This window comes from Cydia splendana, chromosome 6, assembly GCF_910591565.1.
Source record: "Cydia splendana chromosome 6, ilCydSple1.2, whole genome shotgun sequence".
Classification (NCBI taxonomy): Eukaryota; Metazoa; Arthropoda; class Insecta; order Lepidoptera; family Tortricidae; genus Cydia; species Cydia splendana.
This window is the reverse complement of record NC_085965.1, coordinates 24,208,892-24,353,070: the sequence shown is the minus strand read 5'-3', so window position 1 is coordinate 24,353,070 and position 144,179 is coordinate 24,208,892. Positions and strand designations below refer to the sequence as shown.

The 144,179-nt window shown below is 37.2% G+C and overlaps 5 protein-coding genes across 5 annotated transcripts in view; 3 read left to right on the top strand and 2 right to left on the bottom strand.

The window, feature by feature from the left end:
- Window positions 1-19,268, top strand: part of LOC134791580 (serine palmitoyltransferase 3-like) — a 40,150-nt gene extending 20,882 nt beyond the window's left edge. The window contains exons 6-10 of the mRNA XM_063762630.1: window positions 16,444-16,671; window positions 17,183-17,411; window positions 17,583-17,757; window positions 18,199-18,369; window positions 19,056-19,268. Of these exons, the coding sequence (XP_063618700.1) occupies window positions 16,444-16,671; window positions 17,183-17,411; window positions 17,583-17,757; window positions 18,199-18,369; window positions 19,056-19,239 (987 nt within the window). The 3' untranslated portion in view covers window positions 19,240-19,268. The remainder of the gene's footprint in view (window positions 1-16,443; window positions 16,672-17,182; window positions 17,412-17,582; window positions 17,758-18,198; window positions 18,370-19,055) is intronic.
- A 10,485-nt stretch (window positions 19,269-29,753) lies between these two features.
- Window positions 29,754-35,852, top strand: LOC134791579 (ceramide synthase 2-like). Its single transcript, XM_063762629.1, has 5 exons — window positions 29,754-29,939; window positions 30,231-30,345; window positions 30,756-30,977; window positions 32,687-32,908; window positions 35,784-35,852. Exons 1-5 carry the CDS (start codon window positions 29,761-29,763, stop codon window positions 35,850-35,852), a joined length of 807 nt encoding a protein of 268 aa, XP_063618699.1. The 5' UTR covers window positions 29,754-29,760.
- Window positions 35,853-53,807: 17,955 nt separating this feature from the next.
- On the top strand, window positions 53,808-61,755 carry LOC134791534 (uncharacterized). Its single transcript, XM_063762583.1, has 3 exons — window positions 53,808-54,203; window positions 55,542-55,566; window positions 61,260-61,755. The coding sequence occupies exons 1-3, from the start codon at window positions 53,876-53,878 to the stop codon at window positions 61,612-61,614; spliced, it is 708 nt and encodes a 235-aa protein (XP_063618653.1). The 5' UTR covers window positions 53,808-53,875; the 3' UTR covers window positions 61,615-61,755.
- Window positions 61,756-76,321: 14,566 nt separating this feature from the next.
- LOC134791744 (uncharacterized) lies at window positions 76,322-139,982 on the bottom strand. Its single transcript, XM_063762885.1, has 6 exons — window positions 139,894-139,982; window positions 86,891-87,063; window positions 82,408-82,594; window positions 78,397-78,536; window positions 77,977-78,193; window positions 76,322-76,473 (listed from the first exon to the last, which is right to left on the bottom strand). The coding sequence occupies exons 1-6, from the start codon at window positions 139,925-139,927 to the stop codon at window positions 76,388-76,390; spliced, it is 837 nt and encodes a 278-aa protein (XP_063618955.1). The 5' UTR covers window positions 139,928-139,982; the 3' UTR covers window positions 76,322-76,387.
- On the bottom strand, window positions 91,244-92,038 carry LOC134791578 (uncharacterized). Its single transcript, XM_063762628.1, has one exon. It carries the CDS (start codon window positions 92,012-92,014, stop codon window positions 91,244-91,246), a length of 771 nt encoding a protein of 256 aa, XP_063618698.1. The 5' UTR covers window positions 92,015-92,038.
- Window positions 139,983-144,179: the final 4,197 nt, after the last annotated feature.

Here is a 144,179-nt window from a genome sequence, read left to right as displayed (position 1 = left end):
ATAAATTTAAGTCATTTCAAATTTGGGGGGGGGGGGGGGGGGTCTGGACATCGGATGATGGTAGCATGACGCAGGTGGAAACGGTGTCATTCGAAGCATGATTATTTGATGATTTTATGGGGGGGGGGGGGGGGGGCGACAAAAATCGTCAAAAATAGATGACGTCATGTATGGACAGCCCCTAGGTCGTATTGTCTTTTTCTAGCATATACCTCCCTCTCTACCCCACACTCCTACCACACAGGCAGGTTGCTTTGTCAGTTATACAAGACAAATTTTCAAGTCATTGTCTCAATATTATACATATTTGCACCATGCAGGATTAAAAATTTAGGTTCCGAATAGAGATGCACCGGATATTCGGTTACTATCCGGTATCCTATCTCGCCCTTATTTTAATATCCGGACGGATACCGGATACTAAAATAAGGGTACTAAATAACTATGCTTGATATCGGAATATAATCGTACTCGATTATTATTTTAAAACAATTTAAACGTTCCATTCACTAGCTCGCGCACTAATTTCGTACCTAGTGATAGACCTATATACCGCGCGAAAGTTCATTACGAAACAGGCCAAAACTTCCACAATGCGCACCTGAAAAACCTGAATATTTCCGCCGGCCGAATATTCGGCGGCTGAATACTGAATATTCGGCCTATGGTCAGGCCGTACCTCCCGTATCCTGTATGCGGCCAAACAACTATCCGTTGCATCTGTAGTTCCGAATATGATAAGTTATTTAATTAGCGTTTTATTTTTGTGTAAATGTTGTCATTAAACAGCTGTACCGATATTCGGAACCTAAGAATAATATTGAAACATGTTTGTTATCGCCTGGTGGTGGGAAGACGCCAAACCAATGTGATTATACATATCCTATGATATACTTATTATGTGTATGTAATATAATTATATTATGAGTGTTTAATTAATAATGTAGTACGTACACCCTTTATTGTAACACCTGTGAGGAGAGAGATATTTAGTAAAGTATACAATTTGATAGGTACATTTTGTAAAATTAACATTTATTGTATTTATTTATTAATTCAAATAACAAATTGCACCTTACAGCTAATGCCAAAGCAGCACAATTTGGAACATATTAACAACATAAAGCATTTTTAACATTATTTATAACAATACAATATACAGCTAAGACACATGTATTCATTATGGTATGCTACTCTTAGGCATCTCTCTTTCTAATATCCTCTTGCACTTTCACATCACTATTCCGGATCGTTTTTATTTGCTAGATAATTTAACGGACAACTATAGTACATTGTAGGAGAGGACGGAAAACCGCTAAAAGATGGACGAGTGAGTTTGAGGGCCGACACGTTGGTGGAGGCCCTCGAATAATACGACTCCATCTTTAGCGTTTCCGGCCGAGGCATTACAGAGTGCTTTTCACGACTACTGCGAGGAAATAAGGAAATATTTGGATAACTATAAGTACTAGCCCGCGATTTCTCTGGTAGCAAATTACTAGCCACTGCCTGTGCTGTCTCTTGAATTTCGGTAGGCGTCAGCGTAAGAATATCATTTTCTTCACTAGAAGAACTCATTTTTATAGCGAGCGTAGATACGTGTTTCTTATATTTTATAGTACTATCCAATTCAGTGAGAATTTTCCGATCCCGCCTTTTTTCTTTTTTATCACATTTAAGAGGCGTTTTTATGTTGTTTGCTTCAAACGGACACTAAACTTAGAAGCGTTTTTGCTAAAAAAACCACAAACAGCTACAAAAGTAAAAAACGCCTTAAGCGTGAATCGAATGAACTGACTGAATGAATGAATAGTTTGACATTTCGTTTTTTTTTAAACAAGAAATTGGTCCTATAAATAACCTAAATTTATTTTTGAAGGAAAAAGTTGCGCCAAAAAACACCTTTTATTGATTTTTATGTTTTAAATTATACTCATTGCTGTAGCGAACTGTCACCAATGACAGATGATGATAATAATGAAACATTGTACACTCGCGTGCAAAAGTATTGCATCACTTTGCATTTTTTCGTCCGCATCCAATATATTTGTAAACTGGTTAATTTCTCTAAATTATTTTAATGTAATCATGTTCGTTGAAGTTTTAGCTTTACGAAAAGTAAAAAAACATGGAAATCGGCCCAGTATTTTTCAAATTATCGGCATTTTCCCGATTTGTGAGCGGTTTCACGTTATCACGCGCACGAGTTGCGTTACCCTTGACCCTTATAAAACGGGGGTAGAGAAGGGGTTGTTATCAGTCACTTATCAGAAGTCGATCGTTACATATCTCCGCGTATTTTCCCGTGAAAAAGACCTGGAAAAATGGAAACCACTGAAGCTGAAGTCCGCCAAATCATCCAGCCCCTGCAAGCGGGGCGTAGCCAACGTTCAGTAGCTGCCGAGCTGAATTTAAGCCAATCTGCAGTTTGCAGAGTTTACCAGAGGTTCCAGGGGACTGGATCCTTTACTTCAAGACCAAGAAGCGGCCGCAGAGAGTGTACATCAGAGAGGGACGACCGCTTCTTTGTCACAACATCTCTCCGAGATCGACACCAGACCAACATTGCCATCCAGCAGCGTCTGCGTGAGGTACGAGGAGTGGCTGCCAGTGAGTAGACAATAAGAAGAAGACTTAAGAAAGCGAACTTGACACCCAGGAGGCCCGCAGCGGTGCCCAGATTGCTGGCGCGACACCGTACAGCCTAAAGAGAGTTTACTGAAAATCACAAGGACTGGACCATTGAGCAATGAACCCCAGTTCTCTTCTTGAAAGAGTGCAGAATGTGTTTGAATGGATGTGACCGAAAAGGAAGAGTCTACAGAAGGCCAGAAGAACAGTTCGCTCAATGTTTCTTCTCCGAAAGGGTCGCCTATGGCGGTGGATCCGTAATGTTCTGGGGCGGCATTCGTGCCTGGCGGGGGCCGTGACAGTGGATTGACCGCTGCCAAGTACATCACTGATATCCTGGAGGAACATGTTGTTCCTTATGCCGGTATTTTTGATGAGGGGTTCATCCTAATGCAGGATAATGTCCCGTGTCATACCGCTAGGGCCACCGCAGCCTACCTTCTCGAAGTGGGCATCGACACAATGGACTGGCCAGCGATGAGCCCGGACCTTAACCCCATTGAACACGTGTGGGACTACCTAAAAAGGAGGGTTCGAAAGCGGAATCCTGCCCTGGTCAATGTTGAGGAGTTGAAGGGAGCCTTGCTGGAGGAGTGGGACGCTATTCCTCATGATCACATTAGAAAATTAATTACGTCTATGAAAAACCACTTGGTTTGTGAAAGGAGGCCTGTAGGTGGCAATACCAAGTATTAATTTAATAATAATAAACGATATTGTATTAAAAAAATGACTTTTATTCTCAAGTTTCCGGATTTATTTTTGGAGCATTATGCGACTACTTTCAGTTTTATGATTTTTTATAGTCTTCAGATTCGAAATTTCATTGAATTTACCGCGCGTATGCGTTACATTATAAGCTTTCAGTTGATACTAAAATTTTCAGAATCGGGTATAGAATTACAAAGATATTGGGTGCGGACGAAAAAATGCAAAGTGATGCAATACTTTTGCACGCGAGTGTAGTAGTGGTGGTTCAAGTGCTACAGCTATTGCCTACTTTCCAGCTTGGTTTTAGACCATCTATTGCCACATTTCCTAACAGTGGCGTGAAAAATTTAATTATTTATTTCACACCAGCTCGGAAAGGCTTACTTTGCACTTCAAAGACTGAGAGCAAAGTTTCATTTTATTCACAAGTGAGGCAAAGGAATCAAATGCAAATTTTGAGTTGTTTTCTTATGTTTGCTGGTAGAATTGACTTTTAAATCTTAAATATTTAATAAAATTCATTTGTATTTGATTTTGTATGATATTTTTACATTTAATATTTGCTTCGGGTTGGTGTGGTGAAACATTTTGTGTTTCACTTGGGGCAAATTTTGTTTAACCCTCGTGCTTTGAAACCCTCGCAACGCTCAAGATTCCATGTTTCGAATGTTTTACTTGCTCAAGTATCAATATTAGCACGAGCGGTTAAACAACAACTTTGCCCCCTTGTAAAATAAATAACTATTTCAATATAGTCAGCTAAACTGAGGTACAAATTCAAAAACTCACCAGCAGTTTAGCTTCACGACCTTCCAGATGGAAAAACAGCATGCCAATGACTTGAAAATTTGCCTTGTATAACTGACAAAGCAACCTGCCTGTGTGGTGGGAGTGTAGGAGCGAGGGACGTATATACCTAAACTATTCTTAGAAAATTTTACTCCCATTAATTACTATGGAGAGCGGACGTTTCAATATTTGGTACCTAAAATATTTAATGCACTTCCAGAAAAACTATTTGCTAAAGAGATAAGCCCACATACCTTTAGAACAAGTGTTAAGAAATATTTAATAGATATTTGCCCACAGGAACAGTAGAGAGGGGTCAACTTATTATGGAAACTTATAAAAGTGGACCCGTCTTTGCTGGCCCTGAAGGCCTATAATAGAATAACTAGATTTAAATTTGCATGCTTAGTTATTAAGTTAAAATAATACAGCATGTTTATAAATATTTAACTGACACAAACATGTATATCAAGAGCTTTACTAACTGCCATCAAACTGTTTTGCAGTTTGGCAGTCCTATTTCAATGTAAAACATTTGTACTGTGTCTTATGAAAATAAATAAATAATAATAATATGCTAGAAAAGGGCAATACGACCTACGATAGTGTTGCCACTCTCAATTAAAAATGCAATGGATAGTTGTTTGGTCGGATACCGGATATTCGGCCCGACCGTCGGCCAAATATTCGGTATCCGACCGCCGAATCTTCGGCCGGCGGAACAATAAAAAAAATAAAAAATCATTTATTTCAGACCTTGGTTCATACACTTACACCAAAAAACTAATTAACTACAAACTAAATTTAACAATACCTACATTTCGGTTTTTAGGTGCGCATTGTGCAGGTTTTAACCTGTTTCGTGGTGAACATTGGCGCGGACTCATTTCTATGTTCGAAATGAGTAGGTACCTACGCGTGCAAGTGAGTGGATGTTTAAATTGTTTTGAAATAATAAACGAGTAATGTACAATATGACCGTGACTGTTTCTTAAATCCAATTTGTTTACTCTGAAATCAAGCAAAGTTACTATCCGGTATCCGGCCGGGTATATTATTCTGAGGTTCCAAATATCGGTACAGTTGTTTAATTGTTGCTTAATTTGGAGATTGACCCCAATTTCATTTCTGATCAAATCGGTCGATTTGATCATCCCGTCTGGACTTCACTTAACAGCCGTAACACATTACCGCGCCGTTCTGGGTCACGGTGCGCCAAACCATAGCCTGATGTCATGTAGGTATGTATAATGTACTTAGTCCAAAATTATGTTATTTACTAATTATGTTATTTATATGCATTAAACGTTAAATCTGAACCAATTCGATTACTATTCTATAGTGAAACACATTCAGCTTGACTAGAAAAAGCGCGGCAAATTTAAAACATGTATAGCGTTAGGTTTCAATAGCGCTCAGAGACCTGACTTTTATCTCGATATCGTAATTTTCTAGCGACAAATCCATTATCTATACAAAACTGTCGCAAAAATGTTATCGCTTGTATATCGTGGTACAGGATAGGGGCTGTCCATAAATTACGTCATCGATTTTTGACGATTTTGGACCCCCCCCCCCTATAATCATCCAAAAATCATGCTTCAAATGACCCCATTTCCTCCTACTTCATGCTACCGTCATCCGATGTCCAGACCCCCCCCCCTAATTTGAAATGACGTAATTTATGAATAGCCCCATAGGATGGAGCCATATACTTTACTACTTGCTTGCAAGTATCGTAATTAAACAGTGCTAAGTAGTTGAATACGCGCAATGTATTTTTATGTCATAAATAATGTATTTATAATAAATAATAATAATAAAGCTTTTTATTTGTCCATGCAAAAAAATAAATAAATAAATAAATAAATAAGTACATTATTACAATATGACATAGATCATTACGTTGCTTTCAATTTAGCTTAATTTTAAATTTATAATTATTGAGTGTATACATTTACTAAATAGTTAATTTGACATATTAATTGGAATGAATTAATTTCACAAAATAATTAAAATTAATTGGAATTAAAATTAAAATTAGAATTTAGATTAAAATTTTTGACATTATTGTTGAATGGACCCCCTTCGGGTAAAAGCCTCCTCCAAGGTATGCCACTTTTTTCTATCTTTGGCTGTGTTAAGCCAACCTCGGCCTGCTATTGCCGTTATTTCGTCTGCCCATCTAGCATGCGGGTGGCCTCTCGCTCTTTTTCCAGGCGGCCCAGACCAGTCCACTGCTCTCCGAGTCCATCGGTTATCCTCGTACCTAGCGACGTGGCCTGCCCACTTCCATTTGTTCTTTAGCGCGAAAGTTAAGGCGTCGGTAACTTTGGTTTTCTTGCGGATGTCAACATTTCGCACCTTATCTTTGAGCCTTAGTCCCATACTGCTTCTTTCCATTCGTCTTTGTGTGGTCTGAATTTTGTTTCTAGTTTTTGTGTCAAACGTCCACGTTTGACATCCATAAGTGAGACATGGAAGTATTGCCGTGTCCATGACTATTTTCTTAGCTGATGGCGGCAGTTGTGACTTGAAAATTTCTTTGTGGGCCCAATATTTCTTCCACGTAATTGCAACCCTCCGCTCTACCTCTTCTAAGTTTCTATCGGTGTTGAATGATAACTGTTTGCCCAAATATATATATTTTTATACGTAATCAAGAGGTGTATTGTTGATTAAAATTGGTGATGTGTGGTGGTTGGTCATTACTTTTGTTTTTTCGAGGTTCATTTCTAAGCCGACTTTTGAACTTGCGTGATCTAATTCATTTATCATTTTGTTTAGTTGTTGTGGGCACTCTGCGAACAGGATGATGTCGTCAGCAAATCTAAGGTGACTCAAAAAGTTCCCATTTATTCTTATGCCACTTCTGGACCATGGTAGGTTACCCATTACTTGTTGTAAGACGGCTATAAATAATTTTGGGGAAACTGGGTCGCCCTGTCTAACTCCTCTCTTAATTTTGATTGCTGTACCGACTCTATCCAGTTTGACTCTACTTGTACTGTTGCTGTAAATATTCTTCAATATATTAATATATTTTTCTTTCATGTTTAGGGATTCCAAAGTTTCCCATATGCTTTTATGTGATATTGAGTCAAAAGCTTTTTTGTAATCTATAAAAGCTATGTATAGGGGCCTCTGGAATTCTAAATATTTTTCTATTACCTGGTCAACGACTTGGAGGTGGTCCGCTGTGCTAAAACCGCTTCTAAATCCGGCCTGCTCGATCGGCTGATGTGCGTCGATGCTTGGTGACATTCTTTCTAGTAGACAGGAAGCAAACAGTTTATAAAGGCAGGACATGAGGCTTATGGGGCGGTAATTTCCTATGTCTGTTGCATCGCCTTTCTTATACAGGGTGAAATTTAAATCACTGGCCATATTCATTCCAGGCACTAGGTTACACTTATGGAATCTATTTAGCGAAAAAAAAGAGTACATTTTTTTTTAATTTTCATTTTTCAATTTTTAAATACTTTCCACGAGTCGTGGTCACCCTATTACCACAAATGTAAACAAACCTAATAGTAGGTTTTAACAACAACATCAGCAAAACCCTTATCTGACCTTCACTAAACCTTATAATCGTTGCAATAGGGTCCACCTAGTTAGTGTTGGCGATGGTAGGCAGGTTTATCAATTTCGAGGGTAGTCTAAACCATTCCGCGCTAGCGGTAAACATAACGGTTAGCATAAATGATTAGTCACTCGTCACTCGCCAACCTTAAAATAATAATCGCGCGCGTACTAAGGTTTAAAAAAATGTTTTCGAACCGGGAATATTAGGAAATGGTACGGTGTTATTTATTAAGTGGTGAGTGTTTACGTGGTGCACAAAGATTATACGAAATGGAATCAGTTCCACGCCTTCGCAGACAAGGATTGAATCCAAGAGTACCATCTCGTGGGACTTTCGTTAATTGCGTCGACTTTTAATCAAATGTAAGTACATAAGATGATTCAATTTTTTAAATACGCCTGAATGCAAAGATTCCTGACCTAGTTTTTACTCATTGTTTTTAAGCCACGGACGTTTTGTTAATAATCATTAGTCAGAAATAATATTTTAGATTAAAAATGGGTTGCCTTTGCATTTTGACGGCTCTAAGCCCGTTAAAGTATGAAGGAAAAATTAGCAACTTATGTAGGTAAGCGTCTTATCTCGCTGCAATAGGGTTCATAATTGGTGACGCGATTGCAAACAGCGGGAGGGGCGGGGAGTCAATGACCTTAACTGATAAGAGAGAAGCGGGTGTAGTGGGTAGTTGTCGGTTCACCATAACGTACGAGGTTTTTAGGACAACTTGATGATGAGTTATTTCGAAAAAAATGTACTGAGCGGTATTAAAAGAAAAAACACGTGATTAATATTTTTTCGAGTTCTTTCGGGTGTTTCAATTTGGCCAGTGAATTAAATTTCACCCTGTATAACAATATTATTTCAGATTCCGTCCATTGGTGCGGCACTTTTTCCTCCTCTAGGATTTTATAGTGATCGGTGTCAGAAGTAGAGTCCTTGCAATTTTAATATATTATAATGTATTTATTTAATGTTAATTTAGTATTAATTATAGTATGTATATTGTTTTATCCACAAATATGAATAATTGTAGTTAATTTACCAATAAAACATAATTTATACGGCCACAAATAAAATATTAAATGCTTCTAAAGTCTGTTTGGTTATTTCTACATGGAAACGAAGTCATTTCAAATTATAAAAACATTAACTGAACACCTTATTGCCGCCTGCAGTCACCGCTCGCCGCTCAGCTATCCGCTGTCGTTAATACCACGGCCTTACGTTTTATGACACTGAGTCGCGTCAGGGGAGCGACACGGTTCGGTGCGCTTGCGTTCAGTCGAGTTTTGGAATATTACCGCAAATTTTTGTTGTTTGTTAATTTGTTGGTTATTGTTGTTTGTTAATTTGTTGGTTGTGGTGTCGACTTTTATTGACCTAGTCGCCAAATGATGTTACTAGTGAAATTTTAACCGACACCACACGGTAAAAATAAGTTTAACAATAATTACTTAATTAAAAATCGAATAAAAACGGTATTTCTAATGCATAACTTATATTTTTTGCTATTCAATTAAAGAGTACTAACAAAATCCTAACTCAATTAATTAGTGCAAATATTTTAAGGTTTGCGATTCCTGCTCGGCCTTGCGTCGCAAGGTGCCCGGTACCACTGTATTGCAGCATTAACTAGAAATACTTACTTTGGGGAACATTAGCAACTGTCGTTTTTGATAATTACATTTTAGTGGTGAGGGGTGGTACTTAAATGACCGCTATTGAAACCTAAAGTTTAAACTTATAGGCGCGAAGATTTGATTTCCCTAAGAAAATTTTAATTTCGCGTCTTTTTCTGCTATCAAATTGGGTGTGTGTCAGTATAATAGCCCTATATAATTGGCCTATTATTGTATTAAATTTAACGCGCACGCAAAGACGGAAAGCCTGCAATTACGTAAAATTTACTAGTGTTGAGTCGCTCACTCGTGAGGCACCTCATTTGTACCACTCATTTTGTTAATTTGTCGCAGTACTTCATACCGCAAAAATGTCTTACTTCACTCCTCTATTCATTTTACTCATTTACTCGCGCGCATCACAAACACCTCTTGCCACACAAATCATTCACACACTTCAAATTTCAAAAAACTCTTATCCTTTCAAATTCACTCGCGAACCTCAAAAACTCATACACTCCTCACAACTTGCAAAAGAGTCCCTGGATGGCACGAGGTGCTCGCCTGCTCGCCGACATTCAAAACTCAAAATGTCTCAAATGAAGAAACGAGTAATGGCCCACACTGTCAACTGCCGAACTACAAACCTTATTGCAACGACAAAAGGTCCACCGAGAAATGCGTTGAGTTTGTACCACTCACTGCCTCTCTGTGACATGAACACCTCAAAAATCCTTTCAAAATGAAACAATGAATTAGAAATACCCAAAGAGGGAGTGAGACAGACACGCGCCGTACTTCAATATCGCCTCGCGTCACCACCGAAAATACGTTAAAAATTAAACACGAAAGACAACAAGCGTAAGCGCTGCAAGTTTCATACATCTTAAGCCTTTTTGATCCTAACTTACTTGTCAAAATGGCGCGAGGAATCAGTCACCAAAAGGAAGTTCGACGTGTTGCTTCTCTGTTGCACTTATAAATTCGTACGTAAGTGTGACAGGGAGGCAACATGACGAACATGGATCGCGGTACGCACTCTGTATACCAGACAGGCATTTACGAAGCTTGCTTAGAAACAGTAATCCTTTAGTGACTAAAATATTATTGAAATAAATTACTGTAGCGTACACAATATATGATCATTTCAATAAGTTTCAAGTTTATTAAATAAAAAGTAAGTATAATTTGCATAGGTAAAATAAACATGTAGATGTAAATTATAACGATTTGAATTTGCAATACTTTTTATTAACATTATTTGTAAACGTTTATGATTTTGACATATTTATATTTATTTTGTTCGTACGTCGTTGTAGCTAATTTTAGTTCTCTAATACCTAATGCCTAGTGATAATTCTTATAATTATACCAAAATAACAAAATATGGACATCGTTTTCGCCATTAAATTTACCCGCGGATCTTCCTTGGTGCCTTTTGCATGAAAAAATGAAATGTAAATGTAGCCGGCGGCGGCCGGCGCGAATGGTGCTTTGTTTAATATCATATTGATGATATTACTGTTAAATTATCTGAGGTGGTAAGTTTGTCACTTCTATATAATAATGACTTGTGAAATTATTGAATTTGTTCTCCTTAGTTTGTTAAAAATGTGGTAGTTTTATGGTTAATAATAGGTACAAGACTTATGAAATATATCACTACATATTATGAAACAAAGTCCCCCGCCGCGTCTGTCTGTATGTGTGTTTGTTTGTATGTTCGCGATAAACTTAAAAACGACTGGACGGATTTTCATGCGGTTTTCACCTATCAATAGAGTGATTCTTCAGGAAGGTTTAGGTGTATGTATAATTTGCTAACCCATGCGAAGCCGGAGCGGGTCGCTCTCGCTAGTGATTATTATACTTAAAATTATATCAAGTAGCAAGGAGGAGGACTAAACAATCTAACAATAAAAAAGAGCTAAATTAGAACAAGTTTCATAAAAGCAGCAAATTAAGTTACTATGTGGGATCTTTCTCCTATAAGTTATATTCTTAACCTCCAGAATTGCACTCCTTAATTATTATTATTTATTTATTTATAAAGGAAGTGATGAATACATAAATATGTATATACATTAAATATTTTTGTCACCATTGGCCCGTTGGATTAATAGAATAGTCAATGCTGAAAATATGCTAGTACCTCACCTCATTTGAAGTAAGACATTGTAACACCTCATTTTAGAAAATGAGGTACTCATACAAACTCATTTTAAATTGATGTCCTACCCATCACTAAAATTTACTTTCTTATTTACAGCACTCTTGCCCAGATTAAAGCTGATAATTAGTTCGAATCTAGTCTCCCATATTTTTTACGTTCACTGGTACATATGTTTTGACCGAGTAAATAGTAAATATACTAAATACTTTTTTAAATATTCGCGCTCGGGGCGATGGAAGTTTCATCGTTCCGTCGCCCCGCTCCATGCAACGACCAATCGCGTTAGCTCGCTGGCTCGTGCGCGGCAACTTTAAAGCAACGATAACGTTTTTGATGGTTTTTTGTGTTACGAATCATATTTCAAGCCGATTTTTACAGTATTCGATGAAGGAGAACTCATAATAAAAATCCCATATGATATTGATCTATTACCATTTTTAACCAGGCAATTAATGCACAACCCCATAAAACCTCCCATACGGTATTATTTAGTGTATGATTAAATTGCAACGCTTGTACTTATTGTAATTTGGAAATAATGAGAGAAAAAATAGCCTATTACCATTTTTGAGGACGGAAATATATTGAATTTAATAATAACCGTAGGTTACTTACTTTAAATGTAGGATACAGAATTATTTTTTGTGTGATTCATGCTTAATGTCATAAAGCAAATATTTCTCTATGAGTATAAATTTAAAAAATGTTATTAATATTTTTTACAAACTTTCTGTGATTTTTTATATTTTTAATTTTTTTTTTAAATACCTAAATGTAATATATTTATTTGGATTATGTGTCGACGTAATCACTAGATTTATTATCTGTCCCATACACCGAAAATTTCAGCTATTACTAATTATTTCCATTCCGCCATACTAGCCGAGCGTACCTTTCTTGGCCTAATATGTAATGTTGAATTTGATGAAATTATTTGGTGTTATGATGAAATGCAACCTCTGTACAATCTGGAAAATGTAAATTATAGTCAAGGAATACCAGATTTTTCCATTTTTGATGGGAAGAAACCTAAACTTCTTATTATAGATGATTTGATGAGAGAATCAGATGGACGAATCGTTGACGTTTTTACGAAAGGTAGTCATCATAGAAACTTAAGTGTTTTTTATATTACACAAAACATATTTCATCAAGGGAGAGGTCAACGTGATATTTCATTGAATACAAGCTACATTGTATTTTTTAAAAATCCCAGGGATAAAACTCAAATACGCTACCTGTCACGACAAGTTTACCCAGAAAACTCAAAGTTTGTGGATGAAGCCTACAAAGATGCTACAAAGGAGGCTCATGGTTACCTCATGATTGACCTGAAACAAAATACAAATGACATATGCCGTTTTAAAACAAAAATATTTCCGTTTGATGGGCATTGCACAGTGTATGTACCTAAAAAGGGGTTTAAATATGATAAAAATCAGCATATTTTAGTCAGTTCTACATGATGCATGCAAGAGTAAACACATATAAACATTTACTTGAAGCATTGCAGTTGCTTAAACCCAAATATCGTACTGCGTTACTTAAATCTTGTGACGATGAAGAGATCAACATTATTTGTGAGTGCATTTATAACGTCCTAAATGGGAAAATTCCATTAGAAAAAAAAGAAAAGACGAAACTAAAAAAATATAAAGATATTTTAAGAAAATTAGTTTCGAAAGGGAAACATAAAATAAGAAAAACTGTTATAGTTCAAAAAGGAGGTGCATTTCTACCTATTATTTTAGGTGCAGTTTTAAGTGCTTTAGTGAAATCTTTATCATAATCAAAATGGAAAACACGAAAAAAATGTTATTAGTTGAATCAGATTTTATTGAAAGACTGAAACGCAATGAGAGTCCACCCGAAAATTCTTCATCTCGGTTAGATGGAGAGATGCAAAAAATCCTTAAAAGTAAAATGAATGATCGCGAAAAGTGGACGTTATATTCTCAAGCATTGCAAAGATTTCTACATTTTATTGAAACAGATCGAAAACCGTTTAGAATACCCATCGTGATGGAGGGGGTAGATCAAGTCATCAACGAAAGTAATGATATTATAAAAACAAAAGTGAACAAAAAGGAGGAGAATGAAAATAATGAGTCAGTTACAGATGATGTAACTGAAGCAGCCACACCGTCATCGTTTAATACACCACCTGGCGAAATAAATCAAGAACTAATACCAATTAGTCCGTCAAAAATTATAAACGTATTACCTAAATCTTATGAAAAAAAAGCTCGAACGTTGTTAGATTACATTGTTTCAAGTAAACCGAAAATTTGGTGGAAACAGACTGGTGAAGTTGTTATAAACAACCAAACCATTCAAAATAGTAATATTACTGATTTGGTAAGCGACACGGTTAGATGTCTTAAACGCCCTAAGCCAATTGGATGGGAAGTGTTTGCTTTACTTTTAAAAGATATCGAAGTTCCTAGGTCATGCATAGGTAATCCTACAAATTTGGCATTTATTAATGGTACTCCTTTGATTGAACCCTTTACCCCCTCCACATCTGTGAAAACAAGAGCCTCCTCAGATAAAGATAATAACACTTCTACACCTCTTGCTACACGGGTGCAAAAGCGATCCGGAAAGAAAATAGAGTGGGAAAGATGGACTCCTTATTAGATATTAACAGAATCTACTATGATGTTTCTAATCCAGCTGGCTATAGCAGTTTAAATAATTTATCAAAAGAAATGAAAGGTCAAATGAACAAAGAGGAAGTGAAAAAATGGTTACAATCTCAAGACACGTACACGCTGCATAAACCTATTCATAGACGATTTACTAGAAATAGATACATTCTGTCGAACTTTAATGAACTTTGGCAAGCTGATTTAAGTGATATGAGTACTTATAGTCAATATAATGATGGGTACAAATATATTCTTTGTGTTATTGATGTGTTCAGTAAATATGCTTTTGCAAGAGCCATGAAGAAGAAGGATTCAGCAACTGTTAAACAATGTTTTGAAAGCATATTTACTGAAGCCAACTCTGTTCCCCGTCACATCCAATCTGATAAAGGTACAGAATTTGTTTCAAAGGCGGTTAGAGATTACTTTAAGAGCAAAAATATTAATTATTATACCACTAATAACCCCGACATTAAAGCAAGTATAGTAGAAAGGTTTCAAAGAACACTTAAAATGAAAATGTGGCGTTACTTCACTCATAAGAATACATATAACTACACAAATATATTACAAGATCTTCTACATTCTTACAACCATAGCTATCATTCTAGCATTAAAATGCGCCCAGTTGATGTTAGCTCTAATAATGAAAGTATTTTCAGTGAACTGAAACAATATAAAACAATAATTTACACACTGTCTACAATCTTGATAATTAAAACACAAAGAACACAAGTGAAAACAAAACAAAGTAAGTTACGGTAATAAAAGACATACTTACATCCATTGTTGGGTCTTTCTATAAACACTTAAACACCTCACTGTTGAATTAACACTATATTTCTATATACTGCAGTAGATACAAGGAGCTCTGATACAGAGGACTGTCACGACAATAATACTTACTCAAACCCATTTCTCTTCGACTTTTATACTGTGATAGTGAGCAGGATACGATACCGTTCAACTCATGTCTCAACAAGTTCATCTGATACAGACGCCCTCTTTAATAAAACCCAAATTCAAAAGCATAATAGGAAACAATAAATCCATTGTCAGTATAAAATATAATAGATGTCTACCAATAAAGCAATTGAGCTGTTTAACAATGAATACAAGCGCACAAAAAATGCCGACGTATTAGAGGAAATCATGTTGAAACCAGTTGACACGTCACGTTATTTTTTTAAATCATACAAAGTAACATGTCTCAACAAGTTCATCTAATACAGAGCTCTCTTTACTCAAACCCAAATTATAAAAATTAGGTATAGGAAACAATAAATCCATTGTCAGCATAAAACATAATAGACATCTATCAATAAAGCAATTAAGCTGTTATAACAATGAATACAGGTGCACAAGAAATGCCTCACACGTCTCGTTATTTTAATTAATACAAAGACACAAGTAACTACGAGTTTACTTTCTATCGAGTTACAAAAAAGATAAAAATGTATGTGAAAACAAGCTTATAGTATTACATAATGAGATATACATACTAAGTTTATGGGGATATGTTATAATTAATTAAAAAGGCTACATTAGGTTGAATTGCATTTATCGCAGACAAAAATAATATGTTAGAAATAGGTAAAACTAAATAAAGTAAGTATGTATACGATATGTAGGATGCTTTAATTTGGATAGGTATGTTTAGGTATTTAGGTTAAAACATAACTTGAACGAACGGTAAAAGAAGGTTTAGGTTAGTTTAGGCTACCGAAGGATTACTTGTGTAAATTCTAATTAGGTTAGGTTAGGTTATAACTGTATACCTTATAAATCGAAATAGCTCCCAGAAGTTGTAAGATGATACGGGTTATTAGAGTTAGAGTACCTATGCATCGGAAATAAGTACCTATCGCTAATACCTATTGCAAATACCTATAGCTAATACCTATCACAAACACCTACAGTATAATACACACATAAAGAAGGCATGAATGAAGGGTCCAGGTAGTGTGCTCGGTAACACAATAACGCGCCCGAGTCGAGATCGAACAATAGAAAAGGGTCGATAAGCCTATTGTTACCGTGGTGAGCAAGGTGTATTGTTTAATTAGCGTATTTCGTAAGTACCTGAAGGAGGCGCCGGGCACTGCTGAGACCTAGCGCAATCAATTCAAATGGGGGGCTATTTTTTTTTTTTTTTTTTTTTTTTTTTTTAGGTTCAGCGGGGGCGGTGGATCGGCCCTGGGGTCAGGATCGGTGACCACTGAGAGGTGGGGCCAGAATCGGGGAATAGTTTCTACTTTCATCTAACAGATGCATTATTTTCAGGCAGCAATGGTGATAGGCAATGGCTTCTCAGCTAACTCGCTGACATTGCCAGGGCTTCTGGACCCCGGCGCGCTGGTGCTGAGCGACGCGAAGAATCACGCCAGCCTGCGACTGGGCTTGCGTCTAGGACGTGTTGCCGTTCGTGTATTCAGACATAACGATATGAGGCATCTTGAGCAGTTGGCGAGGCAGGCACGCGCTGAGGGGCGCTGGGAGAAGATTGTCGTGGTGAGTTTTTATTAGACATTATATACTTAGCTTTAAAAACGTTCATAGCAAAGAGACCAACATTTTATCACCGTCTAGTATTTCGCTACTCTCACATATTTTAACGTGATATAATTTATGCTGTATTAATTGCTATCCTATAGTTAAGCTGCGTGCAGCATGTGATAAAAAAAATTGTATAATTACTTGCACTAGTGGGTGAAACATAGAGAAATGTGTACATAATTTAACACCTTAGCTGTACAGTCACCTGCAATAATATGTTACTCTTCGAAGGCCGCAAAAATATGTGACGGGCTCTTATGGCTCTACAAATAAGATCGGGTCAGATATTTTTGCGGCCTTCATTGTGTAACATATAATTGCAGGTGACTGTACCTATGTTTTCATACATAAAAAAAAAAATCTGATTCTGATCCTGATTGCGTGTAGCACGTTATGCGCATTTTAGGACTGCTATTGCTCCAACGAAATCTTTTTTATAAAACATACAGCTACGGCTCATTGGCAGGTGATGGAGGGCGTGTACAGCATGGAGGGTTCTATTGGAATGCTACCAGCTGCCATCGCGTTGAAGAAGCAGTTAGGCCTCCACATATATATCGACGAGGCCCACAGCATCGGGCTGGGGCCGCGAGGCCGTGGGGTGACAGATATGTACGGCGTGAATCCGAGAGATGTCGACGTTCTGATGGGCACTTTTACCAAGAGTTTTGTTGGCATGGGCGGGTATATTGCAGGTACGTAGTAATCTGTTACAGTTGTTCACGTAGTAAAAATCTGCTATTTTCTTTTTTTTTGGTTCATAAATCTGGACATATAAAATCTATAATTTCAGAATTTGGCTCGGTACAATGCTCAAATCTACTATAGCGGTTGAAATCTAGTGAACTTTTCATATGTCTCGTCAGGTTCCAGAGCGCTAGTAAGCCGAGTGCGTGCGCATGGGCATGCGCACACGTACGCGCAGAGCATGCCGCCGCCCGTTGTCGCGCAAGTGCTCAGCGCGCTGCACGACTTGCGCGCGCCGTCCGGCCAAGCGCGAGCGGCCGCGCTGAGGGACAACACGCGCTACTTTCGCGAACGGTCAGTCTGTTCTCCTTAGAGAGCGAGCAAATAAAAATCACACCTTAAAAGAAAAATGCGCAGATTCTCAATCAAACGATAGGCCGTCATAGGTACCGCTGGAAAGATGAAGTGCTAAAAGATAAGTACCTATATATATTTAGTGCGGTCGACTGGACAGAAACGTCGATGCACAGTGAAGTCTTTGGTGGCAAAGGCCAGATCCACTTTGGGTTGCGCCACAGCAGTAAGTAAGAATGATCACGCATTTTTAAAGGAAGAAGTTACCTCAAATGTGATCCCATAATACGTCAAAGGGTATTTAAGTAAGCACCTATGTTTGATTGGAAGAAAATAAATCAAAAATGTTGCACGAGGTATTGATGTGGGCTATTTATCAAACTATTTGTCACTATAGTGTACCTAATTAATTTTTAAACAACCAAATCGATCTTGTTGCAGGCTCCGTGCGATGGGCGTGGTGATATACGGGCACCCACAGTCTCCAGTAGTGCCTATGATGGTCTACTCCCTTTCCAAGATGGTGGCGTGCGTCAAGCAGCTCACGGCGGCTGAAGTGGCGTCCGTTGGTGTCTGCTTTCCTGCCACGCCACTGTATCAAGCGAGGATGAGGTCAGTGTTGTGAAAATTAATTAACCAAGATGTCGGCTTTCGTGGAGCTCACTGCTGCTCCTCCGCGCCACTGTTATAGGCACGAATGGGGTAAGGGTAAGGATAAATCAGTAACAGTAGTAAGCTGCTGATTTTTCATGGATTAACAACAAAGTGGTCCTACGGTGACTGTAACCACCGACTCCCAACGACGCTTTTCAACTCGTCTGGCCTAAATAAGATTTGCGCAGAGCCTGTCCATCTGTAATAGATCCCAATGTCATCAAGTCAGAATTAGATGATAAGATCCTGGACAGATTGAGAGATGTTATAAACAATATGCACATATTTTTGTAGTACCTTATTGTGTTTGTTCTCTCGTACAGCGTCATTTAGTGAAGTGGAAATGCTGTAAGAAGATAAGTAAATTATAGCATACTATTTTGTGGAGCCGGTTCTTCTTTCGTTCAAAGTTATTTCCTGGATGTTGTAGGTAATTAGCTTACGTGCGTCGTTTCCTATCCTGGGAAACACAGTATTGTCGAACTTTTTCAAATCTCGGTAGATTTATATTTGCTTGGGTAACGACAATCCGCCTGCTCCTTAGAAAACATGACTCTCGCCGTCACTTTGTTTTTGCCCGCTGGTCGCTCATTTATTTTTCGAAGTTTACTACTCTTCGTAATTTTGGTGTATTTTGATTGCAGGTTCTGCATATCCGCAGCCCACACTCGCGAACAACTCGACAAAGCGCTAGCGGCCATAGAAGATGTAGCAGATGAGCTGGGCCTCCGATACTCACGTCTGAAACCTGTCAGCACAACCACTAGTATTTACAAAGTTCTGGCCATCTGTTTTGAAAAAACGCGGAAAGTCATGGACCTATTTTGATTCCTTACTATTTTCTTAAGATGCTATGTTTTCGGTCTCTTACCTACGTATAAGGGGTATTTTCTGCTATAGCAACAATAAGCAAGATTATTAAGTAAACGTTGCAGTAGCAAAGTGTTATCAAAGTACGAAGTGCTTCTGATTTAGTGGATATTAATGATTTTCAAAATTACCCTCTTTTTGAAGGTACCCCAATGCACCCTACGACCGAAAGTAGTTATTAGATTTAATTAGGCAATCTAAACAAATATTGGATCTAGATTTAAAGAGCATGACGATAATATATGCGAGACAATATTATGTTTACTACAATTTTGCTATACAATTTAGTATTACTAGCATAGTATTAGGACTTTAATATTACTTATTATAATATAAAATATAATTACCTTGTGTGAAATAAATTGTCCTTGTTTATTTTGACAGTGACACGTCCCACGTTACTGTTGCAACAGTATAATAATATTACCTACATAGTTGTAACAAATTAAAAAAGAAATGTATATTTCCAACCATCCAATCCATATTTTCTTAGTTAATCAGAAAAAACTTACATCCTATATTGTACTTACATAAAAATACTTATAATTATAACTATTTACTACATTAACATCAATGCATTCAGAGAGGAACACGGGGCAAGATGGATTATATAGACTACACCACCTCTCCCTAGTATTTTATTTTGTAACGTTGAAACAGTAATGTTGCTGCAGTGCCCATCTGAACCTTTTATTTGACTTGTTGTTTAAGTTTGTAAGTTTGGGTCAAATCGCAGGCCCAATATTACAGGGTTCTATGTTACATTTTCAAGATAGTTGATATTCGAATTAATGTCACTATGACAATGTTCAAATTTCAGTTTGATAAAAGTGAAACATAGAACCCTGTAATATTGCGCCAGCTTAGCTTGGTTGGCTCTAGAATTATGTCAAAATGAATATTTACCCAAAACCTGGACTGGAAAACACAAAGAACGTAGGTATTTTTCTACCTGAAATGAATGGTCCCTTGGCCCAACCCGGTGCCGGTGTCACGTTTGAAGAGACCCATAGGGATTTACTCCGCGTCTATTCCATCCTTATTACACCAGGAAGTATAACAATATTTACTTTTTATTCAAGTCCTTACCCTAAAATCTACTTAATTTTTACATAAGTACAGCTATTTATGTGTAATATAAAACTAAGCAGTTGATGAAGAGTTGATGGGAAATTGAAAATTCAATTTGAAATTGAACATATATAATCAATCATATTGGAAATTGGTTTATTATTCTTCTGTATTATTATGTACTTAATATTAATTCAAAATTGACTGTAAACTTTACTTACAGATGTAGTGTATAATTATTTTCCATTTTAATGTCACAAAAATGACAAACGTGTCTTGCTATTTCAGTCAGTCTCGGTACAAAAATTACTGAACTTGACTGAAGTAGCATGAGAAATACGAACGTTCCGAGAAAATAATGGAAAACAGTTGTGCACTACATCTGTAAATAATATTGGAAGAAAAAAGACATGAAAACTAGCTAACTTGCTATTCTTATAAAACTGGAAAACCCATTCAAAATTAACAATTATGTAAATCGCCCATTATTTTAACTCGAAGCTATTGTACATTGTACACCCATTATATCATAAAGAAAATTTATGAAACTTTTCTACTCGTATACGACGACGTTGAGCCCCAGTAAAAACGAGTCAGATCTTAAAATTTAGACTCAAAATACTCTAGTTCCTACCAACATTGTACTAAACGAGTCTTTGACCATTCCTAAAACATTTTTACGTATGAATACGTTCTAACTGTGCCTAATCAGAGGTCAAGATACTTAAATGGCGATTTGGTCGCTACGTCTGAATAATCTCCCTTTATTAATGAAAACAGTCTAGTTGGCGGCTAAAAGCTTTAGGCCTTACAAGCTTATCGCATTTTATAAAACGCGTCTTATAACACCAAACCATTGAACTTTCAACCTTAATTCTTAGACAATAGGGTGCTAGTTTTCTGAACCAACGGCATGAGTTGTGGTCCAATATCAGCGGAGTTTATTAAAGCGATTTTTTTTCTCGGTTATTTAATTACGTAATGAAGAATAACAGTGTAAAAATATTGTTGGGTCTCTTAAGGGAGCACTCCATTGTTTTTCTTAATTAGGAGTGACCTGAGGAAATATATATAGCAAGCAGTAGGTACTTCCGCACCTAATTATTAAGATTTTTCGGTTGTAGTAGAAGTAGTAAGTAGTAGTATGATATGAAACAACACCAAAGTTATCTGCCACCCTCTACTTACTACAATACTTTTTACAAGCTTTTATTTACATTGCCCTGTTAGTATGTATGTTAGTTTCTTAGTGTCTTCTTCTTCTTCCTGCCCTTAATCCCAACTTCATTTGGGGTCGGGCCTTCTTGTGCGTTTGCGCCAGGCCGGTCTGTCCTGGGTTGTCAACAATGGGATATTCTGAGTTTTTAGGCCCCTTTCGACAGCGTACCACCAAGTGGCGGGCGGTCTGCCTCTGCCTCTTGATCGCTGCGTGCTAATGTTCAGCACTGTTTTTACGGAGTAGCTATCGTCTCGCCTCATGACGTGCCCGTACCATCTTAGTCGCCCCTCCTTGACCTTCTCGGCTATTGGTGCAACTTTGAAGGAACCTCTTACATATTCGTTTCGTACTTTATCCAAGCGCGTCACGCCTCCTGCCCAACGGAGCATTTTCATCTCTGCTGTGTGTAGCTTTTGTTCGTGCTTCTTCAAAGTTGCCCAGCATTCGGAACCGTATGTCATGGTAGGTCTGACGGCCGCCTTATATACTTTTCCCTTAGTTTTTATTGGCACTTTTCTATCACACAGAACGCCGGACAGCGTTCTCCATTTAAGCCAAGCCGTATTAACTCGATGGTCCACATCTCGATCGATTTTTGAGTCATCTGTTAGCATAGAGCCGAGGTATTTAAAACGCGAAACCTTTGGGATTTTATTGCCGTCCACTACAAGATTGCAGCCAACCTCCTCAGTTCCTCCGAAGTCGCATTCCATAAACTCCGTTTTGGTGCGGCTCACTCGTAGACCGTGTTTTTCGATTTTAGCTACCCATCCGTCTAAAACTTTTTGGAGCTCTGATGCGTTGTTCTCCACCAGCACTATGTCGTCTTCATACAATAAACTCCATGGGATCTCTTTTTGGATGTTTCTTGTGATGTAATCCATCCACAGGTTAAATAATAATGGGCTCAGAGCTGATCCCTGATGAACTCCTACTTCGACTTTAAACGGGTGGGTTATACCAGCGGTGCTACGGATCTGGGTGGTGACATCAGATTCAGATTCAGATTCAGATTCAGATATTTATTAATAAAATTTAGTATTTTACAGGTCAATTTTACAATAGAATAAATAATTAAATTAAATTAAATTATTACCAATTAATTAATTTATATACATTTTACAAATATAGGTACGTACCTATCTGCTTTTTTTATGTAGTTGGGTTGGCAGCCCTACTGACAAAGTCGTCGACGGCATAACACGCCAGTTCAGTTAAAAGTGCTCTGAGTTTTTTATCGAATGTTGTATCGCATGATTCAATTATTTCAGCAGGAAGCGAGTTGTACAATTTTGCCCCAACAACAGCGAGTGACTTTCTAGACTTTGCTAGTTTACATTGCGGGACAATTAAGAGGGGTCTCCGTCGAGTGCTCCTTTCCCTGGGAGTAGAGGAGACATAACTGTGTAGATTTGCCCGTATATACTTGCACGCGGTGAGGACATAGACACTTGGAAGCGTAAGTATTTTTAATTCTTTAAATAGTTCTTTCGCAGGATGGTCGTGACACTTTCCTGTTATGATCCTCACAGCGCGCTTTTGCATTTTAAAGGGTCTGTCACGATCAGCTGCCAGGCCCCACAGGTCTACACTTTGCGTTAGTATTGAATGGAAATATCCATAGTACGCCTTAAGTAGGTTTGTGCGCGACAGGCTAGGCGCGAGTCTAGATAAGGCATAGCACGCCGATGCTAGTCTGTCACACATAGACTCAATGTGAGGGGACCAGGTGAGGCCGGTGTCCATCGTGCAGCCCAAGTACTGAACTTTATCCACCTGTGGTACTTGTACGTTATCTAATACTATGTTAAGCTTTTTATCATTTTTTCTAAGCTGAAAATGTATTATATTCGTTTTGTCAATATTCAGCATCATCCCGTTTGCCTCGAACCAACAATGTATTTGGTGCATTGCGTTTTTTACATTACTGTCTAATTGTTCAAAACTGTCTGCATCGACCAACACACATGTATCGTCGGCAAAGGTAACAAGCTCAAGGCCGGGACACGCGGAGGAGATATCATTTACTAGAATTAAGAATAAGTTATTTCCTGTTACGGAACCTTGAGGAACGGCACAGTTTCCGATGGGCTCTAAGTCCGATTTAGAATCAAGAACGAATGTACGTTGTTTTCTGTTGGTAAGAAATGATCTAATCGTATTGAGGAACTGTCCTTCAATTCCGTAACGCGACAACTTTTCTAGTAGTAGGGCATGGTCGACCATTTCGCAGGCGCGCGACAGATCGCAGAATATTGCGGCGACCTGTCGCCCGCCCTCGATGTGCGTCAACACACGCGCGACGACGTCCCGCGTCGCGTCAGTCGTCGAGAGGCGCGGCTGGTATGCATACTGTTGCTTACTCAGTAGGTTATTAGTAGAAAAATACTCCATTACTTTTGTGCTAATGAGGGACTCGAATACTTTAGAGACAATTGGTATCAGCGATATTGGACGATAGCATTTTTCCAAATCTGTATCGCCTTTACCCTTATAGACGGGCTGTACTTTTATTTGCTTCAACGAATCGGGGTATACTCCGGGGTATACTCTTTGGTTAGACATCCTGATACATGTTTCGGATCAAGTCAATGTAAACTTCAGGCACTTTCTGCGATCGGAGCGACTGCCATACCAGCTTTCTCGGTACCCTATCGAATGCCTTTTCGAGGTCTATGAAGACCATATACAGATTTTATACAGATTTTCCTTATTTATTTTATATTTATCCATAAGTATTCTTAAAGTCTGTATAGCCTCTATACATCTTCCTGCAGTAAAGCCGAACTAGTTTTCTGTGGTTTTAGCAATCGCTGTTATCCGTGCTCCAATTACTCGTTCCCACAGCTTTAGGGTGTGCGATGTTAACTTTATACCCCTGTAGTTGTTACAATTAGCGACGTCGCCTTTATTTTTGTATATGGGACAAAGATAGCTCCTGCGCCAAGAGTGTGGTATTTAGGTCCAACGGATTTGTGGTACTTCATTTGGCGTAACGCGAGTTTTATTTCTGTTGGTGATATACAGTCTATAGGTCCCTCAGAAGGTGGTAGCTCTGGTAGTGGCTCACTAGCATACTCTTCATTAAGGAGTGTTTCATAATATTGTTTCCATCTACGGTTTATTGATGCGTTTTCTGTCAGTAATCTACCTTGATCGTCTTTTATATATTTATTGCACTTGATATCCAGTGATGATTTGTGACGTTGTTTAGCAATTTTGAATATGGTAGTTTCATCCGGGGCGCTTTCCAATTTCTCATAGAACTTTTGGTTAGACATTGCTCTTGTTTGCGCGACTGCAGCTTTTGTTATGGTTTTCAACGTTTTGTAACCCTCTCGGTCTTCCTCTAGTCCAGATTTTTGCCATAGTTTAAACGCGTCGCGCTTAGCATTGATTAATTCTTTGATATCGCTATTCCACCATGTAGTATCTTTTGCCATAGCAAGGCGGCCTTTAGATACGCCCAGTATCTTTCTTGCGTTTTCATGGCAATACGTTTCGAAATCTGTCCACTTTTCGTGCGCCGGCTTTTCTTTGTCATCAATATCTTGGTTTAAATAGGTTTTTATGCGGTCGATGAAATGGTTACCCTTGGCACTGTGTATGTTCTTCCTTTTATTCGCTCGGTTTTGTCTACGTGGGTCCTAACGGGTTTCGGAAGTTGCATGACTGCTACTAATAGTCTGTGCTGCGCTGTTAGAGCTTCCCCTGGAATGACTTTGCAATCGCGGTACCATTTTAGCATCGATTTTGGGGAAATCATGTAATCAATTTGTGTTGCTGCCCTTCCGCTCTTATAAGTTATAAGATGTTCCTCCTTTTTCTTAAAACATGTGTTAATGATTTTATAGTTAAATTTAGTAGCAAAATTCAGAATATCTATTCCTTCTTGGTTCTGTTTTCCGTACCCGTACCCGCCATGTGCGTCCCGATGTGCATCACTTCTGGCTCCCACATGCCCATTTAAATCTCCTCCGATATGAATAGGCTCTTTCACTGCACACTGGCACATTGAGCACAATCTCGTCAAACTCTTCCCAGAAGGCCTCCTTTTCCTTAGATGTGCATCCGGTCTGTGGAGCATATGCCGAGACTACATTTAGGGCCGGCTGATTATCCATCGCTAATTTTACTGCAATAAGGCGATCGCTTTTTCGCTCTACACTGATTATTCTTTGCTTGAGGTTTTTATCGAGCGCTATTGCCACTCCGTTGCGTTTTGTTTCAGTTCCATGGTAAATAAGTTGATATCCATGTCCAATGTCGCGGGACTTGGAACCCTGCCACTTTGTTTCCTGAATGCAACATATGTTTATGTCTCTGTCATAAAGTATTCGACTTAGTTCTGCACTACGTCCGGTCATAGAACCTAGGTTCCATGTCCCTAGCCTTAAACGAGTGCAGTTCTTGGTAGTGTCAGGCGAACATTTGTTCTTGTCATATCCGTCGCTTCGGGGGGACGCCCTAGTATGTTTACATTTTATGTTCGCATTCGTTGCATTCACGTCGCTTGCGGGGGATGCCCTAGCCTCTATCGTTTTCCCTTTTGTTGTCTTTATCATTGCACAAGAAGAAATTTTTGGTTATAGTTTTACGGCCGGTTACCACCTGACGCCAAGACCATCGCCTTCACAAAGCGTGGGAGCCGCCGTTCGCTGTTTGAGTTCATCCGCCGCCATCCCTTCTGTAAGCCAGGCCAAGCCCACAGCACTATCATGACCTTCTCTTCAAATATTTTGAAGCAGCTCGTGACAGGGGTTTGATACGGAGTGTCCTTCTCCGGCCTGTTGGTCCGCGGGAGGTATTTTATTTCCCTCCTGCCCGGCATATCTACCGAGCGTTCCCCTATCCGCCACCTGGGGACGCGTTCTCTAGGGGTGAGGCTCCCCCGAGAAGGGTAGGTACCTTTGTAATAATTATGGAAGTGGGAGGTTTTCAAAGACTTGATTACGCGCCGATAAAAATTGTTTTGTATTGTCACTTTTTCCAAAAAATCCGCTTAAAATCTCATATCATAGCCTAAACACTACGCGACAGCAAATAAGATGCATTTATAATAAATAAACATCAAACATCAAACATCAACATTTATTCAGCAAATAGGCCACAAGGGCACTTTTACACGTCATCATTGAATTTACATACATGCAAAAATAATAACATCAACAATTTTATAAAATAAAACTAAGAATTCAATCTAACGTATTACAATTACTAAGAGATGTATATGGTCTCTTAATGTCGAATTACATAAAAAATACAGATACAAAATACAAAAAAAAAACTATAATATTTAGAGGTGTAAATGTCTCTAGGTGTCAGAACTATAAGATTATATAGTTTATCAAGTTATCCTTAGAGATGTATAGGGTCTCCAAGAGTCAATATCCTGTATAATTAATACATTCATTAAGAGATAAGAAACATACGAGAGCAGAATGAGGCGTCTCACTGTAATTAATTAATAAAAATAAAGTTACTAAGTATAATAGCTTGTGTTAGCTTAAACAGACCAGTCTCCACAAACAGCACCCGTTCACGAGTATGACGCGTATCTCAGCCATCGCCTCCCTCAACCTTCATTCGGGAAAGTGGCGACCCGATCAACGACGCCACCGTAAGCAAAGACTTTTAAGCGAGCATGACATGTTCAAGCTACCGGCCTATAATAATATTAAAATAGTAATAACATGTACGAGTAGCTGTAAGACACGGCATTTTGTGCTCGTATGTTACATAAAAAGACAGTATAGCTTCACATAATTACTAGCCTAAGTTGACTTAGAGATGTAAAGGTCTCTAAGTGTCAGAAACATTAAAAATATAGGTATGTACAATCAAAAATAAAATATATAAATAAATACTTAGAGATGTATAAGGTCTCCAAGTGTCCAAAACTAAAATTAAATTAAACAATTTAATCAAGCGAGAACATCATTGTCTCATGTGTCAATTCTACTGGACACAAGCATATTTAATTCACAATGTAAAAAAAAAACAATATTTATTTAGCTCTTATTATACTAATGAAATCAAGCTACCTGCTTAAAGGCATCTCTATCGTTTATAAAATCATTTACAGTGTAGTACGCCTTACTTAACAAGGAGCGCTTAATGTGCGACTTAAATTTGTGAAGTGGTAAATTCACTACATCAGTGGGGACTTTGTTATAAAAACGTGTACAGTTCCCGACGAAAGACGTACTAACCTTACGGAGCCGGTGGGCGGGCACAGCAAGCTTATGTTTGTTTCTAGTGTTATAGTTATGGATATCACTGTTAACCTTGAATTCGTGGATGTTTTTCCGAACATACATAATATTCTCTAGTATGTATTGAGATGCAACGGTAAGAATGTTAACTTCTTTGAATTTCTCTCTTAGGGATACTCGAGCGCCCAGTCCATAGATGGAACGTACAGCTCGTTTTTGCAGCACAAATATTGTCTGAATATCTGCCGCTTTTCCCCACAACAGAATTCCATATGACATAACACTATGGAAGTAACTAAAGTATACCAGCCTGGCCGTCTCTACGTTTGTTAGCTGTTTGATTCTCCTCACTGCATAGGCTGCTGAACTAAGTTTTCCGGCTAGAGTGCCTATATGTGCATGCCATTGCAGTTTGGAGTCTAGAGTGACTCCCAGGAAAACAGTTCGATCCTCAAATTCCAGCGTATCACCTTTTATTTTAATCTTGCTGTTATTTACCTGCTTGACGTTAGGTAGCGTAAACTTGATGCATTTGGTTTTCTTGGCGTTCAAAAGCAAATTGTTTGCCGTAAACCAGTTTACTATGGTAGATAGCGCGTCATTAATGCTCTCGAAGCTATTTTCCTTTCTGTCCACTTTAAATATAAGGGAAGTGTCATCTGCAAATAACACTATATCATGTCTATCTTGCACAACTTTTGGTAAGTCATTAATGTATACCAAAAACAGGAAGGGACCAAGAATTGAACCTTGAGGCACTCCGAGGGCTACCGGGGACCCCGCCGATTGAGTTCCATTAATAACTACTCGCTGAGTTCTATCCGAAAGGTACGATGAGACCAGGTCAAGGGCACTAGCTTTTATCCCATAGCGGCTTAATTTTCTCTTTAAATTTTCGTGATCAACGCAATCAAATGCCTTTGACAGATCACAGAAAATTCCAACAGCATCTTGAGCTTTTTCCCAGGCATCAAAGATGTGTTTTAGAAGTACCGCACCGGCGTCAGTAGTTGATCGACCTTTGGTGAAACCAAATTGATTGCTATCAAGCAGTTTGTTTCTGTTGAAATGTGACAATAGTTGATTCAGAATAAGTTTCTCGAACACTTTGCTTAATGCCGGTAGTATTGAAATCGGTCTAAAGTTCGTGGGATCTGTTCTTGTTCCTGATTTAAACAGAGGGATAATTTTGCTATGTTTCATAATATCTGGAAAAATTCCAGCATCAATGCATCTGTTGAAAATCTCAGCTAAGTATGGTGTAATTGACTCAATAATGGAATCTAATACTTTGACAGACAGGCCCCAAAGATCTTCTGTTTTCTTTAAATTTAAAGACCTAAAAGTCTTAAGAACTATATTCGGAGAGACATACGAAAATTTGAAGATTTCTGTACATTCTGCCACATTTGTCTTCAAAATTTCTTCAGCGACGTCTGGCGATGAATTAAGGGATCTTGTTGTTTCTACCGGGATATTCGAGAAAAACCGCTCAAAATGATCTGCCACTTGACGGTCGGAACTTACTAAAGTGTCAGCAATTCGTAGGTTGTAGTGCGGATCCTTCAGTTTACGTTTTCCAGTTTCATTGCTGATAACTTGCCATACAGTTTTGACTTTAAATAAAAAACATAACGAACACTTCGGTACGTCATGGCCCTTGTGCTTATTCGTTGTTCTATTTATATGATGGCGCTGAGATATTTTTTGCATTCACTAATTCATCCATTCAATACTATTTTTGCGATTATTACTCTGTGTAGCTATGTGCGTAATAACTCTTCTGCCGATACTTACTCAAGGTGACCGGAGCTGGACCTAAATTGGTCAGGGACCCAGGTAGTCAGTGTTTATCCGTGATTAACCTTGTTTACAAATTTTTTACCCAGTCTATGACGTACATTGACTCCATCACTGGCCCTGCGTATAATCTTAACCAAATTAAGAAGGTCTTGTTTATTTTTAAAATGCAAGATGCTTCGCTCGGTTTTGGACGTGTTTTGGGACGAGGATGTGTGGTTGCCACCGAACAGTTCGTGGGCAGATGTGGCCCCTGGACCGAACAAGAAAGTTACATACACTGACCATTGGGATGTTTTGCTAACAATTCCAATGGCCTTCATGCTTATGGCGCTGCGTTTCGTGTTACATAAGTGAGTATTTTCTTTTACTTCTAAACACCCAGCGGCATAAAAAAAGGCCTCACGTTCCATTCTAATTTGAATCTTTATTTCGACAAATCATAAATGCAAGTTTTAGTGTCTGGGCGGCTAGAGGATTGGAGTATATCGTTGGAATTTTTATAAACTAATTTAGCGTCCCACTGTTGGGTATAGGCCTCCCCATGCTTCCTCCGCTCGACCCTTACACACCGATCAAGAAAGAATGCATCCAAGTTCCAATGTTTATTTTACAGTTATATACTTGTTGCTATCTTGTTTCAGTTATGTATTTGCGCCATTCGGCAAATCATTAGGCATTAAGTACACTAGAAATAAGAAGGCATTCCCAAACTACAAGCTGGAAGCCGCTTACACAACCGATCCCGATTCCAAAAAGGTAATAAATTAGCTGCGAACGGCTGTTGAGCTGCATTTGGCCGAATTTTGGTCAAGTTAATGAATTGAGGCTATTAAGCTTTATTTATTACATTAACAAATAACTCTTATCCACTTTTTTGTATGTTTAAGTTATTGTTCGCTCATGATCTCGAATTGTTACTAATCATGATGATGCGGGGAATATTCGTACTGAAACTTTAAGTACCTACCTTCTCGCAACTGATGAAAGCTGCTTGGAGGCTTGTGGCAACTAGCACTATACGCGCGGATGTCGAAAATTTAAACGACCATAATATGTCCTGTAAAACGTAGTACAATACACATGCAAAAAAGGAAATTTGCAACTCGAGTCGATTTAAAACACTCCCTTCGCAAACTTTCCCTTATTTATTCTGTGTACTATTTCAGATATCCGCTTTATCAAAACAGCTGGACATGTCCGAGCGTCAGATCCAGCGCTGGTGGCGCCACCGCCGCCTCCAGGATAAGCCGTCAGCGCTCGTCAAGTTCTGTGAGAGCGCCTGGCGGAGCACCTTCCTTCTGTATAGTCTCATTTTTGGATTGTACGTCTTGTGGGATAAGGCGTGGCTCTGGGATGTTGACTACTGTTTCGTCGGGTATCCACATCAGGTTAGATTTTTTTGATTATACTGTAACATCCTAATAATAAATTAGATCCGACATTTTGACATTTCTGTTTGTTAGAAAGAGACAATGTTTAACAAAAGTAAAAGTTGCTTAGTTGAATAAGGGGGTTAGTGTTTTATACAGGATGATTCATGAGACGTGAGCAGGACTAATCCTGCACACTCAGTAACTGATAATTGATCGATCACCGTCGTATTTAGGTGAAACAACCATACTTTTTCCTATTTTTTTACTTTTTGGTGAGGGCAAATTTAATTCTCTACAATCATAGTCACCCTACAAGACCTAATTAATAAACATAAAACCTCTTTAACCGTAATGACAGCATTTTGATTACGAAGAAAATAAACTGTCAAACTTGGTGAGATACGAGTTTTCAAAAGTAACCAGACCGTGATGACAGTGATGACATTCAATTTGACACAGAATATCGGTAGTTTAGTATTCTAATTGTAGGGTGACCATGCATGTCGTAAATAAATTAATAACTTTTTTTTTCAACACGACTAAAAAATTAACGTTAACCTCACTAATACTGATACGAAACAGTTGCTTATAATTTACGAAATGCGCAGTGTTAGTCCTGCTCACGTCTCCTGAATCACCCTGTATACATATGTAGGTAGTAAGTAAGTAAGTACGTAGGTAAGTAAAGATCCTTTATTGCACCATAAAGTAAAAAAAAAATATATAAAAAGAGAAATACAAGTTTAAGACTAGGCAACAACAGGTGGTCTTATCGCTAAAAAGCGATCTTTTCCATACAACCTTTGGTATGTTTAGTAGCATGTGATTTTAATTATATGAAACAAGACTTAAATTCTACAAATGTTGTAGGATTCCGCTAAGAAAGATTATTTTGGAATACGCATACCAAATGGAGTGTGAACGAAGATGATTTTTTTAGGGAAATATACCTACGTGGGCAAAATCATGGGCGTAGGTTTATGTTCATTAAAATAGTTGCCAAATAGTGATCTTAGATGACTCACACTTGAAATGTCATTGCCCTGTCGAAATCGTAATTGTTTTATTATATACCTAAATTAAAATATACCTAGTGTCCAAATGACCTTAAAATATACCTAAATAGTGTCCAAATGACCTCGTTCACCTTCCAATCCGTAAAAATGAAAAAAATAATGAGTTTATTAATATTTGTGACGCGAATGTTCTTAAAATAGTTGTTTGTTACATCAAGACTGGTGGGTCAAGGCTGATATGTTATATTTTCGATTTGATTTTATAACAAACTTGTAATGTAATGTTGGATGAAGTAGTATCGAATACCTACACAACTGCGGTGTCCGCTTATTTTTTTTGCGAATAGGAGTAGGTACATATCCATTGAATTTACAATCAATAAATTTGCGTAAGTAAGAAAATTATTTATTAAACGCCCGGGATACTCCGCCCGATTTATAATAATATTATTTAATAAAATATTTATAAATGTTAATGCCAGTAACGACAAAGTTATGTACTCAAGGCGAGTTTAGGGTACACAATTTTGCGAGCCTTAATTTTCAATAAACTGCAACATGGGTTTTGTACCAAGATAAGCACACGGTTCAGTGACACGGTTTGAAGCCAAGAATCCTGAATAACTTTAACCCTAAAAGCAAGCGAACGTTTGAATTATTCAATCCAGCATTATTGTTATTACCTAATAAAATAATAATCGCTTTCAGGGCATATCCAACGACCTGTGGTGGTACTACATGAGTGCGTTCGCGTTCAACTGGTCGCAGACGTTCTCACTGCAGTTCGACGTTCGACGGAAGGATCACCGACAGATGACCGTGCACCACGCCACGACACTCTTACTGTTGTACTTGAGCTGGGTGTGTAACGCACACAGGACGGGATCCTTAGTAATACTTATTGGTGATAGCTCGGAAATGATGCTTGAGGTACGTGAAAAGGTTTTGTTCTTAATCACTGCACCTTATAAAACAAAGTCGTCCACCGCGTCTGTCTGTTTGTGTGTTTGTTTGCGATAAACTCAAAAAGTACAGAACGGATTTTCATGCGGTTTTCACCTGTCAATAGAGTGATTCTTGAGGAAGGTTTAATTTACCCCGTGCGAAGCCGGGTCGGGTTGCTAGTTATAAATAAAACATTACAGAGCCTAATCAAAAAGTTCTAACTGGAGGAACAATTTTTGATTTTCGAGCGTCGAGCGCTCATTGATTTCGTCACTCGAAAATCGGTGGAATACGGCGATGCTAATTTTTAGGGTTCCGTACCCAAAGGGTAAAACGGGACCCTATTACTAAGACTTCGCTGTCCGTCCGTCCGTCCGTCCGTCCGTCCGTCCGTCCGTCCGTCCGTCCGTCCGTCCGTCCGTCCGTCCGTCCGTCTGTCACCAGGCTGTATCTCACGAACCGTGATAGCTAGACAGTTGAAATTTTCACAGATGATGTATTTCTGTTGCCGCTATAACAACAAATACTAAAAACAGAATAAAATAAAGATTTAAATGGGGCTCCCATACAACAAACGTGATTTTTGACCAAAGTTAAGCAACGTCGGGAGTGGTCAGTACTTGGATGGGTGACCGTTTTTTTTTTGCTTTTTTTTCGTTTTTTTTTTGCATTATGGTACGGAACCCTTCGTGCGCGAGTCCGACTCGCACTTGCCCGGTTTTTGAAATACCTACTAGGGATGATATTGGAAATCCAGTAGTTTCGACCACTCGTTTTAAATTCTATTAGTAGAATTTAAATGCCTAGTAGTGGAGATATTGAACGAAATACACGAAATCAAGAGGTCGAAATTCATAAATCGGACCAAATTCATAAATACACTTCGACGTTGGATCCAATGATCACAGACAGATGATGGTACAGTCGCCGTTCAGATATATCCGACGAGCCAAGGCGCTCACAACTATCTGAACACGCCTCTATAGTGAAGGCGTTAGAGTGCGTGTTCAGATATTGTGAACACCTTGGCCGCTCCGATATATCTGACGGCGACTGGACATCACGCAACGTCACTCTTACTGCTGTTCTTGAGGTGGGCTGGATTATTCCTAGCGTTACTCTTGTTGGTGATAGTTTGAAAAGGTTACTCGAAATAGTTGCTCGGAGTATTATGCGAGCTTTGCGAAAACTTCTTTGTACCTATAGAATTATAGCTTATTTTTTATTGTAATATAAAAATTTAAGCAATTTTAATATATTAACGACCCCCGGGGGTTTCCATAAAGTTTTAAGTAATAATTTATTGTTTGTCATATTATCGTTAGTCATAAAACTGAAACCGTTAACTTTTCAGGATTTTCCTAAGGTTATTCTATAGATAGGTTAGGTTAGTTTAGGTTTGTTTTATGGCAGTCCTGAAAAGTTACGCGTTTCTGAGAAAAACCAATTATGACTAACGAACATTCGGACAAACAATAGAGACCCAATATTAACAATACAAATTACCATATTTCTCAAACGATTTATTATTTATTAAGTAAGGAAACTGATAATTATGTGGAGTCAAATTGACACACATAATTGGCACATTCGCTGCAAAGATTGGCTAAGTGACACTCTCAGCGGTAGAGAGCAGTCGCTGTGGCTGAAAACGGCTAGCAGATGATGATGATGGAGTCAGTACTCTAACAAGTACTCTAGTAAGTAATTATTTCTCTATGACATCCGTCAGTGCAGTGGCAAAGAGAATTTAGATTAGAGGAATATTGTCAAAGTAAATTATGTAGTCAGTACATTTACTGCAATCTTTCGACATAAATGATTAACACTTTTAGAACACCATTTGACTTTGAGCCTTATTTTTTTTTTCACTGATGTATGTTAAATTTGTTAAATGTCAAAAAGTATCGCCATCTACTCGAAGATAGGCCAAAGTTATGGTGCCATCTTTTCGAGCGATAGCGCCTTTGGCCTACTCTCTTCTTCTTGCAGGCGACAAAAACGGCGAGGTATGCGAACTACGAAAGAACGAGTATCTGCATGTTTGTCGTCTTCAGCTTGCTCTGGGTCGCGTCTAGGCTTACGTTCTATCCGTACATTTTATGGAGGTAAGCAATTTTGATTTCTTTAGCCTATTTAGCAATTAATGATACAAAAAATCTGGTAAAACACATCTTGGTGAAGTTATAATTATGGTTTCCGAATCTTACTTAAAGTTACAATACACTAAACAGAAACATTTCAACTGCGAGTTCAAATGCAGTTATACCCCGCTGAAGCTGACGTCATACAATAATGTATAATATTATAAAAAGAATCGGTACTTACTTATTTAACAGGTTTTACTGTGATAAGCTTACGATATTTCTTATGATCCATAATCTTGTGATTTTCGTGATTAAAGTTAGTTTGAATGAGATGTGACGATATTACTAATATAATCTAATACATGAATAAAAGTAACTAGCAAAATGATAACATTAATATATACTTTCAGCATACCAAACCGCGCAGCGTTATACGTACGCAGGTTCCCCATGGTATACGTTTTCCTATTCCTGCTCTCCGTACTTATGGCTTTGAACTTGTATTGGACATGGTTAATCCTACAAGTCGCGTACAAGGCAGCCGTGCATGGAGAGGTCAGTTATGGTTTTTATATTTCTTTCTCATCTAAGCATTTATCCCTGTTGTACCTCTTTTAGTTAAAGAAAATACTAAGGGATCAGATTTAAAATATTTTGGCCAATTGAATATTTTTGAATGTCTTTTTTGATTATACATTAGACATAACGTAATGTTACACTTATTATAAAATTAGAAATCTTCTTATTTACATTCTGAATGGTATTTATCGCAGACAAAGAAAGACATCCGCAGTTCAAGTTCAGAAATCAGCGAGAAATCCGACCAAGGCACAACCAACTGAACTACCTAGTTATGTTAAGAATAGGTCTAGATTTCATTTCGGGATAAGCCACTCTTCATACATAAAATAAAGGTATAAACTATAGATGTAGTGTATAATTGTTTTACTTCGTATTTTCGCGGAAACGTCCGTATTTGTCATACATCAGTCAACCAGGCCTATTCGGATTTCGAGATAATCACAAGATCTTGAAACGATATAGAGATCAACTAGATCTACATTAGATATCGACTAGATGTGACTTGGATATCTAAGTCATAACTTGTCGAAATCGTTCAAGAGGACCTCCAGAATCGCGGAAACGTCAAATTTGACATATCTATCTTACAAATATCTTTAAATTATCCGTATCGTAACTTGTTGGAGTCTAGTAGAAATCTAATTCATTTTCCGAATCGAGCCGAACGTCAGTAGTTTTTGTACCGAGTCTGATTGAAATAGCAAGACACGTTCGTACGTTTCCGTGAAAATACGGAGGAAAATAATTATGTACTACATCTGTATATTAACCCTTTACCAGGCTAGAGGATATATGTACATTTCCCACATACCTACGGCATTTCAAACATGTGTTTTATTTTCGATGAGTAAGATTCGATTGCCCGCTTTGAAATGTCAGCCTGGTAAAGGGTTAAGAATAGATAGGTATGATTTCATTTCGGGATAAGTCATTTTCATACAAAAAATAAAGGTACCTATTCACTACATATGTTTATTCTTTTTTGTCTCTGTTAAATTACAAATGCAAAACTACAATTAAGTGAGTTGAATAAATAAATACTGTACGAGTATAGCAACGACAATGCGCGGTGTTAAAGTATAAAACATATTTAAAAAACTGTAATGAAATGAAACCTTTATCTCTCCAACTTTTTTCCCGTTAGCTATAATACCGTACCATGAGTTTATCAACTCGAAGTCGAAAGCGATCGCAGTCGTCTCGCTCGCACTGATATATAGAGCGAGTATACAATTGAGTTCACGCAGTCACTAACGTAAATTTCAAATGCCAACTCGAGGTACCTACGCCGAATATTTTTTTTCATATTATCCTTAGAAGATAACTTTTACGCAGAAAAATTTAAAGGGCCATATGAACTGTAAAGATAAAGAGAAAGGTAGTTTATTATTCAAGTAGGCATATTGAAATGCGCTTATGAACATCAAATAAAGCTACACCGGCTCCAACCCTACAACTCTGCCTCGAGAAGATTTAAGTCTTACATTTAAATGTACGATACACGTGCGAATATTTAATTCGCAACTCGTGTCGAATTTATCGCCACTAGTTGCCAATTAACTACTTTTCGCATTTATATCGTAATGTCCTATTTATCCTACACTTTTTTAAACTTTATACCAACTTTATACCTATCTACCTATCTACTCGTAGCCCTCGTAGGTATGTAATAGTCGGCCCGCACTCAGCCCACGCCCACTGCGCGCTTGCATAATTTGTATGGACATAAATAGCGAATGTTATTGTTTAGGCTGTTTAACGCGGCTATTTATGGCACTAGTGCGAAAACAAGGCAATAACCCGCGACAAATATCCACATGCGGGAACAGAAGAGGAAGCATTTAGGTTAGCATGAAACTTGCTGCTCTATGTCAAAAATGCCTGCAAAACAATATTGCAAACAGTATAACAAGAAAAAAAAACAAAAAAAAAATTCACCACACCAACCCGAAGCAAACATTAAATGTAAAATATCAAACCAAATCAAATACAAATGAACGTTATTAAATATTTATCATCCAAAATCATCATTTAATAGTCAATTCTACCAGCAAACATAAGAAAACAACTCAAAATTTGCATTTGATTACTTTGCCTCACATGTGAATTACTTACACTTGCAACACTAGAGGGATTTTAAGTGTGTTGCCAGCCTTTAAGATGGGAGTACGCTCTTGGAGGTTGAAGGTTTCGGTCCAGAAATACCGCAGGCGACAGTTCTTCCAGAGTAAAACCTGTGCGAGACCGGAAGTTTCTGGAGAAACGCACAGTTCAGGACTGCCAACCATCTAAGTGGTGAAGATGGAAATGATGTCACGATTCTGGAGAAATTGAGGAAACTTTTCAAAATTATTGGTCCAGGTATAGTCAAATCTCTCAGAAAGCTACATCTAGCGAAGTGGAACTTGCTGATGACGACCATGGTTTCATACTACTTTGTAAATTAGTATTAAATATTTATAATATTTAAAACTTTCGCGTTTTGAACACATATTAACTCACATTTATAGACGGGTCTAACGCGAAATTTATTCAAATACCTTTATTTACCGACGTTTCGACACAGGTTTCACTGGTCGTGGTCGCGGCTAACTAGTATTATTCGTCAAAATTTAATAATTAACTTCTGCATACAACTTCCTCTGTGAGCCCAAACTGCATTTCATACTAGCGTTAGTAATGCTCGCTATTCACGGTACACCTTTTGTGCCCACTCGATGAATACGACTCATATCCGTACATACCCGGATTAATCACTCGTTTGATTATGGTTTTCCAATTCAATTTTATGTTTGTGTGGATTTAGTTTCTGCGAAAATTGGGAAACATTTTTTATAGTTGCGGCAAAATGTGCATGGAATATTTTTTGTTAAATATTGTTATAGCTTATAGCCAGTTTAATTGCTATAGTCCGCCTTGCATTAAGTAAAAATCGGCCGTTTTTGTATATGTTAATATAGTGACAAAATGCTCTTATTAAGTTTCTGACATCGAAAGTTCGTCGGGTCATAGTCAAATTATAAAACTATCCATAAAAACATATTGCAACTTTTCAAATTGATCTAATTATGTGGTCATTCGTAACTATGCTTATGTACCTGGTACCTGATCTACCTAAATATTGGTGCTTATAAAACGGGTGCGCCAAAGTTATATAAAATCGCAAATGCGATTGTTTTAAGACCGAAATAAAGGCAAATAATCCCAGGGTATGCAAAAACTCTCGTAGATAATTGAGTTTACAAAGAGCTTGGGTTAATGTATGGAATCTGTACGCAAACGAGGTATTTTTAATTAAACTATGCAAATAAAACAATTTTGTAAAATATCGGTTCTATTTACGGTTTCTGAAAATCATCAATTAAGCTTTAATTCTGTCGCATCCAATCAGTGTCATGAATTTGCAGATTCGTAAGCCTCTGAAAAGTTCTTTAATCAAAAGAAAAATAGGTCAGTACTTAATACTAATGATTATAATTATATTTTGTTTTGATTAAATTCAGAATAGTGATTCAATTTGAGGTTATACGTTTGAAGCCGAAATAAGTATAGGTAGGTATCGGTATTTTAAACGGAATTTCATTTTTATACTCGGTGAAAGAAAAATATCGCGACTTAATGGGTATTGGACTGAATTTTAAGCTTTTTAGCAGCCAATCTACGCTTAGGTACGTTTATAGCGGTTTATATACATTTTTCCATAGAAATACTCGTCGATTTTATGCCTAAGTACTTGCTAGTCCTTTCAAAATGGTGGCTTCTAAATTATCATTATTTATCATCTAATTTAAGATACATTCAATCTGCTTTGAAATCGTTTTAATGTAACAAAAGTCTCTCTATTTTAGTCCCAACCTTCGTAGTTTTAAAATGCTGAACATGGCTAAAACAAACCCCGAACACTATTACGCGGGTAAACATTTTTGAATCCAACCTTACATTATTGAAGGGAAAAGATAGCGAGCACCGCTAAAGGCATTCATTACTAATTCATCGACTTTAAATAGAATCGAAAACGTGCCAAGTTGGCCGTAACCGCTCGATGCGAGACGCGAAACGTCATGCAATATTAATATTGGAGCGTATTCTGGACTTTAAAAAATATGAGGTTAGGTGGGGTAAGAGAAACACTGGGGCATAAGGAACACTTAGACTTGTAGGGAGGGAATCCTCATAGGTACTTACTGTTTCTCTTGCCCCGAGCAAAATAAAGTCAGAATAGATGTACATTCTATTATATCCTTTGCCTTGGTATTTTCATGGAAACCCACTGAACGTGTTATTCTACTTTAGTCAGTCTCAGTACAAAAAGTACTGACTGAAGTAGCATGACAAATACAAACGTTTCAGAGAATATACGATGGCAAGGGATTGTTATCATAAATCAAAATCAAAATCAAAATATACTTTATTCATGTAGGTCTAGCAACAACCTCTTATGAATCGTAATTATTCTTAATCTAATTATCAGAGCAATTTATTGATGTTAATATTATTCCATAATAAAATTGGATTATTATACATATCAAATTTAGCACTAAGAATTTCACAAAAGGATCGTCAAACATTAAAAAGACTGTATAAAAAAATACTAGTCTAGAATTTCTAGAATAAAATCTAAATGTCAAAAAAAAAAGCATAAGTAACAAAAGAAGTAGATAGTATTACATCGAAATATCCATTTCCTTATTGTGGGATTGGAGGGATGGAACATCTGTATGTTTCTCTTACCCCACATGACCTACCTCGTTTGACCTAGCATGTTTTTCTAAGTAAAGAAAGTAGTTGAAGATTAAAGAAAATAAACTGCGTAGCATTTTCAGAATACGGCCGCAACTTCGCATACGAAGGTTCAGGTCCACACTGGCCATAAATTTAAAAAGCCATGCATTATACAACGGTATATCTTGTAGCCAAATTCCGGAGCGACATTACGATTTCTGCCGCGAAACATGAGGGTAAAAGGTTACCGCTGGTTTCTTGGTGACAGAGACAATAAGATAATTGAGAGTGGAAACTAGTAACAGTGAAGCGGGATTTACATTACGAAATTGGTGGCGTGAAATTGATTTCGTAACATTAGTTTTACCAACAGTTTCACGTGTAATTTAATATTTTCGTAAAGCATGAGTTAATTTCATGAAAGCATATCAATTTCGTGTCCTGCACGATTTTTTGGTGAAATTAGCATGCAACTAATTTCGTAGTGTAAATGCGACGTGAAAAACTAGTGTCGCGAAAGTGCCTGCGCTGTGCGGACGTGTGTAGGGTCGCTATCACGCATGTTACACCTGTTGAAGGCGTAAATAGGCTGCGATGACTGCTTACCATAAGCTTGTTTGTTTGTTTGGGGGGGGGGGGGGGGGGGCGTAGGCTTGTTGGCCACCGACGTGGTATAAAAAAGTCGGTTTGTATTAGGACGACAGCTAACAATCCTTACTATTAAGCCGTCTCTGAACCTGGCAAGGTCGCATCTGCAGCGGTGATAAAGCGGCCATTCTGAGTGTTTATGACTTCTTAGTGAGACGTGGAACTAAGTTTAAACCCGTAACGTCACACGGAAAGATATTTCAACTTTGATTATGGGTGATATATGGAGACTATTAATTATTATATCCACTTTGGTGAACATAAATATAGTACGACATAAAACAGTAGAGATTAATTGAAGGCGCCACTTTCTACGTAACTGTCATATTTTTCACGTAAAATGCTTAAACATGCCATAACATACCATTTTATTTAATTTCTATTTTTTTATGCCGCACTGTAGTGCCTACTAAAAGATTTCTTATCACAAGTCCGTTTCAAGTTGACGTCACAAAACAAATAAGAATTTCGACGTGGAAGTTCACTAAAAGATTTGATATTAAAATCATATTATTACATACATTCATTTATCAAAGTTGATTCTGGACATTTAAAGAGTTCAAACTATATAATATAGTTGTGATATTTTGATATCAATAGACAACAAAACTTAAATATATGGAGATAGGATCTTGAAATTAGTAATATACCTATATATTATACAAATGTTCTAAAACTCCGATTTTTAACGCCCGACGACGCAAAAAAAAGTGTCTGACAGACGCCAATTGCCTGACACCCAAAATTTGTATAAAAATACCTTCCTTTTTTTTCAATGGTTTTCCTGATTCCGAGTCTAAATCAACTAAACTCTTGGATTCAAGAGATGCTATAGCGTTCAGAAAAAAAGAAATTGTTACCTAGACTTTTTTCTGAAAACCCCCATAAATATTTCAATTATGTTAGAGTAACTTTGATATATAACTTAAGTATTCATTTTAATTTCCCAGAATAACCCCTATTTACTTTCTTTATTTAGTTGTAATTTCCAAAAACAGTCTCTTTGAAGCTGAATGCTGAAAGGAAAAATGTGTCAAACTCCACAAAAGGTCTCGTTATTATCCCAAAGCTTTGTGTTCCATAAAATATACATGTAAATATCGGTCCCAGATTTTCCGGAACTATTAAATAACGGTCAAGTATTGGTTTGAGGGACAACGATTTATTGTCAACCGTTTTAGTGCTGGATCAATCAAGTCGGAATATTTTAGCAGGCTTGTAGAAGTAGGTATTTCTTGCTCATAATCGATTAGTCTGTGCGGAAAGAGAAGAGCCGTGGAATGTATTGGGCCCCATACATTCCACGGCTTCTCTTTCCGCACAGACTCTATATGAAGCCCTAAAGTGCCCTTGAAATTCAGACTAGGACAGAGTGGGGTAATCACGGACATTGGTTAATCCGGGCCACTAGAATATCTAACGTCGTAAAACCTTCCGCGCCCAGCTCCATTGGATAATGGCGGAATTACATATTTATTCAACCTTTTGTTGTTGCCTTTCTTTCTACTTTTCCGTGTGAACTGGCCTGTACGAGCGGCTAATTTGGGAATAGATCCATCATCACGGCTGGCTTGTACCCTTACCATAAGTTTAGTAGTCGAACTCGCTATTCGTTCGCGTTAAGAAAGCAGTAAAATCATCAATCATCATTCATTGTCCTGTCCGCCGTTCTAGCGATGCTCGTAACCAATCAAACCGCTTCAAATTAGGAGTATGCCTTCAACTGGTCACTGTGAACTTGACTTTCTAATTATGAACGTTTTGATTGGTTGTGGTAAGGTTAGAAGAGAAAGAACTATAGTAGTCAAACTCGCTATAGCTACGGTGGCTACTGTGTAAACGATTTATCGACTGTGATATCAAATAACAACTCGTATATTAGGATTATATTCATTAATTTGAGATTCATTTCAAATTGCTGAAGAATAAACTCACACATAATTTTATCAAACTACACAACAGGACTTAATCGCGTATTTTAGTTTTAAGATTTACCTCCGACGTTTCGAGGACGGCGTTGTCTCGTGGTCTCGGAGAAGACTGGCTCAAGTTGACATCAACATCTTCTAGCCGCGCGAGTTTTTCGAACTACCCGCACTTGGTCTTGTTTATCAGTTTGAACGTTTTGCGCACTAGGGATGTTACTCTGTCGACACACAACACTAACGATATTCGATTTATCGACTGTCGATATTCGTTTCCGCTTACATTTGCTAATGACTGGATTCCATGTGGATGAGATCTTAAAACCCTCGTCCCGATTAAAATTGCAATGTTTTTTGATTTCAATGGCTTCCCGCACTTTTCTACTGTAGAAATGGCGATCCGTGGAAAGGATTTTAGGGTTATGCAGCTCAATCCAGTGGTTTGGTCCTGACTCCAGCAAATGCTCAGCCACGGCAGACTTGTTCACCTGACGATTTTTGACAGCTGCGATATGTTCCTTAACTCTTTCTGCTATGGTGCGCTTAGTTTCTCCGATATAGGAACTACCACAACTGCAATCTATTTTTCCGTTGTGTAGTTTGATAATGTTTAATAATCGTGAAAGTTTAAATCAGTGTTTCACACATAATATATTTTTCTATGAAGTATATTTGAAACAGTGAGTTAAACGTTATCGCTTGACATGTTCTAGCGAAAATCTAATCTAATACTACTTAAGTGAGTGACCCATATTGAAATATGTTAATGTGTTTGAGTTTTATAATATTTACTCTCGTTCCGTTCCTTCCTCAATTCGAGGAAAGCTCTCGTAACTTTATAATTCGAAAAGTCATTTCCGTCACTAGAAATATACTAGCAAATTTAAAAAATGAAGCCGCTGAGGATTGTCTTCCCATATTATTTGAATTTTGCGCCTTTTTCTACTGACAAAGTAGGTTTGCTAGAGTATAGACCCAAAGACCCGATTCAGATCAATTTGTTATGGTTTTGTAATATGACCTCGACGATCGCCTTGGTGATTGGCGCGCATCTCACGTACGAATTTTACTTATTTCGCATGCCCATTGCCCAACCAGCGTGAGTGATCTTCAAGAGTGATCATCACATTTAGATTTTATTCTAGAAATTCTAGACTAGTATTTTTTATACATTTTTAGGGTTCCGTACCCAAAGGGTAAAACGGGACCCTATTACTAAGACTCCGCTGTCCGTGCGACCGTCCGTCCGTCCGTCCGTCCGTCCGTTCGTCCGTCTGTCACCAGGCTGTATCGCGTGATCTGTGATAGCTAGACAGCTGAAATTTTCACAGATGATGTATTTCTGTTGCCGCTATAACAACAAATACTAAAAACAGAATAAAATAAAGATTTAAGTGGGGCTCCCATACAACAACCGTGATTTGGACCGAAAGTTAAGCAACGTCGGGCGGGGTCAGTACTTGGATGGGTGACCGTTTTTATAGATAATGGTACGGAACCCTTCGTTTGCGAGTCCGACTCGCACTTGGCCGGTTTTTTTATGTTTGACGATATTTTAGTGTTAAATTTGATCTGTAGAATTATCCAATCTTATTATGGAATAATATTAACATCAAGAAATTGCTCTGATAATTACATTAAGATAACATGTACCTAATAACTATTCGTAAGTGCTTGTTCCTAGGCCTACATGAATAAAGTATATTATTTTGACTTTGACTTTGACTTCAAGTTTGTATCAAAATAAGATCAAAACCGTAACAAATTGGAAAATCTGAATCGGGCTGCAAGATGTTGTGTTCTAACCTTTATCCCCGCGGTCGTAATTTCCTTTTCTTTCAGCCCACTAATGTAAGGTATACATTATATTTTATTCAGGAGTTTCGTACCTACATAGTAAATTACTCATACTTGCGCGAACTTGAGAATGTCACGCGCCTTATAGTCGGAGAGCTAGCGCCGGAAAATGGTACATGATAATGAATAACGAAACTTGAAAGTATGAAGCTCAATGCACACACGGCGCGGCGGGAGCGTGCGTGAGCGTCGCCATCAGATATATCTGAGTAGCCAAGTGACTATTCCAAAAAAACCTCTATTGGCAAGCCGTTCAAGTCCATTTTCAGATATTTCTGAGCACTTTGGCTGCTTCTATATAATTATACCTATATATTAGGGCTCGCGGTAGCGTCCGGGTTTCGTGTACCCGTCTCCGGGGCCCCATTCTCGTGTTACACGAAACCGGATTTGTGGCCCGTTCGGAACGGGTCCGTGTAATTAAGATCCGTGTACCCGTGTTACCCGTGTGTGCGGATCCACGGATACAAGGGTCCGGCCCGTTCTCGACGTATAGTGACGATCGGACGCGTTCTTTATAAGAGGGAAGAATGAAAAGTTTATAACAAACAATAACACATTACCAATAACAAGCAATACAAAAAAAAACAGAACAACAACAACTAGATCCGGAGCCGAACGCAAATCCGGAGCCGAACGCACTACACGGACACAAACTTTGACGGGTTCGTGTAGTTCGGACGCTTACCACCGCCGGGGCTAAGAACACGGACGCACGGGTTGGCGTGTAGCACGGGTGTCGGGAGCCCTACTATATATGTATATGATGGCGACGACGTACATACATTATACCTTTTGTTTTTGTAACTGTCCGGAAAAATGTTGCTTGTTTTTCTTTGAGTTGTTTTTACCACGATTCACTTACACAGGATGCTATTTGTTATCACTGACGGACAAATTCTGCGGACTATGGGGCGAACTCCGAAATCGCGAAAAAAAATTCTGCCGTCTCATACATTTCGTTGAATCAGAACACAGTCAATGTTTCATATAGAACAGCTGTTTTTTTTTTCGCGATTTCGGGGTTGACTTCACCCCATAGTAAAAGTTGTTCAATGACCTACATATTCACCCCTCAGAGTTCGGTCAGTGATAACAATAGCACCGTGTATATTACTTTGTCAAGATAGGCCTTACGGGAATGAAGCCTTAATGCGAGCCAAGCGTGCAGTCCAACTCAACTACTAGCTGCGATCAATCGCGCGTGTGATGCGAACTCATCAACGGTTATGTTCAGTCGGAATTATATTTTTACCTTTGAAATCGCTGATTTTTTCTTATTTTTTATCAGGGTGTCTTAGAACCGCAACACGGACATTGGGTTGAACTTTTTTCAGTGTGTAATTTTTCGTTTTATGATATAAGGAATTAATATACTAGCTACTACTACTCCGTTGGCTCAGCGACCCAAAATGAGACTTGGCCTCCGACACAAGACAGCGCCACTTTTCTCGGTCCTGTGCGACCTCTCGCCAATTCTTGACTCGAAGTTCGTGCAGATCCGCCTCCACCATGTCGCTCCACCCACGGAAAAAAACACTTGAAACCGACACAAGGAATTAATATTGAAAACTATAAAATATTTATAAAGTCAAATGACGTCCGACTTATAGGTTACCTATATTGATTTTAAATTTCCAATTAAAAACTAATGAAATAATGACCCCACACAATAGCGGTAATTCAACAAGTACGCAACAGAACTCTCGAGACAGTGAAATAATGCGCCATTATGAAAACTCCTTTGTGTTCTACGCTTTTGTTTCAAATAGTTTCCACGCAAATGCCCTTTGTGTCTGAGCGATAGACGGCTTAGGGCTGATACAGACATTACAGACGGACTGCAAACCGACTGCTGTAATTTGTATGGAAACTGTGCATTCGGCGTGCAGTTCCCATACAAGTTGCAGGCGGGTTGCAGTCCGTCTGTACCGGCCCTTAGGATAGAGTCAGTCCATGAAAAGTCTGCAGCGGATTTGATAGCCCACGCAGTGCACCTGTTATTTTTAACGTCAAACTTCTATGAAATTATGACGCATAAATGACACTTGCACTGCGTGGGCTATCCAATCCGCTGCAGACTTTTCTTGGTCCGACTCTAGTCGACGACCACTTCTCCATACAAACGTAGTCCTTATTTTCCTCCTTGGATAATGACATTATGAAAAATATTTAATGTATATCACCATAGCTTTCGTTTGTGACTTTTTATAGATTTTTTGATTATTTTTATTCAATACTTTCTAGAAGTGAAAAACAAGCTCCATAAAAAAATTAAAAGCTCCAACGGTTGGACCAAGATAAGACTGCAACGATTTTGATAGCACGTCGCAGTTCAAGTGTTATTCTAAACGTCAACGGGTTGCAGTTCGTGTCCACCGGCCCTTAATAATGACGGCTTAAAACTTAGAATTATTTACGAGTTTATGTAATTTTATTTTAGAACTTATTTAATCGGATTAATTTTAGGAGGCAAATCCAATACCTGCCTGGATATTTTATTTATAAATATTGCTATGTATTTTTCATGTCATTATAAATGATACTTATTTATTGATCAAATAAGTAACACAGCATTACAGTATAAAACCAAGGCACTTTTATGATATCAGTGATATCAAACACTGACTAGTGAAAAGCCTTTAAGGCCTTCTTACATAAGGTCAGGTGGGGTAAGATGAACTATGGGGGAAAGGGGGACACTTGTTGGGACAATAAACAGTTAGATATTCCTACTTAAAGATTAGAAGAAACATCAAATTGATGTTGATGCTCAAATTTTTGACATTTGCTGCAACAATGTCGTGCGCATTACTGTCAGCAGTACTTATTGCTGGTGTAGTCTGAATCCAAACGGGACCTTTAAGGTAACATTCCATTTCTGACCGCAGCTGCACTACTGCTCCGACACGTCGATGTAATTTAGGCCAAGAAAGGTACGCTCGGCTAGTATGGCGGAATGGAAATAATTAGAAATAGCTGAAATTTTCGGTGTATGGGACAGATAATAAATCTAGTGATTACGTCGACACATAATCCAAATAAATATATTACATTTAGGTATTTAAAAAAAATGTAAAAATATAAAAAATCACAGAAAGTTTGTAAAAAATATTAATAACATTTTTTAAATTTATACTCATAGAGAAATATTTGCTTTATGACATTAAGCATGAATCACACAAAAAATAATTCTGTATCCTACATTTAAAGTAAGTAACCTACGGTTATTATTAAATTCAGTATATTTCCGTCCTCAAAAATGGTAATAGGCTATTTTTTCTCTCATTATTTCCAAATTACAATAAGTACAAGCGTTGCAATTTAATCGTACACTAAATAATACCGTATGGTAGGTTTTATGGGGTTGTGCATTAATTGCCTGGTTAAAAATGGTAATAGATCAATATCATATGGGATTTTTATTATGAGTTCTCTTTCATCGAATACTGTAAAAATCGGCTTAAAATATGATTCGTAACACAAAAAACCATCAAAAACGTTATCGTTGCTTTAAAGTTGCCGCGCACGAGCCAGCGAGCTAACGCGATTGGTCGTTGCATGGAGCGGGGCGACGGAACGATGAAACTTCCATCGCCCCGAGCGCGAATATTTAAAAAAGTATTTAGTATATTTACTATTTACTCGGTCAAAACATATGTACCAGTGAACGTAAAAAATATGGGAGACTAGATTCGAACTAATTATCAGCTTTAATCTGGGCAAGAGTGCTGTAAATAAGAAAGTAAATTTTACGTAATTGCAGGCTTTCCGTCTTTGCGTGCGCGTTAAATTTAATACAATAATAGGCCAATTATATAGGGCTATTATACTGACACACACCCAATTTGATAGCAGAAAAAGACGCGAAATTAAAATTTTCTTAGGGAAATCAAATCTTCGCGCCTATAAGTTTAAACCATTTAAGGTTTCAATAGAGGTCATTTAAGTACCACCCCTCACCACTAAAATGTAATTATCAAAAACGACAGTTGCTAATGTTCCCCAAAGTAAGCATTTCTAGTTATTGCTGCAATACAGTGGTACCGGGCACCTTGCGACGCAAGGCCGAGCAGGAATCGCAAACCTTAAAATATTTGCACTAATTAATTGAGTTAGGATTTTGTTAGTACTCTTTAATTGAATAGCAAAAAATATAAGTTATGTATTAGAAATACCGTTTTTATTCGATTTTTAATTAAGTAATTATTGTTAAACTTATTTTTACCGTGTGGTGTCGGTTAAAATTTCACTAGTAACATCATTTGGCGACTAGGGCAATAAAAGTCGACACCATAACCAACAAATTAACAAACAACAATAACCAACAACTTAACAAACAACAAAAATTTGCAGTAATATTCCAAAACTCGACTGAACGCAAGCGCACCGAACCGTGTCGCTCCCCTGACGCGACTCAGTGTCATAAAACGTAAGGCCGTGGTATTAACGACAGCGGATAGCTGAGCGGCGAGCGGTGACTGCAGGTGGCAATAAGGTGTTCAGTTAATGTTTTTATAATTTGAAATGACTTCGTTTCCATGTAGAAATAACCAAACAGACTTTAGAAGCATTTAATATTTTATTTGTGGCCGTATAAATTATGTTTTATTGGTAAATTAACTACAATTATTCATATTTGTGGATAAAACAATATACATACTATAATTAATACTAAATTAACATTAAATAAATACATTATTTATGACATAAAAATACATTGCGCGTATTTAACTACTTAGCACTGCTTAATTACGATACTTGCAAGCAAGTAGTAAAGTATATGGCTCCATCCTATCCTGTACCACGATATAGAAGCGATAACATTTTTGCGACAGTTTTGTATAGATAATGGATTTGTCGCTAGAAAATTACGATATCGAGATAAAAGTCAGGTCTCTGAGCGCTATTAAAACCTTAAATGCCTTTTACTTATACATGTTTTAAATTTGCCGCGCTTTTTCTAGTCAAGCTGAATGTGTTTCACTATAGAATAGTAATCGAATTGGTTCAGATTTAACGTTTAATGCATATAAATAACATAATTAGTAAATAACATAATTTTGGACTAAGTACATTATGCATACCTACATGACATCAGGCTATGGTTTGGCGCACCGTGACCCTGAACGGCGCGGTAATGTGTTACGGCTGTTAAGTGAAGTCCAGACGGGATGATCAAATCGACCGATTTGATCAGAAATGAAATAGGGGTCAATCTCCAAATTAAGCAACAATTAAACAACTGTACCCATATTTGGAACCTCAGAATAATATACCCGGCCGGATACCGGATAGTAACTTTGCTTGATTTCAGAGTAAACAAATTGGATTTAAGAAACAGTCACGGTCATATTGTACATTACTCGTTTATTATTTCAAAACAATTTAAACATCCACTCACTTGCACGCGTAGGTACCTACTCATTTCGAACATAGAAATGAGTCCGCGCCAACGTTCACCACGAAACAGGTTAAAACCTGCACAATGCGCACCTAAAAACCGAAATGTAGGTATTGTTAAATTTAGTTTGTAGTTAATTAGTTTTTTGGTGTAAGTGTATGAACCAAGGTCTGAAATAAATGATTTTTTATTTTTTTTATTGTTCTGCCGGCCGAAGATTCGGCGGTCGGATACCGAATATTTGGCCGACGGTCAGGCCGAATATCCGGTATCCGACCAAACAACTATCCATTGCATTTCTAATTGAGAGTGGCAACACTATCGTAGGTCGTATTGCCCTTTTCTAGCATATACGTCCCGCTCCTACACTCCCACCACACAGGCAGGTTGCTTTGTCAGTTATACAAGGCAAATTTTCAAGTCATTGGCTTGCTGTTTTTCCATCTGGAAGGTCGTGAAGCTAAACTGCTGGTGAGTTTTTGAATTTGTACCTCAGTTTAGCTGACTATATTGAAATAGTTATTTATTTTACAAGGGGGCAAAGTTGTTGTTTAACCGCTCGTGCTAATATTGATACTTGAGCAAGTAAAACATTCGAAACATGGAATCTTGAGCGTTGCGAGGGTTTCAAAGCACGAGGGTTAAACAAAATTTGCCCCAAGTGAAACACAAAATGTTTCACCACACCAACCCAAAGCAAATATTAAATGTAAAAATATCATACAAAATCAAATACAAATGAATTTTATTAAATATTTATGATTTAAAAGTCAATTCTACCAGCAAACATAAGAAAACAACTCAAAATTTGCATTTGATTTCTTTGCCTCACTTGTGAATAAAATTAAACTTTGCTCTCAGTGTTTGAAGTGCAAAGTAAGCCTTTCCGAGCTGGTGTGAAATAAATAATAATTTTTTTCACGCCACTGTTCGGAAATGTGGCAATAGATGGTCTAAAACCAAGCTGGAAAGTAGGCAATAGCTGTAGCACCTGAACCACCACTACTACAATGTTTCATTATTATCATCATCTGTCATTGGTGACAGTTCGCTACAGCAATGAGTATAATTTAAAACATAAAAATCAATAAAAGGTCTTTTTTGGCGCAACTTTTTCCTTCAAAAATAAATTTAGGTTATTTATAGGACCAATTTCTTGTTTAAAAAAAACACGAAATGTCCAACTATTCATTCATTCAGTCAGTTCATTCGATTCACGCTTAAGGCGTTTTTTACTTTTGTAGCTGGTTGTGGTTTTTTAGCAAAAACGCTTCTAAGTTTAGAGTCGGTTTGAAGCAAACAACATAAAAACGCCTCTTAAATGTAATAAAAAAGAAAAAAGGCGGGATCGGAAAATTCTCACTGAATTGGGTAGTACTATAAAATATAAGAAACACGTATCTACGCTCGCTATAAAAATGAGTTCTTCTAGTGAAGAAAATGATATTCTTACGCTGACGCCTACCGAAATTCAAGAGACAGCACAGGCAGTGGGTAGTAATTTGCTACCAGAGAAATCGCGGGCTAGTACTTATAGTTATCCAAATGTTTCCTTATTTCCTCGCAGTAGTCGTGAAAAGCACTATGTAATGCCTCGGCCGGAAACGCTAAAGATGGAGTCGTATTATTCGAGGGCCTCCACCAACGTGTCGGCCCTCAAACTCACTCGTCCATCTTTTAGCGGTTTTCCGTCCTCTCCTACAATGTACTATAGTTGTCCGTTAAATTATCTAGCAAATAAAAACGATCCGGAATAGTGATGTGAAAGTGCAAGAGGATATTAGAAAGAGAGATGCCTAAGAGTAGCATACCATAATGAATACATGTGTCTTAGCTGTATATTGTATTGTTATAAATAATGTTAAAAATGCTTTATGTTGTTAATGTGTTCCAAATTGTGCCGCTTTGGCATTAGCTGTAAGGTGCAATTTGTTATTTGAAATAAATAAATAAATACAATAAATGTTAATTTTACAAAATGTACCTATTGTTAACGCCTAGCATGTGTTTGTGTGAACGATTGATGCACTCACACACGCATACGTCAAAGAACCTGCCCTATCGACGCGAGCCGACTGCTTTACCGACCGGGCCGCGTCCTTCACTCGTCCTCAAGCCACGAAAACGAAAACGTGCTACTTTCTTGTACAATTTTATTTTTACTGGTTATTAAACCATTTTTATATTTTTTAAAAGTAGTAGCCTTCATTTCTCGACCCGTCAAATCATCCCAGCAATAAGTACCGGCGTTCACATTTTTGGACCTACGAACTCGGATATTGCACCAGCGACGAACAAAGAACAAAGGAAATACTTCGCTGACGTGATTTGGCTGTTACTACGTGGAAGTTTTCAAACATCGGATTCATCAAAACTAGGACGAGTCATCCGATTTTATACACATCAACGACTTCTATGTGGCTTCAAGATATTTTATAGACGAGGACAAATATTGGAAGAAGAAATCTGAGAGTGAGAGTTCGGAGACAAAGGGATCGACGGCGCCGACACAGGAAATCATTAGCTAAGTTCTATTGAGATTGGCAAACCGTAAGTTCGTTCCGATTGTTCGTTCCGAAATCATTAATTTCCAACACAATCCTTCATTTGTGTATTTGCTTCCCAATTAAATTACATATTTGTCCCATAACCCTTATTCTGCAGTTAACGTCCACGAATCCGTTATTTTGTGGTACCGTTATAAACGCATTGTACGATAGGCTTGCAAATCCTTCATTTTGCAAGTCATCTCACATTCATATACATACCTTTGAGTAACGTTAAGGTTAATAACGTTAACGGATATTTCTCAATAACGCACACAAATCCGTTATTTTGTGTTGTCGTTACAAACGTATTGCACGTTCCTTGCAAATCCTTCATTTTGCATAAAATTCATACTTATTACTTATTTTCAGTGTTAACGTTTCCTAATAAAGTTAACAGTTATTTCTTAATAACGCTCACAAATCCGTTATTTTGTGTTGCCGTTAAAAACGTAGTGCACGTTATTCGCAAATCCTTTATTTTGCAAATTATACAAACTTATACATACATACTTAAATACGTTAACGATCCGTTATTCTATTAACGAGTTATTTCTAATTGCACTTAGCAACAAATTATCATATCCACATTCTCATCATAAACAGGTTAATTCTGTTATCAGTGCAATCACTTCATTTACGCTTTGTGCATTATTGCTCATATTTTCCTCATTGTTAAACAAAGGTTGGAATTACACCTTTTGTTCATTTATAATTATAAAGATAATAAATTGCATTTCAGAGTGTTCTAGTTTTTTGGCATTGCTTCGTTGTGAGTGCGAACTGTGTATAACTACGTAAGTACTTAGATAGTGTTATTTCACGTGTTCCAGTGCATTCCGATATCGGTGCTGTTTGGCTGGTGCCTCGCTTGCCCAGCCCGGACACCGCGCGCTCGCTGCTAGCTGTTGCTAACTTGCTACCTACGCGCTTGCACCGCTTGGCTTTTTGCAGTTTTTACGCGCACCCTCACTTCGCTGCTTTTGTGCTGATTTAAGTAATCGTTTCTAATCTTTATTTTTTATCTTCATCGCATTGCAAATAATTTGTTTGTTGTTTTTTTTTTTAGCAACTCATTTCATCGCATTGGTTCGTAACAAATATACATTAAGTTATAGTTACATCTATAGTAACTACTCAAATTAATTCATTCCTTTGCCTTTTAATTTATATATTTTAAAATGGTTGACAATAAACCTTTGATTAGAAGGCGTGCCTCATTAAAAGCTAAGCTTACGCTATTTGAAAGCCACCTAACAACTGTCGAAAGTTGTGATCGCTTGAGTAGACTACAACTTACAGAATTAAACGACCGGTTGTCAAAAATCGAAGAAATTTATTCTGAATTTGACTCCGTTCAGTGTGATATAGAGAATGAATTGGAAATTCCAGATGAGCAGTATAAAGAACGCGAGGCTTTCGAGAGCAAGTACTTCGGGCTCGTCGCGCGCGCACGCGAGCTGCTGTCGGCGGCCGCGCCGGCGCCGGGCGCCTCTGCGGGCAGCGACCGCTCGGAGACAGGTTCTTGTGTGACTGCGATTGGAGGTGGGACAAAACTTAAACTTCCTACTATAGATATGCCTAGCTTCTCGGGCCATTATCATGACTGGCTGGAGTTCCGTGACACATTTAGTAGTCTCATACATTCAAATATATTGAGCATGTAGGGTCACTCCTTGGGCACTGTATTGTTATGTGCGAGTTCGCGATTAAGCGGGACAAACCAAAGCCCTATACTATATTGCACAGGCCTATTAATAACATCAATCCTATTCTTTTTGACAATGATTTGCGTAGTGTGTTGTGGGATCAGATGTCTGCGCTGCCGAACGTTAATGACGAGGTGGAAGCACTGAGCAGGCATATAGTCAATATATTTGACATGCATGCACCCATGAAAACATCCATAATAAAGGGACCCTCACATCCTTGGATTACAGACACAGTGAAACTGATGATGCGTATACGTGATCAAGCTGCCGCAGATTATCATAAGACAGGGACTGAGAGTAAAAGACTTTATTATAAGGACCTAAAGTCAACAGTAAATAAGGCCATATACAATGAAAAATTAGCTTTCTTCAACCACAACATAAATAATAAAATTAAGGAGCCGAAATCTCTTTGGAAAAATCTAAAATCTACCATTCTGCCTGAAAATAATTTAGAATTGCCATCCACTTTCAGCGACCCTGATATAATAAATAAACATTTTTTAAACATACCAATTGCATCACATATTACAATTTCTCAGTTGACTTACTTTGAGTTCAACAGCTACAACACAAAGTCGAAATTTCATATTGAACCAGTTAGCTCCAATAAGTTGCTAAAAATGATATCCAAACTCAAATCAAATGCAGAAGGGCATGACCTAATTAATTTAAAAATGCTGCTTATGACATTTCCTTATACTATAGGCTTACTGACTGATGTGATAAACACCTCTATTTTAACATCCACTTTTCCTGACACTTGGAAGGTGGCCATCGTGCGCCCACTTCCTAAAACCTCTAACCCCTCTGAATTAAAGGACCTTAGGCCTATCAGCATTCTACCATGTATGTCTAAGATACTGGAAAAGATTGTGTGTGAACAACTCAATGACTACATTGAGAGTAACGGTATCTTACCAGATGTACAATCGGGTTTCAGGAAGGGGCGCAGTACTGTGACAGCCTTGCTAGATGTCACAGATAACATACTTTGGTCACAAGATAAGGGCATGTGCACACTACTTGTACTGCTTGATTTTTCTAGGGCATTTGACTGCATTCATATAGACCTGCTGCTGTCTAAGCTAAGTTATTATGGGTTTGATAACAGTGCGCTGCATTGGTTTCATAGTTATCTCAGTGAGCGGCAGCAGTATGTTAAACTGAGCTTAAGTGATGGATCAGCTAAAGTCTCAGGTAAAATGGCCCTTTCCAGAGGTGTACCGCAGGGATCGATACTCGGCCCAATTCTGTTCATTTTATATACAGCAGACATCGGAACTCATATTACGCACTACAAATATCATATTTATGCAGATGACATACAGATATACATTTCCTGTAAACCATCTGAAATTGACAGTGCTATACAAAAACTTAATATAGATCTTGCAAACATAGCATCTTGGGCACTAGACAATAGTCTTATGCTCAACCCATCTAAGACAAAATATCTGATGTTCGGCACCAAAAATCAGTTGAGCAACATAGGACCTGCTAGAGATGTAATGTTATCGGGTGAACCCATTGAAAGAGTGTATGAGGCTAGAAATTTAGGCTTAATTATGGATAGTGAACTCAGATTTGAAAAGCATGTTGCGGAAACTGTGAGAAACTGTTTCTTCAGGCTTAAACTTTTATATAACATACGACCGTTCATTAATGAAACCTTGCGCACTCAGTTGATTGAAACACTTGTTCTGTCAAAATTAAACTATATGGATTTGGTCTATGGTCCACGTCTTCTGGCAAAAACAAAGCGACTTATTCAGCGGGTACAAAATGCTTGTGCTCGTTTTTGCTTCAACATTCCACCAAGAGCCCACGTGACTCCTTTTCTAAATAAGCACAGTATTCTCAAAATGCTACACCGTCGCAAGCTTCATCTGGCTTTTCTTTTATTTGGCGTAGTAAAACACAAATCCCCATCGTATCTCTTCGAGAAGTTATCATGGATGTCCACCCGTAGGTCACTTGGGGCGCGTAATTGCAGTGTACAGTTGGTGACACCTCAACATGCTTCGGCAGCTTTTCGTGGGAGCTTTAGGTACATGGCAAGCCGCTGCTGGAACAACATTCCTCCACCCCTCAGGAACCTACAAAGCATAATAAGTTTTAAAGCCAAGCTTAAACTATGTACACTACAACACCAGCGGCAACAGGAGACTTTAAGACATGATTCTAGCTTCTTTTAGTGTAATTTCTTACTCCTATAATTATGTGGTTGTTACTTGTTTTTACTTTTACTTTTTTTTTTTCTTTTTTTATACTTGTGGGCAAATCAATAATATTGTAATATAGGTTACCTGTCTTTTCTGTCCTATAGTCACGTATCACTCAATGCGTCTGAAAACTGTTGTTCTTTGTCATTTCTTCTTGCATCACCATTGTGCGTTATATTTATATTTATTTTTATATTTATATTTAAGTAATTCATCTTCTTCGTGTAAAAAACTCGTAAAAACGAAAAGTCAAGCTTTATGTTATTTCATTGTCAGTCGTTTTTTAGTATTTGTATCACCTAGGTAGTATTCTTTGTTTTATGTTGTAAGATTGTATTTTTTTCTTTTTTAATTCATCATGTAATCACGTTTACTTTCTTTTGTGTTATGCACTGATACTAGTGTTTTAGAAGATAATAATAAAATTAATGGACTTGTTATTTATCAGCACGTGTTGTTCGACATGGCCTTATGTCATCTTGACATCTCACCGGCAGATGGCGCTGATTGCCCGTCCGCCCGTCCACTCTCCGCCGCAAAGTCGCGTTCATTTTTATGATGGGGCCGTGTCGTACAGCTGCGTTCGTGACCCACAAATGGTCTCACCGGAAGATCAGCGCTGACTTTTGGGTTAGCATTTATGCTGAGGCGGGACCATTTCGTGGTAAACTATTTATTTATTTTTATGTTCAACTTTCTTTGTTATTTCTTTACTTGTGTATGTTATAGTTTATCACGAATAAATGAGATGATTTATGAAATAACTCAATTCCAAACATTAATAAATTTCATTACCTGCGCGCTGCACTGAAGGGCAGTGCCGCGGTAATAATTCAATCTTTGGATTTTTCCAGCGATAATTATACAATAGCTTGGGAATTACTTTGCGATCGTTATAATAACAAAAGGTCTTTAGTGAACAATCATATTCAGGCAATTTTTAACATAGAACAATTGTCAAAAGAATCGTCTAGATCAATAAGAAACCTTATTGACACGATAAATAAAAACTTAAGAGCACTCAAATCGCTTGATCTCCCTACTGAGCATTGGGATGTACTTATAATTCAAATAATTTCAAGCAAATTAGATACAACTACTCATCATAAATGGGAATCCTTTAGGAATAAATTAAAGGAGCTTCCTACACTTAAAATGTTTAACGATTTCCTTAAAGATCGGGCTGACTTATTAGAATCTACAGAAATGTCTAATAAAAAACGTAGGTCTAGCGACACTACGCACAATCGACAGAAGGCGTTGACAGCTACTACATATTCCCCTACTACTTCTCGCAAGTATGCTTGTCCGTTCTGTAATGACGATCATGCACTGTATCTATGTCAAAAGTTCAAATCATTAAAATTACAAGCTCGCGTTGATAAAGCTAAAGCACTCAAGGCTTGCTTGAACTGTTTGCGCGTGGGTCACAATGAAAAAACGTGTAAGCTAAACCCTTGTCGCACATGTGGATTACAGCGCAATAGTTTATTGCACGAACATACAACTCCTGCATCTTCGCCTTCGTCAAATGACGTCGCGCTGCATTCTTTGCCGCAGCCTGACGATGAAGAACAATTTTCTAGTCCAGTTCAAGACGACCTTATAAGCATACTTATAAGAATGCGCCAGCATAAGTTCATTGTTACCGCAGATGTTGAGAAAATGTATCGAATGATCAATGTTACCCCATCTCAACATTCGCTTCAACAAATTTTATGGCGTTTTGAACCCTATGAGCAATTACAACAATATAAACTACATACAGTTACCTACGGTACGGCGTCAGCTCCCTTTCTCGCGACAAGGTGCTTGACACAGTTAGGTATTGAATGTCCCGACAAGAAGGTCTCAGAAGTCATCCAACATGACTTCTATGTTGACGATTTAATCACTGGGGCATCCTCTGAATCTGATCTCATTAATATTTGCAAGGGTGTAATAACTCAATTAGAAACTGGTCAATTTCATCTACGTAAATTCAATTCAAACAGTGCTCATATTGTTACCTAAATAATCGGTAAAAGTAATGGTGACGAATTACTTAATTTATGTGACAATGAATATTCAAAAACGTTAGGCCTACTCTGGTCTTCTAAGGAAGACAACTTATTATTTTCAGTTAATCTTGGCGAAAATAACAACGTTACCAAACGTACAATACTTTCAATGATGTCACAAATCTTTGATCCATTAGGTCTTGTTAACCCATGCGTGCTTTTAGCGAAAACAATTCTTCAGAAGTTATGGGCCGCAAAGATCTTGTGGGACGAGCCTGTGCCGTCAGATATATCAATTATGTGGTCTAAATTCGTATCGTCACTACGTACCATAAATAATATTCGTATTCCTCGATGTGTCGTGATCGACAGTCCTTTATCAATAGAACTTCATACGTACAGCGATGCATCTACACAAGCTTACGCCGCATGCGTTTATTTACGTAGCGTTAATAATAATAACGTATCTGTCCATTTAGTGGCAGCAAAAAGTAAAGTTTCTCCGTTGAAACCTGTGCTGACTGTACCGAAACTCGAATTAGCCGGGGCACTTTTGGCGGTACGGCTAGCAATTAAAGTGAAATCAGCACTTAGATTAAATATCACTAGTTGCACCTACTGGTGCGATTCCACAATTGTTCTCGGTTGGATTCGTTCACCTAAAGCTCATCAGCTAAAACCATTTGTGTTTAATCGAGTTAGCGAGATATGTGACTCAACTGACCCAAGTGATTGGCACTACGTGCCTACAAAATGTAACCCTGCCGATATAGGTTCTCGCGGGGCAGACGCCAATCAATTGGACAATTGCAGCTTATGGTGGTCAGGTCCACCCTATCTACTTCAAGACGAACATTCTTGGCCTAAACAGCCATTACATTTACAAGATTCTGATTTGATTGTTTAATTGTTTATTTATTAGACATTCATAAGCATAACAGATGCACTAAATCGCTTACAAACTAGCTATACACTTCTTCTTCATCCATTTTTTCATTAAATTAAAAATTAAATTAAAATTATTATAAAATTTTTCATGTCACACATTTTTTGGTCAGATAACGACTCAGGAATACTGAGAGCTCTTTGTCAAAACTACCAACACTATCCGCGAATATGTCGATCTGCGGGGCAAACTTGGACAAGACATTAAGAAGCTCTAAAGCCCGAGCCGTGGGCGAGTTAGCGGCGCGGCGGGTGCGCGCGGGGCACCCCGCGAATAGGCGCGCCGGGCGCCGCGCGGGCAGCGCGCTCAGGCCCGGGGGACAGGGACGCCACACCGGGACGAACAGGCCGAGTCGAGCCAGTACACTCGGATTATTTACTGTGTTGTTTATTACTCCATAGTAGTGTAACAACAACAACAGTTTCCGCCTGAGCTCCAGCGTATGAAGCCCCACCATACCCGAGACGACCAGAGTTCAAGGTCATATGCAACTTAAATGCAAGTCATACTGATCACACTTCGTATTTTACTGAGTTTATGAAGCGATTTTCTAATTTCGGTAAGCTGCAACGTATAATCGCATACGTTCATCGATTTATTTACAATTGTCGTAACCCACAAGACAAATATACTGGCTACATAAAAATAAATGAACTAAATTTATCTTTAAATTCAATGTGCAGATTCGTTCAGCTTGAAGTTTTTAGCTCGGAATATGACTTATTAAAAAATAAAAAACAATTGTCTGCCAATAATAAATTGCTACAATTGAATCCATTTTACAACACAACTGATAAACTGTTACGAGTAGGTGGCAGGCTCTGTAACTCATTTTATGATTATGACACTAAACACCCAATATTACTAGATTCAAAGCATCATTTAGCCACACTAATAGTTAGACACTATCATATAATGTTTTTACATGCACCTCCGCAACTATTACTTGCAATCTTGCGCCACAAATTCTGGTTGATCAATGGTCGAAACCTTGCCAGAAAAATAGTTGAAAATTGCATTAGATGTCGTCGTTATGCAGGCAAGAGTATTCAACCCATAATGGGCAATCTTCCTTCGCCACGCCTGCATACTGACTATGTATTTGCTAATACCGCGTGTGACTACGCCGGACCAATCATGATACTGAACCGAAGAGGCCGAGGCAGCAGACTGATAAAGTCGTATCTGTGCATATTTGTTTGTCTAGCCGTAAAAGCGGTTCACATAGAACTTGTCACCGATTTAAGTAGTAACACTTTCCTCGCAGCACTAGATCGATTCATTGCCCGCAGAGGAAAGCCTCAAAACATTTTCTCAGACAATGGGACTTGCTTTACAGGCGCATGTAATGAGTTGTCTAAATTTTTAAAATCAAATAGTAACTATATCAGCTCAAAGGCATCTGAGATGTTCATAAACTTTAAATTTTCACCAGCATATAGTCCACACTTTAATGGATTAGCCGAGGGTTCCGTAAAATCTGTTAAATACCACTTAAAAAGGGTCTTAGGTTTCGCCCACTTAACGTACGAAGATTTAAATTCAGTTCCCACTTGCATCGAGGCTACCCTCAATTCTAGGCCTCTCACTCCATTATCATCCGACCCTTCAGACCTTACCGCGCTTACCCCCGCTCACTTCTTAATCGGACGAACGCTAACGATGTTGCCTTCTCCTCAGAGCTCTGACCCTGCGGCGATACCTACTCTCTCACGATATATGAGGATTCAACAATTGAAAGCCCATTTCTGGTCCCGATATTATACAGAGTACATTACAGAGCTCCAGAAACGACAGAAATGGCGCAAACAAGGACAGCAACTCCAGCTAGGAGAAATGGTGCTGGTGAAAGATGACCGGCTGCCTCCCAACCGATGGCTGCTGGGGCGCGTGACGCGCCTCTACCCCGGCTCCGACGGCGTGACCCGCGTAGCCGACGTCAACACCACTTCGGGAACTCTTCGACGAGCTTTCAACCGACTGTGCCCTCTACCAGTTATGGACACGAACTTCGTTCCTGGGGCCGCAACATGTTAACGCCTAGCATGTGTTTGTGTGAACGATTGATGCACTCACACACGCATACGTCAAAGAACCTGCCCTATCGACGCGAGCCGACTGCTTTACCGACCGGGCCGCGTCCTTCACTCGTCCTCAAGCCACGAAAACGAAAACGTGCTACTTTCTTGTACAATTTTATTTTTACTGGTTATTAAACCATTTTTATATTTTTTTAAAGTAGTAGCCTTCATTTCTCGACCCGTCAAATCATCCCAGCAATAAGTACCGGCGTTCACACCTATCAAATTGTATACTTTACTAAATATCTCTCTCCTCACAGGTGTTACAATAAAGGGTGTACGTACTACATAATTAATTAAACACTCATAATATAATTATATTACATACACATAATAAGTATATCATAGGATATGTATAATCACATTGGTTTGGCGTCTTCCCACCACCAGGCGATAACAAACATGTTTCAATATTATTCTTAGGTTCCGAATATCGGTACAGCTGTATAATGACAGCATTTACACAAAAATAAAACGCTAATTAACTAACTTATCATATTCGGAACTACAGATGCAACGGATAGTTGTTTGGCCGCATACAGGATACCGGATGTACGGCCTGACCATAGGCCGAATATTCGGTATTCAGCCGCCGAATATTCGGCCGGCGGAAATATTCAGGTTTTTCAGGTGCGCATTGTGGAAGTTTTGGCCTGTTTCGTAATGAACTTTCGCGCGGTGTATAGGTCTATCACTAGGTATGAAATTAGTGCGCGAGCTAGTGAATGGAACGTTTAAATTGTTTTAAAATAATAATCGAGTACGATTATATTCCGATATCAAGCATAGTTATTTAGTACCCTTAGTTTAGTATCCGGTATCCGTCCGGATATTAAAATAAGGGCGAGATAGGATACCGGATAGTAACCGAATATCCGGTGCATCTCTATTCGGAACCTAAAGTTTTAATCCTGCATGGTGCAAATATGTATAATTTTGAGACAATGACTTGAAAATTTGTCTTGTATAACTGACAAAGCAACCTGCCTGTGTGGTAGGAGTGTGGGGGAGAGAGGGAGGTATATGCTAGAAAAAGACAATACGACCTAGGGGCTGTCCATACATGACGTCATCTATTTTTTACGATTTTTGTCGCCCCCCCCCCCCCCCCCCTAAAATCATCAAAAAATCATGCTTCGAATGACACCGTTTCCTCCTGCGTCATGCTACCATCATCCGATGTCCAGACCCCCCCCCCCCCCAAATTTGAAATGACTTAAATTTATGAATAGCCCCCTACGACAGTGTTGCCACTCTCAATATTATTTATTCTTAGGTCCAGAATATGGTAAGTTATTTAATTAGCGTTTTATTTTTGTGTAAAACGCTGTCATTTTAAAGCCGTACTTTTCGCCTTATTGCAAAGGAGTAAGGTGCAAAAGTGTAAACATATATTTCACGTCGACTCTTATTATACTATGTTATACTTATTATGGAACTTACTATGTTATACTTATTATGGAACGTAAACTATGAATTGAAAGAGCACGAAAAAGTCAATATAATACGTTTGTTGAAAAAAAAAGTCTACAGACGCTTAGGCGCGAAGGGTTATTGTCTCATAGAAAATTTGAATTTCGCGCCTTTTTCTACTGACAAAGTTGTTGGATAGACGTTAATATCAAATTAAAGAGTGGGCCTACACACTTCGCTGTGACAGAATGTGAAAGTGTCACCAAAACTGTCAAATGACTACGATAATAAGTATTCCTTTTATAATGCCACTCCACACTATGCCATTCTAAAATTAAATAAGAACGATAGATAGTCATGCGCAATTTTTATTTTTGTAGTGGGTCATAATTGACGTATATAATTACGAATATAATTTGAACATCAACCAATAATACTGGAAATGATATCAGTTATTTTTAATCAGCTATCATTCACGCGCGCGTTCATTTTGCTCAAACTTGGCCGCACAAATATTTGGTGCGAGCGAGACGCCCGCGCACGTTCGAATTTGCCTGTCACTTGTAGCAACTTGTAGGTAAGTACATACTTACCTACATACTATCCACGCGTCATTGGCACGAACTCCCGCCACCGCCCGCATTGAAACTGTCCCCGCGCGCCGCAAGGAAATGTAATCCTTAGCATTAGCGCAAAGAGTTCAAATTTGGTAGTTTCATTTAGCGAATATGTTAAAATGCACATATTTATTACATTGACCATATTTTTGTGTAATTATGTATTGAATATCACTTTGAACGTTATCAGAACAAAGTCTGCAAGAAATTATATCTATAACCATTTTTTCTAGCATGTTTAAGGCGTAAATATATATACAAGTGATACAAATAATATTGATGTCAGATTCTCGGATAAATAGCTTAATGAGGTAGTTTTATGGTAATTCAATCAAAGACCTAATTATTACTTTTTTTTTATATCAAGTTACGACGTATATCCGTGAGGCCCCGCCATTTATTGAATTAGTTATTTTCCGTGTTAATATTTTGACTGATTCCGTTGTCGACTCATTATAAATATTATTTTCGTTACGTTTACGAACTAAAAATACTATTACTATTTTTAACAAACAAGAACGGATCTTTTTTTTAACTATTTTTTTTTTACCTACTTCCGGACAGAAAGTTTGTTGGATTCGAAAATAAAGTATCTTAAAATGATCTAAAGAACAGGAATAAAAAAAAAATTGCCTATTACTAATTAATGTTTAACGTAACCGTATCTTTACTGGAGTTATTGTCAATGTCCATAGTAAAATGAATGACAGTAACGTCACACCCCGGACACTGGCGATCAAATGTATAGAAACAAACGCGTTCCTACGCACACAGTCTAAGCTCGTGTAGGTGAACGCGTACCATGCTTGTGTGAGTGAGAAAAGACGAGCTAGGGTTCCCGCCATTTTGTTGACAAGTTCGATGACCTCAATGACCCAAAACTCATTGCGCGAATTAGGAAGAAATAAGAATCATATTATGCTGTAAGGTGGGTATCTAAGCTCGATTTATACAATAGTTTTCTATTTTGAATCAGTATAAACGTCAGTAAAAATTCAGGCCACCAAAATATTACGTAAGTTGAAAACATGATTTTTTGTTCATATAGATATTGTGTTGTTTTCAGTGTGATCTGATAGGTTTAGGTCTAAAACAGATAGGGTAAAAGAAATACTAAACATAAGTACCTATTGTAAGTTGGTATTCTACTAAAACATAAAACACTTTAAAAATAACTGGGTATGTACTTGCCTTGATTCATACAATGGGAATCTGTGGAACTTTCTTTTAGTTTTGTCGTTTATAGAGCTTAAACAACCGTACACAGCACAACACACGCACATTACAAAAGGATTTGTAAATATTTGTTTAATATTTTACGTGGCCTCCGCTCTGCGCACCGCGTCGTCGCGTCCTTGCCAGCCGGTAACTGAGAGGTAACCGAGAGCGGGTGGGCGGAACTTTCAACGGGAGGCAGGGAGTGTCCATACTGTACGTTAGTACTATTTATTATACTGTGGTAACGTCGCAACAGTAGTGCAGCTGTCGTTGGAAATGCAGTCACCTTAACGTTTCCCTAGAGTAGGACCAAAAAAAGTCTGCAGCGGATTTGATAGCCCCCGCAGTGCAAGTTTAGTGTCATTTATACGTCATAATTTCATAGAAGTTTGACGTTTAAAATAACACTTCCACTGCGTGGGCTATCAAATCCGCTGCAGACTATTCTTGGTCTGACTCTATAAACATTTCTTACATTTTATATTTCAACAAAGTACCAGGCAGGACATACCTATACAGTATAAAAAGTCATTCGGGCCCTGCGACCCGTGAACGTGCCTATTCTACCGCGGATACCCTCGTCATCCCCGCAGATGACATCCTGTAGATGGAGCAAACAATACTTGCAGTCATCGTATTCTGCCGGCGGCTGACCGGTGACTTACGCACTAATATTTATACCACATCGATGGCAAACAAGCATACGGCCCGCCTGATGGTAAGCAGTCACTGTAGACTATGGACGCCTGCAACTCCAGATGTGTTACATGCGCGTTGCCGACCTTGACTAATATGAGCATTTCTGAGTCACACGAACTTAGCCGCCACCATACAATCGAAGTTTTGCTCTTATTTTACATGCTGAATAATTGACATACAACTTGTCATGGACATTCAAGTAAAAATGTATGTGTCTGGAGTATTAGGATTGTAAAGAAAAGAAAATAGAGCGACTAAACTTTTTACGTACAAATGTTCTCTATTTTCTTTGAAAAAATTAAAATGGAAATGATTTAGTTCCTTATTATCGTTTACAAAATCAGAATCAATGTTGGAATTTCCTAGTAAGCATATGAAACACTTGCTTTAAAATTTCGCAGACTTTAGTTCCATTTTACTTAATTTCTACAATTTATTGTAGGACTCACAATTTTATTAATTGTTTCTATTAATTAGTCTTTTGTATTGTTTGGCAAGTTTATTGGTTGTAGGTACCTACTATTTAGAATATTATTAATTTCAAAGTATGCACGCAGCATGTTATTTTTTAGGCATGACATTGGCTTTGTACATACACATTGGTGGATAAAGCATAATGGTCGAAATTTATCTAAAAGTACCACCTATATGTACCTACCTACCTATATTATAACATTTATAACAATAAATTCTGATTCTGATTCTGACTATTTCATTATTATAAGCGCGCTTAATGTCATAATCGCAACTAAATATACGTATATGTATAAAAGTTTCATAATGCTGAATCTACGAAATTTAATCTGTAGCCATCCACAACCGTTCTACAAGTACCAAAAAGTCGTATCAGCATACTACATTCATAATAACATACGCCATTTTAGAACTACATCAACAACACAATAGTGTGTTGAATTTGTGTTCATTATAAAAGCTTCCTTATTCCAAGAATGTGATTTAACGTTTCTTTTTGTATGAAAATGTTTATTTTGGGACATTTTTATATTAAGCTTGATGTATTCCGTTTTACGCGTTGATTGGCGTTGTGATTTGTTATTTTAATATTTTGCTCCATAATATTCAGGCCAATTCTAACGTACCTACACTGACATCAGAATGATATTTGAATCATGTTATTTAGTTATCGTGCATTTCGCTCGTATTTGTCCGTGCCTGTATTGGCACGTATCAGTGTACGTTCGAATTGGTCTCGTTGTAAGACGTCGTACATTAAATAAAAGGTGATCTAAAAATACAATGACAAGGAATATTTTAGGAATATTTTTCTTAGTACCGTAGACCGGGGTGACTTTGGAAAATTTGGGGTTACTTTGATAGATTTAAAAAGGCCATAGAATAACCATTATTCATTAGTTACTGAAAATGTTCCTGTAACTAGTTAGATTACTATATATTCATATTCACCTACTGTAAAAAATCTCGCATAAATATATACGAGTATTATGGCTTAAAACCTAAAATTTTAAAGTCGCCCCTGCATTTGAAAGTCACCCCGGTCAATGGTACCTACTCACACTACATTTACAAATTATCATTAAAATTTAAAGCTGCAATTATTTAACTAAAATAAGACGTATTAACTTCAAAACATTTGTCTCTAGCTTCAGTAGCTTTGACACAGAAACGAAAATTTTGTTAAAATTACCAAGAATTATGCCGCATAGAATATCTGTATTATTTCGTTCTAGTTCTAGTGTAAAGGACTATGCGTCAAAATTGCCCCAAAACCAACAGAGTTGAGAGTTAGGTCATTAGATAGGTATTTCTCTGTACTTCATTTCGTTCTATGGGCACCAAGCGGAATTCCATTGCAGAACTGAGATATTGGTATTTTAGTCAAAATTTCATCACCCTTATTACCTAGGCAATAGAGTCCACCGCCGGGCGAGCGCGGTAAATCATTCAGTGTGCTCGCACGGCGGTGCGCGAACATCTACCCTGCAGCAATTAATTTACTTACTTGGACTCTATTGCCTAGGTAATAAGGGTGACGACATTTTGGCTAAAATACCAATTTCTCAGTACTGCAATGGAATTCCGCTTGGTGCCCATAGAACTAAAATATAAATACCTATCTAATGATCTTACTCTCATTTCTGTTGGCTTTGGGTCCAGGCTCCATACAAAGTTGCCCATGGTCCTTTCATTCGATAACGTGATGTGCGTTCGCGTTTACTATGTCTATTTTTGTATGGGAATTTGAATAGCGCGCCAAGCGGGACGTTTTGGAAACTCAAAGTCCCATACAAAATGACACTTAACCAAACACTTTACACCAGGGGTACCTACTGAAAATTCTGTTAGGTAATCTTATAGGTACGCGTAGTAGGTGTGAAATAAAAGTTAATTTTTAGTGTTCAGCCAACTGGCAAAAAAAGATGGTGGGGTGCAACCGGCCCTTAATTAGCAGCCAGTTAACGAACAATCTAAACGTGGTGATATAGCTCGGGTCCCGGTGGAACTGAGCTGTAAGTCTACACGTCAGACCAATAGACTTCCTTCTACCCTGGAAATGTGCACAGGTTAATTAACATTAACCGTATCTTGACTTGAATTATAAAGACTTTGCAATGCTCTCTTTGCAATTAGCACACAACCTCGCACTATGCCCGCGTAATATACTTTATTGCACATAAAGGGGCCCATAGATTACCAGTTCGCTGGACGATATCAGCTTGTCAATTGTTCGGAGTTGTCAAATTTTGCGTTTAACTGACAGACTGATATCGGCCGGCGAACTGGTAATCTGTGGTCCCCTTAAGAGAACACATTGTAAAAACTTTTGTACACAAAAGGCTAACTTAATGCCATAAGGCATCCTCTATCAGTCAACCTTTAGGCGAAGCAGATAAGTTGTAGGCGCCATTATCGCCTACAACTTATCTTAACGTATATATTAACGTGTTTAAGTATTACTTCTCTTTAACAAACACATTATGTATATTATATATCGCGTATTGTATATCGCGTCGAATGATGGTACCTGTGACAGTTGATTTTTATATGGAGTATCTGTAATTTAAAATATTTGTAGACATTTTTTGAAGTTTTGCACCTTAATTTGTTAAGGAATGTAGCATAATTATAATAAAAATACGGAAATAATTATATATATATATTTTTTTAATTAAGACTAACCAAAAGATACTTAAAGGAACTGTCGTGGGGAGTAGGGAGTATCATGTGACGCGAAGCGTATAGATTTAACTGTAATTTATGTAAAAAAAATAGGTTTCGTGATAAAATACTGGTAGAATATTAACTGTTGCCTCATGGGAGCACGGCCATTTTAGACGGATGCAGCCGACGTGTCCGGTCCTCGCTGGACGATCCATAACCAACTTTTACTCTACACGTTAAGGTTCAAATTAGAGTAGCTGGTGGCAACTGTAACGTTATTACATTTCACACAGTATACGGGTAAATCTAGCTAGTGAAATTTCATCGATTTTGTAAGAGAATTAAGTTTATTATGTATACTCCAGGTCAAAAGTATGGAAACAACATTGTTTTTGTTTTAGCTAGTGGGTTCAGGGTTTATTATGTTCACAGTAATGTATATGACTGTATATAAACGAAGTCCCTCACGAATTCCTTGGCTTCCACAGCCCAAGGTCCGCCAGACTCGACTGCAAATGGCACCAACTCGTAGATAGGCTCCAGGGAATATTTATAGTACTTGGCATTAGGGAATGCAAATCGGTTATTTTTTGTATGGAAATAACCGCGGTTTCGGTTAATAACCGATAATTTCTATACAAAAAATAACCGAAAATAACCGATTTGCATTCCCTACTTGGCATGCTTCTTTAATTTACACATTGTTTATTATTTAACAGTTAGACTGGAAACAGAGAGTATTTGAAACTGATATATTTCGATGATATGATATGATATGATAACTTTAAATAAAGATGAAGGACCTTTGATAGCAAATGGTCTGGTTAATTTTTTTGTTTTAGATTTTTACATCTACTGCAATACCAATACTAACGCCATGATCTTTAGTTTATCATTTCTACAAAATCTACACTTCAAGAGTTTTTGTGTTATGTTGTGGATTTTTTTTATTAATAAATATTAGGCTTCGTGGCTCTTGAAATTTAATAATAAAATTTAAGAATTTAATAACCTGTATGTTCATTCTTAATAATAATAACTGAGTCAGTCTCGACCAAAACCTTGAGAGACTCGCTGGGTGGCTGGTTCAAAGGTCATATACAGAAAACAGTAATCTTGGATATGGCGCCGATAGTCCCGGGGGTCCTCTCTGGATTATGCGATCGATAACACAAACGCAATTTTTAGGAACTTATGTCCGATATACGATTTTTTGACCACCAGCCCTGACCACCGCCAGCTTGAGCCATGTTAGGTTTTAATTTTTTGTTTATAAGTATTTTGCCTCTTTGTATTCTATTGACTTATCGTATTTTATTTTTATATCCGTATTATAACTACTTAACCTAAGAACTTACCTAACCTAATAAATAACGAAATAACTCAGTCAGAAAACACATACCTTTTGTCACAAAGAAATTAATCCGTTTCCATTTTCCTTTCTATTATTCCTCCTTTTTTCTTTTTTTATAAAAGCCTTTTGTCATTCAATAATAATTGGATTAGGTACCCATGTAAATGAAACCAAAAACCTCATTTAAGTACGTTTATTATCGCCATCAAGAGACCCAATGACAAATTATACAATTATTATACACGAACCAATAAACACATGTATCACAGAACATTTGATAGTGCTCAAAATTGACTTGAACGGTGATCACAAGAACACAATCTAACGGGAGTACATCTGGGGCCATTTTACGGTATTAGACTAATATTATTAGTGTTGTCATGGAAACCCATTCGATGATTTTTTGTAGACTAAAAAACATTAGTATACTGTTTATAAAATGGCCCCTGAGGAGATAAGAGAGATAATGACATTTTATTGTTTTAATTTTTACAAAGACCTTACTTACAATATAGATTTGAAATTACCCGAGCAAATTACGATAATTATAGCGTGGTACAATTTATATACAAATAATTTATTAGGGGTACAAATAAAAGTACACAAATATTTGAATGAAACTAATTCGCTAACTTTGACGATATCATATTTGTAATACAAACGTATCTGTATTTTTGCAACATAATTTTATAATACCTTCGAGATTTAAACCCGCGACTTTTTTAGTCCAGAGTTATGGAAATTGCGTACAGCGACATCTACTTCAGCTGTCAAATTTGAAGCACGAAATTTTCTTAGGTTTTACACCTCTTCTACTATAATTTACGAATATCTATATCTCTCGTTTCTCCCCAAAACAAAAAAACAGGTAGCTAAGACTTTGAGAGTTTCAATGTACAATATAGAGTTCCGACAATATAGTTACATATATTATATTTAATAAGTATTTACACGTATATTATATTATCGAGTATAGATTTAGATTCAGAAGGACGATTAGTAAACACAGTCTACTATTTTATACTAAATTTTTATTTTAACACGTAAAATATTTTTTGTAATTAAAATAAATCACTCACACTCGTAAGATGTAATTTATAGGTTAGTCGGTGATACAATCTGACCTCTTTCCATTGCTCTGGCGTGTACCTAATGGAAAATATCTATTTATTAGTACTTGATGTAACTGACACATAATGAAATGCATTAAAATACGCGTGTGGGTTTACGATACGAACAAAGTGAGTTTCATAATAGGACTGTTGCTCTGTCGCATGTATTGTCGCGGATATCAGGTAGTTTTTATTAAATTCAGAGACTAACAGGGCAATTCGAGTTTTAATTATTCAATCTATTTCCAATATGATACTGATCTGTCAGTGTCAAAAGTGACATTTCTTTAACCAATTTTTTTTTTACAAAAAGCTTTGTCACTGACACATCAGTGTCATATCGGAAACCCCCAACAACTGCCATATCAACCCATATTCGATGTCAAAATCTATGTTGCTGCCCGGAATTTTGATATTTTCGGCAGCAAATGCAGTCGACTGCTGTAGTAAAACTGGTGCAGTCTAAATCCGAAAGGTTTTATTTGTTTGTTTTATTTGTTTCATAAAGATCCGATAAGGTACTTAACCTTATCGGATCTTTATAAAACAAAGCCCGGGTCCTTCACCATGAAACCAGCCCGGGTCCTTCACCATGAAACCAGCCCGGGTCCTTCACCATGAAACCAGCCCGGGTCCTTCACCATGAAACCGAGGCTGTGTCATTCACTCATCGGGTGTTGACTCAACACTTCAATATGCCGCAATGTTTGCCTTCTATTTGGGTCAAACAGATCACTGTGTTATGTCTTTCCTGTAGACATACACAAGAGTTAAGGGCTATAAAGGTTAATTTTCTTATTTAACCCTTATCCACGTGACAAGGTCCTCCTTTTATTTACAGAACTATGATAAAATCATTACTTACATGCCCATAAGCTGTTAACTATTGTCCACAGGAGAGAAAAATGTACTGTTCGCGATAACACACTAGTTTTCTCTCCTGTGGGCAATAGTTAACAGCTTGTGGGCATGTAAGTAATGATTTTATCATAGTTCTCTAAATAAAAGGAGGACCTTTTCACGTGGATAAGGGTTAAATAAGAAAATTAACCTTTATAGCCCTTAACTCTTGTGCATGTCTACAGGAAAGACATAACACAGTGATCTGTTTGACCCATTTAGATGATAAGTTTCGGAAACTCGTATCATGGTAATACAAAATCGAATCATTTAATTAACGTGCCTGGGAATACATGAGGCAAATTCGAACACATTTTGATGTCAAATTCTAAATGATATCATTTTGCCCACAAATGGTCTTGCCGGAAAATCGCGCTGACTTTCGGGTTAGCATTTATGCTGTGGTGGTCCCGACCATTTCGTGGTGAACAAATTATTTTATGTTTCTCTTTATTATTTTCATAGATCATGTACTTTTTTTCTATGTATTATTGTGTCTTATGTATTATACGCGTGCGCCCGTGAGTAAATACGGAACGCAACAAAATTAAGAACACGTTTTAACATTCCTGACAACTAAATATACCAAAAATAACCTACGTAAACTGGAATTTTTAGACACATGGCATATATATCAACAATGGTATGCTCGGTGACAAAACGCTTTTGCAACATTCTTACTTAAACTGTCCATATTTTCCATATTTTATTAGAAATATTTTTATATTCTACTATAGACATAATGACTTTGCTAAGTAACCTCATTTTACAATGATTAAAAAAAGGTTTCTTTGCAATATTGACAAATACAAAAAAAAATTGTTTTCAAATCTGTAGACTGTATTTACTAATAAGTTGCTATGAAACGATATTTAAATAAAAACTATTTAATACAAAAATATAATTAATAAAACTATTATAATTTACCTCAAATCACTCACACGACTCACAAAGTCATTTTAATAATAAGGTCATGTCTTTATAATGCTACAAAACAATTTTTGCTCTCATAAGTCACCATGAGGTGAATTCGGGTAATTACGAAAGTAAAAAAAAAACACTTTAAAAAGGGGCGAATATTTCCGAAAAGAGACTATTAATACAACCATATACGATAGTGATTTTTAAATGATTTTTGAGATTACCCGAATACACCTTACGTATAAGAGTTAAATAATGTTATTACCAAAAGATATAATGACAATATTTTCACTTTCAACCATTCAAAACAAAGCATGTTTTTTAATAAAAACAAAATTTGGCACATCACTTCGGCACAATATCTTGGAGACACTCCTCAGGCAGGGGTAATCAACATTTTTCGTCGAAACACTTCGGATGATTATATTCATAAGACTACCCCTTATTTTTTTATGTTTCTGGCAAAAAACTGAAAAGAGAGGACTTTGAGCAGGTGAAAAGGTAAGTTTCCATGCAAAATTACAGTCATTACAATCATGAATGGCATTGAATTTGGAGTTAAGATAAACCTGATCGTATTCTAGAGGTGATCAAAGAACATCCAAGATAGAGCTTTTTTTAGGTGTTCTGCCTTTTCGCAGAACTTTTTTTGGCCGAATTTCATTTGCCAACCAACATTTCGCCGACGTTTTCTCTTTGACAACGAACGATTAGCAAATTTTTGTATGACAACGTTTCAATTGGTAGAATTATTGTAAAGCAGATTATTATAATGCCTCTAAACTTTTGGAAGACTTATCATTTGTCAAATTTTTCACTTGGTCGAAGAACTCTTGGACAAATAACGTTTCGTTGATGCAACAGTTCCCTTTTTATACATTAGGCAAGTTACAAATAAGAAAAAAATACATACCTACCCATACCTACATATTTTTTGGTTGGAAATATTAAATTTATAAATATATTTATATGCTAATAATGAGTTGCGACTTTAGTCAACACTGATAGTGGTAGATTTTAATAATATGTATAGTAACAGAAATCTCATATGTGACAGAGTCCAGTTAGGTGCGACGACGAGCGAAGCGAGGAGGAGCGTGTTAGGTTGACCGTGAGAAAACCGGAACCGACTTTTTATGTAATAAAAAACAAATAAAACATAAGTCTTATAAAAAAAGGAGGTATTACAAAAAAAAACTCACTAACACATTTGGTAAACAATAAACAACTAAGTGTATATTATGCCAACGAAAACATTCTACAACATGAAAGGTGGCATTTTGAAAATTGACATTATAAAATACATACCGAATGTTTAGTTGGTAACTGTGAGGTTGGCAAATGAAAAAATAAATTTGATAAGTTGGGAAATGAAAGTTCGGCGAAATAAAATTACGCGAAACGTGAGTTGGGAAGTGATAATCGGCCATACCATTTTCGGTGATAAATAAGAGAACCTTTTTTTCATAATAACGGTTGTCGAAAACAACGAAGAGCTTATTGATTCGTTTTCTTTTAAAATCCTACGCAATATTTTTAATTACATTTACCTAATACTGTAATTTTAACTAAATTCGTTCATTTTTACTAAGATGAGTGACAAGTTTGACAGTTGACTCGTATATATTAATAATTTTACTTAAATTAATTAAAAAACTGTCTATAAACACAATAAAACAAATACACACCAACATTAATAAAAATAGTTAGAACATTGTCGAATTAATAATTAATTAATACAACAATTTACACATATTTTTTAGACTTTACAATACACTCATTTAATGTAGACACGGTATTTTAGTTAGCTTCCCAACATATGTAAATAATTACAAATTTACGTGACCTAGAACATTCAAATTCAGTGCTTGCTATATTTAAATAGTAAATTGATTTTATTTGATTTTCATATAACTATTTTCTTATTCAAAATTATAATCGACCTCAAGTCTGAACAGGACTGCATATGTACTTTTTTTTAATATTTTTTTTGAATTTGTGGATATTCTGGGTTTGTTTATATCTTAATTAATTCATCACAAACTTAAGTTTCTGATGAATATCGTTACCGTTATTATCGTTGGTAAAAATTTACAAAAAAAAAACATTTTTAAAGATAAAATCTTTAATTTACCATTTTAACGACTGCCCCAAACTGTAAAACAATTCGAATTAGTGCGATTATAAAAGTACAAAATGAATTTGAGATCTACTTTAAACATTCAAAAAATATTCAGTGTAATCAAATCCTAAATAAAGTATGTGGTAGAGGGAAAACATTGTAAAAAGTACACAATGCAGCACTGGTTTATTTTTTCATACACTGGGGGTCAATCGCAGCTATTTTGATAACGATCAAATTCGCTCAACCACAAATAACTTTATTTTATATTTTCGTATTCACATTTGTGTCACGTTTTTTAATGAATTTGTACAATAGAGACTGGATTTCATTCTGTATATTTTTGATGGATACGAATTGTATATATTTCACATGTGTAAAAAAATGGCCCTGTTAATCTGACTTAAGTATTTAAGTAAATTGATTGAGTTAATATCTCTTAAAGTCACGCCAAATTCTATGAAACGTAATGCGCTTAATTTGGCAAAATCTTTTAATCTCTATTGTCCCGATCACATTGTTTGCTATCCCTGATCCCGCCGAATAAGGGTTGTCACAACGTAATTATAATTAGCAGCGGGACGGAGAGTAAGCAAGTCGGCGGTGGTCGGCAACCTTTTCGATCCTGATAATTTATAATTTAATTACAGAACTGGACTTATCAATGAATTCTGTTACCATCTGTTCATTTACGATGAAACGGATCTGTTCATTTACGAAGAACGGAAACGGATACAAGTGACCATTATTAAACCTATATTGTAGTTAATCCGTATATTTCACAGTATTAAATGTAGCAGTGGAATAGGTGTTAAATAAATCTAATTAAATTATTATATCTACCTACTAACCGTACTAACGTATTCTCTTTTTTCATTGCATGCTCTTTTACATATAAAATTAAAGCTATTACGACACTAGTTTGTATTAAAACAAACTAAAACAAAAAACAATCGACTGCCTACTTAGGCCAGGATTTGAACCCGCATAGACACATCCACAATTTCATCAGCAAAACGGTTTGTAACTTTTGTGAGGTCAATTCGAACGTACACTTCGACATCAAATATCTAAATTTACTCATTACATGTGAATGTACCGAGTGAGACGCACGTGAGAATGAGAAAAAAAATACATCATTTTGATGTCAAATGTAAGTTTTATGTTAAAGTAAACAGCTGCGATCGACCCTTGACGGTAACGATTATGGTTCCGTTAACATTAGTCCTAAACTATACTTCAGTCAAGGCACTTTTACACAATAGATGCAGCGACGCGCCGGCCAGGAGCGCCAGCGCCGCCTGCGCCGTGCTCGAGCCTGTTGGTAAAAGGAAAATGTTATACAAACAGTACTAAGAAATGACGCTAGGTGGCGCTGATACTACCAATCAAACATGACCCTATAGTTCGTTATTTTTAGCATTAGAAAGAAGGTAAGCGATCTTGACATGTCTTCTTATTAAAAATCACCATTGAAAGATAAGTCACAGCAAATATGTTACAATAATAAATCATATACGATCTTTTACATTCTTTTGCTTTCATAAGTAATATTAACAATTTTTTTAAAGCGTTTATCAATATTTTTAAATAAAAAGACACGTCAAGATTGTTTATCTTCTTTCTAATGCTAAAAAAATGAACTATAGTCATTATTGTCAGTTGTTTTCTGATACGAATTAATAATTATCAGACATCGTAACTTTTACAGCATTTTTGGTGCAGCGGAGTGGTGTTAACGGAATCGGTATAAACGATTTCAACCCTAATGATTAATTATCATTAATTACGTTAATATTAACCTTAGTTTACTATTTGAGTTGGAATTATCTATACCAATTCCGTTAACACCATGCTGTAAAAGTTACGATGTCTGATAATTATATACCTATTTGATAATGACCCGAAAGGTTTCTCAGGTCGAAAATTTGTATAAAACGATTACCTTATTGACCGAACGTTACCGAAGGTCTCCGTTTCAGCTTGAGTAAAAATGCTTTCGTATGTTAGCATGTTCTCCTCTAGCTCTTCAGGTCGTAATAATTCTCAACCGATTCTCGTGAAATTTTGTGAGCAGGTTCGAAGATAAAATACCTATATTTCTCTAGTATATTTGTAATATTTGAAAATGGCGGAGCCGAATGTATGGCTCCGCCATTATTTATTACTTTTTGGCTGTATTATAACTTACGACCCTCAATAACGAATATTTCACGTACTTAAACATTAATATCAAAAAAGGTTAGGGACTGCTGCCAACGTAATATTTCAAAGCAAATACCAGTTAGCTCATTCGGAAAAAATGTTTCCAGCTGCAGTCACCGAAAATCCACATAAATAAGATATTTAATCGCGCACTCCGTCACCACCCTTGATGGATAGACGGGGGACCATAATTGGGCGGACAGACGGACGGACGGACTGCGAGGAGATGAATGATGATAGATTTCTAAATCATAGTGTGGTAGGAAGATTTATTGTTTAACAGCGACATTATTATGTCGTTGTATTTACGTTGTAAAACAATCTGTCAGTGCAAAAAGGCGCAAAATTCAAAATGACTATGGGACCGCATATACAGCGGCCGCACTGGTTGCCTTGCCTCGCACCGCACTGCACTTACAACTTTCATCATTATTATATAATATATAGAATTAGACCAAGACAACGATTTTGATAGCACTCGCAGTGCAAGTATTATTTATACGTCATAATTTCATAGAAGTTTGACGTTTAAAGTAACATTTGTACCTATTTCTTGTGCTATCAAAATCGTTGTAATTAGTATTATAATTTATATAGTAATGATAAAGTCACTCACCCGAAGCTGTGAACATGGATAAATGCGGCGACCGCGCCACAGCGAGGCTCACGTTAGTGGACCGCACGTACGGCGGCCGCACCGGTTGCCTTGCCTCGCACCGCACCGTCACTACGCCTCGTGGCGTGCTGATCGTCAACCGTAGGGGCCGCCAGCTCATTCGCAGACCTTCGTCGTTGGCGACTGTCACTTCTGTGTTGCCTTCCCAGGGTTGGATCTGGTAGGATAAAGAAAAAATGGTTTAGTTATTATGGTCACTTGGTCAGTCCAACGCGAGAGTTATACCTACGTTCCAATATTGACTACTTAATTTGACCCAAGGATTCACATGGCCGGGCCCGTCGAACAGTAGTGACGTCCCCTAGCTGCTTGGGACTCCAGTTATCAAATAGGCACATTATACAGTATGACTATACGTACAATTTCAGGTTTTCCATCAATGTACCACTGTATGTTGGCGGGTGGCATGGCCGGGCCCGTCGAGCAGTTCAGCATGACGTCCTCTCCCAGCTGCACACTGCTCGGGACTCCGGTTATCACCGGGTCTTGCTTTAGCGTCACTGCCGACAAAATATAAAATGAATTACATTACCTATGACAATCCGACGAATGCCAAATGATATGGCTGGCAACAGTGAAGAGGGATATGAATGCCCAAATCCCATCTGAGATGACCCAAGACCGAGAAATTAGCTCAGATTTGTGATTTGTCCGCACAAGTATTAGTGCGAGCGAGACGCCTGCTATCTGATATGATCCCAATATCAATCTAATGTTGGTTTGATGTCTGTTGACGTTCGAATTAGCCTGGAAGAGAGGCGTGGTTTTAAAAATAGAAACCTGGTTCAGATAGGAGGACAAATAAACCAGTACCTAAGTATTTAATCCGCGTCACATAAAACCATCATAGTCGATTATAGGTACTAATGCAGCAACACTAGCATCAATTTGATGCACATGACTGATGTAAATATTAAAATCATAATTGACACGCTGACCGAATAATCATTAATTGACCAGCAGCAAATTGCCATGAAAGCTTAATGTGGCCGAAACCGCAGCACTTTATAGCGGCGATTTTCACAAACTCCACAATATACGGTGCGTCAACACGTCAACTACCGACCAAAATGTGCATTCGAAACAGATTCTCGATCACGCCGTCCCTTTCACACTAACTAAGCGATGTTGAAAAGTGAAAAGGATGGTAGCATGAATCCGTTGATCGATAAACTAGAGTGTGGTTTTGGTAGGTATGTGAAATTGGTAGCCGTTGACTTTAATGAGGCTATAAATGAAAATAGCGTGTAATTTATTAGGGATAAAGCAATATTTAGAAATCTGAATATTGCTTAAAACAGCCATGACATTATTGAGCTAACATTAGTATTTTAAAACGACTAGAAATAAATTATACTTATGAGACAACTTTTAACATAAAAAAGTCAATGTGGGGAAGACGGTCTACAAACTCTTGATCGCTTCGAACTCCTGCGCTTGTATATATCCTCCTGCTTGTACACAGACACAGTCAAAAAGGAAAAGTTTCCTCCTCTGCTCTACCAACCTTCTGACAAATGGAGTATGTGAACAAATGCAGCAGTTAAAGGAACGAAAGAGTTTGTAGACGTTGTTCTCTTATAGACGGTTTTTCCACGTTGATTTTATTTTAATAGGTTTAATTTTATTGTGAGTATGTAGAATTAGAGTATTTATCTACCTTAACAAGCTTTTCATAATTATTTAATCTGTTAAGTCTCTAAAATAGCAGAAGATTCAATAGCGTTGTTAATTACGTTCTGTTATTTATTTATCACATATCTTCTCGAAATCTAAAACAGTTGACTTTACAAAGTCTAATGTTAAAATGTAAACAAATGCAATGTTAATTGCGTTCTGTTATTTAAATTTAAATGGTCATTAAATTCCTCGAACTTTGTGATGAAAGGATAATCCAAGATGATCCATAAAATCTCAGATTTAACGACGAAGATATCACTGGAAACATTTATTTCCATTCCCCAATGGGAATTTTAATGTGCTGAATACTAAGCAGTATTTAAGTGCCGTGTGATGTTACGGATTTGAACTGAAGAAATCTTGATTTGTTGACACTTTTACAAAGATTAACGTTTCAAAGAGAAAATAACGAGACTATTAATTATTCTATTAAAAGTTTTAATGTTCTTATAAATTTCTATTAGGATGTAAGATATTCAAAATCATTATTTGCTTTTTTACCTATATGTAATTTTGTATAAAAGGAAAGAGGTGTTTCGTAATAAGTATCGCTCGAAGACTTATCTGCTTGATAAAAATTAGTTTCCCTATTTGTAGCTGAGATAGGGTGTTGCTAAGAATAGACGTAGATATACTTGAGTATATCTAGCAAATAGTTCCCTGATGTTAGCACCATTTTTCAGTGTCGGCCGCAAGGAAGAATTTCGTTAGAATGTGCCAGCGGTGCTTTTATTAAACCGTGGTTGAAATAGTTCGTCTATTATTCTTATCCGTTAAATAGTTTCTGACGAAAAGAATATTTATTACTATATTTATTTTATACAGATACATGTCTCTAAAATTTTTGCCGGTACCTTTACTCTATCCGGAAAATAAGGTCCTTTTTGTAGCTCTAAATACAACTTACTTTATGAGATATAACACTTTAAACTCTCGCGTTTTGTACACATATTTAATTACACAAACGGGTCTACCGCGATATAATTTCATTGTTTTTACCTTTAATTCCGACGTTTCAGCTGAGTTGCACCAGCTGTGGTCACGGAAAGACTGACGTCCCAACAAATGTCAACGGAGATATTAATAAAACACCACTAAACTACCCGAAATTAGTTTATAAAAATGTTCGGGGTAGACAAAGAAATTGCAGCTACCCGTTAAAGTTTAATGTTTATTGTCCACGGCACGACACGCAACACTCACAGTATCCGTACACTGGTCCGAAGATATATCCTTTACTTTATGAGGGTCATACACAGCAATTACATTCACGTGTCTCCTGGTGGCATGGTGGACACACCCAAAATTAGCACAAATTTTCTGATTTAACCCGAATATTTAACTCTAATTAAAATCTACTCCTTTTATTTTAACCTGTGTAATAACACACACACGAACTGTTAACTTAAAACACCACGGCGTGAATTTTTTTTTCCCAAAAAAAAAATGAAGCATTGCGTCATATATCACAAGTAACCATGCAACCTTGTCGTTCAGAATTGAGATGAGAATCAAACCTCGATCTTTGATCAATGCCATTGAGTGTAAAGCGAAGCAAGGCTTCACTTTTGTCTTTGCCGGACAATAAACACAGCCAATCCCGATCTTCAATTTTTCTCAGCTAGCCAAGACAGTATCTCATTTTCCAATCCCAATGAGAGCAGTCACGCCATACATCCCCGTCCCGCTCCCGCGAATTGCCTCGACACTGACTGATTGCTGCTGCACATGCATTTCCCGCTGGATGCTTTTGAGATCTTGGCGTTTAGAGGACCGTTAGCTTGAAAAATTTATTGTGGCAGTTTTATAGTCTACTTTGGCTTTAAATTTTGTGGATGTTAGTTTTAAAGTAAACACATACATAAATCACTATGTACATATATGTTAGGGCTCGGCTTCCTTTTGAGCGCTAATCGTGGTAACTCGTAGTAGGAAGGCTGAGGTCTTCGTTGTAGAAAAGAAACTTCGTTGTAAAATACTCATATTTATCGTTTATTTATAACTTTACACAGCACACTTTTTAAACTATCAGCACTTTAGCTATTTACAGTAATATTAGTAGCACCATCGTACAATAAATGACAATAATACACTTTTAGGACACTTTTTGTCAGCATAGGCTGTTAAGGTCTTACTCCTAAGGTTGCTCAGATAATAATGGTCGCTTTAATGAGGTGCAAGGCCTTTTATTAGACCATCGCCCCTCCAATCTCGACCACTTCCACCTGTTCGTCAGGTGAGGTGGGCTGACCGGTAGTGACGTCACAATTGTTTAATTATTTTAACTAAAGTAAAATTGGGAAGTTCAATCACCTTACTTTTTATAAATGAACACAAGTAAATAAGAATGCGGTATTATTACTCTTATTTTTGGAAAGCCGCTAACATATATTATAGCTGGAATTGCGCTTAGCCAAATTAGTCTAAAAGATCTTACGAAGAATGTTTCCATTTCGAAGCACTTTCGGAATAGCTAGTTACACTACATTAACGCAATTCATATTAGATGGATACTGAAGAGAACCGGGGTCTATGAGATTATCATATCCTAGTTTTTACGCCGTGTTCTAATTGTACACCTACCCTCAATTTTTGATAAACTAGCAGTTCTTACTCTTTCAGCGAATGCAAGTTGTAGGCTCGCTTCATGCAATGATTTTTTGCATTTTTTACATATTTGTTTTCACTTACCAGCGACTGTAAGATTCTTCGTCTGCTTGACAACAGCGAACCTCGGACCTTCAGTAGACACCTCACACGTGTATGATATCCTGGTGGTGTAATGTTTGGGTAAAACCACGTTGATGGAGCATCGATGCTTGTTGCAGTCGCCTCGTGTGATGGTGCCGGCTGTCGTGTTGAACGTGCGGGTTTCCGGCTAGAAAGACAAATAAAATTAGCTTTCAATATCAAGTTCTGATTACCAAAAGAACGCGCAAACTTACACTGGTCAAGTTATTAGACATAAAAGAAAGAGAAAAATAGTTGGAGGTTATAATAGATTATGTAGATTAAAATCAATAATGGGTGACTACAATATTTCCCACGCTTGTTGGTCTCTGTGCGGGGACCAAAACCGTCTCCAAATAGAGGCAAGCGATGACCCCATTGTGACCATGCTTTCTGATTTTATTGCACTAACCAGTGTACACCAGTTCAATGCGTGTTATAACCTTAATGGACGGGTTTTGGACTTAGTGTTGAGCAATGCTGACTGCATGGTTACCTCCTGTACCTCCCCGCTTACTCCCGAAGACCCTCAGCATATAGCTTTGGATATATCTTTAGCTCTAAATTTGACAACCTATTTGCCTCAATTAATACCGAATCAATCTACAAAGCCAGTATTTCATCGTGGAAACTTTGATCTCATTCGTAATGAATTATTAGTGACTGATTGGTCGTGTTTAAATGACCTTGACGTGGAGGATTCTGTTGCATATTTTTATTCTGTCGTTAGGAACCTCATAATAAAACATATCCCGCATAAATGTATCAATGTCAACAACGGATACCCTCCATGGTTCTCCCGCGTCCTTATTAAAACTCGTAAACAAAAGCTTTCAGTCCATAAGCGATGGAAAGTGTACGGTAATCCACTGGACAGAGCGGAATTTGTTCTCTTAAGGGCAAGGGAACATAAGATGGAGTCTGAGTGCTACAATAACTACATCGCCTTTGCTGAGGACAAAATTTGTAGCAATCCGTCATACTTTTGGACCTTTATTAAGTCAAAATTTCCTACCAATAGCATGCCGGACCAAATGACATATCTTGGTAATACTTCCAGGGATGGAGACACCATAAGTAACTATTTTAATGACTATTTTAACTCTGTTTTTATTCCTGATCCACCCACTACTACCAGTTCTTTGCCAGTCCCAAATGATGACACTCTTGTTGATTTGCGGTCTATTACTATTACTGAAGATTGTGTACTCAGACATTTACAAAAAGTTGATATTAGAAAGGGTAGTGGTTCTGACTTGATCCATCCTATCTTTATCAAATCGTGCGCTCGTGAATTAGTCGTTCCGCTTACTAAAATTTTCACTAAATCACTGTCAAGTGGTCATTTCCCTGATTTATGGAAGAAAGCCCTTATCACACCTATATATAAAAGTGGCGATACCCAATTAGTGACTAATTATAGACCCATTAGCAAACTAAATATTTTCGGAAAAATATTTGAAAAAATTGTTTGTAACGAGATTAGGGCCGTAATTTGCCATCATATATCTCTGAATCAGCACGGTTTTTGTCAAGGTAGGAGTGTGGACACTAACTTACTTACTTTCACTGATTTTATTACCGACAGGATCTCATCCGGTTACCAGGTTGACGCCGTGTATACCGACTTTTCGAAATGTTTTGATAAAATAAATCATAATAACTTAATAATTAAACTTCTCAAGCTCGGTATACATGGCGATCTCTTGAGATGGGTAAAATCATATCTTTCGAACCGAAGTCAGGCTGTTGCATTGAAGGGATATACATCGCGTTTTCTTCCCGTGCCATCCGGAGTACCACAAGGGTCACACCTTGGCCCGCTTCTTTTTGTCTTGTATGTCAACGACATAGCTAATTGTTTTCTAAACTCTGATCACCTAATTTATGCTGATGACACGAAAATATACAAATCTGTTACTTCGGAAGCGGATTGCCATGCATTGCAAGAAGACCTAGATCGTTTTTCCCAATATTGTTCAAATAATAATCTTTTCCTTAACCCCGACAAATGTTTTGTTATCAGCTTCAATCGTAAGCAAGACCCTATAATATATAATTATAAATTATCCCATTCAAATATTTCAAGAGTTTCCTTCATTAGAGATTTAGGAGTTACATTAGACTCGCAATTAAATTTTAATACCCACATAGATAACATTTGTAAGCGGGCATATAGAAATTTGGGCATGTTGCTTCGGGTAGGGCAGCCTTTTAAGCGACCTAGAACTTATAAGTTATTGTTTTTCTGTTTTGTCCGTAGCGTCCTCGAGTTCGGTAGTGTTATATGGTCACCGCAGTATCAGGTACATATTGATCGACTGGAGCGGATTCAAAACATTTTTATAAAATCTCTTAGTTATAGGACAGGTTTTCACTTCAATGACACCTCGACGGCTGCGAAGTACTTCAATATCCCTTCCCTCAGTAATCGTAGGATGTATTTGGATGTTATGTTTTTCTACAAAATTTGTAAAAATGCAATCCAATGCCCTAATCTTTTACAAAAAGTGCTTTTTAGTGTTCCGCACCGCCCCTTACGTTCTAGGCCCCTTTTTCACGTTACTTTTGCTCGCAAGAAATATGCGCAGCATACGTTTTTCAGACGAGTGCCCAACTATTGCAATAGACATCTAGGCAGGATTGATCTCTTTCACAAATCACTTACTACACTTAAAATCATGTTAAAGGAAAAAATATTATTGCTGTAACTACCTACTCTCTGAGATTTTATTTTGATAGCTATTGTTCCTTGATTTTTATCTATTTTTCTGTACTACGCTTCCTATTTTCAGAATTCTATATTTCTTTTCTTGACCCTCGCTGTAATTATTATTATTATTCCGACTTTTTGCTGTAAGTATTAATGAGTTATTCTTGCTTCTTGTTGTATGTATCCTACCTTGGGCTTATGCTTGTACCTATTGTATACCAATTTTCAGTTACATGTATATTTTATGAACCTCCAGGTCTTTTTAGTATTAAGATTTATGTGCGTATTACGCACCTCTAACATATGTATCTTATATGACTGTATGTGTTCTGAATAAATAAAAAAAAAAAAAAAAAAAAAAAAAAAAAAAAAAAAAAAAAAAATAAGGACGTTAAACGGCAAATAACAAGCAGCTAGATAGCAATGAAAGCATCTTAAATCTCTTTATGAAAAAAATGTAACTATCGCGGTGACCGAAGACAACATTAAACAAACAAATCAATGCCAATTTGAGCTAAATTGATATGTGCCAAAAAAATTATGAACAATATTTGAAGTTTGATTTAATTAAACCACATTCAAAGCTTGTGTAGCTTTTTTGATAAGGTCTTCAAATTAGAGAACCAAAAATAAGCAAAAACTTACACATTTTCGGTTCTTTGTTCTAAGCAAAAACCTAAAATTACACTGAATTAGAGAAATGAATGGGAGGAAACTCTTTTCATTTCCGTATCTCTAATTTAGTGTCTGAACATAGTTTGTAATTGTAGCTATACAAAGGAAGTTGTGCTGGCTACTCATTTCCGGGTTGGAAGCAGCAAGTATGAATGTTCACTTCAATAACAAACGCATCCAATTACATTATTCATCTGTTCAATTTTCTATTGTAAAAATGTTTCTCGTTGATAAAGTGTCCATAATGTCTCTTTATGTACAGCGAGCTGTAAAATTGCTTGGACATGTTAAAAATGAAATCATTCATAAAATAGATATGCAATTTTGCGGCTAGGTGTACATTTTGGGAAATAAACCTATGCAGACACTGTTTCACAAGCTGTGTCTATATAGGTACTCAAATCCAAAAAGTTGAATTACACTTGTGTGGCACTAAGTAATAAGTAATATGTTCTAAGAGTAACGTGTTCAAATGTTAGAAACGTGAAGTGAATGTCTACCCCAGAAGTTGTAAGACTCGACAAACAACAATGAGGAATTGAAGATGGCGCCCAACGTGGGACAATACACATGTTTTTTCGTCTTATATCGAAACATCTTATTTGTACTCCAGTACCACATATATTTTAAAATATATTTTATGAATAAGTGTAAGTAACGACATCTGTCTCTATCGCACTATATGGAAGAGTGAAAGGGAGATAACAGCATTTAGTGTCCCCAGATCTCAGTAGTGCGGGACGTCTAGTGATGTGCTGTTGGGTTACCTACCAGTCAATCGAAAGTGGCACCCAACCTGGGGCCAACATTTCTTAACGCATTCACTGCTAGCGCAAACTACGCGCTATGCTCATAGTCAATGAATGAATGAATGAATATATTTTATTTAAGGACAAGTCCCTTAAATTATGTTAGTAACAAGTTCGGTACATACTTAAATTTAATTAATAGCGTGGATTTTCCGTTTTCAAGCAAAAACTACCTACGAAAAGAGAACCCACCTAGCAGTTGCTGGCTGTCAGTATCAAAATAGACATAACTAATATAATTATTTACCTGTTGTCCCGGCGTGTATCTGAATATTTCATTGTTGTCTCTGTACCACTTGACAGAGTGAAGAGGCGGGTCTCCTTTCTCATTCATATAGTGGCAGACGAGATTGGCGTCTCTCCGCGGGTCTCCGTAGCGGGGGACCTCTAGTAAGGTTATGTTGTGCGCTGTCGCGATCACTGTAACAAGGAGATATATTTAGATTCGTGTTATTTCGAGTAGAAATACTACTAAATAAATTATAAAAAATATAAAGATAAATACATGTCTTTGAACACATGCATAACATTGCCAATAAGTGCTATGGGTTACGCTCGCAGCGCGTAGTCACGGTTTCGACGTATGTAGCGCGTAGTCGCTACGAACAGTGTACCCGACAGTCGGGTTCTTGGCCCTGAATGTGTTAACGTTTTACCTCAGTAACTCAGAAAGTAGTAGTAGTAGTAGTAGTAGTAGTAGTAGTAGTAGTAGTAGTAGTAGTAGTAGTAGTAGTAGTAGTAGTAGTAGTAGTAGTAGTAGTAGTAGTAGTAGTAGTAGTAGTAGTAGTAGTAGTAGTAGTAGTAATCACTTTATTGTACACAACACAGGTTTACATAATATTTACAGAAATAAAGGTACAAAGGCGAACTTATCCCTGTAAGGGATCTCTTCCAGCTAACCTTCGAGTAGATGAGGGGAGAATTCAAATTAGATAGACAAACTTACGGAATGCACAGTAACATTTTAAAAGTAAACTAACCAAAACGTCCAAAAGTAAATAAAATACATAAATAATATTATAAAATAAAATACATGCTACATACATAAATACTAAACATATATTACATATAATATAATTATATATATTTATATATATATATATACACAAGTGTCAACAAAAAAAAAAAATCAGTACTTAACCAAATCACGCTTGGTTGGAAAGCATACGTTTCTTCAAATTAGCCTTGAGTGACGCTACAGACTGGGACCGTTTGAGCGACAGGGGCAACTCGTTCCACAACTTCACCGCGCGTACCGTGAACGAATTCGCATACGATCGTGTCTTATTCGGGGGAATAGCAAGCGTAAGATTAGCACTTGAACGTAAGCGGTGTTCACTGCCTTCAGCCAGATAATTAAATCTCTCGGTAAGGTAAGATGGAGAGCAGGGGTTAAAGAGTACGTTGAAAAGCAACGACAAGACACGCACATTTCGGCGTCGGCGGATCGGTAACCACCCGAGCTGAGAGCGGAATTCAGAAATGTGATCGTACTTACGGAGGCCAAATATGTACCTGATACAAACATTTTGTAGACGCTCAAGTTTATCCAGCAATTCCTCAGTAAGGTCCAAAAATGCAACGTCACCATAGTCAAGAAGAGGGAGCAATAGAGAACGAGCAAGAGTTAGTTTGGTGTGAAGAGGGAGGAAATTCTGTAGTCGTCGAAGAGAATGGAGAGATCCAAAAATCTTTTTGCTCACCTCGGCTACGTGAGGAGCCCAAGAAAGCGTCTGATCCATGATGATACCCAGATTTCGGACAGTAGAGGAAAGAGGGATAATAATCCTATCAAACAAAATGTCAGGTACCACCATGTCCGAGAGCTTGTCTACATAGTATGGACTGGCAATGACAATCGCCTGTGACTTCTGAGCATTAATTTTTAAACCAAATTTGCACGCCCAATCCCGTATGGACTCTAAGTCATAATTAATCTGAGCAATTAATGAGGGAAGATCGTCTATACTAGCCGCTGCATAAATTTGTAGGTCGTCTGCATAAAGATGGTATGAAGACGTAAGCGATGTGGTGATACCATTAATAAAAATAGAGAACAGGAGTGGAGAAAGCACCCCTCCTTGCGGGACGCCAGCGGTGAGCTCACACCAGTCGGACAGTTTGTCATCTACTCTAACACGCTGGCGTCTGCCAGAAAGGTAACTACGGAACCAAGATAATGAAGTTTGGGAAATGTTAAGTGTGTTGAGTGTGCCTAGAAGGATCTCAAAGTCTACCGTGTTGAAGGCACTACTAATATCAAGGAGGACAAGGACAGTAAGCTTTTTTGATTCTATATTAAACCGAATATCGTCGGTGACTTTAACCAGAGCGGTAACTGTGCTATGCCCGGGGCGAAATCCAGATTGGAGGGGATTAAATAAGGAATGTTTATTAAGATGAGATAGGAGACGACGGTTAACATAATGTTCAATAATTTTGGATAATATTGGGAGAATGGAGATAGGACGGTATTGGGAGAAAGATGCAGGATTGGAGGTTTTTGGGAGAGGGATAACATGGGCATACTTCCAGGATGCCGGAAACGTGCCATTGGATAGAGAAAAATTAATGATGTCGGAGATGATGGGTGATATGAAATCCGCCACGAGCATAAGCATATCCACACTGAGGTTATCATCACCGACGGCCTTCGTTTTAATAGATTTCAATATTTTAAGTGTCTCTTGTGAAGAAATAACGCCTAATTCAAAGGGAGCTAAATAAGAGTTGGTTGTAGTAGCAGCAAGAAGCGATAGAGTAGAGCGTTTAGTAAAAGGATCAAGAGTAACCGGCGAAGTACTAAAGAATTGGTTTATACCATTTACGTCAAGAAAACTAGAACCATGCGATTGAGATTTGCCAACCCCAAGTGTTTTTAAAAACTTCCACAACTTAGCCGGGGGACATTCCTCAATGGACTGGTGTATGTAGCGGCGCTTTGACTCCCTACAGACCTTGTTGCAGCGGTTACGTAATGACATATACTTCTGGCGATTACTATCCGAGGGATTTTGTCGGAATTTTACTCGAGCTCGATCTCGCTTGGCCATCAGCAGCTTGATTTCCGGCGTGAGCCACGGCGCAGGGAAGTGTTTAACGCGCGTGGGTTTCAGCGGTGCGTGTTTATCAAAGTTCCCAAGCAATATGTCATTGAAAGCCCTCACCTTCATATCGATATCTGCGAGACTCTCTAGCCCTTGCCAATCCGCACTCGTTAAGTCGGCATAGAAGGCTTGCAGATCCATGTCCCGCAGATTTCGCCGCATTATAATTTTATGCTTCCGCTTTGGAGGACGGATCCTGAATCCCGCAAAAATTAGATCATGATTGGAGAAGCCGGCAGCATGAAACTGGCCATGAAGAGAAACCAAGTCTGGAGAAGAGGTAATAATTAGGTCTAATAAAGAAGGAGGGCCATTATGCGGAAAATGTGTAGCCGTGAGCGGTAAGACACTGAGGTTCAGAGAAGTTACAAGTGAATAAAGCTTAGAGGAGCGAAGATCATTTTTAAGGAGGCAGGTGTTGAAATCGCCCATGATAATGCTATGGTTAAACTGGGGGGTTAAATCAACTAAAACATCGTGCAGAGCATCGAAATAATTTATATTGGAAGACGGGCTGTAAAAAACGCCAAGAAGGACTTTGGAGTGATGTAACGTGGCTTCTAAAAAAAGGTGCTCGGCAGAGTTCGAATAGACTGATGGTGACTGCGAGACTATCCGACAAGCGATGTTACTTTTAATATAAATAGCAACACCACCACCGCGGACGGTGCCCGATCCACCTCCTCCGGTGCCGGTCCGGTCGTTCCGTATCAGACAGTACCCTGGCAATGGATAAAGCGTAGAAGGAAGAGAAGGTTTTAACCACGACTCAGAAATGAGAATTGCATGAATATTCTTGTTAGAGCTAAAGGCTGAGAGCAGTTCAGGGTAGTGTGCCGGCACACTCTGTGCATTGATGTGAACAACGTTAAAGTTTTTACACGAAGAGTTGAACGTATATTGCAATTGTTCACCCAAATCAGGCAGATCTGACGCGTCACTCAAAGAATCATAAAGGCTTGAAGAAGAAAGAGAAAAAAACTCACTGTCTAAACTAGCATTAAAAACGTCTGACATTGTATATGGTTTAGTACTATTTTATAATTTATATAAATATGTCTATAATATGTAAAATAATTAAAATATATATTATGTAATTATCACTATTAAGTACTACTAAGAGTACCTTAATAGTCAACCGCCTCATTTGCTCGCCAGCATACAAATAGTAAACACAAACTATAAAAAAAAAAAACAGGAACAAGTACAGCACTGACATTAGAAAAAATAGCAGAAAAATACACCTCTACGATGCAAAAACAAAACGCTAAAAACGTCAAATGTCAAAGTGACAGCATGGCAGGGTAGGTTACAAAAGCAGATTTTTAAATCAACTAGAAATTTTAAATGTACCGCTGCAAAAACTGAAGTGATTTCTTAACGTACCGTTATAAAAATAAAGAAGATTTTGATCTTATGACGTCACAGGAGGACGGAATTTAAACACGAGTAACATGGAATGGACACATACAGAAACACAACTACGCATTGTTTCAACGCTTGCCGACACCGGAGCCCGCAGTAAACCTCGCCTGGCGTGGTGGCCTCGGCGCCACCACCGCCGGCGATGCCTTCCCTTCTGCCGCCGCCTCCGTCTCAGTCCGCACTCCTCCAACGACTCCGTCAGCACTTGGCGGGGCCGGTAACGCTTCCAACTCGGCCAGCGTAACAACTTTACGGCGCACCCCGTCGTGGCACTGCACCACAATGCGCCCATCACTTGTCCAGCTGCCCTTAACACCATACTGCTTGCGGGCCTCCAGAAAAACTGCATGCCGGGTGCTAGTAAGAAACTCGGAAAGAGTTCTGCCTGAGCCCTTCAACAGCTTCTTAGCAGCCCAGACTGCATCTCTAGTCCTGTGGCAGCCGAACTTAAGAAGGATAGGCCGTGGCTTTGATGGTATCAGATTCCTGCCCAGCCGATAGCAAGCCATGAGAGTTATTCCGTCCACCTTTAAAGTCTGTCGGAGAATGTCCACCGCTGCAGACGAGGTGTCCTCGCCCTGTGCCTCGGGCACACCATGAAGCAGAAGAATGTTGGTTCGAGAACGGGACTCCATCTCTTCAAGGGTTCTCAACACAAATTCCATTTGGTCCTGGAGACTTGATACAGCTTTCAACATAAAGTTTTTAAAGGCACTATACTCGTCTGGCAGCGCCTCTGTACCCTGGGTGGCCACAGAGCTCTCAAAGGTGGCCATTCGAGTCTCGAACATGGCCTTCATGCCATCAATACTCCTCTGGAGCTTCACCAGGTGATCCATGATGTGTCAAAAGTTAACACTAACTGCGACCTTTGAACTTTAGTGTAAGATAGTGTTTAAATTGTGAGTAAAAAGTGGTGATAACTGCTGTGGGTGCAAATGAGGTGCAAAATATCACATGTAAGTTATTATTACATTAATACAATGTAAATTACTATTTTTTTCGAAAATTAAATTACAGCTCTACAATTTTGACGTGTTGTTTGTTTGGCTACCCGCACAAAAAAAAAAAAAAAAAAAAAAAAAAAAAAATATATACTTCTGATTAAAATGTTGCTAGTTGCAAATCCCTCAGCTGTATCACTAGCTATTTTATACTAAAATTTTATTGCTATAGTATGCAGGGTAACGTTACAATTAAAAATAAATGAAAATTAGACATGTTTTCGTGATTTGTTTTTATGAAGCCAACTTTAACCTTATACGGTTGTACTTATGTCCTCGAAAATATAGTCTAGTTTTCGAGTGATTTTTTACATGGCATTTCCTGGCTAAAATGTGTAAATATTAAATATAAAACCTCTCATTGTAATTCAGCCCCCTCTTAAATTATGTGCCCTGAGTATACAGTGCTTTAATTAACCATCCCCCTCCATTTAACAATTTAAATTAATTAGCATCAAATTAATTAACTGAGCTAATTATTAACGCGTTAACAAACAAATTCAGTGCACGGCGTATTTAATTTCGTTATCGAATAAGTTTTTAATTAGAGTATTTTGGGACAGCACAGAGCAGAAACTTTGAGTACGTATTAATATGCAGCTGGGCAAAGTCGACAGAGTGTAGGTATTACTATTGCTTTGAGACAAACCAGTATGCTCAAACCAGTATGCATACGATCTTGAGGTCCATAAAAACTGCACTATGAGATTGCGGATGTTTTTCACATAACCTATTCGGAAAAGGGCTTTTTCTTCTCTGATAACTGGTCAAAGTGGCACTTATCGGACATTTTATTGCCAGTATTTAAATATCAAAATACAAGTGTAGCATACACTACATGGATTACAATTTGTTTATAATCGATTACGTGCAATACTAATTTCTTAGGTTAAATAATATTTAGAAACAATAACTTTCTCATAGGTGATGTGAAAAGCAGTTGTGTCACAAATTTAATTATTTCCACCTCTCTACGCCTCTTTACGCTCAGAATTCTATTTTAGACATTTCGCTTCGTCCAGGATTAAATGTACGCCAACGCCATAAATATGTCATTTAACTGTCTTGTGAGACAATCTACTGTTACTGGTTCATTGAAACAAATATTCTGTGCTGGGACGATTGGAATAAGATGCCAAGAGCTTTGCAACTTTACCTGGCTGATAGAATGCATGAAACAGTAGAGTAAAGCCATACTGGCTCAACTTTCTAGCATTTCCCTTTCCAATTAGAAAACCGTTCGAGCTGTGTCTTTCATCAACACGTAACCGAGCATCTATCTCACACTAACGATAACGACATTAGTCTTTATGTTGCACCAATTCTGTTTTATATACTACTTTACTTTATGTACCTACTGTTTTATATACTAGTTTACTTTATATATCTACTATTACTACCACGTCTCTTTCACGAGTTTAAGTTTATAAAAAGAAACAACATTTCTTAAAGCGAGGATTTGATCCCATCTAGTACTTTATCCTTTATCTTAAAAATTCTTGATTTAAGAATTTTAGATGTTTATTTAACATTATAATCTTCTTATTTTTTTCTTTAACGATTTATTCTTAAGAAATTGTAGTGATGATAAATAGAAATAAATAACTTTCTTTATCCGACATTATTAGTAATATTACTATCAAATGATTATGTAAGGCAGTTGGTGATTGCGAAGAAAACTGCTGCATTTGAATGTTATAGAGTGAAAATGCTTTTTATTAAATTATTTACAATGTAATATCTTCTTTGCACACCTCATGGTGCCCCTACACTGGCAGTTATATAACTTTATATATCATTGTGTGACAGAGACAACATATTACACAACACTATCAATAATATCATGCACATAAAATTATAGAAATAGTTTATTCGTGGCATAAAAAATAGGTAACAGACAAAAGAGAGAAAAAAAAAGAGGAACAAAAATAAAACTTACATTTTACATGTTCTTATATATAACTACTCCTATCCGCCAGAGTTGTAGCACCATCAATAATGAAAAAGGTATAAATCAAATTAGAGGTGACACAATCGGCGGTCATAAGACCGCCTAAACTTTAGTGACAAAGACTTAGGAGACATTAGCAATAACGCTAAAGGGAAATCTTCCAGACAAGGTGAAAAGTGTAAAGGTTTAATTTGTTTTCACAAGTACGGCGAGAGTTGGTTCTGTGTCATGCAAGTAGACTTCTTAATCACAAAATTCTCTTGTGGGCGTCGCACTTGTGATGAAATGGACTTATTTCAGTGTTATCTTTACTCTTAACAGAACACCGTTCGTTCAGATCTAGGTATTCAAATGAACACGGCATTGCGAAACGCATTGTCGATGGGAATGAACGCTGTTTGAATGGTAAACTGCCGGTGGATTGACACTGTTTGCCCCAGCGAGTCTGTGCCGGCTCCATGCGGGTCGGAGAACGCAAATTTACCTAGATGCTTTGTTTAGGCGTTTGCTAACGAGATGGCCTCGAACTGGTGCTCGACACGGTCCCAGAATATGTCATCTTGAAACTTAAGTTATTGTCAATAGAGGTGACAGCAGGGTGTCATCTATTGGGCATTAGCATGTCGAGCACTAGTACCACCATCAATAGTTTCAAGCATAAATATCATAAATATTATTCAACACCCAAAACATTTAGCGGCAACATTACCCTTATTACACTTATTTCTTTCTTTCTCGCACTAGGCCATTTAAACAATTAACTACTTCTTTACTCTTAACTTTTCTTACTATATCCTCATGTTTTTGTTATGTTTTATGGCGGTATGCTCATAAATTTGTTATGTTTTAATAACAGTTATATTTCTATTTGTCCTATGTGTTGTTAATTTAATTAGGTATCTCATCCTTATTAGTTTTAAGTTAGCGATAAGTTAGGTCCCCACCGAAAATCAGCGCTGCGGCTTACCGTCGTAGCATTACGCTGAGTGGGGGTCCTAATTAACGTCTATGTGTATATATAAAATTTGTAATTTAACTGGTTGGTTGACGTAAATAAATGTATTTTCTTTCTATTTCTTTCTTTCTAATCGTTTAAAGAAAATGCTGAAAACTTAGGTAAGTATAGAAATGACGTTTTCGTCGCATCTTTTCATATTTTTTTGTTTATATCTCACAATACGCAGACGACTTTGTCCTGTCCACTCCTGACAGCGATATGGATAGAGCCGTGTTACGATTACAAATAGCTCTTAATACATTAGTTCAGATATTATCAGATATGGGTCTGCAAGTTTCCGCTGCAAAAAGTAAAGTTTGTGTTTTTAAGAAAGGCGCCAATAAAGCTCAGTTCAACATAAAAGTAGACGATTTGAATTTGGAAGAGGTTCTTTGTTACAAATATTTAGGCTTATGGATGGACAGATCTTTACGTTGGAACAAACATATACAAGACATTTCGCAAAAATTATTAAAATTCCTGGACATTTTCAAAGTCCTAGTTGGACCTGGGTGGAGCATTCACCCTAAACACTTAAGACGTTTATACATTTCAATTATCAGAAGCCGCTTAGATTACGCTAGTTTTTTGTTTGATAATAGTTGCAAGTTAAACTTATATAAAATTGAAAAAATTCAAAACCAAGCAATGCGGACCATTGGAGGATTCATTAAAAGTACACCCATTCATGTGATGGAAAGCGAACTCTGTTTGCAGCCATTACATATCCGACGTAGATTTCTCGCCGGAAAATTCTTGCTAAAATCAAAGTCGCAGTTAGGTAACGTGATTCTGAACCTTCTCCAACAATTGAAATCATCTATTTCTCGAAGAACACGGAAAAGGCCAACTCCTTTATTGTTGTCTATTTATGATTTGGTAAAATATATCAATATGTATTCAAGCAAACTGCCAGGAATGTTTAAACTGGACTCATGGATAAGCAGCTTTGATTTATCTAACATCGTTATTTGTAACATAGAGGGTATCACAAATGCAAAACGTAATTATGATATGCTTAATCTGAGAAGTATCTGCTCCCAAATATTAAATGAGAAGTATGACGGGTATTAGAAGATCTATACCGATGGTTCAAAACAAGACAGCAAGAGAGGAGCTGCCCTTTATGACCCACAAAATCTGAGCAGCATGAAATTTAGTATTGATGGGGAATTATCAATAATGAACATCGAACTCATTGCTATTTTAGAGGCCATAGGCTACATAGAATCAGTAGAATATGAAAGATTTGTTATTTTCACTGGGTGTGTAATGTTTAATATAATTATAAAAAAACTATCATACATTTGTTATAACGCCATTTGATATATTATTTTATGTTATAATGTAATTTTTATTATACGTTTCCTTTATTATATAGTGATTTCATCTAAACTGTCATTGATATAATGCCTAATGTAATATAATTTTCAAATAGTATATAGACATGTTTTATAACGACATTTGTTATATTATATTTTTGTATAACGTAATACTTCATACAATTTTATCAAGTATAAATACATATATCGTATAACATTTTTTGTCATATTTCATTTACTGATACCGTAAAGTTTTACATACTTTTTATAACTAGTACATACACAGCCATTAACATGGGAGACACTAGCTGGTGACCGTCCACAGTGGAGACATATTGTGCAGACGCAGGTGCGTGAATTTGAAGCCAGGCGACGCACAGAGCTCGACGTTAAGCGTGACGAGCTAAAGGCCAGACCACCTGTGGCCATCACGTATAATTACGTCGGAGGGGTGCTGACATGCAGCGAATGTGGCCGCACATTTGCTGCAAAGATTGGCTACGTCAGTCACCTGAGAGCGCACCAGCGACGCTCTCAGCTGTAGCAAAGCAGTCGCTGTAGCCGAAAACGGCTAGGAGATGATGATGATGATGATAACTAGTACGCAGGCCTACTGCTTTTGCTAGCTATTTTATTCTAGGGAGGTCGCAGTTCTAACCTAACCTAACCTATTTTTCACGGTTTTCGTTCTGCGAGGGCCGCAGTTCAAACCTAACCTAAACCACTTTTTTGATAGAAAATTTTATTCTACGGAGGGTCAAAGTTCTAACCTAACCTAACCCTCCTTTTGTTAGGTAATTATTCGTTTGTGCGGAGTCGCAGTTCCAACCTAACCTAACCCATTAACTATTATGCTACATGAATAATTATGTGATGTCACTTGTTATAACAAATAATATGCTTTAGAGTATGTAATAATTATGGCAATGTATATTAGACGAAGTGTAAATATACCTTATGACCATTATACCAATAATAACATTATGTATACCGTTAATTAGGTATTACGGTAGTATGCCATTTATTACGTTATTCAAAATAACGATATATCAAACTATAATATATGAAATGTAATTATAACAAATGTAATGCACCCATTTTCACTGACTCTCGAAGCTCTCTCCAGCATTTACTAAAATGTACAGTTATGTTAGAGGAGGACCAACAGCTAAGGCTATTATTGACGCTATATTTATACTACGTGGCAAATCAAAACTTGTGGTACTTCAGTGGATACCATCACACATAGGCGTCTCAGGGAATGAGATAGTGGACAATTTAGCTAAAGAAGCATCATCTGATGGAGTGCCTCTAACAGTTCAACCATACTTCACAGAGTACATACATTTAGTGAAGACAAACTGCCATATATCATGGAAAGAACATTTTGACCAAAGGTCAGTGGAAAAGGGAATATGGTATAAAACCATTCAACCAGAGCCATGGAAAAGCCCGTGGTTTGATAACTAGTAGTGACCTATGTAGATATCAACTTGTAACTGCTTTCAGACTTCGCTCCGGGCACATTCCACTCAATAAATTGTCATTTTTAATGAAAAAAGTCCAGTCACCGGAATGTTCAGAGTGTGGTAAATTAGAAGATGTCTATCATATCATGATGGAGTGTGTTCGGAACGAAGACAAAAGGAATGATCTTTTGCTCCAAGGCATGAATATTAGGGAGCTGGACGGCTGTAACAGGATCTTGGCTTTCCCTCAATCAAGGGAAGCGAGAGCTCTGTACAGTATGGTGATGGTGGGTATCCGAAGACGAAAATAATGAACTGTTTAGCTTTTAATTTTTTTTATTATGATGTGTATTATTGAGCGGCATCGTCTTTTAGACTAATCTCGTTAAATAAAGATAAAAAAAACATAATTTTTTTTAAATTAATATTTGTCGATAAGTAAACAATAAAATTTCGTTTTGGCTACGACCGCGGTACCGTATCAGATTAGGTCTTTTGCTATCTGAAATGTATCATTTTGAGAAAATCGACTGTGAGTTTTGAAACAAGCGTATTTTATATATTATTTATGTTTAGTCTTTCATGTCACGATATAAAAACGACGTAATACGTAAAGTTTATCATAGCATAAATTACCCCAAATTTCGAAGGCTATCCACCAAAGTGTCTATCTCTCCCCCAGCAGCTTTAAACCGCTTAACCTCCTCTGACGTCACAAAGACTTCTGACGTCACAAAGCTTACGTTTTGATAATATGTTGCATAAATTCAGACTTTAAATAAACAGGCGTAAGCGCCTTAGTAATATAAAGACAAATCAGCCTTTTTCCTTTGAAGGAATTAGGGTCTAACAAAGGTTTGCATTGCATTTCCGTTTCACGTAGGTGTGTAAAAATATCAAAGCGATGTTAATACTTTTCTAAAAATGTAAAGGGAATTGCAAATGGCGATTTAGGTAAGTGCTGGGTGACATGTTAATTTTGAGCTTTTTAATGGATGCTATACTTGTACGAGGGAATAATAGTGGCATTCATTGGATGAGAATGATGCAAACATGTTTATAATGATTTTGACTATTAATGATGAATGTTTTGCTAATCGACCACCATCGTTATAATTAACCGCAGAATATACTCGGTTTAATTAATAGGATAAGTAGATTAAAATAATATGTAATTAGATCGGTCCAATAACAATGTGAGTTAATGTAGGTTTAATAATATTAGACATCAAACATAGGTAATTTTTTACCAATTATCAAAAAAAAAACACAAAATCTCAAGCAAATTTGGGTCAACACTGATATTACAGTGTCTGGGATACTTATCAACTTTAAAATAAATTCTCTTTGAAAATTTATGTTTTTCAAACTTATATAAGAATAAGTACATACTTACCTACAACATGGGTTTCAATTTGATAAACGAAAATCAACGTATTCCATAAGTATACCAAAGTATACATGGTATATATGATATGATTATGATATATATACTAACAGTTTAGTGAGACGGTTCTACTCACTTTAGTAAATCACTATGGATCTTAGAGCATTAGATAAGTTCGTCTTTTGTACTGTAAGGTTATTTTTTGTGTAAATAAAGGTTGAATAGGAAAGTATACCTATAGGTACATAGGAGCTGGTAGTTGAAAATACTTTCCTCCATAAAATATGTAGGTTACTGGGAGACGCCATCTTGATGCTGTACAGCCAGCATAAAAGTCAAGTAATTTACGAGGCAGGTAACTTAAGGATATGAATATTTTATAAGAGAAATGGTCCGTGAAAGGCGCGGAAGTTCGTAAGGCGGCCATTAAATATTTTGTGGGGCTAAACACGTTTCTTCAGCGGGAATAACAAGGAAGGCACAGGCCGATTCGAACGTATACTGACATCAGAATATCTGAATTATGTTATTTAGTTATCGTGCTTCTCGCCCGCGCAAATGTATGGACACGTATATACGAGCGAAATGCACGATATCTGGATGATATAATTATAATATGTATCAGTGTACTTTCGAATCGGCATGTTAGGTACTTGCTGAAAGCGCTCAAGGTCATTATTGAAAAATAATATAGGATAGGTAATTGAGTTTGTGAGGCGTGACAATTTTTAATATTGAAAAAAAAGATAAATTTGGTAGCGCGGTTTTTATCGAGGAGAAATTTGTTTTTGAGTTGAAATTTTAATTTGCGTTTAAAGTACAAAGTCTTTAAAGTTAAACTAGTGGCTCTGTGAGCTGTAGACCTCGCGAGCAGAGCTTGAAATAACATGGTGCTAAGAGCTTTAAATACACCGTGTTTTTTTTGATTTCCGTTAATTTCAAGGGTGCATTCCTGAGCTTAAATCAAGTAACTTTCTCAAAGATACCGATGTTCTAATTAAGTCCATTTCGGAGATAATCCATAATTTATTTTTTTAATATAAGGCCTCTACAAGCGTGTACACTTGCCTTAGGGCCGGCTTACATATTGATTAGTGTTTAGAATGAGTTCATACATTTGCTACTAAACTTAAGTACAATCTCGGTCGATTGATGTACGAAATGACATTGATATGTCACAGATTTCAATTGTTTGGTTGAGTTAAATGTAATGCCCGTGTTACAACAACGCTATATGCTACATTTAATTACTTTTTAAACAAAAAAAAACAAAAAAGAAAACAAAATTTTTTTTTTTTTTAAATTAACTATGCCATTTAGTTCTTATAAACGTACTTAACTATACCCCGAAGTCAACGGAATTCAATAAAAACACGGTGTATAGTAAATTAAAGAAAAACAATACGAAATTTATGTGTAAAAAAATACAAAAAGTTATAATATCCCAGCATACAATTACTGGGGATCGAACCCAGACCCTCTGTGCAAACAGAAAAAGCGAACGTTTACAAACTGAGCCAAATAGTTCTTAGATGGGTTGACGAAATTTAGCTACTCCTTCTCAAATTAAAATTAGTTAAAATTAAATATCTAAATACCGCCTAAACCAGCGATATTTTTTTTCTGCATTTTTTGCTATTAACTCTGTAAACATGTTTCAAAAAGAAAAAAGTCTTATGATATCGATACGACTATTTGTTTAGGCGCCAGGTATCACGACTCCGCCATTTTTAAAAATTTCCAAAAACCGGATTGACAAAAAATTTTTATTTAGTCATAAAATTCGGTCACAAAATTTCACGAGAATCGGTTAAGAATTGCGACCTGTAGAGGAGAACATCCGGACATACGAAAGCAAAATGCCCGAGTCAAAACGTAGACCTTCGCTTCGCTTCGATCAATTAAAACAAGGGAGTTAACAATTATAAATGTTTATTTAGGTATAAACAAGCCACATTTACAATGTAAAACAAAAGTTTAATCAAAGCTGCAAAACTCGAAACTTTCAAACACGAAAATAATTAATTAATGTTGATATTAAATGATGTTTGCAACAAATAATAAATTTGAAGGATAAAACTTTAGAAGAGCTATTCGAACTTAACAAAATGATCTAATTCAGACATCACGCGCCCGCATAAACCTCACAAACATTCTGATTTCGGTGTACCTAAGTTTAAATTTGTGCTAGTATTTTCCTCGTATTTTCGTAAAACTGATTTCATGACTGCCATAAATCTAGAATGTTTCTGTACGTAAACCAATCTAATCCCTTGTTTCGTCGTCGTATTTTGGATCGAAGTATCGCCTATGTAGGGTTTTTTTAGATTGTGTATGCAAATGTTACGTGGATAGAGGATAAGCCTTTGAAGCTGTCGCTAGTGATGGGCGCGAGGAAGATGATGAAAAATTTTGAGTCTGCTATTAATAATATTTTACAGGACATCCTATTTTCCCGCACTAGTGCGTAAATAGCCCATTTCGTGCGAAGTAAAAAGTTTAAATGTACTGTAAAACGTTGTACGATACACGTGCGAGTGCGAGTAGGTAATTCGCAACTCGTGTCGATTTAAAACACTCCCTTCGGTCGTGTTTTAATTTATCGCCACTCGTTTCGAATTTCCTCTTTTCCGCACTTGTATCGTAAATAACTATTTTATTGCTGTTTGTGATTATGTTGTTGTGAATTTTAAGTTGGCGAGATGAACTTGACGCCTTTGATAGGAACTGTACGGTTACCATCAGTTTGTCACTGACATAAACGCCGTCGAGAACGTAATTTACTTTCTATACATCCCGTTTGCACTAATATGCGAGTGCGAGCGAGATGTATAGAAAGTAAATTACGTTCTCGACGGCGTTTATGTCAGCGACAAACTGATGGTAACCGTACTGGTAGGAGACGGGTCAAGACCGGGATACGTGGAAAGGAAGGAGGGAGGCCCTTGCCTAGCAGTGGGATGCAAACGGGATATGCAACTGTCCTTGTCGCAGTGTGTCGCACTAATAATAATATGTAAGAGTGATAAAGAGACATGACTACGCTACGCCACGGAGCGTCAACTCCCAGGACCGAGCAAAATGGCGACATCTTGTGTTGGAGGCAAAGACCAGAGATATTGTAGGCCATTATTGAAATGAATCAAATGAACATTAATACTCATTATAATTATTAACAAGCAAAAACGTCTGCGAACGATGCTATTAAGCTTAGAATAAATTTTAAAAGTGGAATTAATACTGTCTTGTGTGAGACTTGAACTCAAGCAAGACAGTAATTTTTCCACTTTTAAAATTTATTCTAAAATTAATACTACTAAACTTAAAAATTAACTAAATTGAAAAATAACTGAATAATTGAAAAATAAATGCCCAACTCTAGCTGCGGCTACAACCCCGGGCATCCCCGGTAATGCCCGGGTGTCCGGACGTTACCGGGTTTTTAAACCGAGCGCTTAACTTACTTATGTTTAGGTAAACACTGTCGACTGACCATTTGTGAACCTTATCTCAAAGACTTAAGGTTCATATTAACCCTTGGGACGCCTAGTGCCATATCCGTACCAGTCCTGTCAACTGCCGGAGGGTCTTCAATTTTTGTACCCGTCAACTGCCTAGTCCCAGATCTGTACAAAGTGTCTCAACTGCCTTGTGCCTTATCAGTCACCAAATTTATTGTATTATATTTTTACAATTTTGAGATCTAAACACTTACAAATAGAGTTTTATATCATTTGCACAATAGCACTTCTTTTTTATCGCGGCAGTTGACGGGTGCACGTACGCGAGCCTATCCGGCATTTGAGGGGGATGGGACGGATCCGGCACTAGGCATCTGACGGGTACAAGTACGTTTGTCGGTTCGGCGTTCCAGGGGTTAAGTCAAGGTGTTCCTGTTAGTAGGGGTCCCGACAAGTCACAACAAGTTTAGTTAAGCCGAGGCGACAGTGTGGTTTTTAATACCGAGTTTGAACTGTTGAACTGTTGAAATTGAGTTGCGAATGTGGGTCGTTCGAAATTGTTACATTACAGCTTTTAAGCTTAGAATCAATTTAAAAGTGGAAAAATGTACAGTACTTGGGTGAGACTTGAACTCACCACACGAGATGCTAGCCGATTCTGTCATAACCTGAACGTATAGTAAAAATGTTTTGGCCCGACTACTCATTTCTCTAATGTCATAAATTGCTACTGACAATATCTGGTAATGAATTATTCATATTATATTATGTAACAACATAGTTATAGTTATACAATATATGATTCTTTTGACATGTAACATTGACGTTATCAATAAATATTTGTATTTGTACTAACTGTTTACATATTTATTTAAAATTATTGTACTTTGATTTGTTTCAGTATCTCTTCACAATTACCAGAACCAAACAAAAAGGAGGACAATATCTTGTGCCCTCCATTTTTAAAAGCGTTTCCACACAATCCAAACATAAGAGAGGAAAATTCAAAGGTGTGTTCGGCACTCGGCCCCGGGCTTTTGATAATGGGACTGGGACCCTCTCTGGTATACATGCAGCCTCTGTGAGTCTATATAAGTATATATATAAATAATAATATCTACAAACTCAAACGTACACTCAACATGGACAATAGTGACGGTCACAATGGCAAAATATATCGGAACGAATCCTTATTTCTATACAGTACCTAACAAAGATGTGGTTATGTGCATTAGGTGAGCGTGCGACTTTCAATCCGGAGGTTGCGGGTTCAAACCCCGGCTCGTACCAATGAGTTTTTCGGAACTTATGTACGAAATATCATTTGATATTTACCAGTTGCTTTTCGGTGAAAGAAAACATCGTGAGGAAACCGGACTAATCAAAATAAGGCCTAGTTTCCCCTCTGGGTTGGAAGGTCAGATGGCAGTCGCTTTCGTAAAAACAAGTGCCTACGTCAATTCTTGGGATTAGTTGTCAAGCGGACCCCAGGCTCCCATGAGACGTGACAAAATGCCGGGGTAACGCGAGAAAGAAGAAGAAGGAAGAACCTTCACTGACATCAAACCATAATATTAGAATGATATTTTAATCATAATATATCACGGCCCGATTCGAACAATGCTTATAAGAAGTCACAGCGATACGTTACCGATCTATCAGTGTTGAAAGTGACATATTTTCAACCAAAAAACGTCATTTTTGACACTGACAGATCGGTATCGTACTTACCGCTGTGACTTCTTGTAAGCATTGTTTGAATCGGACGTCAGTTATCTGTCATTCGCGCGGTTTACTGTCAGTCACTTTACTGTGTATAAAATAATAATGTAACGACGCCTTTAAATATAGGTACCTACTCGTATTTCAGTATTCGTCGTAAAGTCGCAAAGTATAATATAAGTTTAAATTTATTCGGAGTCTGGTCAAGGATCATTCTCTGAGAATATAATATCTGCGATTGCTTCTAATTGCCACTTCTAATTGTCGCGGTATTTAGATCGCAACGTATATTTTTGAAAATTATCCTCAGTAGGTACCTCTATTTATAACCGACTTCAAAAAAGAAGGAGGTTATCTTATCAATTCCACCGTTTTAATTTATTTAGTTATAAGACAATTTTGCGTTCTGAATAACATCCTTCCTATCTAATTTAAAATCAGTGACGAATAGTAAAATAGCCAGGATTTATATCACAAGAAAACTTTGTTTCCACCATTGTATGGCCACAAATGAGGGTAAACATATACGCTATCAACGAGGCCACGGCCTTATCGGGACTCTAAACAAAACGTTTCCCAAAACAGAGCCCGGGGAGTCCGGAAACCCGTAAGCCTATCTTCACGAAACATTTGTGTTCGGGTGTTTGACTTAACTTAGGAACCTGCACCCCTCGTGTAAATTTCAGTGACGTACGCGTTTGCGTTAAGTGTCATTTTGTACCGAAACGTCCCGCTTGGCGCGCTGTTCAAAATATCATCCAAAAATAGACAACGCAAACGCAAATGCTCGTCACGTTATTGAATAAAATTTCCACTTGGGGTTCTGAGTGTAATTCAATGTCAAAATGTGTACCATGCGTTTAATCGGAGGTTGGAACTACCTTACTTTATTTTTTTTCCAAGATTATAATCTTTTACGTTTTTGCTCTCATTTTATATAATTAGGTACCTAATAGAATGATCTTTTTCAACAAAACTCACATATTTATGTGTTCGCGCAATCAAATTTAACAGTACTAAAATAAAACACAATTCTTAAATAGGTACTCAAAAAATCAGTAGTAACTTTACCTTACCCGCGCTCCACCTTAAGCCCGTACCGTTATCCCTTACCGGGAAATCGTGGGAAAAGCTTTAAATTTCCACAAGTATCGCTTTTCTTAAACCCGTAAGGTTGGGATCCGAGAACGGAATCCGGATTCCTCCCTGGAAATCGAGCCCTTCGGAAAGGGTTGCTTTGATCGGTAACTTTACTCCACTTGTGATTCGTACAAACGTATACTTCTTATGTTTGTAGTTGTTATGTGTGAGAACTATATTAACTAGGTATATTGTAATATCAGTTTGTAATTTATTACTGTTCCTAGTAAAGTAAAAATTAAATAATACTGAATGACCTTAAAACTAATATTAATAATATATCATATCATATCATATCATATCATATCATTTATTCAGTAATGATCATACATTGTCATTTACAATATACAATTCACTTAATGAACTAAGGATAATATAGAATTAACTAAAAAAAATGACATGTTAATTTGCATAATAAAAGATGGAATGTTCATATTTTTATATAAGTAAAAAATAAATAAATGTCAGGTCTCATTGCTCTCGTTAATAAACTCATTTAGGGAGTAATAGGCCTTCCGAACCAATAAACATTTTAATCGTGCGTTAAAACCCGAAATGGTGTTCATGTTTTTAATGTCACATGGGATGTTATTGTAAATTTTAGTGCCAACTACGTGTATACAATTGCCAGTCTTCCTAAGGCGATGAGTGGGCTGATCCAAGTCATGCTGGCGAATGTCCCGGAATCTTTTGCTGTTCCACTGTTTCTTGGGGAACGAAGACAAGTTCGCTCGGACGTACTTTGCCACCTCGAGAATAAACAGGGAGGGGAGTGTTAAAATGCGGAAATTAATGAAAAGTTGGCGGGCAGGTGTATCTGGGGCAACTCTCGCCATTGTCCTAATAATCTTTTTCTGGATGACAAATGGCCGGTCTCTGTCTGCAGCGAGGCCCCACAGCTCTAGTCCGTATGACAGGACTGAATGGACATACGCGTAGTGTAACAGACTGACATCTACATTCATTTATTTACTCTCTCGGAAATTACTGAATCTGTTAGGATTGAATTTCTCGCGTTATATTGGCACTGTTAATGCGACAGTGGAGTCGGAGCGCCATCTGGCCTTCAATGGGTAAACTAGTATGTAGCTTAGTTTTGGTTCACTATTTACTACCCTGCAAAATTATATAATTTAATATTTTAGATGAAAATTATTAAAGCAATATTTATTGTTTAATTAATTAAATACTACTACTTCTTCATTGTGCTTTTTAATTTATTCATGTTATCCTTAGAGATGCCATCTGTTGTAAGGTAGATGAATCAAAATACGCGGGAATGAAGTAGACCAATCATATGCAAGGGTGGCAAATGTTAACCAATCAAAACTTTCGATTTTGGTTCAACCATTGAGGAACTTGCATTAACATGGCGGTTTAGGGGTTCTCATGGAACCCGCGAGCGAGGTTATTTAAGGAATCGAAAAGAGGATTCGAGGCTTTTTCCGTCAGCAGAGCGTCGAGTCAATAAGGAGTCCTGTGAGTGTTAGTTTGTAAGGAAAACCATGTCGCTCCTTGAGAAACACAGTGTCATTAAGCGAAAAACGTGTTATTTGGGTACAGAGCTTTAAAAATTTCGAAATCTTCAAACGTCTAAAACTGCCGTACTAGTGATAGAAGTAAGGTTTTTTTGCTATGTTTTGTTAGATTTTTAACTAAGCTTGTTAGCCATTAGAGTAAATTGTGTTTGTTTTGTTTAATTTCTAAGATAATTCAATTAAAAGAAAATTGTAATGTCACTTTTCCGTTTATTTTTGTTTAATATCACTTGACGTCTTCGCAATATTGATTCAATTTCTGGAAAAGTGACACTATATCCAGTTATTTGAAATAACTTAACCTTTATTTCAATGAAAAAACGCAAATAGCACCATTTTACATTGATGTCAATTAATATTTATTAAAGTAAGCGACTTTCAGTCTCAAAAATTAGCAAACTAGACTATTTTTTCCTTTAAGACTAGATTATTCTTAGCTTGTTTTGTTTGGCCAAATTTTTACGATCTAAAATTACCAAAGTAAATAAACAAAGGGGAGGATAATAATTGAGGGATGGGATGTAAGGCCGCAGTACCGTCTTTACCATAAGGGCACACGAGGTCCGTGCCCAGGGCCCCCATCCTCAGGGGGCCCCGAAGGACAGACAGTAACAGTATATTTAATTACCCATAATAAATAGAAGATCATAGCTGAAAAATGTTAGTTTACTTAATTAGCTTTCTCTACTTTCCAAAAGGGCCCCAAATTCTTATGTGCCCAGGGGTCCCAGCATAGTTTAAGACGGCCCTGTGTAAGGGGCCCAAATGCCATGTTACGGATCCCAAACCAACCTCTCCTGCTCGTGGTCACCCTGTTGAATAACAAACGAGCCTCTGGCGATCCAACAACCCGCACTGGACCAGCATGGTGGGCTTATGGTCCAATCTCATTTGACATCTACGACTCCTCGGTACGGCGCTAAGTGCCATGTAAAAGTGGTGCTAAGAATCCCCGGGCGGAAGATACCCACAAAAAGATTTTAATGGCCCATGCAAGAAAAAAGAACTCCAACACCTATAAAGGCCGCCCTTTGATTAACGCAGAGCGTCTCACTGATCTGAAACACGGCGTAAAAGAAATTAATGGGGTTGTCAGAAGTTCGACGAGAAGAATGGGCGTACGCAGCATTTTTTAAGGGGTGGGGCAGAAGTAGGGGAGGCTGGGAACGTTGTAACAGGGTACGGTTGAAACGGAAATTCTTAGCTTATGGTCAGAGACCAGGGTGGGGAAACTGCCCCACCTTGCCCCACCGTGGGTACGCCTATGACGGGAAGGCGTGAATCGTTTACCATTTTGGAACAGCCTGCGGACAATATGGAGTAGGCTTTGTCGTCAAAAACAAGTGGAAGGACAACATTGTCGGATTATCAAATTACTTCGACAAGGTGGCTGTGTTGGCGTTAAGTATATCCCAAAGCCAAAGTCATATATACCAGGTACATTAAGCCCAATCAAAACCTAGGCATCGACATCATCACATTGCGATGATAAGATTGAAGAATATTACGAGATTATTACCCCCTAAATAAATCTAACGACGAAAAGCAGGAAACATGGGCCATTGTTCTTGGTGATTTCAATGCTAAAGTCAGATCAAGCACATATTGGATAATGCCGACATAGTTGGACCACATATGGCCTTGGCAGCAGAAACGACCGTAGTTCTCGGCCTATTCCATTTGCCTTTGGTCAAAACTTGAGCGTAACTAATTCCTTCTTTCTCAAAAACCTCAAAGTCGCTGGACCTGGACGTGAAGTCCTGGCGGAATATGACACACGAAATTGACTACTTATATATTTTCGTCTGACAAAAGTTTAATTAGGGATTTATTTAGGTAGGTATTACGTACAATCAATCGGTTTAAATTTAGTTCCGATCACAGACCCGTGAGAGCAGAAATAAAGTTTAAGACTTAAATCCACCGTAAGCAAAATTAATTCATAAATAGGTAAAACACCTAAACAGAGACACACTCTTATTTGTATCCACGATCAGTTTAACTTTGAATTACGAAGTAATTTTGACACCTTGCAAGAAGACACCACAAATACACATTCAGAAATTCAAATTCAAAATAACAACATTATAAATACATAGTTTAGAAACAGCCAGTAGCAAAATTAAACCAACCCGGAAAAACAATAAAAAACTCACAAGCGACACATTACATTATTGAATGTATATAGAACTAGCTCTTCTGATGGGGGTACGAACAAGGTACGAATTCTTCGTCATCATCAGTATTAACTTTACTACCTACTAAAAGAGTAGGTAGTATTAACTTTATTAAAATAGCTTTAAACTTTGTTGTCTTGAATTGCATTGAGACATTTTCTACTGTGACGGGAATCTTACACATACCAACCTATTTCCACAGTTAGTTCAATAGGGCTCCTAATGTGGCTATATCTATCTAATTATAAATAGTCGTCTAGTAGGTATCCATAATACAAACCCATTATGAACCTTATTGAACAAATACAACACAGTGACATTAAACAACGAGTGACATTCATTAACCACACCGTTATAAGCGTTCTGTACCCGTTGTAGTGGCTTTAAGCTTAAAATGTCATTTTTCATTTAAGTACGCCAAGTGTCGCTAGGGTAAACTAAGCTAGCAAATTGACACTACACAGATAATGACGATTGACCTGCTAAAACTCCTGTCAGCTTCTTAAAATCACAATGTCACTTAAAGTAAAAGAACAGTACGTTTTTATTTTTAGTCAGCATTATGGCTTCGAGTTTTAAGCAAAACCGTCATTATAGATATAATGTCACTTTACTTATCTCAAAACGTTAAAAAATGCAAAAGTACAAGTGCCCTTAAAGGGAAAAGTACAATATTGCTTTAAATTGAGTTTTGATTTTGATACCATATTATAAGTTCAAAGTGACATAGTACGTATAGATACACTATTTCTTATGAACATTGACGTAGTTACCATTGAATATCATAGATAACCGTCACTAACCAAAAAATTACAACTTACTTCCCTTTAATGACATTGTTCCCATGAGGCAGGCGCCTATTCCCTCTATTCGCCATAACGACATTAGCGCCCTCTGGCGGTTCTAATAGAGCTAGGGCGATAGGTGTCTTCGTATTGCGTGCGTTACGATTATATGAGCTAGATGGCGTTACTAACTCAAAAACCCCATTTTTTGGATAATGACGTTATGTTTCTCAAGGAGCGATGTGTTTAAGCTTGTTTGCAGATATGAAACTCAATGGGCGAGACGCCGCTTACAGCACCCTGGTACGATGGGCGTGAAGACTGAGCGTGTGGTCACCGCGGGGCAGCTACCAAAAGCACTGCATCTCGCAATCATCAAGCGAAGCTTCGCCCGGGCCGTGGGCGTGTATGATTACACGAATCCATCACGTGACCGCTGCCCATTGACTACTTGTCACGGTACGTTAATTCATTTAAACTTAATTGATCGAAGCGAAGCGAAGGTCTACGTTTTGACTCGGGCATTTTGCTTTCGTATGTCCGGATGTTCTCCTCTACAGGTCGCAATTCTTAACCGATTCTCGTGAAATTTTGTGACCGAATTTTATGACTAAATAAAAATTTTTTGTCAATCCGGTTTTTGGAAATTTTTAAAAATGGCGGAGTCGTGATACCTGGCGCCTAAACAAATAGTCGTATCGATATCATAAGACTTTTTTCTTTTTGAAACATGTTTACAGAGTTAATAGCAAAAAATGCAGAAAAAAAATATCGCTGGTTTAGGCGGTATTTAGATATTTAATTTTAACTAATTTTAATTTGAGAAGGAGTAGCTAAATTTCGTCAACCCATCTAAGAACTATTTGGCTCAGTTTGTAAACGTTCGCTTTTTCTGTTTGCACAGAGGGTCTGGGTTCGATCCCCAGTAATTGTATGCTGGGATATTATAACTTTTTGTATTTTTTTACACATAAATTTCGTATTGTTTTTCTTTAATTTACTATACACCGTGTTTTTATTGAATTCCGTTGACTTCGGGGTATAGTTAAGTACGTTTATAAGAACTAAATGGCATAGTTAATTTAAAAAAAAAAAAAAATTTGTTTTCTTTTTTGTTTTTTTTTGTTTAAAAAGTAATTAAATGTAGCATATAGCGTTGTTGTAACACGGGCATTACATTTAACTCAACCAAACAATTGAAATCTGTGACATATCAATGTCATTTCGTACATCAATCGACCGAGATTGTACTTAAGTTTAGTAGCAAATGTATGAACTCATTCTAAACACTAATCAATATGTAAGCCGGCCCTAAGGCAAGTGTACACGCTTGTAGAGGCCTTATATTAAAAAAATAAATTATGGATTATCTCCGAAATGGACTTAATTAGAACATCGGTATCTTTGAGAAAGTTACTTGATTTAAGCTCAGGAATGCACCCTTGAAATTAACGGAAATCAAAAAAAACACGGTGTATTTAAAGCTCTTAGCACCATGTTATTTCAAGCTCTGCTCGCGAGGTCTACAGCTCACAGAGCCACTAGTTATTTGCATGTCATTTTATATCTCGAGGAAACCTACATACATGTTGCATACGTCCATAGGCCGCATTGATGGCATACTATCCGTAGAATTTTAGGTTTGTTTGATACTGGCGAGTTAAAAATAGAATCATTCTTTTTATATTATCGTTGTGTGAATATAGCGGGTAGTTTGCATGGACCGAGTTACATTATACCCTCCATTGTGCGACAGAAGTACCTAGCAGTGTTGGCCGAAAGTTAATCCAAATTGAAAATGCTGGCCATTAACCATTATAAATTGAACCGTAATCTGTAATCGTCCGTTACGGTTTAAGGTTCAATTTATAATGGTTAATGGCCAACATTTTCAATTCGCATTAACTTTCGGCCAACACTGGTACCTAGGTACAATATCTGTTCATGGTTATTGTAAGTTCGATCCTCATACGATAGTGTTATTCTAATAACTATGACAGAGAGGGTTGGAGTTTAGTATATTCAAATATATTTATTTGGTGAAAACATAAATCGTGTATGTGCTTATGTGCTTACATTAACTCAATATTGAAGATAGGTGTTTCAGTGTTCGTGTGAAATGTGGATAAAGGATATATGCATTCAATTGCAATGACGTGAGAGAGGTTGGTATGTTTTGTCAAGTACATAATATTTGAGCTGTGAATCTTTTAGCTGTAATTTAAAGTATGCTTAGTAGCAAATGAGCGTGGTTATGATTGTGGGTTAACTAACAACCCTTCTAGTGTTACAGGTTACGGGTGTTACTCAATTTACGAATACCACATATGTAATTAGTGTTCAATATTTATTGTTAATCGAAATATCTACCACTATCGATAGAGAATTCAGAAAGGAAATAATTAGTGTGTATGTATGTATTTTTGACGTTTTATTTAATGAGTAATTGTGGGAGTTGCTTTGATTTTAGATATAAATGAAGCTATATATTTATCATTGAATGTAGGTATTTAGTTACTTTAGCCATAAATATCACTCATAGATTTCTATAACTATTATGGGCGCGAGATTAGCGAACGTTGTAGGTACAATCATTAAATGTTTTAGCATATAACTATAACTATTTATTTATCAAATTCTCGGTTTACGTCTTCTTCGAGCTTCGAGTCCCGCCATCGGTTCCAGACTGCTTCCGCTTCTGAGAGTATACTCGTCACCTTGGAAACTCCTCTGCATGGGCTCCAAGTCAAGATGCAGATTTCGCACATAAGGCATCAAGGAGATTTACTTGTGGACAAGGTGGCCGAAGCTAGTTCAAACGGTGCGTTGGTTCCGATTTAATGTTATCTCAATGTTGATTTGACATGCCTTTATACTCTATGCTTTCATGTATATATAATTTACCTTTTAACCATAGTTCGAATAATAATTGGTTGTTTAATTGCATAAGAAAGTATACCAGTGTTTAGGGACATAAACCAACGTCTTAATACTTTATTAAACACTATTTATTTCTCAATTCCCGGTTCACGAGTGAGTACGGCAGCTAGCCCTGTTCCATCGGCGGCTTCGGAGTGGCTGTCTCAGAGCATCCTCGTCTGAAGCTGACCAATCCCACTGCTGCAACGGACGCCCCTACCTTCTACATGAAGAAGCGACCGGCAGCGCTACGCCGCATCTGAACCTTCACTCTACTCATTGGGTCCGGTGCAGTATTCACCTGCGTGGGATGAGCAAGCTTTGGCTTCTCCACGATGTGAGAGCATCGTAGCCCACCAATCAGATCCTAATACGGAAACGGTGACGTAGATCATTACCAATTATGTTAGGTGTACTAAAACGGTTAAATAGGATTATTAATTTATTACGGTATTTATCTGTAGGTAGAATTATTATAGGACATTCGCCATATTTGTATGTTTATATTATTTCGGTTTTAATATATGAATAGGTAGAGATATTTTATTATGGACTCTGGTTTCAAATGTAGGTACGGATTTTATTTCTTAACGTTCATTATTGATTTAGAAATCTAGTCAATGATTCTTGTGATTATCTGATGATTTATTTGAAAGCATATGACTCCTTGACGATGTGAGACTTCTAGGACATTCGGTAGAGCCATCTGTGTGATAATTGATACCTATTTAATGATCGTGATTACGTATTCATATTTTAATGCAAGTATTTACAAGTTCATACAAACGTATGACTTTGAGCTAATCATATACATATATCTCTCTCTCCTACGATCTGGTTCAGCTTTAGCTGGTTGCGAATCACTGTATAATTTGTAAAGCATTGTAGTTACATTGCTAATGCGTATCATTTTATCTATTATTACTGATAATATTTGGTAATAAACAGATTGGTATATTTCTTATGGTCTTACAATTATACTTGAGCTACGAGTCCGTGTGATTCGCAAACAGCTATATGCTATACAGTTCAAGAGTCGTGAAAAGCTATTGTGGGTGTATATTTTGAATATTTGGTATATAGTTTGATCTATATTTAGTCAATATTTTATACTTGCCCCAAATTCATTTGTCATATTGAATCAAGTCATTTGACTAGTGTGGTTATTAGTACCTATTACTACCATTTTGGATTACGTCCAATTGAAAGTATATTATATTTATTTACTTTCTTCTTCAAGGTTCTTTGAATTACCCATAATTCAATTATTTTAAATATCGCTAATAAGCGATGGTTTCACTCCAGGTTGATGGAGTACAGCATGAGTGCATGTATCATTGAGTATGATTCAATCTGGACGCAAGCCGTGATGCAAATGCTTGGCTTTTAATTACATTAATGGGTAAAGGTAGCAAATCCTATCCACAACTGGCTTTTAACTTAAATAACAGTTGTTTTACCCTTTGCGTGATATTGCGTAATATATTAATATAATAAAATGGCTGATCTCATGATAGTAGGGGCAACGCTTATATCATTGTCTTGTTTATGGTCGTTCTTGGGCACTCATGTCAATTACTTACTTGGTATAAGTCTCGGTTTCTGTACTCGATAGTATAAACCATTACGTGATATATTCCATTTAGGCGACGGGCCTAAGGTACTGCAGACGGTGCAGGTCCTAGTGACATACCTATGGATATATTCTCGTAGAGACTTGCGGCTCGACATATAGGAGTTGTCCATGGATCGACGTATGCATGATAATTTTATGAGACTTAAAAGGTTGCCTTATAGTTGACTGCAACCAGCTATTTTATGTTACAATATACTAAATTTCAGTATTATTTTCCAAAGGTTTCAATAATAGAGAAAGCTGAGGAAAATTTCAGTATTTCAGGTTATAAAGCTTCTATAGTAGAGCTTAGACTGGGTAAGACGTTACAGTAGTAGGCCTTGACAATGTTTGGGCGCGACAGGTTGGGCACAAGGCGAGAAATGACGAAATGTGCAGAACTTAATTTGGCGCACACCTTATCGATTTGACATTGCCATTGAAGGCCTCGGTCAAAGATGAAACCAACAAAACATGCGTCATTAGTTGTCGGCAGGGGCACATTTTCTACATTTACCTGCATAGGCTGCTTACCTATTTTATCAGTAGAAGTAGCTACAGGTTGTTTAAGATGGAACTCTAACAGCTTTGTCTTATCTAGATTTAGGATCATTCCGTTTGCCCGAAACCACTCTAAAAGTCTACAGGTGACAGATTGGACGTTCCCGCACAGTTGTGCCCTATTTTCCGCGTTTACTATAGCGCAAATATCGTCGGCATACATGACAAAATCAACCGTAGGTGAGTCATAGGGGAGATCGTTCATAAGTAGAACAAACAGGTTATTGCCTACGTTAGACCCCTGGGGATCTGATCTATCACCGATCGGCTCAGCTACTGACGTCTCACTATTCACCTCCACAGCCTGATATCGATTCGCTAAGATGGAAGTAATAATCGCAAGTGGTATACCGCGGACACCATAATGCTCGAGTTTGTTCGCGACAAGGTCTACCAGGTCAAAAGCGCGCGATATGTCGAAAAATACGGCAGCCACCCGCCTCCTAAGTGAGATAAAACGGTACGTAGCAAATGGCGAGCCGCACCCGTCGTCGACCTACCGGCCTGGTAGGCATATTGCTGTCTGCAGAGGCTGTCCCTTTTTCTCAAAAAACGCATAAGGCGATCACAAAATGTAGGATACATTTATAAAGCTATTCTGGTATTAAAATGGAGTCCTCCCTCCGAAGCCACAGGTGTCAGAATCATATAGAATCATACCTTTGTTGAAGTAGGTACATTATTCCATACAGGGCTGAGAACCTATTCAACAGCTGAGCTGTATAATAGCGGAGCGGAGCTTTCCCATTGATGCATAAGTTCCTGTTAGCGTTTTTGTTATCGGTACATCCTTTTCCTTTCTACTACCTACGCTACGAAAATGAAAATGGCTTCCACGACCCCGGATTAACTTTACTTTATTACACCTTTTTTTGAAATCGGTTAAAAACATTTGCTAGCCCTAACACCTTTCCGCAAAATAAGCAAAGTCACCGCACAAAAAATAAAAGAAAGAAAATCTGTAATAAGACTAATGGGTTTCTGCCAAAAATTCTATTTTCCAAACATACGAGTACTTCTGACTTACTTCATGCCCACCAAATAACTTAAGTACTCAACAAAACAAATCACCTTATGTTCGATCCATAGAGGGCCTGTGGATATAATATAGATTTTTTTTGTGTTTTGTATCTGTATTTTTTATGTAATTCGACATTAAGAGACCATATACATCTCTTAGTAATTGTAATACGTTAGATTGAATTGTTAGTTTTATTTTATAAAATTGTTGATGTATTATTTTTCCTTGTATGTAAATTCAATGATGACGTGTAAAAGTGCCCTTGTGGCCTATTTGCTGAATAAATGTCGATGTTTGATGTTTGAATAAGAAAACCGAAGAGTTCCACTATCCATCTTCTCCTCGATAATACCAGATTATTGTATTATCTTTTGTATTATAGGAACTTGCAATGTTTAAAAATCACTACGGCTATTAGGAGTAAGTAGATTAAAATCGACTTGAAAGAATTTATTAGCTTTTAGTGTTAGTTTGTAAGTTTAAAAGTGAAGTTAAAAAAAGTGTGATACTAAAGCCCCATTTACACGGCATGCAATATTTGATACATTGCTAACTACAGAGTACAATGAATTCAGTCGATCGACCAAATACCGCAATGTAACGAAAATCTTATGCAAGTTCTTGATCCGATGATTAAATGGTGTTTAACGCATTCACTGCCAGTGTTACGCGTTTAGGCAATAGCGGCTTCTCACTCTCACCTTTGAATTTTAACTGTATTTAAGTTTTAACAAAAAAAAGTGATCGATGAATTCAATTAAAAAGAAAATTACGCATTTTTAGAAGCGTTTTTCATATTTTTAGCTTTGTGCAAAAATTGTTGCAAAAAATAAAGCTGCTTTTTAGACCTAAATCATGTTCGTGTTTTTTTTCTAGTGAGCGAAACTCAAGAAGTCGGGGCTACGATTTTTCAAAAACTCTGGTAGCTGAATCTACCACGCCTTAAACAAAAAGTACGCTTAGCGGGTCGCTGGCAGTGAATGTTAAAAAACAGTCATTGATAAACAAATGCAAACTAGAAACATCCCATCATACCATATCAACTCCAACACTTGCTTTACTAACGGCCTTTAAAATATATCAAATATATCATGCTCACCCACGACGTCAACTCAAAAGGTCGACCCTCGTTAGGGCTGCTCATTCTAGTTTTTCCGCCCGCGGCCAAAGTTCGCGTCAACGCCGTCAGGTGGCGTGGCAGCCCTAGTTCAATATTATAATACGATACCATCGCTGTTTCGTATATTATGTTAGGCTTCAGGCCATTTATTTTTATGATATTGTTAAGGGGTAGTTAAGTTTTAGTTGGTAATATTTTAACCAATCGTGGAATTTGTAATTTCAAAGTTTACAAAAGTACTTAATCGTTATGTTAGAGAAGTTTTAATTTAAAACGTATTATAATCTAGCAATATTGATTTTTAATATAAAAGTCTGGTTTTAGTTATCCCGAAAGCGTAGTGTAAACGACGGAGGAAAATTACTAACATAGTTAAATATAGTTAATAGCGTGGTTCAAAAAACATTTTTTTTTCCTACGGGGCACCCCCTTATTTTGTTACACTTATTATGCTGATAAAATACACCAAGTTTCGTAATTTTATCTCAACTACAAGGGGGTGCTCAACCACTTTGAAAATTTTCAAAGTTGTATGAATACCAAAAAAAAAAGTATTTATTATTCAGAATTTTATTTAAGTATCTGGTTTCACACTATTTGCACATGTGATTTATAAGTTTTTAAGTAGAAAAACATTTTTATTTCTATTTTTTATAATTTTTCAAAAGTAAGATTTTTTGAATTTCACCTAAAAAAATCATAAAAAATAGAAATAAAAATATTTTTTTACTTAATAACTTTTAAATCACACTTTCAAATAATGTGAAAACCACTACTTACATAAAAATCAAAAAAATAATAACTAGATTTTTTTGGATTTCATACAACTTTGAAAAATTTCAAAGTGTTTGAGCACCCCCTTGTAGTTGAGATAAGATTACAAAACTTGGCGTATTTTGTCAACATAACAAGTGTAACAAAATGAGGGGGTGCCGCTTCTTCTAACTAGAGTTTGAATTTTTCCCATACAAACGTGAACCACCCTAATAGTTAAACAGCTATTTAAATGAAACAGTTTATCAATGTACGGTTTCCACTAAATTGATTCCCTGCTTGTATAAAAAGTTATATATCCTTAAAATTAAAACATTGGTGAACAAGTGGTGGGAAATTGGTGAAGAAGGATTTAATATCTGTTAACACATTCAGTGCCAGCTCGAGCTACGAGCGTAGCCGATAACACGGGAAAAACCGTATGTAGCGAAAAGCGCCTACGAACAGTGAACTCCCCTAGGGAGTCACTGGCACTGAATGTATTAAGTTGTTTTTCCGTCTAGGTAATATATTCTATAAACCTAACCCTGGCATACCTATTAACGGTATGATAGTTTGATAACCTTGCTTTCCTTTGTGACAATGTACACGCGTGTAACAATAGCCTCCTAATCTACGTAATGTGGCGAGTGTGCGGCTGCGATCTCGCGATATGCCCATATATCATCCTGAGTGGTCCTTCCTAGGCGTTTGGTGTACGACTACTTATCAGGCCGATTCGAACGTACATTCACATGAGAATTATATTTGAATCATGTTGTTTAGTTATCATGCGTCTCGTCCTCGCCAATACATGTATACGAACAACTAGGAGCGAAATGCACGATAACCAAATAACATCAGTTATATGTAATTTTGGTATCAGTGAACGTTCGAAAGTTCGAATTGGCCTGTAAATGTCTGTAGGTGTGTTGGGTTTTATAATCTATTGTGTGTAAATAATGGTGGGTTACAAGTGGCGTTTCTAAATATAGTTCGAAATCTAATGGATATTTTGTTCTGAGAGAACAAACTTAAAAACATTGGAATAAGAGCGATATAGCTTTAAGTACTCGTAAATTATTTTTAGAGTCAAATAGAGATTCGGCACCGCAGCTCGCAGTAGATAGATAATATAATTCAAGCTTGACAATGAAATCAAATTATTTGACAGTTGGAAAGTTCAATTTTTAAAGTAAATTCAGATTAAAATACATTTATCAGTTGAGACAGTCATATCTGACGCCTGCGTAGTACGTTTACCTTAATTCTGCTAAGACAAAGTTGTACGCAGAAGCTAGTCTACAAGACCTACGTTTATCGTCTCATATGGACTTAATTCGAATTATTACTACCGAAATGTAATAAAGTTGTACCAATTAACTTAGTCTATTAGATTCCCGCTACATTAAACATGACGTTACGACTCGACTAGTGGTCATAAAAAATCATCGCTCCATAAATTTTTCCTTGTATAGGTAAGAATAGCGGCGGGAATAATGTAACTTGTACGAATCCGAGAGTAGCTCATCTTGAGGGTCACACGAGAAGGTCAAAATCACCAAAGAATCATGAGTAGATCTTTACCGTCATAATCAGCCTATCGGTATATATTTACCGTCGACATAGATATATGTATGTCGGACCCTGACACCAGAAAGACGTATTGCAGCGTTATAGTTCATTATTTTAGACGCCTGTATAAAATCGATTAGCAATGTTGAGCTACGTATTATTTGGTTGTAACAAAATAAATAAAGTTACGTAGAGAGTAACGCCATCTATTGGCGTGTTGTTGAACTGAGATGACAGGTAGAAGCCTTTGGAACGTCGAGAGGTTTCTCTCGAGTGAGCGTAGGCACGAGTTGGCGTTTTTGTCGGTATGTTGGTAGACTGGTCGAGCAGGTTTGCCAACTTGACTGAGGCGGGAGCGGAGAGGCTCCGCCGCTGGTGTTTCTTCTTTATCGGACCGCGCTAGAGATCGGACGTACTCGTTAACCAACCTCGTGCCTAACTCGCTACGTTCCTGAAGGCTTATACCTAAAGGATTATTCTGATAGCCTATAGAATCCCGCGTTCTTTAACCATTTAGCTAAGTGTTTTATTTCAAGTGTTATTTTGATTTCTTATGTTTCATTAGAAGCTTACTTTTGTGAAATAAAGAAATGATGTGTTATGTGTTGTTTTAACTTGTTTTGAAAAGATTTGTCCTTCTGAGTTTGTTGCCGGTCCCATATAGGGCTAAATCTTCTCAGGTCAGATATGTAGGGTTGAAGCCGGCCTAGTTTGACTTGAATAAAGATTTAAACGGTTTCTTTTTAATTTCATATTGCTCCCTTGAGTTAAAAATAGCAATTAGTTCTTTTAAACATTTAGTACTGAAATATAGTAGGCACTAGTATGGTTAACGAGTCCTAAGGTTTATTTCATGCACTGGTAGCATGGTAGCATACTGGTTTAGCTGTGAAGTAATACATTATCGTACTACCCCACGCGCCCACCGCCTTTTAGGACCATCGGTATTCGACATCAGAAGTGGGATCGATGCAGAGTTTCATGTATTGCTTACACAGCCACATGGGAGCGTGGTGTATTTCTGGTGTATTTCTGGTGACCTACATTCCATAGTCTGGACACGCGGTAATGGTAAGCTCACGTGTCTAACCTTGATTGAAAGGTGAGTGTAATTCATTGTTATTTGGTGAGAATTATTGTGAAATTGTGAATAAAATTGTGATTGAGGCAGTCGAGCATAGCGGTCGTTACGTGACGTCATCCCTGGGATCGTTGCGTTTCTTTGTAATTTATTTTTGTAATCCATTTAAATCGAAGCGATCTTGAGTTGTTTTGATTTGAAATCCATACTGTTAATTAAAACCGAGTATAAGCTATTACAACGTGATATTATTTCATCGCTTACTTGTGAATTTACCCTCAATAATTGATTTTTCATGAAAATACAATTCATTTTTATAATCCATTTAAATCTAAGTGATCTTGAATTATTTTGAAGTGAAATCCATGTTGTTAATTACAACCAAGTATTAGCTATCACGACGTGATATTATTTCATCGCTCACTTGTGCATCTACCCTCAAAAAATATTTTTTTTCATGAAAATACAATGCACCGTTAGAAATTGATCCTGCTGATTTGCCAATGCATAGGATTATGTAATACTACTTACTTAATTTACGTTACCCTGTAACGTTTAGTAATTAATAAAAATTGCTACAAATTATTGCCCGTAATGCCGTGATAGGTCACAAATCGTGCATACTATGGAAACATGAGCTACGCATATGAAAATTAATGTTACAGTGTGCTGCAACCTGAGCAGGAACAACTTACAGACGCCATCACACCTGTAACACAGAAGCAGCTGTGCAGTATCGTCTGTTCTGGAGATTTGGAAATAAAAGGACAGGTTTCGTTCCAATTATTTATTAGTGAATTTTATTTTCAGTGTAATGGCGAAGCATAACAGTCTAACGTATCTAATTAGCTGTCACTTTTCGTATTGGCCCATTTTACCGTGTTACTTATTTTTGGAACACATGTTTGTTTGTTCATAGAATGAAATAAAACTCACTCATTGAAGTTTAAATTTTATTCTGAGATTTTTGAAGTCCCGTATACATTGGAAACATGTTTTTTTGTGTCTGCTACATTGCATTTAATAAATCTTTGAGTTTATCCTGCTTACATGATAAACCTGATGCCGTGCTAATGATGATTTCAGTAACAGCCAGCTATGTTAAACTACATCGTGCATCTCGCCATCTGCCGCAGCAACGGCAACTGCAAGGCGGAAAGCATCAGCCTTCGTGCTTGGGTTGGACTTCACCACCACCTTTGACTGGGACGCGTGCATCATGCTTTATTAATCTGGTGAGCAGTTCCCATTTTGTTGGGATGATTTTGAGAGGATTTACTTCTGCATAGAAGTTTTGAGCGAGTTTCTGTTGTTAATGCTAAAGTAGAAAGCTATCTTTAGTGATTTTGATCAGTGATGTTCAGTTTCAGTCGATCAGTTGACGCTGATAGTGTCAGTGATTCTAAGTTACATGATTGTAACGTTTTTTTTTTATTTTCTTTTTTTGGAATTCACTCTTAACATTGTTTTTGCTTTCGATGGACTGAAAGCTTGTACTTTCGAAGGACTGAAAGTACGCCCGATGTACTGGGCAATACTGTCATGCTTTCGATGGACTGAAGGCAAGCCCGATGGACTGGGCACTACTGTTTTGCTTTCGATGGACTGAAGGCAAGCCCGATGGACTGGGCACTACTGTTTTGCTTTCGATGGACTGAAGGCACGCCCGATGGACTGGGCACTACTGTTTTGCTTTCGATGGACTGAAGGCACGCCCGATGGACTGGGCACTACTGTTTTGCTTTCGATGGACTGAAGGCAAGCCCGATGGACTGGGCACTACTGTTTTGCTTTCGATGGACTGAAGGCACGCCCGATGGGCTGGGCACTAATGTTTTGCTTTAGATGGACTGGGTATTGTTTTGTTTAGTGACCGCATCAGAAGTGCCGGAGCATGTAAGAGGTGCACGTGGTCTGCTTTTTATGTGCAGAATGCTCTTTGCAAGGAGTAGCACTTACGCGGCTGAGATGGTTACTTCTGACGAGGGTCTGGTATCTGCCGAAGGACTGGCAATTCACCGAAGGACTGGTGTTGTTTTGTTAAAAATGAATTTCCGTTGATGTACTGTGTTCATATGAGTAAAATTGGCATTATTAAGTCAGAGTACTATTTACAGTGGAAACTGGATAAGTGGAATCGCAAGGGACCGGCTGTTTAGTCCCGCTTATCCAGGTTTTCCATTTATCCAGTTTTCCACTAAACCAGGTTCAAATAAAACATTTTCTCACTTACAGAGGCTCTCGCTATCAGAGGTTGTGGATGCTAGTAATGTCGCTTATAGAGGTCACGTATGGTATGATCAAGACTTAAATAATCATCTTTTATTATATATGTATGTAGATATGTATGTATTAACAAAAATAGGTATGTAATCCTGACTTTAAAAAAAGCAATACTAGTGAATAGAATCAGGCGTTACTTTGCGGAAATCCATACTAATTAAAACCAAAATATTACTTTGCTAATCCGCGAAAAGATAACGTGCTAGTCAATCAGTGCTAACCCGTTATACTTACTTGCGTATTTTTACATGCAATTAATATTCCCACCCTCCCACCGCAAAAATAAATACGCAAATAAATATAATCCACAGTACCTACTCGTATACAATTTTCAAAATTACAAAAACTAAATCACTCCTAATATTTATTTATGCACGAGAAACCAGTATGGTTAAATAAATCAATGTACCGATTGTACTTTAATGCAAAAAAAACTGAACGATGTGTGATCTCATTAGGGCTTCCAATACCGGGATCCCGGGATCCCGAAATACCGGGATCCCGTCTGTGAAAACGCATTTTTCAATACCGGTATTTTTTAATGCAATACCGGGATCCCGGTATTTTCAAAAACAAGGAAAATGTGCCGATTATACCGTTTTTTAAATTATTAAATTCGGCTGTATCAAGAATATTACTTGCCCATTTAAAAGTATAACAAATATTAGGGGACATCTTATACAGATCAACCTAGCCCCAAGCTAAGCAAAGCTTGTACTATGGGTGTAGGCGATATACATACTTATAGAGATAAATACATACCTATGTACATAGATAACAACCATGACTCAGAAACAAATATCTGTGTTATCACACAAATAAATGCCCTTACCGGGATTCGAATCCAGGACCATCGGCTTCACAGGCAGGGTCACTATCCACTAGGCCAGACCGGTCGTCATAATAATTAAAGAAGATCATTTAATTGAAACAAGATCGGTGCATATGCATAGATAAATATTTGGTGTTTATTAATATAGTTAGTTCTTAAAATTATATCAAAGAGTGGAAAGAAATGAGCAAGGAATTGTATTATAGCAAACGAAATTTTTTGGTGGCAAATTTGAATATAGTTGGCTGGTTTATTAGGTTGAACTAAAAATGTGACTAGTGAAAGTGGTAAAGTCAACAAGCCGGATAAAATGATTGCCAACCTGGAGGGTGAAATTATAATAGGGACTATTACTGCACTGTTCTGCCGCCAGAGTGCAGCACTAATTTGTTTAGTAAACCATTAGAGTAACTTTACATACTACGCCTTAACCAGTTTTTTGACAAGTTTTACTATGACATTGATGGATGCTTCAAGGCGGTTTGTTTACAGGTGGCTTGCCGCGAAACGCGAAAATCGAAATTTCGTTATCTGTTTCTCTATCGATCGAATAAGCAAGAGTGATAGAGAGGTAGAATCCGAACTTTCGACTGTCGTGTTTCACGGTAACCCATGTGATTGAGTTAGTGACGCCCTCTATGCAGAGTTTTGCGTAATATTCCCTATTATTGCAGATGGCTATTATTGTTTAATATTCTAAGCTAAGGACATACATATCTGGTGTTACAGTGAGCCTTTTTTTAATAAAACTCAAAAAAATTAAGCGATTCATAGTCAATACCGGGATCCCGGGATCCCGGTATTGATGAAGACAGTGTCGGTATTAATACCGGTATTGAAAGAAGTCCGGTATTTGGAAGCCCTAGATCTCATACAAAATACGTAGTAAAAACACGAACCATAATGAACGAAACAAACTACCCTCCTTGTGACGGTTTATTAAAAATACAAATTTTATAACGCCGAGCTATTCCACTCATAGAGGTTTCGGAGACGGCTGCTTCCAGTTACAGAGGTAAAAATAAGAAATTTTCGAAAAAATGGATTCCGCTTATAGAGGTCCCAAAATTCCACTTATAGAGGTAATTCGTTGCCAAGGGACTGGAACCGAGAACTTGGGTCCACTTAAAGAGGTTTTCCACTAACCCAGGTTCCACTTATCCAGTTTCCACTGTATTTTAAGATGTCCTACAATGATTATTATCACATTTGACCAAAATATTTTTTTTAATGCCAGATAATTTCCCCGTAAATTGATATTGATGACAATAGTAGTGATACTGTCGAGCAATGAATTAGAGCTGTGATTTGTGTTTTTGATGTTTGAGATTGTTCTGTTTTCACATAAATTTGAGAGTATCCGCCAGATGGAGGCGATGATTAATGGAGTGTATCCGCTAGATAGCGGCGATGATTACTGATTATTTTTATTAAGTCGTTGCTCGATGGACTATTTTTGACTAGAGAAATGAGGATTGTTTAATGACTTTGAACTATTTTCTGGTTTGATTGATAACAAAGTTTGATTTTAATAGTAATTTGAGTGAGACCTAAATTGTGGGTCAGGAATGACCGAGCGATGAGATACTGTGCTGAGTATTTTGTTACAGAATCAAATGCATACACCCACACACGAGGACGTGTGTAGCGCAGGACGGCCGTGTCGGACCCTGACACCAGAAAGACGTATTGCAGCGTTATAGTTCATTATTTTAGACGCCTGTATAAAATCGATTAGCAATGTTGAGCTACGTATTATTTGGTTGTAACAAAATAAATAAAGTTACGTAGAGAGTAACGCCATCTATTGGCGTGTTGTTGAACTGAGATGACAGGTAGAAGGCTTTGGAACGTCGAGAGGTTTCTCTCGAGTGAGCGTAGGCACGAGTTGGCGTTTTTGTCGGTATGTTGGTAGACTGGTCGAGCAGGTTTGCCAACTTGAGTGAGGCGGGAGCGGACAGGCTCCGCCGCTGGTGTTTCTTCTTGATCGGACCGCGCTAGAGATCGGACGTACTCGTTAGCCAACCTCGTGCCTAACTCGCTACGTTCCTGAAGGCTTATACCTAAAGGATTATTCTGATAGCTTATAGAATCCCGCGTTCTTTAACCATTTAGCTAAGTGTTTTATTTCAAGTGTTATTTTGATTTCTTATGTTTCATTAGAAGCTTACTTTTGTGAAATAAAGAAATGATGTGTTATGTGTTGTTTTAACTTGTTTTGAAAAGATTTGTCCTTCTGAGTTTGTTGCCGGTCCCATATAGGGCTAAATCTTCTCAGGTCAGATATGTAGGGTTGAAGCCGGCCTAGTTTGACTTGAATAAAGATTTAAACGGTTTCTTTTTAATTTCATATTGCTCCCTTGAGTTAAAAATAGCAATTAGTTCTTTTAAACATTTAGTACTGAAATATAGTAGGCACTAGTATGGTTAACGAGTCCTAAGGTTTATTTCATGCACTGGTAGCATGGTAGCATACTGGTTTAGCTGTGAAGTAATACATTATCGTACTACCCCACGCGCCCACCGCCTTTTAGGACCATCGGTATTCGACATGTATATACGTAGTTGTATCGTATAGGTAGAATTTTCAGCGCAGTTTTGTGGTTTCTGTTGATGTCTGGACCCTCATTTGACGGTAAAACGGGAAAGAGACATGACTAGTTACAACGTAAGTACTCTTATTCCTTAAAAAGGGAGCCTTAAGGCTCTCTGAAATATGTTGAGTAGGTGGCTAAATATTGGTACTTGAGTTAAACTGTCAGGTCAATTCAAACGTACACTGACATCAGAATGATATTTGAATCAATCGTTATTTAGTTAACGTGTATTTCGCTCATACTTCCGGACAGATGTAGTCCATAATTAATTGTTTTCCATCGTATTTTCTCGGAAACGTTCGTATTTGTCATGCTACTTCAGTCAACCTCAGTACTTTTTGTAACAAGACTGACTGACCCGTTCGTACGTTTCCGTGAAAATACGATGAAAAACAATTATGCACTACGCCCGATAACTAAATAACATGATAACACAACCCAATTTAGTGATTTCTCACTACATTTTCACCCCCTAAATACTAGCCTCAATCTAGTTTACCAACCGCTCCCGGCTTGATATATTACCCGTTTTAACTTCTGAAACATTAGACAAGTTCCAGGATAGATGGACCCTACTTGATCAAATTATTCGCGTCTTGGCTTCGCTTCAACTGGACCGCGAAGCAAATTCTTTTCGTGCCTTTATTCGGTTCAACGATGTGGTTATCTCCGTTGGTAATGAACACAGACATAATGTATGTATCTGTAAGTGGATCACGCAAGTGCACTGTCTCTTGCCAACTGCCGTTATCAAAAATAGTTACCAGACTTGTGGTTCGAATTCAATATGACTCGCAATATCATCATTTAGTGTATATTATACGTTTTTTAAGCACATTATTATTCTTAAGAGCCTTAGAGCTAATGGACCCATTTTTAATTTGTTGTCTAATTTTATTAATATAATATTTGGTATATACATCTTGTGGGCCAAGGTCGCCACAGAGTGGCAGCCCAGCTCAAAACAAGGATTTGGCAGACCACGTCGGCGATGGCGAGACGAGTTAGATTGCTTTTTCAAGGAATGGCCAGAGACTGCAAAAACGGGAACTGCAGTCGGGAAGACTGGAAAAAGTGGGGGGAAGCCTTTGCCCAGCAGTGGAACATTATAGGGTACGAATAATAATAAATAATAATAAAATTGGTATGTATGTAGATAGAGTGTCCTATTCTGTGCAATATTAAACGCAATTTCACCGTAGGTATGTCCTAAAAAAACTTCTTGTGTAAGTATTACGAAAACGTATGGTATTTACGTAACTGAATGTAGTAAATTACATACTTAAAATTTTTTCGGGACAACTTCGAATTTATTCCGCTCAGGATGAGTAGCTCTTTAAACATGACAATTTTTATCAAAATCTAACTCGGCATTCGAATCGAACTCGGCAACAAAAAAAATCGCAGCCATTTTTCAATCTAAGTCAATTTGTGAAATTTTATCAGACATCGTAAATTTTATAACATTTTTGGTGCAGCGGAGTGGTGTTAACGGAATTGGTTTAGATAATTCCAACTGAAATGGTAATAAATTAAGGTTAATATTAACGTAATTAAAGGAAATTAATTATTAGGGTTGAAATTGTTTATACCAATTCCGTTAACACCACTCCGCTGCACCGAAAATGATATAAAATTTACGATGTCTGTTTAAAACAATAATCTTAGTACCTATTATTAATATTATGTACCTATTTATAAGGGAACTTATCTTCTCATCTTACCGCTGTCTCAGAGTTAGAGCGTTACTGAATACCAGCCATAAAGACACTAGGTAGTTTTTACGACTATAAACATCTGTAAATGTAACGCGTAAAAGTTTATCTAAGTACGAAGAGGGAAAACTCAGCATGAAACCTACAAGTTTTGTAAAGAAATGGTACGTAAATATTATGTAGGTATATTCTATTCTAAACATTATATCTTTATAAATAACATCGAAGCTAGCCCAAAGCCTCTTGTGAGTGGTTGTGGATTCATGAATTTTAGATAATAATATCTTAGTAGGTAACTTTTACGGTAAATATTTCAACTAAATATGTAATTAAATAGTTTGTTATTCTGCGAAAAGTGCTCTTATATCATTTTAGTTAATCATATTTAAAAGCATCAAAAATAAACGTCACATCCCTAAAAAAAAGTTTTCAGACGAGTAATTATCTAACCAGCCAAAAGCATTATTTTTATCTCAAAAAACAACCTCCATTTTTCTATCTCTGTCGCAAAATTAATCTTTACGCTGCGTACGCTTTAGATTGTGGGTTTGCCCTCTTGATTTTTTAACCGAGCGAGTACGCAGCGTGAGCGAAGCGTCTTTGTTTTAGTTTGGTCAAAACGACTTTGGTATTTATTGTTTATCAGTCCCGCTATTCTCCTCTACAGGAGAACTAAATTAAAAATGTTTATTATGTAGAATCATTTCATAGCACTTCAAACCTACGCCTCATGTCAATTTGCGGTTGTGGTACCACGTACCACGTTGTACAGTCAAAGTGTTTAAATTATGTGTGCTTAAAACTTACTCAAAAATATGTCCCATGGTTCTTAATTCCCTAACATAAGAGATATGGGACATATTTTTGAGTATGATGTGTGCACCCTTATTTTTACACTTGACTGTACAGGCAAAAACCATAATAATGTCGTTGTTTCAAGTGGTTTATTTCTCAAAGTCAAATGCTAGCTTTGGTATAATTACACTGCTTCAATTGTTGGTCGTTTGCCGCATCAAGCATTGTCGGTTGCCTGGCAACCCCATGCTTTCGGCGACTGCACCGTTCACCTAACGGTACCCACTAATTGGCAATTTCACCCTAATATGAAATTCTTACATTTGCTTAAATTAATTACAATAAATATCTGTCTAGCGCACTGAGCTCCAACAATGCAGAGACTACAGAAGTACAGAACGCTGGGGTAACATATCGGTTGTTACGTACGAGAAAGGTAGCCTTACCACGAGTTTGACACTGACATATTCGCTAAACGTCTGCGTAGCTTACTTTCTGTAAGTATATCTCGCTTGCACTATAATGTCAGGACGAGCAGTTATATCTTTGACACTATCAGTGACTCGTTATTAAAATCAGGATTCGCCTGTGAGACTACAGTACGCTGGGATCACATATCGATTGTTACGATTACGTACGAGAAAAGGACGATCGGAAAGGAGGAAGAGGAGGGTCCCGAGTAATGGGTGTTCTCTTTGTACATGTAAATAAATAAATTAATTAATTATAGGATATTTTTACACAAATTGACTAAGCCTAAGCCCTACGGTAAGCTCAAGAAGGCTTTATACATATATTATTTAATAATTTTTCTACGTCTTTCTATGATATATATCGCCGTCTAGTTCCCACAACACAATCCTTATGAAGCTTACTGTAGAATAGGGGCCCGATTCTGATTTTGAAATAGACATCTATTAGACATCACCAAGATATGATAACGATATGTTTAAGATCTAACCTGTCAAATTTGACATTTGCGCGATTCTGGAGATAGTTACTGTTGAACGATTTCCACAGGATATGACTTAGACATCCAATTCACATCTAATAGATATCTTACTCTATCTAACGTAAAAGTGACATTGGTTGCCCGAATTGCGCTGCAAAAGAGAACTAGTTAATATCTAAACTATAACGTATCTAGAATGGATCTAGTACGTGTCGTCTCTTGTGAATATCTTGAAGTTCGAATACGGCAGTAGGTCGATTTGTGAAAGACTGTCCCATAATTTATTTATTTTATTTTGATATAATCATCGCAAAGAAGCTACCAGTGTGACCTGATCCTTATAACTTTTATCGTATTGTCTGTAGCCCGCAGACGTTGCAACTATTGCGGGTTCAATTCTGTCTGTCTGTCTGTCAAAACTTGCTCGACTTGCTAACATTATATTGCTCAGATTAGTTTTCAAGCTTACTTATACTTTGATCTCTTGCCTGTGAAGAGTTTCTGATCTACGGAATAACTTGGAAATATTAGCTTTTTGCTGTTTATGTTTCTTTGCCTGCGGCGAGTGAGCAGAAATTGTCTAAAATGATAATTATTATGGTTTTCTGTTGATATACGAGAGTGCAAACTCAATTTAAATTGTAAAATATGTTATGTACATACCTATATTATATAGGTATTATAAGCCGATTATTATTTTGTTATAGTTTTATTTTTGTTAGATTTTAATAAAAATTTGCAAGGGCTCAGATTATTCTGGGCGGAATAAATTAATATGAAATCAAAACATGTCTCGAAAAAAAATACCTTATTTTTCGTCGAGTTCCGAAAATACAATACGTCGTACAGATTAGAAACTCTACCACCAAACTTTATCATGATCTGATGAAACAAAAAATGGATAACAATATAAAACTCAGCACTTATATTAATGGAAAAAGCATTGCAGGCCGCTCGACAATCCCAAAAGTCGGCGCAGACCCAAATGTTTAGTAAATTTAAATGCCAAGCGAAATTCACTAGGACTCGTTTCCAAGACGTATCATATCCATGTCGATATCGGTGGCCAATCGTAATATACGCCAGATCTTGACATTCCAAGGTGAAACGTGAAATTCATTGTCTCGTACCCTGAGTCGACAGAGGCCCGTTACGCGGGGCTCCTATTTCTGGACAGTTTGGCCTTCGGGCATCTGAAGCAACCTAATCAACCCATCCTACCTATATCTATTGGTTGATTGTGACTACCGTCAAAACATTACACAGGACTTTACTCTCGGGCGGATATTACGATCGGCCGCCGACATCCATAACAAATCAAGATTAAATTTCAGAATTTCGTGTGGAACACAATTCCAACATGTTTCAAAGTAGGCCGGAGGCACTTTCAAGTATTTCTTGTAGGTACATATTTTGTTTTGACTTTGCCTTTCAGAGTGAGGCGAAAACATGTTTGACGGAATTGGGAGCGCAATTACTTTTATGTTGGTTTTAGATTCGACGCGAAAACTTCCAGCAGTTTTATTTCAGTTTTCAAGAAACCTGTTTGACGAATATGATTGCTTGTAATAGAGATTTTAAAACCAAGTTTTCGTTTTAAAGAGTTTAGCAGTTTCGAAAACTTGAGCGCATTTTCTTTAATTTGAAAATATTTGTCCTGCCGAGTTTGTTGCCGGTCCCATATTGGGATACCCTCCCCCAATTGAGGGGGGATTTAAATCTTCTCGAGGCAGAGGTGTAGGGTCGGAGCCGGTGTAGCTTTATTTGACGTTCATAAGCGCATTGTAATATGATATGCCTACTTGAAAAATAAACTATCATTATCTTTATCATAATCAAGTAATGCAATTTATTGACGAAAGTTTTTAGAGTCGGACCAAGCTTACTCTGCATACGAGCAGTTGTTAGTCACGGTATATTACGAGTAGCAACAAACCGACGGACATGGTGCACCGCGTGCGTGACGTGTGCGTGCATGGATCTTACCCATACGCATAGCCGGTGTGCTCTGACCTTAAAGGTTCGTAGAAAAAACCTAAAAAGAACGTTTAACCTAGAAAGTAAAATGCCCTAGAGTAGAAACGTATCACCTTCAGCACACTTCATACAATAACAATGTCCCACTTTGTAACATGGCAAACCCGTTTTCGTTTTTTCGCCCGTCTTTTGTTTTTTCTTCATAATTTTTTCCTTTGGAAATGTTGCATAAAGCACAATTGTAATTATTATTTTAATGCGACTCTATGGTTATAATTAGTGATAAAAGTTAATACTAGGGCTGCCACTAATGCAGGTAAAGTTTGTATAATTGTATATATAACATTAAGTTTAGGTTTATGTTGAAATTAAACCTAATCCAATGCTTATTTGTACGCAATGTACGTCACTGGTTCTTGTAACGGAATAAGGCTTGGGTTAGGTTTCGACCAGAAATCTAAGAACGTACGATTGTTGCAGCCTTTTCTTCTACCTTTAAATTGAAGAGCTACCTATTACTGTTGCTGCTTATTATTTGGATGTTTGCTGCTGAAGCTTTGCTCTGCGTGAAGCTTGCTGAGCCTACGTCATCGGATGCGGTAGCACCCGCGGCCAGAATTGATAGATCGGTTCGACAAAGATCGGGATTCAAGAACGTTAAGGCCAGTGACGATATTTTATTGGTTTAGGTTCAAGTACTGACGGAAATTAGTTTATTTTATTGTACATATTTTCATATTATATTGTTTACTATAAAAAACCTAGTTTTCATTTACCGCTTTAGTTAGCCGGCTACAACTTTCATGAGAAATGAAAATAATATTTCTGCAGAACACATTCCTACAGTAATCGGAATAAGCTACAGAAAAACATTTTATAAGACACCTTAAGGGCGATGTTTGAAGTAGCTCTTACATAAACTTGAATACAAGTCTTGCTTTTTACCGAGTTTTAAAATTGTTCCTGTAGTTTATAAAAATCCTCCTTATTTCTTAAGTTCACGAATTTCCTTGCGACAAAGGCATTAAAAAAGCTGTCACTTTGTTTTAAATGTTAAAAAACCGGCCAAGTGCGAGTAGGAACCGCGCACGAAGGGTTCCGTACCATTACGCAAAAAACGGCAAAAAAATCACGTTTGTTGTATGGGAGTCCCACTTAAATATTTATTTTATACTGTTTCTAGTATTTGTTGTTATACCGGCAACAGAAATACATCATTTGTGAACATGTCAACTGTCTAGCTATCACGATTCATGAGATACAGCCTGGTGACAGACAGACAGACGGATAGACGAACAGTGGAGTCTTAGTAATAGAGTCCCGTTTTTACCCTTTGGGTACAGAACCCTAAAAATGGAATTAGTTTATTACAGTCAAAAAATATACCTACTGTCAGTATCGACCCAGCTTTAAACTTTATTATCCACAATTTTATCACATATTTTCCCGCCCCGACACCTTTGTCGCGTCGACAGGATCAAAGCAATTATCGGCGTAACGATATTCCTCTTCGTGTAATTGTATTACCCATGAGTTTTAATCCGTAACCGGAATGAGGAAGGAAATTCGTGTTCGCAATTTGAATTTTATGTGGAGTTATTTTTTTGTTTACTGTGTACTGTCAAGTGTAAAAATATGGGTGCATATAAATAACTTCTCAAAAATATGTCCCATAGTTCTTAATTCGCTGACATTAAGAGCTATGGGACATATTTTGAAGTATGATGTGTGCACCCATATTTTTACACTTGACACTTGTTATTTGGGCAATATTTTGTCAGACATTGACAAAATTTGGTAGGTTTGAAGAGCTCCTCATTCTGGTCGGAATAAACACGATATCCTAGTTTGGGACTAAAAATGTATGTACATTTTCGTTGAGTTCCTTACGAAAATTCCATAGGTTTTCGTAACTCAGTGGTCAATTTTGTAGGACATTGAAATAAAAAATTGAAAAATTAGAAAAAAATTACGGTGAAATTGCGCTTATGTTGAATGCTATCTATCCACCAAACTTTATCAAAATCTAAGAAAAACCAAAAACCAAGAACAAAAGGAAATATAGTCTATACAGAAGATTTTTTTTAAGTTTGCACTGTTAAAGGAAAAATAGGATACGGGAAATCAATCAAAATAAACTTCAACATTTTCAACTACCTGACAAGACCAAATAACAGTTAACAAAAATATAATTACAATAGCATTGCTTATTTTCTCTCTATATTTAACTAGATTTTGTTATAACATGGTGTCATCCCTATTTTTCCAAGCCTTCCCCATTAAATTGGTATTTTAAGAAGTTGTCTTCAGCTGACTAACATAATTTATATTGACAGTTTTTAATATCCAACATTTTGAGTAAGCGTGGGCTGTATGATTAAATTTAAACCCACCTCAAATGTTAACAGGAAGTCGGCTTAAAAAGAAAAGTAAATTATGTCAACAAAACAGGCAGCAAATAGCTACTGCGTGTAGGCGTTTTGAAGAAATATGAGGAAGCAAGTATATTGTAAATAATAAATGAAAATAATTCCGTACAAACTCATTTTATTTCGTATATTAGAACTTTTTTTAACCATAACAGAAAAAGTAAGGGCAAATCGCCTAGCCATGGTACGGGCATGTGATGCGGAGGGATGAAAGTCATGTGACGAGAAAGGTATTACGAATGAATGTGGAGGGAAGTACGAGGAAAGGAAAACCGAGGAAAAGGTGGATGGACTGTGTGAGAGATGATATGAAACGAACGCAAGTGAATGATGAAATGACGGGCGATAGAGAGGTGTGGAAGAGAAAGACATGCTGCGCCGACCCCAAGTGAATGGGACAAGGGCAAGAGAATGATGATATTAGAACTTTTTTTCGGCGTTTAAAGCCGACGATTATTTTTCTGGTCATATTTTTAACAATTTGTTACAGAAAACGAAACTCTTATACCTGCAAATCTTCATAAACTCGCGCTTGTACGAGATAACGGTAGACAATTTCATGGAATGCTCCTCTTGTACAAATACATACATACATCACTCTGCCGTATTCGAACTTCAAGATATTCACAAGAGACGACACGTACTAGATCCATTCTAGATACGTTATAGTTTAGATATCAACTAGTTCTCTTTTGCAGCGCAATTCGGGCAACCAATGTCACTTTTACGTTAGATAGAGTAAGATATCTATTAGATGTGAATTGGATCTCTAAGTCATATCCTGAGGAAATCGTTCAAGAGTAACTCCAGAATCGCGCAAATGTCATATTTGACAGGTTAGATCTTAAACATATCGTTATCGTATCTTGGTGATGTTTAAAAGATATCTAATAGATGTCTATTTCAAAATCCGACCGGGCCCACTGGCTCAGGGACCCAAAGAGGATCTCGCCGTCTGACACAAGAGAGTGTACAAGTAAGTATTCATTATAATTCAAGTGAATTTAATAGACAAGGCCATTATAAAACCTGAAATAAAGTTAGGCAAAGCTCACCCTGAAGTGGCAATGGGCAGGCCACATTGCACGCAGAGAAGATAGCCGATGGGGTCGAAAAGTGCTCGAGTGGAGACCACGGACTAGCAAGCGCAGCGTAGGACGTCCACCCACAAGATGGACAGACGATCTTGTTAAGGTCGCCGGAACACGCTGGATGCGGGTCGCTTCCAACCGGCACGTATGGAGGTCCAAGGGGGAGGCCTATGTTCAGCAGTGGACGTCTTATGGCTGAGATGATGATGATGATGATGAAAGCTCACCCCAGTTTTCATCTGTCACAAATTAACCTATGCATTTTTATTTTTCGATTGGCGTTTAACGATCAACGACTGTTACCGTCCTGGCTACGGCCCCTGGTCGGTCTACGTGGTTTTATATCAACTTATCACCAATCAGCTTTATTATTGACAACTATTTTTTAGAAAAAACCGACACTAAAGAAATTACCCTTGAATGTCTGACCACTTCGCAAATATTACAGGCCGCGTAGCCAACATGCCAATCGCTTACGCTCCGTTCGAAACGCAACTGTCACTGTCGCACTAATATCGGTTTCGTTTCACGTTTCTTCAAACAAAAATGTCACTTTTGACACTGACAACATATCTAATCCATATCGTATCTAGCCGTAATATTTGACGTATTTTAAAGTTCGAATCGGGCAGTATGGCAGAGTGATAGAGAGGCACAAAGCGTTTCGTTGTCGTAGCGATAGCGATTGTCAACTTGGCTAGGCCGGCAGATCAAAAATAGAAATCAGGTCGTATTTTGGGATAGACTTAATACGTAGGCACTTACGTTGTAGTTTGTAGTACCGACTTACGAAGTATCTGCCAACAGTTTTTGTTCAAAGTCTACATAAATATTTACAAAAACGAAGTACTTATTACCGAACAACTAGATACTCAACCTTTTCACATTTACTACTTCATTGGCCTTACATTGACTTAAACAGTAAAACTATTTTGACACCTTGAAAACGTTCTAAGGTAGATCACAAAATAGTTTGTTTAATGGTATCTTTCTAAGATACCAGCAGGCGTATTATGGATGGTTTTATCCACGTGGAAAAAATAACTGTCACTTTTTAACACCGCTGGATAGACAGTGACGAACACCGTTTAATCACGATGTCACGTAGACAAGAACATCATATCCGTACAGCAGTCCAACAAGAAAAAATCGACAATTACAGCATCAACATCCAAATTGTTCAAACGAGTGTCGTTTACCGTTAAATTGTAAAAAAAAAACTTCAGTTCCATCAACCGGTTTCAATCGGACTGAAGTAACAAGTGTTTTCTAGTGACATAAGACGTTGTTAAACATTAGACACGGAAGTTCACGGCAATTGAATTAGATTCTTTTTGCGGAGTTTGTAATTGGGGAGAGCGTCGTAATGTGAGTTGCTGATTGTTTTAAGGAAATGCGCCTTTTATTTGGCACTTGTGCCGGCAGGATTTAGAAGAAAACGTTTTTAGGAGTTTTTCATGCGACTTTTAACGGTCGGTATTTTGGAAGATACAGGTTTGTTGTATTTAAAGTCAATGTGGAGAATTTATTGGAGGGAATACGGACATAGGGCAAGAACTTTCGTATCTATACGTCGCTCAGACGTAAATTTTCTAAAACAAAGAGCTAGATCTTTTGCTCTACCGATCTTCTGTAAGTGTACTTACGCAAGAGGTAAGAACGACGAAAGAATATAAGACGGTCATCCCTTATAGACGGTATTTCCCACATTGACGTTACCGCTTTTACCCTTTTTTTTTGATTCGATTCTAATTCATTCATTTGTTATGGTTGTGATCTGGTTTTGATACGATCTTGACGATCGTATTGGTGATTGGCGTGACTCTCACGCACGACTTTCACATCATTACGCATGCACCAATGAGCGATCTTCAAGACTGTAAGATAATTACAAGTTAAGAACAAAACCGTAACAATATTATAAATCAGAATCGGGTTCAAATATTAAGTCCAGTGCGACAGATCAACTGCCGTATTCGAACTTCAAGATATTCACAAGAGACGACACGTACTAGATCCATTCTAGTTACGTTATAGTTTAGATATCAACTAGTTCTCTTTTGCAGCGCAATTCGGGCAACCAATGTCACTTTTACGTTAGATAGAGTAAGATATCTATTAGATGTGAATTGGATCTCTAAGTCATATCCTGTGGAAATCGTTCAAGTGTATCTCCGGAATCGCGCAAATGTCAAATTTGACAGGTTAGATCATAAACATATCGTTATCGTATCTTGGTGATGTCTAAAAGATATCTAATAGATGTCTATTTTAAAATCCGAATCGGGCCCCAAGTTAGAACTCACTCGAGTTTAGATATAATTTGAAACTGATAATACTAGATCTAGGTTTAGTTTAGAGGTTCTCATATTAACTGGTAACTAGAATTCCTACTAGGGTATAAAATCATTGATTGGCACTAAATCTAACTCAATCTCACTTAATCTCGTAATTTTGGTTAGGTAGGCATCGTAACCCATTAAGGAAACTTTTTCAACTGTTATAGAAATAATAAACAACATTTTGTATTTTGTATTGATTGTCCACTTTGTTAAATTATGTATGATTCATGTTCAATCTATTTTAAAATAGTGTGTGTTTGCAGCGATCAAATAAACTGTCCACATAATGTTTGTCACGTTATTGCAATAATAAATGGACACTTACAACTGAACAAGGTAAAGTTACCCAGCCAAACTTCACTCGCAAAACTTGAAGAGAGCCATCAAAGATTAACAGTTGGCAGCAAGTTGGTCGGCGTTGATCAAATTTGAAACTAGCGCCGGGTCCATTATCCGTGCTTGTTACTCAAAGAGCTCTGCATAAGTTTATATACCGGGTGTGTCCTGTCATACGAGCAAAACATTAAACTGTAGGCTCTACTCCTCAAACTGACCAACAGGCCTATTCGGATTTCGAGATAATCACAAGATCTTGAGACGATTTAGAGATCGACTAGAACTACATTAGATATCGACTAGATGTGACTTGGATATCTAAGTCATAACGTGTCGGAATCGAGGACCTCCAGAATCGCGGAAACGTCAAATTTGACATATCTATCTTTAAATTATCCGTATCGTAACTTGTTGAAGTCTAGTAGAAATCTAATTCATTTTCCGAATCGAGCCGCAACATTCGTTCATCTACTATAGCGATATTATTATAGGATAATTGTACACAGATCGACCTAGTCGCACAGTAAGCTGAATAAGCCCTTTTCTAAATAAGTGATGTGAAAAAAACTTACAAGCCTCAATTGATTAATTCCTTTATTACAACTTTAGTTCATTAGCCACGAAAATTATTTATTAGTATTTAAGATTTTTATTATATACATACTTAGTAGTGTGTGTATCTATAGGCCTTAGTTGCCAGAAAATAAATGATTTAATTGTTTGTTTGCTTGATTGATTGATTGATTAGGCAAAACGACAACGATTAATAGCTATCTGAGACTTAATACGCAATTAAGCATACAAAAATTAAAGAAGTGGTACTTTTTCGGCGTTTAATGTGCGGTAATATTATAATACGTTGCCTCTATAGATTTACCGTAGATCAGATGCTGTACATGGCGGAAAATTGATAAGTCGAAATAGGTATAAAATTGAAGAAATTTGAACTTAAAATAAAATTACATGATGTTCAAATTTCTTCAATTTTATATCTCTAGTTATCAACTTCTTCCCGCCGCCGAGATATGGGCATTACACGAGTAGGTGCTTTGGGGAGGGGCGCGCAGATTAAGATTAAGTAGGTTTATCTCTATTCTGTTTTAGAAATATTATAATATTTTAATCTTAATTTAATAGGGATGATCTCGTACCAATACATAAATACGAGTAAGTTATACTGATATCAATATCAGATTAAAATCTAGCCAATACCTAAATCTGACGTCGCCTCTGGCTTCGTTCATTACCTATATTGAAATTAAGAAAAAACACCAATATTTTAATGCCTTAATTATATAATATAATATAATAAATATACTAAATGCTTATTAATGTTCACAAATTAGCGATTGTCAAGTAGTCATTCATTTGCTTTTTATCTTAAAATTGATTCCTAATTAAAACGTTTTACCTTTTTCAATTATTTATTTTTATGCGTTATATTTCTATTTTAATTTCAGTTATAAGATCTGTTCCAATCTGAAAAAAAAATCCAACCTTAATTCTAAACGCGTACAAATCACTACCCCATTTCCGGTCCATTTCATCTTACCACCATAAATATTTTCCTTTTTTTGATGCAAAATATTCTCAGTATAATTTCAATTAAAACATTTTTATAGTACTAGTCCAACCATCGAAAAAAAAATCTCAAGCCTTAATTCTAAACGCTTACAAATCACTGTCCCTTTTACATCACTAATCTTACCACCAAAAAATCCTTTTTTTTCACTGTTTAAACCTTAAAACTTGAACCTTTTTTTAAACTCACCAACGAATAGTCCGAACACGAGAATGACCGTCATATTGCTCACATCACTCGCGGGCGTGCGGTGCGCGCAGCCTCCCAGCCGCGACTGCGGGGGGGCCGTAATTAGATGCCAGTGTCTCCCGGACTGCTACTCTTCTAGAATTTTGCATTATCTGGGGAATATAGACAATAACATGTATAGACAGCATCAAAAGTATAAGACCAAAACGCGCGTCAAAAGTTATACATACAAAACAGAAACCCTAGTGTAAATTTGATTCGATAGCGTGACGGCCGCGTTTGCATTAAGTCTCATTTTGTATTGGATTTTGAACAGCGCGCAAAGCGGGACGTTTTGGAAACTCAAAAAATTTAAATAGTTATCCACAATTTGAACAGAACTACGATGTAGCGAACTTTAGGTGCTACGCCGTAGCGCTGCTACGAAAGAGCTACGCTTAGCGACTACGCGCGATATAGTGTAGTAAATAAAGGTAGTGGACCCCGCAGTAATTCCTCAGCCAGAAAAAACTTTACAGTATGATAGAGTATCAATAAATAAAAAGTATTCTATAAATTTCCAAAGAATAATAATAATAGAATTAAAGTAAATACCTAAAGTCTTAAATCGTTAATAACTTTTTACGGAAAAATGCTCCGTTCAAACTTTCTTCACCGGACATATTCATGTAACGTATTGCAACAATATATGAAATATCAAAAAAATAACCCAGCAGAAATCCCAGTATTAATAAAATATAATTTTTTGGCGTGTCTTGGACCGGAAAATTGCTCAGTCTAATTTTTTCACTGGAAAGCCATTTTATTGCCGTTTTATACCTACAAAATGAAAATCTAAAAATTTTCCACTCTCAGTTTTTAATAGTTCTATAATACATACATTTGGGTACGCATTTTTTTTGGATTTTTTTACCCACTGCGCCAAATTATATTCAAAGATCATATAAGAAGAAAAACATGACAGAGCAATTTTCCGTAGAAAAAGAGCGGCAAAAAAAGGAATTATCATAAAAAAATATTCTCATGTTTGACAAAACTTTTAGATTTTTTTCTAGTATCACATACTGATACAAATAACTTATTTTGTAAAATAATTTTGGACTGAGCAATTACTCGGTTCAATATATAATCAGATTTGTGTTTTTACCTAACTTAGGAGTGTTTTTTTTTTGGATATTTATATGTTAGTCTCGGCTCATGCTATACAATAACCTAGCAAAATTTCATCGACTGAGAAATTAATGCATGGGTCTAGATACAACCACTTGCTTCATTTACTACACTAATAGGGACGCGTAACCTATCGTATGCACGAATTAATACAACATACACGGCTCGATTCGGAAAATGAATTAGATTTCTACGAGACTTCAACAAGTTACGATACGGATAATTTAAAGATATTTGTAAGATAAATATGTCAAATTTGACGTTTCCGCGATTCTGGAGGTCCTCTTGAACGATTTCGACAAGTTATGACTTAGATATCCAAGTCACATCTAGTCGATATCTAATGTAGATCTAGTTGATCTCTAAATCGTCTCAAGATCTTGTGATTATCTCGAAATCCGAATAGGCCTGAATGTGGATAACAGGCGTATTTGCATTTTAGTTATTCGATCTGTTTCCGATATGATACTCATCTGTCAGTGTCAAGTGAAGTTTTTGGTTGAAGAAATGTCACTTTTGACACTTACAGATCAGTATCATATCGGAACACGAATACGCCTGTTAAGTACTAATTGGATTTAGAAAATGATAAGGAAATTAAAATATTTATTTGATGTCAAATGACACCCTTAAGTTTTGACATGATAAAGAAATAACAACTGGTGTCAAAGGGCATTTTAACCACTGTTAAGCCACACACCAGTGTACACCAGTGTACACCAGTGTACACCAGTGTACACCAGTGTACATCAGTGTACACCAGTGTCCCATAACTGGACCAAATGACGTACCTTAGATTCTAGTTAGATTACGTAATATATAGTTTATTTGTTGACATTTTATATTCATTATTTTATTTTATATTGTTCTGTACCTATTTATATTATTTGCTATTGTGTCATTCAAGTACTTGTATTGTGTATTGTGTGATTTGTCTCAGTGTTTTATGGGCTAAAAGCCTGAAATTAATGATATTTTTTTTTTTAAGTAAACCTCATGGATGACGATCAATCCTGTATCCCTACCATGAGTTGACACGTCTTGACGTTTACGTTAGCGACTTCGTAAACTCGATCGATCCTATCTTTAGCATATTTTTGACGTATTATCTTAAGGCGTCTATAGTCTATTATTTTATTCGGTAGACTAAAATGACATTTCATAGTATGAAATGACATTTTATGTTCATATTACGAAATGTCATTTTAGTCTACCGAATAAAAATATACTTTACTGATTACCACTCCACCGGACGATATCGGCCTGCCAGTTGAAAGTAAAATTTGACAGCTCCCAACAACTGACAGGCTGATATCGTCCGGCGAACTGGTAATATATGGGCCCCTTCAAAGTTCGAATCAGGCCGCAATAATACGCGTTTCTCTTATTGAGTTCCTTTTCTTTACAATTACACATCAAAACATACCTAACGTGCTGTCTAGCCCCACAAAAGTATCAAAGCTACCGTCCCTGTCTATTTTTGCTCTATTTCATTTATTCCCTTTAGAAATATCTATAACTTGACAGCTGCTTCGTAAGCTGAGCGTTAGAGCCGGCGCACTCGGGCGATTTTTAGTCGCGAGGACAAATGAAAAGCTTTTAAGTAATTATATTGATTGTTAAGTAGTACGGCTACCGCCAGTTTGGCAATGACATACAGCTCAATTCGGGAAATCAATTAGAGACTCACTAGATATGAATAAACTAGTGGCTCTGTGAGCAGTAGACCTCGCGAGCAGAGCTTAAAACTGAATAAATGTATGGTTCCGTTGTTTAGAAGAATTTAGAGAATCTAATTTGACCATAAAAACTTAACTATCAATTGCTTACAAAATTACATTACATTACATACGAAACAATATTTGGCTAACAGGCCAATTCAAACTTACACTGATATCAGAAAGACATCTAACTGATGTCATTTAGTTATCGTGCATTTCACTCGTTCTTGTCCGTACATGTATTGGCGCAAGCGAGACGCACGATGACTACTAAATAATATGATAAAAATATCATCCCGATGTCAGTGTACGGTCGATGCCCCTTAAGTATCCACGTCGCCATACTAATTGTATAGAGTTAGACCAAGAAAAGTCTGCAGAGATTTTGACAGCACACGCAGTGCCAATGTTATTTGTGCCAGTGTCAAAATCTCTGCAGACTTTTCTTGGTCTACCTCTACTTATGTTAGGAAACCAACATTACCTTTGAATTAGCCTGTAAACTGCAACTAAGAAGCTTCGTGCGCGAGTGTGGCCCATAATTTCCGAAATCATTTTTTCTTCGAGGCAATTACTCCGTTCTCATATTTTGCGTTGCCCATAATTTCCCGAAATCATTCATTCTCCGTAGCAATTACTCCGTTCCCATATTTTCCCAATGGTTTTTTTCCGCAATCGCCTATTTTTAATATTTTTAAATTAATCTTTTCCTTATAATTTTCGTTCTTTTAAATATCTAGGATAATATTTTCTTGTTACTGTATGTTAATAGTGTAGTAATTGTATTTGTTACTTGTAGGTATTTCACATACAACAAATATTAAAAACACTAAAAATAAAACATAATCTAAAAAAATACAAGTAAAAAACCAAACGGCATCAGCCAATAACTCTAACCTACCTATCTCTGGGAGCAGATTCGTTTTTAGGGTCATCAAAAAAAAATAACCCTAACCTACCTATCTCTGGGAGCAGTTTCGTTTTTAGGGTCATCAAAAAAAATAACCCTAACCTACCTATCTCTGGGAGCAGTTTCGTTTTTAGGGTCATCAAAAAAAAACCCTAACCTACCTATTTAAAAAAAACCTGGTTATTTTTACCACTAGCATTAAAAAAAAGAGAAAATATGGAGATAGAGAATATTTAGTTAGTGAAAAAAAAAACCTACTGGTTATTTTAACTACTGGGATTAAAAATAAAAGGGAATAAATTGAAAAAGGGAAAATTTAGTTTATGAAAATATGTCCACGAAAAATAAAATAAAGCGAAGAAATTCCACTGGGAAAAAATGAGAACGGAGTAATTGCCTCGAAGAAAAAATGATTTGCGGAAATTATGGGCCATTTTAGCGAGGCAATTCAAATTAAAAGGCTCTAGGATAATGTTAGTTAGACT

What these genes read in the sequence shown, in the direction of transcription:
- LOC134791579 (XM_063762629.1), top strand. Translation starts at nt 29,761, where the DNA reads ATGCTTCGCTCGGTTTTGGACGTGTTTTGGGACGAGGATGTGTGGTTG. An exon ending in CTGCGTTTCGTGTTACATAA is followed by an intron (nt 29,940 to 30,230) that starts GTGAGTATTTTC and finishes ATCTTGTTTCAG; the next exon opens with TTATGTATTTGCGCCATTCG. An exon ending in GCTCGGAAATGATGCTTGAG is followed by an intron (nt 32,909 to 35,783) that starts GTACGTGAAAAG and finishes TATTTATCGCAG; the next exon opens with ACAAAGAAAGACATCCGCAG.
- LOC134791534 (XM_063762583.1), top strand. Translation starts at nt 53,876, where the DNA reads ATGGTTGACAATAAACCTTTGATTAGAAGGCGTGCCTCATTAAAAGCT. An exon ending in CGCCTCTGCGGGCAGCGACC is followed by an intron (nt 54,204 to 55,541) that starts GCTCGGAGACAG and finishes TTGGTTTCATAG; the next exon opens with TTATCTCAGTGAGCGGCAGC. An exon ending in TCAGTGAGCGGCAGCAGTAT is followed by an intron (nt 55,567 to 61,259) that starts GTTAAACTGAGC and finishes TTCTCCTCAGAG; the next exon opens with CTCTGACCCTGCGGCGATAC.
- LOC134791578 (XM_063762628.1), bottom strand. Translation starts at nt 92,014, where the DNA reads ATGGATCACCTGGTGAAGCTCCAGAGGAGTATTGATGGCATGAAGGCC.
- LOC134791744 (XM_063762885.1), bottom strand. Translation starts at nt 139,927, where the DNA reads ATGACGGTCATTCTCGTGTTCGGACTATTCGTTG. An exon ending in GATACACGCCGGGACAACAG is followed by an intron (nt 82,595 to 86,890) that starts GTAAATAATTAT and finishes TTGTCTTTCTAG; the next exon opens with CCGGAAACCCGCACGTTCAA. An exon ending in GAAGAATCTTACAGTCGCTG is followed by an intron (nt 78,537 to 82,407) that starts GTAAGTGAAAAC and finishes TTTTGTCGGCAG; the next exon opens with TGACGCTAAAGCAAGACCCG.